General features: G+C 39.5%; 1 protein-coding gene and 1 pseudogene across 1 annotated transcript; both read left to right on the forward strand.

Annotated features, from left to right (window-relative positions):
• The first annotated feature begins 15600 nt into the window (after positions 1 to 15600).
• Positions 15601 to 117504, forward strand: LOC122739172 (non-structural maintenance of chromosomes element 3 homolog). The gene is given in 6 exon segments (XM_043981011.1): positions 15601 to 15679; positions 18452 to 18511; positions 23129 to 23247; positions 41630 to 41725; positions 116907 to 117356; positions 117358 to 117504. Coding segments are annotated over 6 exon segments (951 nt in total).
• A 14886-nt stretch (positions 117505 to 132390) lies between these two features.
• Positions 132391 to 132847, forward strand: LOC122744638 (annotated as a pseudogene).
• The last annotated feature ends 11332 nt before the right edge of the window (positions 132848 to 144179 follow it).

The raw sequence follows: 144179 nt of genomic DNA on the forward strand, positions 1-144179 counted from the left end.
ACAAAGATGGGGCAGCTAGTCAGGAGGACCCGAGTTCAAATCCGGTCTCAGACACTTGACACTTACTAGCTGTGTGACCCTGGGCAAGTCACTTAACCCCAATTGCCCTGAAAAAAAAAGAAGAAGAAGTTACAAAGACAAGTTTCTAGGCTCAGTATCAAGAACAACTCAAAAATTAAAACCTTCCAAAAGCCAGATGGGCTGCCTTAAGAGGAGGTGGGGCTCCTTTCATTTGAGGTCTTCAAGTAAATACTCAGTGGCCATGTCAGATATTCACAAAAGGAATTTGTTACTGCAAAATTGGTTCTGAAAATATTCCTCTTTCAAAGAATTACTCACCCACACCATCCAATCAAAATTTAAGTAAAAGTTTTTATTACTTGGCATACAGAAGTATGGCCAAGAGAAGAAGCCTAGACTTCAACTCCCAGGGAGGAACAGGTTTATGGTTATAGAGGTATGGCTGGGAGAAGAAGTTCTGAACTTCAACTCCCCGAACAAAGGAGAAGACAATTTTATAGAAGTGAGAAGGGAGTGGGGGAAGAGACTTAAGACTGAAAAGTTACAGCAGTATGGAAAATGATGATGTTAGCTATTTGGATACAGGAGTAATAAAAATTCCACATTTCTAACTTGAGATTATTATCACTACCTGGTCCTAATCACACAGAAAACACAACTGGCTCCCAACCAAGCTCATGTTGTAAATTCAAGGCACCCAGCTTTCTGGGTGTCCCTGACATGTCTGCTTTATTATCTGTTTGACTACTATCTGGTTAATTAATTACTTTGCTTTTCCAAGGAAAGAGTAATCTCTAACTGACCCCAGCAAGCTGATCAACTGTATTTCTCCATGGTCAGAGTGTCCCCCTTAGAGCCAGAGCATCCCTAACTGGACCCAGGCCAACCCAGCTGCTACTACAGAATTCCTATTCAGGTGTAGGTTAGACTAGATGGTCTCTGAGATCCCTTCCAACTCTCAAGATTCCATGATCTGAATTCTTTTACCCAACATCTTAATTGTTCCAAAAGTACAACCTCCCCTCTCCAGCCCCCACCAGAATATCTGAACCTCCCATTTACTGAGTAGATTGACTTTTAAAGGAGGCAGCTGAATATTCAGGTATCTGCATCCAGAGCTAAAGCCGAAAAAATGTCTCCTTGCATCACCACCCACACAAGGCACTATAATTTCCCCAAGATGTTTCTGTCAGGCAATTTGCAGACAGCTGGAACTGAACCCTTTCCTATGTAAGGAGGAACAACAATAGAGCCCCTGGGACTGTTACAAAGATTACAGCTGGTAATGGCAGAATCAAGAGAGGTAGAGATGGAGGAAGGAAGGGGTGCTTGCCTGATTTGAGCAGCTAGGAATATAATGAAGACAGATTTTTGCTATTGTCATTGTCTCTCTTCTTCCTCCCCTCTCCCATACACTTATCCACTTTAAAAAAATGAGAAGAAAATCAATCACCAGTGGCTCTCCAAAGAGGCAATGTGGTAGAATGACAAGAGTACTAGACCTGGAATTAAGATGAGACCTGCCTCTGCCATTTAATACCTTCTCTGGACCTCAGTTTCCTGAAAAATGGATTGGGGGCAACTAGTTGGCACAGTGGATAGAGCACCGGCCCTGGAGGCAGGAGGACCTGAGTTCAAATCCGGCCTCAGACCCTTGACACTTACTAGCTGTGTGACCCTGGGCAAGTCACTTAACCCCAATTGCCTCACCAAAAAAAAAAAAAAAAAAAAAAAAAAGGGATTGGGCTAGATTAACTCTTTGGTCCCTAACATTTCTAAATACCAGAATCATAACTAGGGTGAGGTACCATGGGGGTTTTCCATGGTATCTGCATGCAGGGAGGCTTACTTCCCTCTCACAGTTGTCCTCCAGCCCTGTGCGAAGCCAAATAACTGTACCTACTCCCTTGTCTGGCCCTAGGATACTATTTCCAATAAACCATCAGTTTCACATCCTTCTCCCAACCTCCCCCTTCAGTCAATCACCAAGCATTTACATAAACTAATGGAAGGTAAAATAGCGGAGCCAAGAATATGCACAATGTCTACCATGATGAAGATGGAAGGACAACCACAAAACAGTCAAAAATGAATGCTGCAACATGTTTACAAAGTGAGGGGGTGGGTTAGATTTGTGGAACATTGCATGAGTTATCAGATTTTTTTCATTATATTGATTAGTTTTTGTGGGTTTTCTCATTTCATAGTATTTTTTTTCTAATTACACATAAACATAATTTTCAACATTTTTTTTTTTTTGGTGAAGCAGTTGGGGTTAAGTGACTTGCCCAGGGTCACACAGCTAGTAATTGTTAAATGTCTGAGGCCAGATTTGAACTCAGGTCCTCCTGACTCCAGGGCTGGTGCTCTATCCACTGCGCCACCTAGCTACCCCTTCAACATTCATTTTTGTAAGATTTTGAGTTCCAAATTTTTCTCACTCTCTCCCTTCTCTCCCCCCTCCCCAAGACAGAAAGTAATCTGATATAGGTTATACAGTGCAATCTTGTTAAACATATTTCCACATTAGTCATCTTGTGAAAGAAGAATCAGAACAAAAGGGGAAAAAACACAAGAAAGAAGAAAAAAGACAACAAAAGTGAAAATAGTATGCTTCCATCTGCATTCAAACTCCATAATTCTTTTTCTGGATGTGGAGAGCATTTTCCATCATGAGTCTTTTAGAAGTGTCTTAGATCATTGTATTGCTGAGAAGAACTGAGTCTATCACAGTTGATCATTGCAAAATGTTGCTGTTACTGTGTACAATGTTCTCCTGGCTCTGTTCACTTTATTCAGCATCAGTTCATGCAAGTCTTTCCAGGTTTTTCTGAAATTCACCTGCTGATCATTTCTTATAGCACAATAGTATTCCATTACATTTTTTGTCCTCTCTCATTACAATGTAAGCTGTTTGAGGGTAGGGAATCTCACTCTATTTTTGTTTGTATTTGTGTTACTAGAACTTAGCAAAATGTCTGGCACATAGTAAGCACTTAGTAAATATCTGTTGCTGTGTTGGCTACATACCAGGTTGTCCTGTGCCATATCTAACTCAATCTAGTAGAATGATTCAACTTCAAGAGGAATGAATGAACAAAGTTTAAAATCATTTATTGAAGATCTTACTAGAAGCAAAGTGCTGAGATACAAATAGAAAAGCCAGTCATTCTCAAAAGAGCACATATTTTAATAGAAGACAGCACATTTTGGAGGTATAAGCTAGAAGTTACATGACATGTCATCGCCCTTTGTCTTTCTTTGTAAGAAGAAAGCAAGTGGGGGCAGCTAGGTGGCTCAGTGGATAAAGCACAGGCCCTGGATTCAGGAGGACCTGAGTTCAAATCTGGCCTCAGACACTTGACACTAGCTGTGTGACCCTGGGCAAGTCACTTAATCCTCATTGACCCACCAAAAAAATAAAAAGGAGAAGAAGAAGAATAGAGAGCAAGCTTCTCCTAGCCATCTTCTACCTTGTGCTGCTTCTAGTCCCTTAGTCTTTCTCCGTACTCAGGCAGGGCCATATGGGGCACTCCTGGGACAGGAAGTAGGGCTCTCCTCATGGTATGAACTCAAGGTCCTTCACCAAAGTCTTTAGCATACAAAATTAAAGCTGATGGCAATTCATACTATTTAATGTTATTTCTACTAAAGAACTCATATAGAATTGTAATGCTGAACCATTTGACTGTCAAGGGCTTTAGTGGTGAAAACTTTCTTTTCCAGATCTTCAATAGTCATGGCTGATGAGGCAGAGGCTATAACACCTGCAAAGGCAGCCCTGTCAGGCTCTCAGAAAGAGACAGAGACAACTCCATGTTGGAAACCAAACCTAAGTTGAGCCACCAGGAGACTGAGCTGAAGCCCAGGAATTTCTGCAGAAGATGGTGCCTACCACATCCAAAATGAAGCTGGGCCTGCTCTCATTGTCCAAGAGTATAGGAGAGAGCAGAGTCTGATGCAAACCAAAAACCCCATTAGAGAAACTGAGACTGGAAAGAGAAGGAAACGCCATGAAGGAATATATGGATTTAAAGCAACCCAAGAGATAAATGTAAAAAGAGGACAATAACTCCACAATAAGTATGTTGAGTTTCAGGGAAATAAGTGCTCTAGTCACAAGGACTGTTAGAGTACTTGGGAAAATTTAAACAAAACAAAATGTAATGTTAAAGGAGATAAGAGCTAGGGAAGAAAGAATGGCAAGGAGGAATAAAGGTTTAGATGGATGGTGGTCAAACTTATTCAAAAACTGAAATCCTTGAAAATTAGAATAGGCTAAATAGAAATTATTTAATGAGACAATAAGGAATATTAAACAATTTTTAAAAGAAAATTTTAATTTTTAAGGTATATAGTACCAAAAACAACTGACATGGAAAACCAAACATAGGACTTATTATACTACCTGTAAATCAGTCAGTCATACATTTAGTAAGCACTTACTCTATGCTAGTCACTGTACTAAGCACTGGAGAGAGAAAGAAAAAGAAAAGACAGTCCCTGCCCTCAAGGAGTTCACAGTCTAATGGGGGAAAATAACATGAAAAAGACTAAGTACAAACAAGATATACAGGATAAATTGGAGATAACACAGGGAAGGCTCTAGAATTAAAGGGGATTGTGACAGACTTTCTGTAGAAAGTGGGATTTTAACTGGAACTTGAAGGAAGCCAGGGAAATCAGGAGGCAGAGATGAGGAACAAGGGTATTTCAGGAACAGAGGATGGTCAAATGAAAATACCTGTAGTTGGGAAATGAGGTGTTTTGTTTGGGAAACATCATGGAGGCCAGTGTCGTTGGGTCACAGAGTACATGTGGGGAGAGAGGTTAAGGTGTAAAGAAGGCTGGAAAGGAGTAGGAGGGGAGGACAGGTTATGAAGGGCTTTCAATGCCAAACAAAATTTTACATTTGATCCTGCAGATAAAAGAGAACCATTGGAGTTTATTGCGGGGAGGTGGGGGAGGGGGTAATTTGGTGTAAAAAAATATTTTAACTAGCTCCTAATCTATAAACTTCTGGCTGGCTGGATATCTGTAAAACTATAGCTGGCTGTTAGCTGCCTACGCCAGTCTGTAATGGTCATTTTAAAAAATCTCCCAACTGCTTCTCCCAGACTGATAAGCAAAAGTATTTTTTCAATAACACAAAACAGGGTTTATTTATGAGAAGAAACTTAGAGGTAAATACCAAGAAAAATATGACCTGATTGCATTTTAGCTTTCTCCCTGCTGCTGTGAAATCTCCTCCCACATCGCTCGCCTGTGGGTGTGACTGGCCACTGCCAATGCCACCTGCGCTTACACCCCCGAGCCATGTCTCCTTCTCTGGTCGTGCCCCCGCTTTCTCCATAGCATCTCCCTGTGTCTCCTTTCTCAGTCCTTCTACCTCCTACCTCACTCCTCTTCACTACCTCCCTCTATGTCTCTACCCCCCCAGGCTTTATAACCCTTCTTTCTCTCAGAAACCTTGGGCCAGGCCACCCACACGTGCCAAGCTAATTCGTTGGCAAGAAGACTAATAAGTAGGCTATTACAATAGCCCAGGTGTGAGGTTATGAGAGCTGGCACCAAGGTGGCAGTCACATCAGAGGAAAGAGGGCATATATAAGGGATGTTTGCAAAAGTAAAATCCATAGGCACTGGCAATAAATTGGATATGGGGAAAGGAGGGTGAGAGAGTGTGAGGCATGAAAGATGACACCTAGGTAGGACCCTAGCCTGGCTGACTGGGAAGAGGGTGTTACCCTCAAAATAGAGAAGGGGGTAGCTAGGTGGTGCAGTGGATAAAGCATCAGCCCTTGATTCAGGAGGACCTGAGTTCAAATCCGACCTCAGACACTTGACACTTATTAGCTGTGTGACCCTGGGCAAGTCACTTAACCCTCATTGCCCTGCACCAAGAAAGGGGAGGAAGGGGAGGAAGGGGAGGAAGGGGAGGAAGGGAGAAAAACAATAGGGAAGTTAGAAAGAGGAGAGAGTTTGTGGGTGAGGAGAAGATGAGTTCTTTGAACATACTGGATTTAAGATGTCTATGTTGTGAGATGAGGGAACCCAACCCCCAAGGAATCCTTAAACTCTCCCAAGGGAAACAGCTCTGCCTCCCACCTCAGGGATGTGGTGTTGCCAAAAAAGACCCTAGGATGCTGATAAGCAATACCAAGGTCTGCAAGGTGATATGTAAGATGTAGATGGGTGCCTCATATCCTACTGAGACCCCATTGTTCAAAGATCCCCTCCCAGTTGTCTTGCCCTTCCCAGTTTTACATTTCCTTTTGCTTTATCATTCCCTCCCCTTTCTTTGTTTTGTAAACATAAAAAAGACCATGTCTTCTCTTATTCTAGTGGGACAGTCTCCATAGTGATTCTGTCCTCAGAAAATATTTTCCTCACTCCTAATAAATCTATTTTTATTTTACAAGTTTCCTGATGACCCTCCAACTCTTTGGGTAAGCTAACCCCCACCCCCAATCCATATTGAAGTCTCCCCAACATCTACTGGATATCCAGTTGGAGATGTCTAATATGCAGTTAGAGATGCAGGATTGGAGGTCAGCAGACAGGTTGGGGCTGCATAAATTAATTTGATAGCCATCAGGATGGAGATAATAATTGAGTCTTTTGGGAACCAATGAGATTACCAAGTGAAATAGCTAGAAAAGAGAACCCAGGACAGATCTCTGTGGGACATCCAGTTAGCAAGCATGACCTAGGTGACGATCATGAAAGAGACTAAAGAGCTGTCAGATATTCAAGAGGAAAACCAGGAGAGATTAGCAAAGGAAGGAAAGGAGTCATATGTACAAAATTATTTACAGCAGCTCTCTTTGCATTGGCAAAGAACTGGAAACTAAGGAAACTGGAAACAATTATTGAATGACTGAACAAATTATGGTATATGTTAATATCCCATACAATACAATAGTATACAATAATATACAATATTAGTGTGCAATAAGAAATAACAAAAAGGACAATTTCAAAAAAATCTGGAAAGATATTACCTTCAAAATTTAAAGAAGAAAACCCCAATCTTTATATGCCAATTTTACATACAGGGTTTCTAAGAAATAGCCAGAGAACAACAGTATGCTGAGCTAAGAGGAACTAGCAACCAAGCCTATGAAATGTAGGCTAGATTGAAGCTAGATCCAACTCCTCTCAATTTACAAATGAAGAAACTAGATAGATTGCATTATTTGCTTGATGTTACATAGAAAGTTAGTGGGAAAAACAGAACCTTGCGCTCCTGATTCCTAATCCAGTGCTCTGACCACTCTACACTACCCTGCCTCAAAGGAGTGATCATTGAAACTTAGAAAGTGGTCAGGAAAGACTTCTGGATGGAGGTGGGGTATAACTGCTCAAATATTTTAAGAGAATTCATACTGCAGAAAAGCCTTATAAGAGAAATGAATGTGGAAAGACAGTTAACCACATGCATCATCCTTTGAATCCCATCAGAGAATTCATACTGGAATGAAACATTGCTAGATTTTTATTGTGTATTATAGTCATTTCCATGAATATTGGCTAAGTCTTGAAGGTTGAAAATGGAGGTGGGGAGAGAAACGCATTAGGATTTCAAGTTTGAAAAGCAGGATGTATAAGGAAATGCAGAATAATTTGGTATGCTAAGGGCTAACAAGGAAACCAGAGGTAAAGTTTGAACAATTCACCAAGGAAAGAGTTTTTGGTTAAGGCAAGACTACTTTTATGCAGCATTTTAAGTTTGTTCAGGACCCTTCCCCTCCAGTTCAGGCTGGTATCTTGAAGAACTCCCCTTTCCGTAACACTTTCACTTTTCTTGTATAGGCATCAAGTGGCACTAGAGAGAAAGGGAGACTGAGCTCCCAGAGTGTGGTAGATGGGGAAAAATGGATTCTTTGTGGTGGTGTGAACTCTCTTCTTCCTCAGGGGAGTGGTTTTCCTTTCAAACCTAGCTCACCAAGAAGAGGCAGTTTGTTTCAAAAGTGAAAGTAATCTACCCACACTCTACCTGCCACTCTCACACAATTGTGATTTATTTCAAGGAGTGACTGAATCTAAATTCATATGCCAGGCTTGCATATCCAAAGATTGCTCACTCATTATGTCCAAGTTGTTCCAAGCTGCCAGATGAGTTCTTGCTAATAAACCCTTTGCTTCTCTTGAATAAGAAAGACTTTTATTTTCTATTTAAATAAGTGAATGAATGAATTCTTTATTCATTCTCTATTTTTAAAACTTAAATAACATGCACGTATAGCTTAGCATTTCTGATTTCCAATAGGGTTTTATAATGAGCAAAGGAGATAGAAGTTGAAAGCAATAGATTAAGAAACCCACAAGGTTGTCCACCTGGCTAAACCAAATTGGGAGAGGAAGAAGGAGAAGCAAGCTTGGCTAGAAGATAGAAAGAATCCCTGCTCCCATCTGTCCCACTGGCCAGCTCCCACCTTGGAGCTACAAATCTCTGGCATGGCCAGACCTTCAGATGGGTTTCATGGCTTATTTCTTGGTAACCATTTGCATCCATGTTTGACTCTCACAGTTCTTCTTCCTGCTTGCTTGGTGGCCTGATGCCCTGACATCTTTTTTCCTTTCTTTTTCCAAAGGTAAGTGTAGTAATGAGAATAGGGAGGAGGAGATTTAGAGATCAAAGTCAACCTCTCTCTCAATTCCCCTTGCCCTAAAGACCAATTACAGTTGCCAAATGTTTCTTTTAATAATATTATCGGGGCAGCTAGGTGGCGCAGTGGATAGAGCACCGGCCTGGAGTCAGAAGTACCTGAGTTCAAATCTGGCCTCAGACACTTAACACTTACTAGCTGTGTGACCCTGGGCAAGTCACTTAACCCCAATTGCCTCACTAAATAATAATAATAATAATAATAATAATAATAATAATAATAATATGAAAGACAGAAGAGAATAGTGAAAAAGAGGCAGCCTTGGAGACAGAAAGACCTGCCTTTGATATATTGTTGTTGTTTGTCCTTTGTTCTCAAAGAGGACTATGACATCAGAATGATATCATGACTTATAGTGTATTGGATTTAAATGAGGGAGAGCTGTGCAAGATCACCAACCTCACTCTCTCCTCCAGAGCCATCTGGGCCCAGTGGCAAGATATATATCAGAATGTCTGGAGATGACTCTGGATGTTTAAGCAATTGGGGTTAAAGTGACTTGTCCAGGGTCAAACAGCTACGAAATGAGATTTGAACTTAGGTCCTCCCAACTTCAGGGCCAATGCTCTATTGATATATATTGTCAGGGTGACAATCTCCCACCCATATCCCAGCAAGTCATTTAAACTCTCAGTGGTCCATATAAATTGCAGAGCAGGTGCTGACTGACACCAGTAAAGGGAGTAGAGACCAATGAAGTCACAGATTCTATCAAAAAACAAAGACAACAAAAACCTGTGAGGCAAGCAGAGCCAATATAATAATCTCCTTTTACAGAGCAGGAAACTGGTGCTAAAATAAGTGAAAAAACCTGCTTACAGCCTAATAGCCAGTAAGCATCAGAGCTGGGATAAGAGCCCAGATCTTCCAAATCCATAGCAAGCAGCCTTTCTGGATTTGAAAGCCCCATTGGATGTCATAGTGAAAGCTGGTGAACAGGTAGCCTTAAGACGCAAAAGGAAAACCCCAGGGCCCTGTCAGTCTCTTCTAACTTGAGAGAGTTCAAGAGAATCCTCTGACAAATGAGGAGTGCCCCAGAATATGGTGCTATTTGTTGTGGTTCTTGCGGCACAACCAATCTAGTTTGCCAGTTCCCTCCAGCAGCACAACTCTGACCAGGGAAGAGCAGATTGGCTTTTGAATGTACTAATAATTAGTCTATAGGGTATCTTCCAAGTTAAAGCATTTCATTGAGAATTCAGAGCTGTTCTGACTTCAAACACAGAAGCAGATGCCTTTTCTTTAAGCCCTTCATAAAAGGACCTTATTATTTGCTTGAACCTGGTTGGGAATCCAGAAGACAGTTTTAGATATTGTCATTATAATTATTGTTAGCAAAGTAGAGGTAAAGGGAGATAGAAAATAGAGTTAGGAATTTGGAGTCAGAAAGACCTGGTTTCAAATCCTGCCTCTTGGGTCCCTCATGGGACCTTGAGTAAGTCATTTAACTTCTATGGATCTCAAGCAACTCTCTAGGAATTATCTACTAAGTCATGGATGGATCACAATCTGCTTGAGTGGAGGAAGAATTAAAACACAGGATCATAGGTTTACATATTAAAGGAACCTTAGAGGATATTGAGTCCAATTCATGCATGTTACAGATAAGGAAACTGAGGCACAGGGCAGTTAAGTGATAAGTCACAAAGCTAGTATCAGAGGCAGAATTTGAACTCGGATCTTCCTGATCCCAAAACCAGTGCTATTTCTGCTGCTAAACCTGCTGAAATCACAGCTTCCTTGCACATGTGTATGGACAGCAATAAAAGTAATTCCTATTTCTATAGCTCTCTGAAAGGATAAAAAACATCTTCCTCACAACCAATCTTTAAGATAGGTAGGTTAGGGGCAGCTAAGTGGCACAGTAGATAGAGCACTGGCCCTGGAGTCAGGAGTACCTGAGTTCAAATCCAGCCTCAGACACTTAACACTTACTAGCTGTGTGACCCTGGGCAAGTCACTTAACCCCAATTGCCTCACCAAAAAAATTTTTAAAAGATGGGTAAGTTAGGTTAGTGCTGTTATGCCCAGGAAATAGATGTATAGAGATAGATAAAGTCAGTTTTCCCGGTCCCACAGCTAATAAGTGTTAAAGCAAAATTTGTAGGATTTAGATCTAGAAAAGGCCCGAAAGAGCATCTAGTACACACTTTTCATTTCATAGGTAGGGAAACATGGGCCATGAAAGGAAGAGAGAATTTTTTGAGGTTATTCAGGTGGTTAGTTCATGATGCCTTTTGATGCTAAAACTAGTCTGATTTCCACTACACTATCTTACCTCTTACTACTTCTTCAAATCATATAGTCAGGGATTTCCCAACTTTGGGGGGCTTAAAATTCTCCCTCACCCCCTCCCTAAAAGTGTTATTTAGCATGTGTTCAATTTTAAATTTAAAAGCAATGTCGTTTTGAGAGTACCACAAAATCCCTGGTAAAATACTAAAGACAGTAATGCAGTGGAGTATAGAAGGCACTTTTCCAGATTTGACGTCCTGGCTTCTAATCCTGATTGTGCCACTAGCTGTTTTAACTTTAGAGAAGATACTCTTGTTCTATGAACCCATTTATTTAACTGTGGGGAAAAATTGTTCTACCTTTCCTCTTGACAATGTTCAACTTAAATATTTACAAAGTGCCTTTTCTCTGTAGGACATTATAACAGGGTAGTATGTAGTTTAAAATTCTAAATGTGGGTTATCTGTCCTCCCACCCAGTTTTGGGGGAAACTGACTAAAATCACTGATAAACGAGTTTAGAATTTTTTTAAGGGTTTATTGAAAGATAGTAAAAGAAAGAGAAAGATTGAGAAGAGATTTCTTATAACCTGGCAATCCTAACCTTCCTAATCTCCCACTTCTGAAGTTCCCTGCCACCATGCCAATGTCTCCCAGCCAAAGAGGAAGCACAGTCCCACCAGCGTCTCCTTCCTCCTTCGTGTCCTCCTCCCAGAAATGGGAGGCTCTTCAAGTTACTTGGCTGGTAGCCTTGATAGACAGTACCCACAAACAAACGTCACTTCCTGACGTCAAGGACCTTGACTGCATGGCTTGCCCTCAGAGCCCTTCTCCTAATGGTGGAGCTTTTCTACAGTAAGTCTCCAGCAGGTGGCATCATTCCAATCGTTACAGTAGAAAGAAAATAGAAAGCACCAACAACCAAGAACCTAATAGCCTAGTGAGAAAGGTACAGCATGTCCACACAAAGCTGTAACAAAGTAGAGTGTAGGACGACGCGGAAGGGTTACAAACACATTATTTCTTCCTCAGGTATATATTCAAATTTGGCTTACTCAGAGAGAGCCAAACACTTGTTAGAAGAAATAAAAAGGCAATAAAAATTGTTTTGTGGGGAGGGTCACAAGGGATGATCTGAGAATAGATTCATTCAGATATAAATGTAGTCCATGTAAGCTCTAATGCACCTTCATGAGACCCAACTCCCTATTTCTACTGACAAGTCAGGTTCCCAGAGTTTGGCTGCAAACATCTTAGCCTTAGGGTTCTAGGGTACCTTTGAGATGCTAGAGGTTATTCTTTGATGCCACTGGCTCAAACCCCTGGCTCAAGGGATGTTCCCCTCCTCCCAAGATTACCATCTGAGGATTATTTAGTCAACCAGTCTTAAGTAGCTTTTTAGAAAAAAAGTGTGCAATAATACTGGGCACAGTCAGCCCAGCATGTACAAAACAGTCTGACATACTTATCCACAAACACATTCAGAATGTAAGGGAAAGTGGGTTCAAACCTGGAAAGCACACATGGCAAAGGGATAACTCATACATTCTGGCCACAGGAAGTTGTTTTCTCCACTCATGGGTCCTCAAGAAAATCTCCTTAAGCATGAATGTGTGTCTGATTTGTCTGTGGCTCCTTGATGCAGACACTGCTGCTAGGTAATCTGGGGATACCAGTTAGGACACTTTAATGCTCGAAGATCCTCCTCTGGAAGAGAGACCTGAGCAAAACCCAGGCTTCTTTTCCACCCCTCCCTCTAAACCCAGGTGGTTCTGTATCAGACACATCCTGGAAAACCACAGTTGTTCCAATCTCTGGGATCCCCAGCCCTTCTCAATTCACTTGAGAATTCATAGATGATCCCTGGAGCTAGGGCCAAATTTCCAAAGCTATTTTGCTTCAGTGGCTTTCCAACATTTCTCATGCTGAGTCTAAAATCTTTGGATTGATTGATTGGTACATGTCAGCAAGTTAACATATCACGATGAAATGAGGGTGACAGTGGTTTATCCCCACTTTAATACTTCAGCAAAAGATATCAGTAAAAACTCGTGGGGGAGGGGGACAGGTAGGTAGAGCAGTAGATAAAGCACCAGTCCTGGATTCAGGAGGACCTGAGTTCAAATCTGGCCTCAGACATTTGACACTTACTAGCTGTGTGACCCTGGGTAAGTCACTTAATCCTCATTGCCTCACCAAAAAAAAAAAAGACATAGAGGGACAGAGGGGCAGAAAAGAAAGCAGAAAGGTTTCACAATTTTTCAGTTTGTCTTTGTGAAGCCCTGGAATTTACACTCATTTCTTAAACAAACAAAAAAATGACAAATAGCATGAGTCTTTAGAACACCTGAGGCAATAGCAAACTACTCATGCAGGTCACCTAACAAGTGGAACAGATCAGAAACACATTCACAATACAGTTCAGACTCAGTCTGGAGATCATCTAAATATAGCTATGAAAACACTTGCTTTCTTGAAATGTCAAGAAAGCCTAAAGAATATGACACATTTGCAGTATTAGCCTTTTAGTTTCTTTCATAGAACAAGCAAGAACTAATAGCTAACTCTAGATTTCATCTTTTGAGGGTCATGGTATTTGGAACGTCAAAGGACCATAAGCTCTCTATTCTATTCTAACTCTCATTCTAAAAATGAGGGAACTAAGCCTTAGAGAAAGGTAACTTGCCCAAGTTCACACATCTAGTTGGTGGCAAAGCCAGGGTTTCTCGCTGCAATAAAAGGGTCTTTCAAGTGCATCTGTTTTAAAATGGGTTGTAAAATCTTTGTTTCTATGATTTTTCATAGCAATGGGTTTTAATATGAATAACATATTTCCTATTTTTTCCCTCCCATCTTCCTTCCTTCCTAATTCTTTTCACCTTCCTTGCTTTTTCCTTCCTCTCTTCTTTCTTTCCTTCCTCTCTTCATCCCAACTTTTCCTCCTCCTTTTTCCCCCCTTTACTTTCCTCCCCTTTCCCTTTTTCTTCCTCCTTCCCTTAAACACCAAGGTGAGTCTATTACATAAAGAATCCTATGGGGGGGCAGCTAGGTGGCACAGTGGATTAAGCACCAACCCTAGATTCAAGAGGACCTGAGTTCAAATCCAGCCTCAGACACTTGACACTTACTAGCTGTGAGACCCTGGGCAAGTCACTTAACTCTCATTTGACCCACAAAAAAAAAAGAATCCTACATCAGAAGCTCAAACCACATATTCTTTCCCTTCCCTCACCCCCCTCCCTGCCCACTCCAAGTCACACTTAAACAATCATGGCTTATGTCATGGTCCACACTTTTTTGGGCAAATCCTCATGTAGTAGAAAGAGAATTGGGCTAGTTGTCATTAGATCCAGCTCCCAAGTTCCCATTCTGGCAAACTCTGGGAGTGACCCTGGAGAAATCATTGATGCCTATAGAGGTGAAATTGATGCTTTCCTGTACCTAAAAGAAGGATGATAATACAGTACTACTTAGCTCACAGAGAGGCTGTGAAGAAAGCCTCTTGTAGCATTCTGTAGAAATGTCAGTTCTAATTGCTTGACATCACAATAATCTAAGAAGCCATGAGGTTCAGAAAAAATCATATTTTGTTTCATCTATATCTTCCCTTCTGCCTCCCCCCGCCCCTACACACGGAATTGTCACTAGGTGACACAATGGTATAACGTCCATGCAAGGAAGCTTTGCAAAGGAAAAGATGCCACTAAGGGAAGCTTGAAAGACGGGGTAGGAGTTTTGCAGAATAGGTATCAAAGGAAGGAAGAAAGGAGAGGATTCAAATGAAAATCCTTGGAGATTTAGGAAGAAAAAAAAACACCATGTAAATACATGTTAGGGTTGTTAGCTTTACTAAATTATTTTCTGTTCATAAAGGCATAAGATTACTTTTCCTGAAATTTCAGGTTCAAGTTTTTGGTGGCAGTTGTTTTTAAATTTTAAAATGCAGAATCTTAATCATAATATCCTAGAGCTCAGAGTAACCTTAGAAATCAGTATCAGACCTCCTCCTCATTTTACAGAGGAGGAAACTGGGGTCCAGAGAAAGGAAGTGACCTCAACTCACAGGATCTCAAAAATGGAAGAGGCCTAAGAGATCATTTTGTCCAGCTCTCAGGCCTGTGCATGCATCTCCACTATAATGTTCCCTATTAATAATTGTCCTCCCTCTGCTTTAAATGCCTCCAGTGAGGAAGAGAATATAATTCTAATTATTAAAAAGTTCTACAAGGGGGCAGCTAGGTGGCGCACTGGCCCTGGATTCAGAAGGACCTGAGTTCAAATCCGACCTCAGACACTTAACAATTACTAACTGTGTGACCCTGAGCAAGTCACTTAACCCCAATTGCCTCAAACATACACACACAAACACACACACAAAGTTCTATAAGACCCTCCATAACCTAGCATAACTTTTCTCCTCTTACTCCCTTTGTGGTTTGCTAGATTAGACTATCATTGAATCCTCCAAAGCATTCACTGCACACTCCAACCTCAAAACCTTTGTTCATGTGGTACCCATAACTAGAATGCACCATCTTAATTTAGTGCAGTGAAAAGACTAAAATGCCATTTTTTCTACATGAAATTGTCACTCATTCCCCCCAGTCAAAAACAACTTTGTCCAAGACCTCAGAAAACACTGTTATACACCTCTCTAAAGCATATTATGCATCATGGTTTTCTGCATTGACCAGAGGATGCCCTCCAACTCACACAGTGAATCCCCCCCGGAAAGGTTATCCCAGATTCAAGGTACCCAGGGGATGGTATGCACACAAGCCCTAACTCGCAAGTCCCCATCAGTGGATTTACTTTTGCTAGTAAGCCGGTGGACATCATTAGTTCAAAGCAAAGGTTTTTACTCAGACAACATAGTAAGAAAAGCAGGGGAAAATAGTGTCCCTTTAAACCTAGAGCACACTTTCCTATAAATACTCTACCCATCGTTAGTGAGAACAGTGGACACATGTAGGAAAGACATGTTACCTAGTGATGTCATTGTGCTATTCCCACAAGGCTTGCTTCCCACTGATTTTTCATGGTATGCAATTTCTGACAAGTATTTAGTCTCTAGCAGGTGTGTGTCCTCTGCCAAATATATGAATATGGTATACATTCATTGTGGTTCCCTTCTGGTATCAAATGGCTCTTGTTTAGCATCAATGCTGACTGTGTCTGGTTCTTGCCCAGAACAATTCTGCTGAGCTTGAGATTATGGAAATTCTCTCTGCTTCTCACTTTTAGTTTCATCTAGTGGCCCTCAGTTAACGAAAAGCTCCCAAAGACCTTTCTCCCACAGGACAGCTTTCTATTTCTCTGAGCCTAGACGAGGCGTTTCCCCTCTAAAATATCACTTCCTCCCCAGCTGATTAGTGCCTTCAGGCTTGTCTATTTTTTTTTTTAATCCTGTGTATCCTGATCACCAAAGACAGCCTTTCTGTGGGAAGCCTCACTCCAACTTAGGGTTAGAAATTCCATTTAATTCTCTTAATTCCTTCAGGAGGATTTGGTGCTTGCAAAATGGTTTCAGACTAGCTCTCTTTTAAAGAAAAAAACACCTCAAAAATATAAAGAAAAACAACTTTAAATGACTTAAGAACTCTAATCAATACAATGACCAGCAGCAATTCCCAGGGATTGATAATGAAGTATGCTACCCATCTCCTGACAGAATTGTTAAATTAAATATGTAGAATTACATTTTCAGACGTGGCCAATGTGGGAGTTTCTGTGTCAATATGTGGTTTTGTTACAAAATATTTTTTCCACTGGCAGGTGGAAGGAGGGGTGAAAGAAAGAAAGAGATGGTAAACAAAAGAAAAAGAAAAAAGAATACTGACTCATTGAAACATTTTAAATGTATGGAAGAGATCAGAAGGAAAGCCAGAAGTCACACGTAAGCATGATAGCACTGAAAGTTGAATGTTGTATTTATTTTTACTAAAGAAGAAAAGCAAGCTGTACCCAAAGGAGTTGAGTCAGTTTAACAACCTTACTACCTATTTGGCACTGTTGCAAGTCCTTGTCATTGAGGAGTTCACATTCTAATAGGAGAGACAACAGGAAAACCACAATGTATATGGAGGATATGTGCAGGATAAATTGGAGGTACACACTCTCAAAGGGAAGACATTAGCATTGAAAGGGACTAGAAAAATCAGTTCTTACTACCTAACCTACCTACTTCGAATGTTGGTCACGAGGAAGATGCTTTGCAAACCTTTAAAGATTTATAGAAATAGGAATTGTTGTTATCACTGTCCATACAAATATGCAAAGAATCTGATTTTCAGCAGGTTGAGTAGCAGATGCAGCACTGGCTGCACGTGTGTTAAATGAAGGTGATGGGGCACTATTGTGCTGAAAGAAATGAGATAAATAATTATTGAAGACATAAAAAGACGCATGAATTGATGCAGAGTGAAGTGAGCGGAACTAAAATAATATACCATATATACCATACCATCATACATGTACACACACACACACCATAGCATCAATATTATAAAAATGAACCATCTAGATGACTTTTGCAAACTGATAAAGAATGAAAAGTAGGAGAGCAATTTATACAATAACACTTTTTAAAGAAAAAACTTTGAAAACTATGAGGCCTATTTCAATACAATGATCATTTATTATTATTCCAGAGGATGATGCACATTACAGGGGGCAGAATGAGATGTATTTTTGTATACAGCAATTGATGGGGGTTTGTTGTTTGACTATGAATATTTGTCGCAAGAAATGTATTGACCTGTTCTTTTTTTTTTCCAGTGAGGTGAAGGGTGAGAGGGAGGAATTTTTTTTTAATTCTTTTTAAATAGAGAGGTGGGGATAAGACATGCTACAGATGGGAAATATTTTCATCACATTTAGATGAAGTCACTGTATTATTCATTTTACTTACATTTGTTGCAAGAGACCCCTCTGGAAATGGGAGTAATATACAAATATTTATCATTTTTTTTAAATCAATAAAACTGGGAATTTATATTTTAAATGCAACCAGTACTAGAATGGGTAGCCAAGACTGCCAAGTCATCAGAAGGAAGACAGGTCTCAGTGAGCGCCAGAAGATAAAAGGTGGGCCAAAAGAAAAGGTTAAAATGGAAAGCAAGTTTGTTAACATTAGAAAAGGCATTACAGCATGTTCAGTGGAAGAGCTGGGTGGATCTAGAGTGGGACATGGGCTTGGGGATTCTGGGGATGAGGGTTTGGGAGTTAGGGAGTGGGCAGTGCTGAATCAACAGGGTTTATACAATGAGCCAGGTGTTCAGAATCACTGGGAAAGGGATAGGGAGATTATGGGATAGGGAGAATATGACAGAGTGGGCATATGCTAACCATCGATTAGATTACCCAGTACTTAGTACAGTGTCTGGCAAATAGTAGACACTTAATAAATCCTTGTTGGATTGACTTGTTTATCAATGACACAAGAGAAGTCCATTTAGAGAAGAAACTGCTTAGCCTCTTAAAAGTCCTTCCTCAAGACTCCGTCAGGGCTGAATCTTGTGGCAGTTGATGATAATGAGTCCTATGAGGTCCGGAAAGAGGCCCACCTCACAAGAGTAGGAAAAGGTACTGGCTGAGGGAATCCATACAAGAGGCAGTAGTTGCTATTTCAAAGTGAGTCCAGTGTGGAAATTTTCTTAGGAGAAATGGAGTAGGACCTGGGGCAAAGACAGAGAGGTCAGAGGTCTGAGGCTTGGATCAGGGCCTAGAAAGAGAGGAGCAAGAAGGCTACAGGTGGTAAGGCTGAATCCAAGACTTTTGTAGGGGTGAGTGCAGAGGACAAAGGAGGGGGGAGGGATATAATGTTCCCTAGGGCACAGGTTGGCTGTCTGGGTAAGGGGTAGAGCTGCATTCCCTGGGAAGCCCCACTGGTACAGACCAGATGCCTAGATTGAGGAAAGACAGCACAAGGGCACGAACAGAGACCACAGGATGCAATATGCTGTTTCATGTACAATCTTCTTTTTCTTTTCTAACATTATGAAAATTCTCATTTTATTTGATATTTAAGTTCAAAAATTATTTTTAATTTTTTTTAAACTCACAAAGTTCCATAGGTCTAATTCCTTTAAGTATTGTTAGAGACTTGAAATGTTCTATATTGACCAATCAAACAAACCTGAACAAGTACAAAAGCTTCAGCATAAGTTCATTGCCTTCACTTTACCTAGCAAAGTAGAGGGATTTGGCCACTTTCACTTGTATGTCACCTGTAAGCCTCCTTAGTAGCATATAAGCATAGCTTAGTTGCTATGTTTATATTTCACTTTACTACCCAGAGCTCTAAAACAACCCAGGGGTATGATCACATAGGTTTTTGACTCCTTTATAAAACTGTAATGTTCTCAATTAATTAGCTCAAGTTCCTGCCCCGGTTTATGAAATATTTGTTTTAAAAAGGAGAAAAACCTCATTTCCCAATAATAATTACTTATGTGTGTATACATATTATACTCAGAAGGGGAGAGGGAGAGAGGGAGAGATGTTTCTTTTAATCAGACTTTTAATTTTATCAATACAGGGAACTCCTAAGAAGGAAACTCCCTCTACTTGTGCTGATCAGCACCCATTTGGTAACCAATACTCTTAGAGAGCTGCTTAGGATTCTGAGAAGTTAAGAGATTTGCCCAGGGTCACATTACCAATATGAGCCTGTGTTAGAACTTGAACCCAGGTCTTCCCGACTCTGAGGCTGCCTCAGTATCCATTAGGCCATGCTTTCTCTCCATATAAAATTTATTAACAACTGAAAATAAAAAAATAAAGTAAAAATAGGTAATATTTTTAACTGTGGAAAAAGTCACAGTAAGTCATTTCAAATAATCAACATAACAGGAGATTATTTCATTTCCAAAAACACAATTTCATTCATTCATTCATTTCTCTCAAGATACTGATATTAGGATCTCTTAGGAATCTTCTTCATATTTTCCTTCATTTGTGACAAATTCTGTCTCCTAGGAAATAAACTAGATTAGCTTATTTTTCCCCCTCCTCCCTCCCCCTCCCCGCATCTGCCCCATCTTCAGCTATCCCAGAAAAGTCTTTTCAGAATATACCATTCTTACAAAGTCCCCACAGACTCTTCAATGAATTCTCTGCCAAGTTTCTTTATAACAACAATTACGATAGTTCTGACAGGGAAGGAAATTTATCCTCACCTATTCTTTCCTCTAGCTTCTCTACAGATTCCTTAAAGATAGTCAGAGATCACTTGACTCCATGAGAAGAACTACTTCACATTAAGACTTTTTTTTTAATTGACTTCCACCTACTGGTACTAATTACCTCATACAATAGTCTAGTTGGATCTTAGAGATACAGTAACAGTATCTGTAGACTCAGAGAGAGCTAAATGAATTACATATGTACCAATTATTACATATGTACATGTGGCTAGTGACCTTTCCAGTTTTTAAACATGACCTATATCCCTACTTGACTATAAATCCATGAGGGCAATGATTATTTCTTATATAAATATTTTATCTTCATCAGTTCTCTACAGAGTAGGCAGCATTTAGTAAATGTTTGTTGAACTGAGTTGAGTTTGATGTTGTTGTGGACTCCTAGCTTCCACCTTATCCCCACATCACCTCTCTGCCTCCACATGCTATATTGCTCTCAGTCACAAGCATATGTAGACTTACAGTAACTGTCAACCAACTCTACATACAATTTAAAACATGCATTCTTCTCAAGAGAGCCCAAGGCAGTAAATGTTAGTTATTTTACCTTTAAATATCTTTCTCTGAAACATTTATCAAATAATACACCAAATTCAGAAGGCTCTGCTGTGCCCTAACCCAAAGTAGACCTTGTGCTTAAGGAAAAGTGGGGGTGGGTTCAAAGAGATGGTCACATGGGATATTTGATTACAGTATTTCATCATTCAACTGAGCTCAAATGTTTAGCCCCAGGGCTGAAGTTTCTTTTTTCACTTTATAATAAATGCTGTGTTCAGATAATAATTACTACCCTGCTAATAAAAGGAACAGCGTTTCCTAACACTGACTGCATAATTCTGATCCCATGCATCTCAACCTCAGAAAATAAAATTTTTTGCAAATTTCCTTCAGTACAAAATGATGAGGGAAATGAAGCTTTGAAATGGGTTCAGCAACTATCAAAGCTGTCACAGCTGAGAACTGGACCTGGAAAAGAATTATATAAGCCATGGTAATAAACAAATACAGCAAGTGCAGGTATGTTTGCCCTTCCCCCTCTTTATCCCATCTGAGTAATAGAGAAATGAAACACAGCCACCACAGGAGATGGGCAGGACAAAAAGTAGGGGCTGAGAACCAGGAACAACAAAGCAGAGAAAAAAGGCCTGCCAGGAAAAAGTGGTAGCAAGTAGAAGAGAAAGGAAGAAATGGGAAGGACTTGGGAGAGATGATTTGAAAGGGTGTTTTTTGTTTTGTTTTTCTATCTTATCCTGATCTTAATGGAAGACCCTTAGAACAGGGATTCTTAATCTATGGTCTGTGAACTTGTTTAGATAGAAACAAATATATTGATCAATATGGATATGGGGAGATAGAGTTAAAGATGTTGGTAACTATTTCAATATAATTAGTTTCCTTTGTCATCCTATATATTTTAGTTTATGCATTTAAAAACATTATTCTGAGGAAAGGTCTGTAAGCTTCTCAAGACCTCTGAAGGGACCATAATACAAAAGTGTTTAAGAACTCCTGACATAGAAGAGTTTAGGCTTGGTATGAGAAACTGGGGGCTTCGTTTCCATGCTGAGAAACCATGAAGAATGGAAAGGAAAGGGATAAAAGAGATAAATAAATGCCCTACTCCCCCTTCCATGGTCCTTTTTAGTCCTCTCCCTTAAAGTAGCAGGGAATAATGTGCCAAAACAGGACAGTTGGATAACTGGGCAAATATACAGCTCCTGGGTCTAATGGTTGCTCATTCAAGTATTTCTGTTTTGCTTTCCTTCTTTAACAAAACTTTTTCTCTATAATACTGCACACTGCATAATTGCAAGGACAGATTCACTCTCAGAATGCTTCTGAGTACCATGCATAGATTTTTCCAAGCTTCCTGGGGGGAGAGCCATGAACCAAAACATAATGAGCATAAGAATGCTCTGTAAGTTAAAAAGTACCAGAGAAATAAATAGCATTATTATTACTATTGATAACTAGACAAAATGGAAAAGATACATGATAGGTGTAGATTTACAGCATATTAATGACAATGACTTACACTCCAGAAATGGAATAAACTATCACTTATGATGAAAATGACTGGAAAAGAAGATAGTCCAGTGATAGATCAAGAGCCAAGTTGGGCAGATGAATAACCTCTGTGTTATCTCAGTACCATGAAATGGTATCATTTCATGAATACATGAAAAGTGTATCAGGTAGAGCCATTATGAGAGATCTATGGGTAAACAGGTACAAGAATATCACAAGATGAGAAGGTATTTATGAGTTGTGATCTGCTCCCATGGAAGGAGCACCTACCTTTATGAGATCAATGATCTATGATATTATAAAAATTAAGTGGCTACAATGGCTTGGATAAGCTTAATGGAATAGGAAGGAATTTATCTGAGGTCTGAAGAACAAGATCAGTGGTAAGTTATGTATGTCAGTGGCATTAAAGTGCAGTGTTAGCATTATGTTCTTTAGTGGTCAAAGGCAATTATTTTAAGGTAAAATTTGTTCAGAGTTATATTGCAGTGGTAAATATCTATCATATTTAAAGTCTACTGGTCCCTTGCTCTTTGCACTAATACCCATTACTACAGGTTAAGTTATGCCTAGCTGGAGAGGAGAGAAAACTTAGTAATAATAACTATTTACATAGCACTTGATAGCTTATGTAATGAGGTTCTATGCATGCCCAGATAACCTAAGACAGGGGCACCCACATGGGAGATACTAGGAATCTGTTTTTCTGAGACAAGAAACCTGAAACAAGTTTGGATATTCTGTGTAGACTGACCACATGGTTGGAACAGTCTCCTTTAGCTGGATAGTCAGAACTATATGCAACTATAAATCTACATCACACTAGGACAGTTACTCTCTCTTTCCTGAGTCTTAGGGTCCATGCATAAGTGGGAAAGGGTATGGTGGCTATTTTCCCTGTCCTTAGGCCATATGGCCTAAGAAATGTACTTATGTTCTAGTCTTTTTTTTCCATTTTCAATTCTAGGTGTAAAGAGTGGTGTCACAAACTTAAGAGAAGAAGCCATAGGACCTAGGAGTCCAGGATTCCAGGCTCAATGTCGCCATCAGCCCAGCAGGAAAGCCCTAAGAAGCCAAGGTCCCGGGGTAAGGGGTGAAGATGGGTAAGGGGCTTTGGACTTGGAATTTAGTGGGACTAGGGCTACATAGGAGCAAAGCTTGATATGGAAAATCATGCGTAGCCTGTCTCAAACAGACCCTGGCCTTGCTGTGTTCCAGCCATAGCTGCAGTCCTGTAATCTCTGCCTTCTGACCCTGTCTGTCCCAGACAGGCTCTGGCCTTGAGGTACCCCAGCTGCAACAACAGGCCCCCCCTTAACTACTAACCTCATTCTTATGTATTCCTGTAATGACAACTAAACCATTAGGTGCCACTATGCATCCTTTGTTCAGTGAAATACTGACCTCATCTTCATTTGATAAACTTGCCACTATACCACACCTACTCTTTTTTTGTATATAACCAGGTGGGCTACAAGACAGAGCCCATTGTTGGACGTTTGACACACACACACCCCCCCCCCCCCCGCCACCTTTAGGCCCGCATGTAATAAACTCTCTCTCCACCTCGAGTACCTGGCTAAATATTTTCTGTGTCAATAGTGCCATAACAAGCTAAGTGGTGAACTTCATTCCCTTCCCCTCCCCAGAGACTGGGGTGATTTAAGGGGGGGGGGGGCAAGGTATGCCCCTGGGTGTTGGAGGAAAATGTTTGTACATTTGTTCTGGCTATATTTTTTAAATAAACATTCCTCTTTAAAAGTTAATCAGGGGCAGCTAGGTGGCACAGTGGATAGAACACTGACCCTGGAGTCAGGAGGACCTGAGTTCAAATCCAGCCTCAGACACTTAACACGTGCTAGCTGTGTGACCCTGGGCAAGTCACTTAACCCCAATTGCCTTGCCAAAAAAAAAAATCTAATCAGACTGTTAAGTGCCTTAATGGAACTGGGCTGCTTGGAGTCCCTAAAATTGGCAAGAACACAATTGATAGAGGCTCAAGTTAATGGAAGAAACAAGTGAACCCTCCCAAGTTCTGCAAGGGTACCAGAGACCTCTGCGGAAGGAGTTGAAATGTTATACGTCTGAACCTCAGATAGTGGGGGCCAGAAAGTCACTGTTACATTTACAAAGCACTTTTATGAACATTTATCTTGTGATGCAGTAACTCTGTGAGGTAGGTAATATATTTAATTGATCAACAGGATTTAAAGGTGAAAGAGACCTTTGTGATCATCTATCTAATTCAACTCTCTCATTTTACACATGAGAAAACTGAAACACAAAGAGAGCAAAGGACTTGTTTAAAGTCTCAAGTTTTACGTAGCAGAACTGAATGTTTAAATGAAGTCCTTCCTCTGATTCCAAATCTTTTTTTTTTAACTGATGGACCTCTCAACTATTCTAATTTCCATTTTTCAGATGAAGAAATAAGAAATGAACAAGGTCACACAGTAAGTGGCACAGCTGAGATTTAAAGGCAGGCCTTCTGGGGCAGCTAGGTGGCGCAGTGGATAGAGTACCGGCCCTGGAGTCAGGAGTACCTGCGTTCAAATCCAGCCTCAAACACTTAACATTTACTAGCTGTGTGACCCTGGGCAAGTCACTTAACCCCAATTGCCTCACTAAAAAAAATAAATTAAAAAATAAAGGCAGGCCTTCTGACTCCTAGGCCAAGACTTTCTGAACTCTCTGACTAAAGAACCCCAACCTTTCTTACACAAAGTCAGCTTGATTTTTTTTCTCTTGAGCTGTTTTCTTTCTCTGTAATCTATTAATTATATTGTAATTGTTGCTATTTTTTTCTTCCTCTGATTCATCAATATCTGATTAAGCCTGGAATGGAATTATGAAGCTCCCTTAGGGTACTAAGCAGCTTCCCTGAAGCTCATGACATTTTTGTTTAAAGCTATAATCAAGATGGCAACCTTCACAATAATGCTACAAAGAAGTTCACAAAAAAGTATTAGACATGGAATTGGATTGAAACTTGGGTCCCTGCACTTCCCATCTTTCCAGTACAACTGCTATGAAACTATCTGCATGTAGCCTTGGTGTCAAAGGCTAGTTCATGGCACAAGGAGCCCAGGTGCATTTTGAGAGATTTTCTCATTCTCTTGGCATCTAGCCAGGGGTATGCTGAGGCCAGCTCTAACCAGTTCATGGGAGCCTGGCATTAAATTTTCAGTGAACATTTACATCTCAGAAATCAGCAAATTCTACAAATTAGGGCTTGCTTTATTCTTTTGTTGATTTCTAGACTTGAGAGATGGAGAAAATGTTAATAATGAAGATTAAACTAAATGTGTATCCTGCATATTTGGAGTTGTTATTCAATCTTTCCAGTCATGTGTGTCTCTTCGTGACCCCATTTGGGGTTTCTCAGCAAACATACTGGAGTGCTTTGCCATTTCCTTCTCCAGCTCATTTTTCCCATGGGAAAACTGAGGCAAATAGGGTTAAGTGACTTGCCCAGGGTCACACAATTAGTATCTCAGGCCAGATTTGAACTCAGGAAGATAAGTCTTCCTGATTCCCGGCCAGGTGCTCTATTATACCACCTAGATGCCTTGCTTATTTGGAGTGCCAGTTATTAAACATTTGCCAGCATTACCCTTCTTTTAGTTCTCACCCAGGACACCCAGGATGTACATGTATGGCTAGACATGGTGGTACACACCTGTCATCCCTGCTATTCAGAGGCTTGAAAGTGGAAGATTGCTTGAATTCAGGGGTTCTGACCCACAGTAGGCTAAAGCTGCTGGGGATCTGCATTAAGTCCTGCACCAAAATGGCAAACTATTGGAAGGAGGGTGAGGGGAATGCCAAGCAAGCCAACTAAAGAGGGGCAAACTAAAATAGAAACGACAAACTATCAGAAACAGAGCAGCCAGGCCAACAAGTAGTGGGATCTGGTGGATGGAAGGATATGCAAACATACCTATATATTAATAACATATTATTATTCATACACACGTGCGCACACACATATATAAAGGTATGCATGCATATGTGTGTATGTGTAATATGGAACACCACCACCAAACCCTCTACTTACTATGCAGACATATCCTAACTGTTTATTAATTCTATAAAACACAACTTTGGAAAAAACACTATGGGGAGCAGGAAGTACTATGGCAATAAGATCATATGTGAGAAACCCATTTCTAAGAGTGAGGAAGAAGAGAATTTCAGTCCTGGCAATTCAATGAATCATTGAAGAAACTAATATGCACCCAGGCACTGTCCTAAGTGCTAGAGACATGGACAAAAGAGAAATTCTCAGCTCTCAAGGGCCTACGTTCTAATAAGTAACGATCTGTACAAATGAAGTTCCATATGTATAATGAACAACTGCAAACTCAGTCTGGGCCCAAGGTGCTGGGGCACTGTGTCCTGTCCCTCTGCACTAACAGACCACTCTGATCTGAACCCATGTACACAATGATCTGGGTCAGTGCTGGGGAAGTCTGACTACCTAAAAAAAGGTCAGGCTTTTTCTCACAATCTTCAGCTCATTACCCCCACCACTACTGCAGTGCCCCAGTAAAAATTACTTATAATTTAGGTTTAGCTCATATACTATTAGGTCCCCAAAGCAGGGAAAAGAGAAGTACTCAATATACATTATAAGTCAGGTATGATACAACTATTTATTTCCTTTAAACAAAGGAAAAACCTCATAGGAGACCCATAATCAGGCACATGATAAAAAGACTTTTAAAAGGATGCAACAAAATATAATTTCTATTATACTCTCCTAGAAAGTTGCAGCTTCAAACCATAAAAATCTAAAGCATTCTTATGAGACTGGTAAATTAGCACTTTACCTTTGCTCTGACTGTCCAGAAATTCCCTTCAGGTCTTTGTCTTCTGCAAGCCCAGCCATGGACTGAGCTCCTCTTCGCAGTGATAGTAATCTCTCTTCAATGAGAAAACTCCCTCTACCACAAATCATCTCCAACCAAAATATCACAGGGGAAACTGGTTCTGGATAACTTTCTATTAAAGAATTAATTTTCTCACACATTCCGATCAGAGTTAGAAGTAAAAGGTTTTTTTCAGTACAAAAGAAAGTGGTCAGGAGGAGAAATCTAAGACTTCAGCTCCTGGAGAGGAGTAGATTTAAAACACCTTGCTCCCTAAGCCAGCAGAAAGACAATGTTTTTATAGGGGAATAGAGAGGGGGGACTTAAAAAATTACAGCTGTTGGGGAGTGGGGATGCTTGCCTAACTTCAGATTATCATTATCACCTGATCCTAGTCATGTAATATCTAGTTGATTAATCATTTTGCTTTTCCAAGGGAAGAGTACCCTCTAACTGACCCTAACAAGGTGATCAACCATTTTATTTCTCACAGAAATAGCCTCTAACTGGGCCCAGGCCTACTACTACAAAAAGATCCAGGACCTTCAGATATCTTGATCTCCTAAAATGGCCTCCAAATGTCCATCTCAACATTGCTTCTCAGTCAATGCTGTTAAAACAAAGAAATTCAAAGGGGCAGCTAAGGCTCTGAGTCTCAGGCTAACTTAAGCAATATGCATGCTTTGGCTATCATAAGCTTGTGGACACCATGTGTTTTAGGTGAAGGGAAAGGTAGCCGATTCCTACTCCTTTCATACGTGGAAATAGACATCTATAACAGCAATACTACCTCACATCCCTAGTGAGATGATTTAAATCCTTTCCTTTGCAGAAATTTATGTTTTTCTGCCCTTTTCATCACAAAATTACTCCATCTGAAATGCATCTTAAAGAGATCTTATCATTACTCTTGATTTTGAAAGAATTAGCAAGCTAGAAAGTCTTCCAGCACAGTAATAAACTGTATGTCTTTCCTTGACAGACCACCCTAGCTCAATACTAGAAGCTTGGTCACCCTAACAGTAGAGGGGAAGGAAGAACAGGGAATATTACCATTATAGATAGCAGTAATAATAACATTAATAAGGGCAGCTAGATGGCACAGTAGCTAGAGTACCGGCCCTGGATTCAGGAGGACCTGAGTTCAAATCAAGCCTCAGACACTTGACACGTACTAGCTGTGTGACCCTGAGCAAGTCACTTAACCCCAATTGCCTCACAAAAAAATAAATAAATAATAATAACATTAATAAGAAAAACTGATATTTGTATTTCACTAAGATCTACAAGGCATTATATATGTATATAAAACACATACACACATTATTTTATACCATGGACATGATTGGGGCAAAGGAGGAACCCAGTCAACATGATACTGGGAAATTTAAGGAGATAGTATACTTTCAAATGATCAGGAAGGGCTACTTGTAGAATGAAACATGAGCTGAGCCTTGAAGGGAAAAAAATATTTACATAGGCAAAGATGAAGAGGGACTGAATCTCGCATGGGAGATAGATAGCCTATGCCAATGTATAGTGGCAGGAGATGGCATGTCAAGTTAACAGCAAGAAGTCCAGCTGGTTTGTGTATTATATTGGCAGCTCTGTGACAGATGGATTGAAGAGAGGAGATGTAAATAAATAGCTATAATATAAAATAATAAAGCACTATACATGTGTGAACTATTATTATGTCTTGATGGCAGTTCTTGATTAGTCATGATAAATCTGGAGGAAGAGATTTTCTGTAATTCTGGGTAGAGGCCAGAACTCTAAGTCAAATTTAACTTCCCAAATACCACAGTTGGAAACCCTGTATCAGTCTGACATTTGCCTCTATTCCTTTAGAGCAATGTGTTTCAGCAGTTACATTAAAGGCCTTTGCTTCTCTCTTTCTGGCCACTAACCAAAGCTATTCAGTAAAATAAGTTAAACCCAATGATTATGTAGGCCATTTGGCAGAGGTCCAAAGAAACCATTATAATATTCTAAAGGAAATCCCTCTTCTTTTAATAACCCCAAAGCCAGCTGGTCTTCTCTTTCTTCAACCACAAAAAAGAACCACAGACACTTCCCTCCCTGTGGTTATCAAGAAAACACTGACTCCAGCCCCCACAGACCCGAACTTGGATTCAGTGATAATAGTGAGCTGTTATATGAATGAATAAATTAAAATAATAGCCACTCCCTTTCCCATAGCACCTTAAGACTTACAAAAGACTTATATTACAACAACCCTATGAGAAGGCCCAACAATAATTGTCTTCATTTTACATATCAGGCAACTGAGTTTCAGAGAGATAAAATGAATTGGTATCCTAGAGTAAGGGCTGAAAACAATTTAAAGGTCATTAAATTCAACTTCCTCATTTAAAAAAAAAAAAGAAAACTGAGGCTCAAGAAGGCTAGGTGGCCCAGTGGATAAAGCACCGGCCCTGGATTCAGAAGTACCTGAGTTCAAATCCGGCCTCAGACACTTGACACTTACCAGCTGTGTGACCCTGGGCAAGTCACTTAACCCCCATTGCCCTGAAAAAAAAAAAACACACACAAAAAAAAAAGGACTGAAAGATACCTTAGAGGTTTAGTATCCTCGTTTTAGAAATGAGGAGGATTGAGACCCAGGAAGGAAAAGTGATGTCCCCAAAGTCCCAAGTAGCAAAGAGGATTTGAACTCAGATTCTTTGATGCCAAGTCCTAACCCTAAATTATATAAGTCATACAGGTAATAAGTGTTAGAGATGGAACTCCACCTATATCTTCAGACCAGGTCAATGTTATCTTCACTACACCTTAATGAACTGTTGCCCACTTGCTGAGGTTATGGGTTCATGGGAAAAGTTTCATCAACAAAACAACAACCAATAGAAAGAGAGAGATTTAAAGTTTAAAAAACACTTTTTTCCCATAACCCTGTGAAATAGGTAAAGGAAGTATTACAACTCCCATTTGACAGATGGCAAAATTGAGGCTTAGAAAGGTAAAATAACCTACCCAGGCTCACACATCTACTAAGTAGCTAAGACTTGTACATAGCTCTTCTGAATAAAATACATGGAACTGGAATGCCACTCAGGATCAGCCCAGCAATAATCATATTTGCTCTCTGGCTTCCTTTTGCCTTACACACTCTTGGGTAGATTGATTAGCACTGGGCTGATTTGAAGCTCAAAATTCTGGATGATATAGAACTTTCTTGGCAAGGAAGAAGATATAAAAATGGTCCCAAGAGCTCCAATACATGATGGGAGACATGTCAATTAATCAGTTACCATAGACTTCCATTGTGCTATAAAAATGAAGAAATGTGTGACATAAAAGACATAGAGAGCCCTGATGTCAGGTAAAAAGACACAATATAATATCAATTTATCAATATTAAGCAGATTGCCCTCTCTGTCATCTCTACTCTCTCACTTATCTTCAGTCATTCTTTATCTACTGGCTACTTCCCCACTCCCTATAAACATGCCCATGTCTCTCCCCATCCTCAAATAAACCTCATTTGATGCATCCATCCCTGCTGGCTATCTTCCCATATCTCTCCTGCCTTTTGTAACTTATTTCCTTGAGAAGACCATTTTTAATATGTGCCTCCATTTCCTTTCCTCTCACTTTCAAGAATTCTTAATTCTATCATCTGACTTTTTACCTCATCATTCAACTGAAACTGCTTGCTCCAGAGTTACTCATCATCTCTTAATGGCCAAATCCAATATAATGGCTTTGCTCAGTCCTCGTCCTCCTTGACTTCTCTGCAGTCTTTGATACTGTCAATCACCCTCTTCTCCTTGATACTCTCTTCTCTCTAGGTTTTCATAACATTGCTCTCTCCTAGTTCTTCTCCTATGTGTCTGATCACTCCTCAGTCTCTTTTGTTGGATCTTCATCCTAGTCACTCCTGATAACCATGTGTGTCCTAAACTTGCTTTTTTTTCCTGCTCCTTCAAATGGCTGGACTATTACATTAGTTGGCTGGTTTGTCTGCCTGCCACAAGTCTCTCCCCACTCCAATCTATCCTCTACTCGGATGTCAAAAAGATATTCCCAAAACATAGGTTTGACCATGTCATCCCTCTACTCAATAAACTCCAATTTCTCATTATTACCACCAGGATCAAGTATAAAATCCTCTGGCATTCAAAGCTCTTCATAACTTGCCCCTCCCTATGATCTTTCTGATCTTCTTATACTTTAAGTGCTCTCCCACATACCATTCAATTGAGTGATGATGACCTCTTTGTTGTTTCTCAAGGAGGATACTCTGTCTCCCAACTTTGAGCATTTTTCAGTGACTGTCACCCCACATGTGGAATAATCTCTCTCCTTATTTCTGCCTCTGACTTTTATCAAGTCCCAGCTAAAATCCCACATTCCAAATCACCTTTAATTCTAAAGCCTTCTTTGAGTTGACTATTCCAATTTATCCTATGTAGAACCTGCTTGTATATTTTTATTGTTTAGTGGTTTCAGTCATGTCCAACTGTTCATGACCCCATTTGAGGTTTTCTTGGCAAAGACACAGGAATGGTTCGCCATTTCCTCCAGCTCATTTTATTAATGAGGAAACTGAGTTAAACAGAGTAAAGTGACTTGCCCAGGGTCACATAGCTAGTAAGTATCTCAGGTCACTTTTGAACTCAGGTGCTTCTGACTCCAGGTCTGGTGCTTTATATACTATGCCACCTAGCTGCCCTTGTTTGTATATAGTTTTCTACATTCTTTCCCTCATTTGACTTGGCACTACTTGAGAGCAGGAAATATCGTTTGTCTTTCTAGGCATTCCCAGTACCTGGCACATAGTAGTCACTTAATAAATGTTTATTGATTGACTGACTAAAAAAATGAGCAACTTTGAGGACTTTTATAAACTGATGATTAATGTAATAAGCAGAAACAGGAGAACTATTTATACAATAACAACACTGTAAAAAGAAACAATTTTACTTAACTAATCTATATATGCAATGTCATCCCAACTAAGTTATTAAAAATTATTTTACTAAGTTAGAAAAAATAATTGCAAAGTTCATTTGGAAGAACAAAAGGTCAGGAATTTTAAAAAACTAGGGGGAAAATTGGTGTAAAAGAAGGAGATTAGCAGTATGAGACCTTAAACTATATTATAAGGTAAGAGCATTGTTGAAGTGTAAAATGAATAAATTAAATTATTTTAAATTAAAAGTTGCTTGTACAAATAAAGCCAATAAATTATGCCCAAAGGGTTATAAAGCTGTGCATACCCTTTGACCCAGTAATACCACTATTGGGTCTTTTTCCCAAAGAGATAATAAAAAAAGGAAAAGTACCCACATGTACAAAAATATTTGTAGCTGCTTTTTTGCGTGGGCAAGGAATTGGAAATTGAGGGGCTGCCCATGAACTGGGGAATGGCTGAACAAGTTGTGGTATGTTAATGGAATGGAAATCTATTGTGCTGTAAGAAATGATGGGCAGGTAGATTTCAGAGAAACCTGGATTCTTCTCAGCAATACAATGGTCCAAGATAGTTCCAAAGGACTCATGATGGAAAATGCTCTCCAAATCCAGAAAAAAAAAACTGTGGAATATGCATGCAGATTGAACCATACTATTTCTTTTGTTTTTGGTGCTGTTGTTTTTCTTTTTTGAGGTTTTTCCTTTTTGCTCTGATTCTTCTCTTATAACTAATGCAGAAAAAACAAATAAAGCCAATATAGCCAAGAATAAAAAGAATATAGAAAATTTGTGGAAAGGTAGAGTGAACCTTCATAAACAATCTCTCAGATAGGATGTGATTGTGTTAGAATACTGTTGATCATTGAATCATACATCTGGACCTAGAAGGGACCTCCAAAATAATTTTGTTCAAGCACCTTATTGTACAGGTAATGAAACCGAGGTCCAGAAACATTAAGCAACTTATCCAAGGTCACACAGATAGAAAGCATCAGAGGCAAGATTTAAATTCAGGTCCTCTGAATCTAGAATCAATGCTTTTACTCCTGTAACTGCTAATTACCATTTTCAGAATCAGAGTTAGAAATCTGGTGTGGGGAAGGCAGGAAGAAGCCATGAAAGAAGATAGCTAGGCACATGTGTGGTGGGTCCTAGACCAGGCAAGATAAAATAAATGCTCATCTGTCAGAGCCTGAGGTCATAGGCCTAGGAGCCTGGGCTCTGGTACAAGGTGGAGGCTAGAGAGCAGGTGCTTTGCCATGGAGATTGGAAACTTCCAGGTTCCTGGAATAGAGACTGTATCCTACTCACTAACCTTGTTTTCCTTGATTCTGAGACTAATATGTTGCTTTGACTTCATTTTTTTGGAGTAGATCCACAAGTAGATAAGACATCAATTTAATCAATGTAGGACTCAGGTATATCAAGCAGAGGACTTCCTCCTCTCCTTTTCTTCTTCAATTTTAAGCCTGTATTAGAAATAGGGGAAAGACTAGAGTGGGGGGAGACCATTTGGAAAATTATTGTAATAAATCCAGGCAAGAGGTGACAATTCCAGTTAAAGCCAGCAACTGGAAGTAAAGAGGATCCTTACAACCTTATGTCCCATAGAACATAGTAGGTGATTAATAAATGTTAATTCATTGACAGACAGTGTAGCCATTCCTGGAATTAACTGCAGAAATCACAAGATCAGTGGAGTAATGCTTAGCAACAGCCATACATGACCAGCAGAGGGCATAAGACCAACAAGGAGCATGCTTGGCTAAAGTAGCATGATAACATCTCTAGAATATATCAGCAGCACTTCAGAAGCAGAAGTTAAAGGTACCCCTTCCATTCATGTGTCCTAGCCACCTATATGCCCACTCTTCCCACTGATGGGATAGAGAAATACTAATATGAGAGAGAGACAGAGATAGAGACAGAAAGAGACAGAGACACAGAGAGAGATAGAGAGAGGAAAAGGAGGAGGAGGAGCAGGTGAAGAAGGAAGAGGAGGAGATGGTGATGGTGGAGAAGAATACAAAAAATCACCTTATCAGAGAACAAGATAGTTCCTGAGGCTGAGTACAAGTTTCTAGTAGGGAGGAAACAGGGATAAAGACTTGAATAGAAGCAACATAGTTTGGAAACATCCAGGGAAAATATCTGTATTTGTGGAACAGTGTGCTCCCAGACTTGTGAAGATGTTTTATTGCTATTTAATAATAGTAGCTAACATTTACATACTGCTTAAAGAGTGGCAAAGCCTTACTCGTTGTCTTTGCTCCAGTACCTAGCACAGTATTTTGTGCATAATAGGTCATCAATAAATGTTCACTGAATCAAATTGAATGGTGGTATAGAAATGGTGGGAGGGGCAGCTAGATGGCACAGTGGATAGAGCACTGGCCCTGGAGTCAGGAGTACCTGAGTTCAAATCCGGCCTCAGACACTTAACACTTACTAGCTGTGTGACCCTGGGCAAGTCACTTAACCCCAATTGCCTCACTTAAAAAAAAAATGGTGGGAGAGGTTAAGTAACTCAGGGGTCAAAATTTTGCCCCAGAAACTTTCAGAGAAAGATGAATTCCAGAAGGATGGAGATTGAAGATCTTCTAGTTTCCCTCTTTAATTTTCTCCTCCACAAAACTATGATTCTGAATATGATTATTGTTGTTCAGTCATTTCTATTGTGTCCAACTCTTCATGACCCTATGTGGGATCTTCTTGGCAAAGATTTTGGAATGGTTTGCCATTTCTTGCTCCAGCTCATTTTATGAATGAGGAAACTGAGATAAATGGGATTAAGTGAGTTGTTCAGGATCACACAGCTAAGTTTCTGAGGTCATATTTGAACCCAAGTCTTCCTGAATTCAGGCCTGGTACTCTAAATATGATTAATTCTAATAAGAGAAATTGTTTGCAATTTAAATCATATCTATTTCAAAGGTTTTGAATTATTGAGGTTTGCATTTTCCCCATCAAACTACTGGGTTTGACAGACAGAGGTACTAAGACTGATTTGTTCATTTCTAAACTTAAAGAAAACTCTACACAGGACTAGAATGTGGCAGCATCAGAAGAGAACTAGAAACCTCATTCTAGTCATGGCTACCATGGGCCAACTATGCAATATTGGGGGAGTAACTTTTCCTCTTTGGGCCTCAGTTTCCCCTCTATAAAATGAGTGGGTTAAGCTGAATGACCTCTAAGGTACTATTCATCTGTGAATTGTGAGAATCAGGGTGCCACCCCATTGTTGAGAAAGACATTGTGAGAACCAGGGCAGTGCAACCCTAAGGAGAAAGCATGTGACTAGCATCCGGAAGTTACATCTATTCATAGAACTGCTTGTAAGTCATATCAATCAATGCTACCAGCCAATTAGCTTGGAGCTGTGTGTGGGGCCCGCCTCTCTTGTGGTTCCACAGAGAGGTTCTGCTTGAGGGGAATGGGGATCCTCCTTTTCAGTTGGAGGTCGTGGTAGGAGCAGCAGGTCCAAGGAGCTAGGCTCTTTCTTTCTGAACTCTATGTGTTCTTCCTCTCTCTTTTGCTAACTTCTAAATACTTTAATAAATGCTTAATGCCCAAAGACTGGAGCTATAAGCTTCTAATTTAAGGCAACCACACATTCGATTTTTAGTCACACATTTAGATTTTAAACATCACAGAATCCTGTGATTCTATATAATTATATATTGAAGTAATTTTAGGTTAGATTTTATCAGAGAAGTTTTGTGATAATATTTCATGAGCCAGCATGGCAGAGTTTTGGCTTGGAAGTCAGAAAGATCCTGACACATATAAGCTCAGCTTCCAAGGGTAAGTCACCAGACCTCTCAATGCCCCCAAAAAGTTAATCTTCATTGCTAGAGGAATTTTCTAGTAGTTTTCCAAAACAGAAAAATAAATTAGAGATCTGAATCAAAAGGAAAAAAAGCCTGGTGTATATAGAAGATTTGCATTTCCATTATCAGGTTTTCATTTTACATATTAAAATAAAAATTGAGTCACAAAGTGATTAGCCCAAAGTGTTACAACTGTCTTCTGACTCAAGTTTCTCCCTCTCTCTACTATAGCACAGTGTCTCGCATGCCTTATCCAAATGTTTTATGAAATGAAATCATATTTTTTATGAAATGAGATAATCATTTTGTAAAACATTTGGGAGTTTCATTCCTGTGGAAAACATTATCCCCAATAGTTACACTATTTTTTTTGTTTTTATTCTTTTTAATAGTTATACTATTGCTCATAACAAAGTGAGCCTTCAAGTATTGCACTGAACCAAATGGGAACAGAACAACAGACAATTCTAAATAAATGGGAATAAAAATTTTATTATGTAGGACCAAAGAAGATATAGAGAATAAAATTAAATGTAAAATAGATCATTTTGATTATATAAAATTAAAAGGCTTTTGCAAAAACAAAAATAATGTAACCAACATTAAAAGGCAAGTAGAAAACTGGGAAAGAATTTTTGAAACAAATATCTCTGATAAAGGCCTCATTTCTCAAATATATAAAGAACTGCATCAAATTTTTAAAAAATACAAGTCATTGCCCAATTGAGAAACGGTTAAAGGATTTGAACAGGCAGTTTTTAGGCAAAGAAATCAAAGTTATCAATAATCATATGAAAAAATGCTCTAGATTTTATTGATCAGAGAAATGCAAATTAAAACAACTCTGAGCTATCGCTTTACACCTACTAGAATGGCAAATATAACAAGAATGGAAACTATTGGTTGTTGGAGGAACTGTGGGAAAATTGGGATGCTAATCTACTGTTGGTGGAGTTGTGAAAAGGGTCAACCATTCTGGAGAGCAATTTGGAACTATGCCCAAAGGGCTATAGAATTGTACATACCCTTTGATCCAACAATACCACTACTTGGTTTATATCCCAAAAACATCCCCCAAAAAAGGAAAAGACCTATTTGTACAAAAATATTTAGAGCAGCTCTTTTTGTGGTGGGTAAAAATTAGAAATCAAAGGAATGTCCATCAATTAGGGAATGGCTAAACAAACTGTGGTATATGATGGTAATGGAATATTACTGTGCAGTAAGAAATGACAAACAGGATGACTTCAAAAAAGCTTGGAAAGACATGTATGAAATGATGTATTGAGAATTGAGCAGAACCAAGAAAACACAGTACACAGAGACAGCAATATTGTTTGATGAAGAACTGTGAATGACTTGACTTTTCTCAACAATATAATAATCCAAGACAATCCCAAAAGAATATTGATGAAACATACTATCCAGTTCCAAAGAAAGAATTGATATTGATGGAACAGACTGAAGCACGCAATTTTTCACATTCTTTCATTAAGTGACAAATATGGTGATGTTTTGCATGATCATATATGCATAACCCATATTGGATTATTTGCTGCCTCGGGGAGTGGGGAGGGGAGGGAGGAAAAGAGGGATAGGGATTAGAACAGAAAAATATAAATAAAAATATTTAACCTGAAAAAAAAGAAGGGGGGAGGGGTGTTCTGGGAAGGGTACAGGATGTGTGTGTGTGTGTAGACATATATACACACACATTAATATATATGTTAGGCAAAAAAATTATCAGGATTATGAAGAAATATGGCTGTGATCTAAAACCAGGTCACTCACTTGGTATCTCTAAAAGAAATTTAGTGATAAAAATCTGCATGAATTCATCTTACTGGCCAACTTGATGAGACCAGTGCATTAAATGGGTAATGAATCTTTTATATCATTGCTAACAATTTTCTAGGCCACTGGTTTTCAAATGAACATTCAACCACTTCACATACATAGCAATATCCAGATCCCATTACCTGTATTGTATAGTGGAAAAAAACTGTTGAACTGCCAGCAAATGACAATCACTCTGAGCCTCAGTTTTTTCATCTATAAGATGGAAATGATACTACCTTCCTTTTCTAACCCACAAGATTGTGTTTAGGAAAGACATTTCAAAGTAATAAAGGGCCATATTGATATAGTTCAATAGTATTATTATTATTCTTTCTTGACAGGGAATACTTGTAAAAGTACAATTGATACATAAGGAAATAGATGCATGATGGGCACCAGTAGGCTGACACATTACAAACTTAAACATGAGAATCTTTATAAAAAGACATAGGATTTTTGGAATTTACAAATAAGAAACTGAAGCTAAGAGAAGGGACATGATCTGCTCTGAATCATGTGGAGAGTCAAGATTCAAATACAGATCCTTTAATCCCAAATCCACTGCTTTGTCCAATGTACCATACTTCCTCTAACCTCTTAAACTTGAACATTAATACTGTAACCCCTAAAATATTAAAACTATAAACTCCTTGAGGTCAATAATGTAACTCATTCATCTTTTAATCCTTCCCAACCACACCTTACCTCAAGGCCCAGAATGATACCCTCTTCATAGTAAATACTTAATAAAGGTTTACTGAGTAATGTGTGGATAAAGAATGAATGAATGGGGGCAGCTAGGTGGTACATTGGACAGAGCACTGGCTCTGGATTCAGGAGGACTTGAGTTCAAATCCACCTCAGACACTTGACACTTAACTAGCTGTGTGACCTTGGGCAAGTCACCTAACCCCAACTGCCTCACCCCCCAAAAAAAATTAATGAATGCATGAATGCATGAATAAAAGAATGAATACTTAAAATTCTAACATATTAGAGCAAGAAGGGACCTTTGAGATTCTCTAGTCATAGAATGTCAGAGCTAGAAAGGACTTTAGAGTGCATCGGGTATCTAGGTGGCACAGTGGATAGAGCACTAGGCCTGGAGTCAAAAAGATCTGAGTTCAAATCTTGCCTCAGATACTTACAAGCTATGTGACCCATGGCAAGTCACTTAGCCCTGTTTGCCACAGTTTCCTCATCCTTAAAATGATTTGGAGAAGGAAATGGCAAACCACTCCAATATCTTTGCCAAGAAAACCCCAAAGTGTCAGACACTACAGAAAAACAACTGAACAAGTTCAACCACTTCAATTTATAGAAGGGGAAACTAGAGCCATAGAGGGGGAGTCAATAACCCAAGAATATACATTGTCAGTGGGAACATCCCTTTCTATCACTTAGTCCATTTTACTTTTCCCCATTATATGCTGCTTTGCTCAGACTCTTTAAAAATAGTTTTAATATCTATCTACCCAAGCATGGAAATTTGGAGGGACTGGGATTTGCTACAGGTTCAGGGAATGAGTTGTTCCATTTTCTTCATAAAGAATTTAAGAAAGCAAAGTAAGGCCAAGTGCTCCCTTGGCTGATCCTGGAATTTCTTAAGTAGTTCTTCCTCTCTGATGCTCGTACATTATAAATATGGTTCTCTAGTTCCAAGAGGAAAACAGTGAGGAGTTCTGTATGGATGCGTAAGTTCTAAGAACTCTCATTACTGGGAGCCCCTTCATTTTCTACACCCTCAGCCAAGTAATAAGGATAACTCTCTTTCATCTGTTTCCTTTTGTGAGCCTCATAATATCCCCATGAAAGAGAAAGCCCTTTTTTATAAGAGAAAACAGAGGATCAGAGTGTTCCCCTCTTGTCCACTTGTCCACATTCACACAGTAAGCAGTAGAGCCGATTCTAAACCAATTCTTTCCTCCACCAAGTAGAGGGCTCTTTTCAATTCACCACACTGCCTCTCAAATTAACATAGCTTAAATGTGGCAGTTTAAAAAGGACCAAAACTCTATGTGGATTTGGAAAGTCAGGTACACCAGCCTGGAGGAGTGATAATAATAGAATCATTGATTTAGAGCTAGAAAGGAAAGGGAAAAGGTATTTATATAGCACCTACTATGTATCAGGCTGGCAGCTAGGTGGTACAGTGGATCCAGTGCCCCACCTGTTCAGGAAGACATCTTCCTGAGTTCAGATCTGGCCTTTAGATACTTACCAGCTGTATGATCAGTTTCCTCATTTGCAAAATGAGATGGAGAAGGAAATGGCAAGCCATTCCAGGATCTTTGCCAAGAAAACTCCAAATGGGATCACAGAGAGTCAGATATGACTGAAAAAACTAATGAACAACAAATGTGTCAGGCTCTGTGCTAAGCACTTTACAAATATAATCTCTTGATCCTCACAACCTTGGAGGTAGGTGCTGTTTTATCCCCCATTTTTTAGTTGAGGAAAATAAGGCAAGCAAAGATTAAGTGACTTGCCCAGGGTAACATAGTAATTAAGTGTCAGGTTGAATTTGAACTTAGTTTTTCCTGACTTGCCAAGAAAACCCCCAAATGGGGTCATAAAGAATTGAACACACCTGCAATGACTGAATAACAAAGAAAAAAGTCTATTCCTATAAAAAATGCTACAAATGAACTCTTTGTTTAAGGAAATCAATATGTGTATGTACTTTTTATCCTATGAACATGATATAATGTCAGTCAAGAATACCATAGCACCTACTATTGGCCAGATGTTTATATGCATGAAATTTTTACAGGTTGAGATGGGCCTGTATTTCACAAAATCACAGAAAAGTTGGAAGGGAAATTCAGAGGCCATGTAGTCTAACTTGTACCTGAACAAGAATTCCCTCTCTAATATACATAACAAGCAGGGACAGCTAGGTAGCACAGTGGCTAGAGCACTGGCCCTGAAGTTGGAAGGATCTGAGTTCAAATCTCCCCTTGAGACTTACTAGCTGTGTGACCCTGTGCAAATCACTTAACCCCAATTGCCTTAAACATCCAGGGCTACCTCCAGTTGTCCTGATATATATCTTGCCACTGGACCCAGATGGCTCTAGAGGAGAGAGTGAGGTTGGTGACCTTGCACAGCCCTCCCTCACTTAAATTCACTTCAGTGCAAGTCATGACATAGTCCTCTTTGAGAACAAAGGACAAACAACAACAATTTATCAAAAGCAGGTCTTTCTGTCTCCAAGACTGTCTCTTTTCACTATTCTCTTCTGTCTTTCATAGTATTATTGTTATTATTATTATTTTATGGTACAATGAGGGTTAAGTGACTTACCCAGGGTCACACAGCTAGTAACTGTCAAGTGTCTGAGGCCAGATTTGAACTCAGGTCCTCCTAAATCCAGGGCAGGTGCTTTATCTACTGTGCCACCTAACTGCCCCCTCATAGTATTATTAAAAGAAGCATTTGGCAACTGTAATTAGTGTCTGAAAGCTTTTATCTACCTATCTGTAGGCTTTTAGCTGCCTACAGCTAAAAGGGGGGGGTTTAAAAAATCCACCAGGTTCGTTAAGCCCTTTACAGGGACCCAACCTCTAAGAGCTTGTCCCCTCCCCAACTGCTTCTCCCAGACTGATAAGAAAAAGGCTCTTTTTTAATTAAAGTAAAAACAAGGTTTATTGATAAAAATAAACTTAGACATAAGGATAAAGAAAAATAGAACATACAACCTTACCGGCCATCGTGAAATCTCCTCTCTCGTCTCTCTGCATCTCCTTCATTCCTTCTACTGACCAACCCCCTTCACTCTACCTCACCTCCTTTCTCCATAGCTCTGTCGCTCCCCTCTGTTCTCCTACTGACTGAAGCTCTTCTTCACTACACCCCCCTTCACTCGGTTGCTCCCCCCTCTACTTCTCATCGTCCCCCCTTACCTCTCCTACCAACCTCTCTTCTTCACTACGTCCCCCCTTTCACTACCCCTGCATCTCTTAAAAAACCCTTCTCTCCCAGGACCCTAGGCTGGCCGCTCCCACCCCCCAAGCTAATTCACTGGCCGCACCCAAGGGAGGCACCCAAGGCCAGCTGGGGCACAGAGCCTCCATGAAGGTGGGAATGGGAGGAGGGACCCAGGGCGTGCCACTCCATGCTTATCCCTGCTGGGCTGAGGACCCAGGGCCAGGGCTTGGGAGGTGGGGGGCAGGGGGGGGGGGCAACTGTGTGAGTCATCCAAGGCTTTCTAACCTTAGCCAAAGGTGGGGGACCCAAATCACAATAAATTATTACATTTCTAAACCTCCTCCTCCCCATATTCTTTATTACACATATCTGATGTCATAGTCTCCTCAGGAATGAAGGACAAACAACATGGCAAGCAGTGCTCCAGACTTTGTTTAAAGACTTCCAATGAGAAGAACCCATTGTCTCCTAAGGCAGTCAATTGTGTTTTCCTATAACTTTAATTGTTAGGGAATTTTCCCTTACAAAAAGTCCAAATGTCCTTCTCTGCAATTTTCACTCATTATTCCTAATTCTGCCCTCAGGGAATAATTCAATTAAATAAGCAATTATTAGGTGCTGATTTTGTGCCAGATGCTGGCCAAGAAAAACAATCCTCATTTCCTACAAGGCAGACCTTCAGTTACTTCAAGAAAATCATCGGGTTTGACCATGTCTTCTCTTTTCCAGGCTAAACATCCACAATTCCTTCAACTAATGGCATAATCCTAAAGCCTTTGTCATTCTGATTGCCTAACTCTATATGTTCTCCAATCTCTTAATGTCCTTCTTAAAAAAGACCTGAGTATACTACTTTCTGATGTGGCCTGGCTTCAGGCAAAAGACTGGGAGCTGAGAGTAGCAGGAGCTATGTGACTTAGCTGTTCCTACCAATAGAAAAATCCAGGATGATGGTCAAGACTCACATCTGAGACTGTCCTCACACATCGAAGCATGCTCAAACACTGAGGTGACTTCCCAACATCCATACCCCTTCTGAGTCTAAAGACCTTGGCAAACCAAGAGGCTGGAAACATTTTCCCTCAGAAGCAAAGCAATCAAATACATTGTATCCAAATGTACTGATCCTTTTATTATGTAAATTGTCCTGGTCATGCATGTTACAATTTCACCAGTGTCAATGGCTGAATTTGCATATCATCCATTTTTGGATTTGCTTAATGAAAATCACCACTTTCATTTTGTACTCTTCCAAGAACTACCCCCCATCTCAGAGGAATTTTGATGTAGAGTTCCATCAGGAGTTAAATGTGTTAATCATTGGGCTCAAACACAATCAAGATTTAATAATGGAGTAATAATACCAGCTTAATCATGCCAGCTTTTGGTGGTTATTTTTAAAACACAAAGATTGTAGGCAGCAAGTATAATTACATACTCAGAGATGTTTCGGTGGTTTTAAAACTTTTTTTTTTCCCTCTAAGCATCTGGCTAGTGTAATGGGCATTTTTATTCATGGGCAATAACAAAAGCCAAGTTTTCCTTTTTAAATTAAATGTAGTATTGAAGTCATGGATGCTTTAACATATAATTTATAGAAAACGATAGCAATGCCAACAGAACCCATTCTATAGGCTGCATTAACCTGATTGCCTCTCATATTAAAGGCATTTAATTTCAAGACTCTGAGGTTCCATGGTGTCTCCCCCTCCATTCTGGTGGGAGTTTGGATGTGTTCATACATAATATGCTTTAATGCAGTTCCATAAAGCTTTTTGTTATTGCTAATAATAACTGTAGCTCACATTTAGGTGAGAATTTATGGTTACAACACACTTTACATCCCTTAGAGATGATTGAATAATCATAACAATCCCAGAGGGAGATAGATGCTGGAGGGATTGATTTCCATTCTTGAGAGGAAGTAGGTGAGGCTCATGAAAGCCAAATGACCAGTCCAGGTTCACATACAGTGAGTTTATGGTGGAGCCTAGGCTCAGACTGAAGTCTCCGGACTCCTAGTCTAGTCCTCTTTTTAGCATTCAACTTTTAATTTTTTTTGTTTTTGTTTTTGTATTTTTTGGTGAGGCAATTGGGGTTAAGTGACTTGCCCAGGGTCACACAGCTAGTAAGTTTAATTTTTTTTTTGTTCATTTTTAACAATCTTTATTTTTTAGACTTTTGAGTTCCAAATTCTCTTTCCCTACAGCCCTTCCCCCAACACATTGATAAGGCAAGCAATACAATATCAATCACACATGTGAAATTATGAAAAACAAATTTCTATATTTGCCACTGTATCACTTTCTATATATGATTAACAGGCATTCTCCTCCAAAATATTCTGCATATATCTTGTTTGTATATGGTTATTTGCATCCTGTTTCCCTCATTAGATTGTAAATTCCTTGAGGGCAGGAACTGTGTTCGGCCTTTCTTTGCTATTCCAGTGGGGCAAATAGGTGACTCTGGAGTCAGAAGGACCTGAGTTCAGATCTCACCTCAGACACTTACTAGCTCTGTGACCTTGGGCAAATCACTTAACCCCAACTGCCTTAAACCTCCAGGGCCATTTCTAGTCATTCTGGTATATATCTTACCACTGGACCCAGATGGCTATGGGAGAGTGAAGATAGTAACTTTGCACAGCCCTCTCACTTAAATCCATTCACTTCAAGTCATGACATCACCCTGATATCCTGGTGCTCTTTGAGAACAACAATAGCCTTTCTAGTGTTTAGCTCAGTGCCTAGCACAGAGTAAGTGCTTAATAAATGCTAGTTGACTGATGACTGACTACAAAATTTGCTCCAACTAAGGACGTACTACAACAATTTATGTAGTAGTGTAATTATTCCCTTTCTCTAGACTCGAATATTTCAAAAGAGCATCAACGTCATTACATCCCACAAGGGAAGCAGAATCATTCCTTCTCCATTCTTTTCTTATCTGTGTAATCTACTGGGAAGTCAGTACTCCTGGGACCACCAGACACTGGATATAGAGAATCGGAAAAGTTTACCCCCAGAAAACAAAATTTAATGATAACTATCAGCCCAGAAACTATAGTGGAATTTTCAAATCAGTACTAGAAATAAAAGTCTGATATGAACATAGAGATTATTAGTAGAAACAATTAAATTCATGATGAACATATAAATCTACAAAAATGACTCCTACATAATGAAAAGAGAAACAATAACAATAATCCTCAATATTTAATACATACTTATTAATTCTCTATCCTAAGTCCAGTGGATTTTGCCAGCATATAAAGGTACCTAGCCTTTTCCAATTCCTAGAAAAGAAAGGGGTGAGAGGAGGGAAAGAAACAAATTTCTGTTTATGTCCCTACTCATCAGTAGAATAGCTTTCTTTCTACTACAGAATTTTGGTCTTGGGGTCCCCCATCCTTTTTTTTTCAGTGAGGTGCTTGGGGTTAAGTGACTTGCCCAGGGTCACACAGCTAGTAAGTGTCAAGTGTCTGAGGCCGGATTTGAACTCAGGTACTCCTGACTCCAGGGCTGGAGTGCTCTATCCACTGTGCCACCTGGCTGCCTGCCACCCCCCCCCATCCTTCTTGAAGTGTTGTTGTTTGTCCTTCATTCTTGAAGAGGACCATGACATTGGGGAAGTAAAGTCATGTTGCAGTGAATTGGATTTAAGTGAGTGAGGGCTGTGCAAGGTCACCACCTGAGCCATATGGGTCCAATGGCAAGAGATATATCAGGATGACTGAATATGGCCCAATGTTTAAGGCAATTGGGGTTAAGTGACTTGCCTAGGGTCACACAGCTACTAAGTGACTGAGGGGAGATTTGAACTCAAATCCTCCTAAATTCAGAGCCAGTGCTCTATCCACTGAGCTACCTAGCTGCCCCTCTTAGAATTATTAGGGAGCCATTGAGAATACTTGAACAATGTTGGTGACATGATCAGACCCATATTTTAGGAATCTTAATTTGGCAGCTAGATGGAAGATGGATCAGAAAGAAGAGAAATAGAAAGTTTCCAGGTTCTAGAAAAAAAAAAAAGGAGAATGGCCAAGTTACTGAGACCTTAGTCAAAGGAAAGATCTCCATGCTTTCAGATGTCTGCAAAATCAGATACTTAACTCTATTGTTCTAGTTCAGGATTCTTTAGGGCCCTTAACCCCCCCTCCCATTGGCTTGTCTAATGCAAACAATACACTGCTTTGGACAATGTTTGCCTCAAGTTTTCAGAGAGAGAGAGAGAGAAAGGCCAATAACCAAATAGTCTAATATCATCTTTCTCTGAGAAGAAAGTAAAAAGGGGAAATCAGGAAAATCCAAGAAATATTAATGCTGTAGTTTCCAAGGTGACCAGACTCACAGGTGTCTTGGCAACTATATTGTATCAGAACAGCATCAGAAATCCTATAGGTATCAGCCGGGAAATCAGATCTCCTGGCATAATAATTCTTGAAGCTATTCTGAGAAAAGTAGTCATAACTCATAACAACTTTCTCTTTAAAAAAAATTATTCTGAACTTAACAAACACTAAAAAGACGGTCATTTCTAAATATGCAGGGAAACACAAAAAAGAGAATATTCTATCAAACTGTGAATGTCTTCTATACTGCTCATTTTTAAAATATATACTAAAATAAACAGATAATAAATTGTAGTTACTGCTTTAAAACTGCCCTATTTATGCTTCCTTTTGAACTTTCATCCCTACTTCTTTCTGCACTTCAAAAAATTTCAGTGGCCCTCTTTCTTTCTTTCTTTCTTTCTTTTTATTTTCTTTCTTTTTTTTTTTTTTTTTTGCACAGGGCAATGAGGGTTAAGTGACTTGCCCAGGGTCACACAGCTAGTAAGTGTCAAGTGTCTGAGGCTGGATTTGAACTCAGGTCCTCCTGAATCCAAGGCCAGTGCATTATCCACTGCACCACCTAGCTGCCCCCACAGTGACCCTCTTTCTCTTGCAGAATTATGCTCAGCTTTTCAAAATAAGTTATTTTGGGTTGCAACCTATATCTTTTTGCCTTTTGTACTCCAATATTTGGTACATGGTATTCCAAAATGTCCTTTAATTTGTAGTATGAGATGTCAGCTTTTATGTAATTCTAATTCTGCTTTCTTGTTACTTGAACTTTTTACTTCCAACTTTTTGAAATATGTTTTCTTTGACATGGAATCTCTAGATTTTGTCTATGCTATTCCTGGGACTTTTCTTTTAGGACTTTCTTTCAGATAGTGATTGTTGGGTTCTTACTATTTCACTTTTTCCTTTTATTTTAGTAAATCTAATAGAAATTAGTTATAGTTTCTTGAAACACTGTGTCCAGGCTTTTTCTAAACATCATGACTTTCAGAGAGTCTGATAATTCTTAAACCATCTCTACTTAAACTATTTTCCAGTTCAGTTGTGTGTTTTTTAAAATTCTCAGATACCTTATATTTTCTTCAATTTTTTCAGTCTCTGGATTTTGTTTTAATATTCGTTGTTATCTCATGGTGTCATTGATTTGTTTGGTCTATTCTTATTTTCTGGGAATCTTTTACTTATGTGATGTTTACCACTTGCTATTTATTCTACTTCCGGTTCTTTCTTCTAGAGCTATTTAATTTTTTATCACTTGCTTAATTTCTTCTAAGAATTCATGTAGACCTTATAGAAAAAATATTTTTTCCTTTGACTCTATGCTTGTAATTGTTATAGAGTTACAGGAATTTGGTGTATTTCTGGATCTATTATAATTTCTATAGTGGCATATAGCTTCTTGTATATACTCATCATTTCTTAGTTTCTGAATTGGAGCTTTGTGCCAGGGCCAGCCTTATATGCTATTATGCTTTTGGGTGGGGTCCTTAATTCTATTTGATCTCAAACTGGGTTACTTGAGTTCCTGTGCTAATTTTTGCCTCCTAAGGCCAGAGTGTTTCGCATCTTTGAAGTTCAGAGCACTGGATCTTCAAGGTCTTTTATGACATTTTAGGACAGAGTGCTAGGGACCTTGGAATCTCTGAACCTGGGATGACACAGTCTGAACATTGCCATGTCTAGACCAGTTAATTCTATTCCTGGTCTCTTTCAATATGGTTACTATGGATTTTTTATTACACTGGTGTTTTCTCAGGAGAGCCTTCTAGTCTCACTGCCTTGAAAGCTGCAAGTGTCTCTAGCTGGCACCTCTATCTGGTTTAGCTAGAAGAGTTCTGTTTATTTTTTATCTACTCTGGGGCTGGCTTTTCTAATGGCCCCCTTTCCTCTTCTCCATGGACCTCTGGCTAACTTTTTATGCAGTTGTAGGGTGGAAGAAGTCATTTACTATAGTTTTTCATTAGGCTTCTTGATCAATATTCAATTTGGCATGATTTTTAGGTTTTTGTTGGAGTAGGTAAGTGGGAGCTGGGCTGTCTACCATTGTTTAGAAAGTGGTTTTGGCTGAAATACGCATTTTTTTCCCTGAGAAAACAATCGTATCAGTAACAAATTACAATAGTTCAGAGGCTATGCTATATGAGGATGCCTTAAAGGAACTTAGGACGCTTGTTCTGGAGAAAGGGTATGGATGTATTCATCACTTTTTTTTTTAACAATGAAGGATTGAATATTTTATTTCCAGTTTATACATAGAGCAGGGAGACAATTGCAGTGACCAGTACAAATTGTACAATGTTTAATTTTTTTATGCCCTAGTAACTGTATTTTATGCTCAGAATACAGTGCAACAAACATACTAGAAAATACTACTTTAAAAGTAGACTTCAAGAATATGTTATTCTTCCTTTTTTTTTAATGTATAAGGTATTTTATTTTTTCCGTTACATGTAAAGATAGTTCTCAACTTTTGTTTATACAAGCTTTACAATTTCGGATTTTTCTCCCTCCCTCCCCTCCCTCCCCCCTCCCCTAGACAGCAGGTAATCTGTTTTGGTTATGTCTATATATCTCTATACATATACATATAGATATAGATATATACACACACATATATAAACACATAATAACATTAATCCTATTTCTGCATTAATCCTGTTACAAGAGAAAAAATCAGAGCAGTGATGAAAACCTCAAAATAGAAAAAAAAAAACAACAGCACCCAAAACAAAAGAAATAATATTGTTCAATCAGCATCTATACTCCACAGTTCTTTCTAATGTGATGGACTATATTCTTCTCACCAATGCAATGGTACAGAAGAGTTCCAGGGAACTCATGATAGAAGAGGATCTCCAAATCCAAGAAAAAAAAAAGAAAGAAAGAACTGTGGAGTATTCATCACTTTTTAAGCATAATTTCAAAAATCCTTATGAGCTGGTTGGACCAACTCACAGCACCAGCAATGGTGTATTAAAATACTTGTGTTTCTGACTTACATGAACTGATACAAAGTGAAGTGAACAGAACCAGAAAAACATTGTACACAGTAACAGCAATATTATACAATATAGAACTGGGAATGACTTAGCTATTCTCTGCTATACAATAATCCAAGACAATCCCAAAGGACTAATAATGAAACAGACTATCAGCTCCCGAGAAAGAATTGATACTCTCTGAATACAGACTGAAGCATGCTATTTTTCCCTTTCCTTTCTTCTTTTTTTCAGTTCTTGCCCCAATTATTGTTGGACAACACATCTTACTTTGTGATTCTTTTTTTTAATCATAAAAGTATTTTATTATTTTCCAGTTACATGTAAAGATAATTTTCAACATTTGTTTTTTGTAACATTTTGAGTTCCAAATTTTTCTCCCTCCCTACATTTTCCCCCCTCCAAGAGAGAAAGCAAGCTGATATAGGTTATACATGTACAATCACATTAAACATATTTCTGCATTAGTAATGTTGTGAAAGAAGAATGAGAACAAAAGGGGAAAACCTCAAAAAAGAAAAAAAAAACAACAGCAAAAGTGGAAATAGTATGGTTCAATCTGAATTCAGATTCCACAGTTCTTTTTTCTGGATGGGGAGATCATTGTATTGTTGAAAAGAGCCAAGTCTATCACAGCTGATCATCACACAATGTCACTGTTACTGCATACAATGTTATCCTAGTTCTGCTCACTTCACTCAGCATCAGTCCACTTAAGTCTTTCAAGGTTTTTTCTGAAATCTGCCTGCTCATCATTTTTTTTTCCTTTTTGGGGGGGGGGGAGGGGGAGGCAATTGGGGTTAAGTGACTTGCCCAGGGTCACACAGCTAGTAAGTGTCAAGTGTCTGAGGCCAGATTTGAACTCAGATCTTCCTGAATCCAGGACTGGTGCTCTATCCACTGTGCCACCTAGCTGTCTCTCATCATTTCTTATAGCACAATAGTATTCCATTACATGCATATACCACAACTTGTTCAGCCATTCCCCAATTGATGGGCATTCCCTTGATTTCCAATTCTTTGCTACCAAAGAAAGCTGCTATAAATATTTTTGTACATGTGGGTCCTTTTCACTTTTTGTGATCACTTTGGGATATAGACCTAGTAGTGGTATCATTGGGTCAAAAGGTATGTACAACCCCGTAGCCCTTTGGGCATAGTTCCAAATTGCTCTCTAGAATGGTTGGATCAGTTCACAACTCCACCAACAATGCATTAGTGTTCCAATTTTTCCACAACTTCTTCAACATTTATTATTTTCCCTTTTTTGTCATATTAGCGAATCTGATAGGTGTGATTTGGTACCTCAGGGTTATTTTAATTTGCATTTATCTAATCAATAGTGATTTAGAGTATTTTTCATATGGCAATAGATAGCTTTGATTTCTTCATCTGAAAACTGCCTCTTCATATCCTTTGACCATTTCTCAGTCAGAAAATTACTTGCATTCTTATAAGTTTGATTTAGTTCCCTATATATTTTAGATATGAGGCCTTTATCAGAAACACTGGCTGTAAAAATTGTTTCCCAGCTTTCTGCTTCCCATATAATTTTGGCTGCATTGCTTTTGTTTGTACAAAACCTTTTTAATGTAATCAAAAGGATCTGTTTTGCATTTCATAATATTCTGTATCTCTTTTTTGGTCATAAACTGTTCTTTCCATACATCTGAGAGGTAAACTATTCCCTCTTCTCCTAATTTACCTATCATATCACTGTTTATATCTAAATCGTGTACCCATTTTGACCTTATTTTAGTATATGGTGTAAGATGCTGGTCTATGCCTAGTTTCTGCCATACTATCTTCCAATTTTCCCAGTAGTTTTTGTCAAATAGTGAATTCTTATCCCAGAAGCTGGAATCTTTGGGTTTATCAAACAATACATTACTAAAGTCATTTACTACTGTGTCTCCTGTACCTAACCTATTCCATTGATCCACCACTCTATTTCTTAGTCAGTACTAGATAGTTTTGATGACTACCACTTTATAGTATAGCTTCAAATTTGGTATGGCTAGCCCACCTTCCTGTGCATTTTTTTTATTAGTTCCCTTGATATTCTTGACCTTTGTCCTTCCAGATGAATTTTGTTATCATTCTTTCTAGCTCTATAAAATAATTTTAGGTAGCCTGATTGGTATGGCAGTGAATAAGTGAATTAATTTAGGTAGAATTGTCATTTTTATCATATTACCTCAGCCTATCCATGAGCAATTGACATTTTCCAATTGTTTAGATCTGATTTTATGTGAAAAGCATTTTGTAATTGTGTTCATAGAGTTCCTGTGTTTGTCTTGGCAGATAGACTCCCAAATATTTTATACTGTCTACAGTTATTTTAAATGGAATTTCTCTTTCTATATCTTGCTGCTGAGCTTTGTTGGTCATGTATAGAAATGCTGATGACTTATGTGGGTTTATTTTATATCCTGAAACTTTGCTAAAGTTGTTAATTTTTTTGAGTAGTTTTTTAGTTGATTCTCTAAGTATACCATCAAATCATGTGCAAAGAGTGATAGTTTTGTCTCCTCCTTGCCTATTCTAATTCCTTCAATTCCTTTTTCTTCTTTTATTGCTAAAGCTAACATTTCTAGTACACTATTCAATAATAGAGGTGATAATGTACATCCCTGTTTCACTTCAGATCTTATTGGGAAGGCCTCTAATTTATCCCTGTTACATATAATATTTACTGATGGTTTTAGGTAGATTATGCTTATCGTTTTAAGGAAAGCTCCATTTATTCCTATACTCTCAAATATTTTTAATAGGAATGAGTGCTGTATTTCGTCAAAAGCCTTTTCTGTATCTATTGAGATAATCATATGATTTTGGTTAGTTTTCTTATTGATGTGGTCAATTATTTGACCAAAGTTCCACAGAAAAGATATAGCCAAGATGGAATTTGAATACAGGAATTCTGTTTTTCAATCCAGTGCTCTTTCCATGACACCATCTTGCCACTGACCTAATATTGTTGACTTATAAAGCAGGAGTTTGCTTTGTTTCCTTTCACCTGGACTCTCTTATGTAAGCCTATAGAACTGAGGCCTCTGTGGTGTTTCAAAAATTAAGGGTTGTCTTTCTTGAATCATGGATGGTATCAAGAAAGCAAGTATTCTTAATTCCCCTGAGAAGTCAGAACCATTGACCAGATGAAGGGAGGTAACTTTCTGGGCAATCAGATGTTCCCCAAAGGTGTGCCCATATTACCCTTGTTCTCTTTGGTAAATAATTCAAAATTATATTGTCCTTTTCTTTACATAGAGTTTTTCCATTTCTTTTTCACAATTATGTTGTTTTGCCAATTCCTTGAGGCAGAAAGTTCTGTTTGCGGGAAGGAGGGGAGGTGGGACTGTTGGCTAGAAATCTCACTCCAAGCAAATTGTAACTCACTTACATTGTTTGTGAAATAATAAAGGTGCCTGTGACAGACTTAGGTCAACTTAAAGTATAGCTTGCTTTCTTCTCCACAAAGGCTTCCAAGTGGTTGACCTAGTTCCTCTTTCCACTTCTTCCTGCACACCACCTTCCACTTCCCTTTGCCCCCAGTCCAATTCCAACTATTATTTTTTTCCCCAGACCTTTTATAGTACTTTCCCAAAAAGGGAGCAAGTGGGGTCATCATGGAAAATCATTTCTCTCAAATGCTCTGAATAAAGTCAGCTAAGGAATAAGCAGTCTTTCTATTTTACAAACTGTGATGTTTTAAACATCTATTTGGCACATCCTATAGAAACCAAGTGTCTAATATTCTAATGGAGGGTTTTGTAATTGAATCTGGAAAGCTTCATTATGACAGTGAAGAGATTAGAACCCAGAAAATTTGAGGTGTCCCAGAAAAAAACACAGTGAAAGGACTTGCATGTAAGGATACCCTTTGAATAGCAAAACACAGCTGATGAAAACTTGGATTAAAGACAGTCATATGGACTCTTGTTTTTAAAGTGCCTTGGATTAGATAACAGAGATACAAATAAGGGAAATTGCTTATATTAACAATTCTGGGGTGAAGTTAACTATAAAACCTGAGGAATTACAGACTCCAAAGATAAATAGACAGATAGCCTGTTGCAGTAGAATGAACACTGGACTTGGACAGGAGAGTTGGATTTAAGTCCTAGAAATGCTACTGACTATGTGACCTTGGGTAAATCGCTTAACTTCTGAGGTTCCTCATCTGTAACATGGAGATAATACCTATTGGATTTTGTAAACCTTAAAACACTATATAAAGTCACCTGAAGGCCAGGTATATTACATTTCTCCTCTGCCCCAGAGTTCTCCAGTACCCTTAAGGGGGTGAGAAGTATCTAATTTCTTCCATTGGTTCGAGCCTCAGTCAATTGTTCCCCCAGTTTTAGGGGGCCCCCAGCATTCCAGTTCCATCTAAGAACTTAATGAAATTAAGATTTTCAAGGTAATACTCACTTCAGATGTATAGCAAGAACAAATATCCACATATTTCTCACACACACACACACACACCTCTAACCCCCATGGACACAATCCCTTTTATACCCTCTTAGTCTCTGAGGAGGAGAATTAGGTTTTCAGTTTAACTCAGCTCCTGGTCTGACCAGGTTCCAACTCAACCACACAGATACCCCGCATGTCTCCTGACTCCCTGGCTTCTCAGGGTCTCCCGCTCTGGGCTAGAATCCTGTCTCCAAGATCCCCATGGCTCATGGGTGTGAGGACTCCACCCCTTGCAGCTAGAACTGAAAAGGACAAATGAAAGAGACCAAAGCTCCAAGCCTGTTTCTTGGAGCCACAGGACATAAAGGAGGGGGTGAGGGAGGAAGCTCTTCTCCCCACCCAGCTTAGTTCATGGCTCCTGTGGTATGGGTGAATGGGACATTCACCTCCTAGATACTGCTGGAAAGACAGGATGAGACTGTTCTAAGCTGACAGTTTCAAAGATGTAGAACTTCCTCCCTTACTCCCTCCTTTAGCTAAATGTAGTGTTCCCAAATATATGCTAATACCTACTAGTTACATCCTCATTTGAGAGGTGGGAGGAGAAAGAAAAGACAGAAGGAGTGGTCAAAGAGGTAGGAGAGCCAATTATTTTCAATCAAGGCCAAAGGAGGAGACTTTCAGGAAAGAGGTGGCCAGTCATACCCAATATTGCATATGGGTTAAGGAATATGAGAAACTGATTTTTTAAAAAGCCTTGTACTTGGTGATTAGAAGATTATTGATGAAATTAGAAAAATTGTGAGGGTTAAGTGGTAGTAAAACAAGATAGGAATTATAGATCAAGTGTTAAAGGATGTAAAAGGAGGTATGACAGGTAAAACAAAATGTGTGTGGTCACCTTACCTGTCCCCTGTGTGGGGAAAGCTAGCTAGGATTTACTTATAGACTAGAAGCTTCAGCAACAGTTCAGGCATTAAGCATTTATTAAAGTATATTAGAGGTTAGCAAAGAGAGAGCATGTGTCTCTGAAAGAATAGGAAAACCTATCTACCCTAGAGGAGAGATCAGAGTTCATCCTGGCTTAGTTCTTCTGCTACCACCATGGGTTTCCAACCACCAACTGAAAGAGAGCACAGCACTTCCTGCGTCCCCTGGAAAAGGCAGTCCTTATACATTGCTTCAAGCTGATTGGTTGAGGGTGGTCTCATGTTTTGTGAGGTAACTTCCCAACGCTGAATCAGCCTTAGAAAGGTCAACCCATGCTCTCTCAGCAGGGGTCCCTTAATAATAATATTCTCACAGAGGTAAAAGGAAGAAGAGAGGTGATGATGTCTGGTTGGGGAGATAACAAAGGCAAAGGAAATGGTTTCCATTTCTTTATGTATTTTTATGAGCCCAGTGGAAGGAGCCAATGTACCTTGGTTCATTGAAGATGCAAGAGAGAATGGAAATGATTTATAGAACAAGGTCTGGGATTATGTTACAGAGGGTAACATCCAGAACACAGGTAACAGTGTTAATCTTGGAAAGGAGAGGAATTAAGTATTCTTCTGAGTCAAGTGATACAGAGAAGTTTTGAGGTATGATGGAGTGAATAGAGAGAAGTATGCTGGACCATGCTTGTCTTTTCCCATATGTGATGAAGTCTTCTGCTGAGATTTGGGGAGTTGAGTGTTGAGAATCAAACTGGTACCTTAAGGAGAGAAAACAAATTTTGGAATAGCTGTTAAGAGGGGGAAATAGGCAAACAAAGAAAGACATTTATTAAATTTTGATGTGGTAGATTATTTTAGCCTTCAAGTTCATAAAAGTTTTAAGAAGTTAGGAATTTACATGTTTTCAGCTCTTTGTTTCTGTAACTTTTTGGTAATTGTCTTCTTCCCTTCCCCTCCTTTCTCCCCCACCCCTGACTCCCCAGTTATCAAAGTTAATGAAGCAATTCTATTATTAAACCACTTAGAAATCTGGGAGAAAAATGTACCATGGTTTGAATGAGATAATAAGATTTCCAGGGGACTTGGGGGAGGGGGCAGCACATTTGTAGAATAGATTCTATTCTAAATTTCAGATAAAGATAAAATATTGATTCTTCTTTGCTCTATAACAAAATATTCTCAGCATACAAAACTTACAGAATTATTAGGATTTCATTGAGGTAGCGTGGTATGATGGATAGAGTGCTAAACTCTAAGTTAAGAAGACCTGGGTTCAAAATTTGCCTCTGACACTTACTAGATATGTGATCCTGGAGAAGTCACTTAATCTCTTTGAGCCTCAGGCAACTAAGGTTGTAAATTATACTTGGGACACAGTTTGCATGGGTAGATTACACACAGATGAGATCATAGGTCTCTGACACATTATTTCATTAAAATGGAAATTCATTGCAATTTCTAGATGAATGAGTCATTAATTTTAAAAAATTTATGCCTTTTGTTTTTATATCACATTCATTTCTAATTATATCCTTCTCCCTCCACTACTCAGTGAAGCTTCCCTTTTACCAAGGATTAAAAAAGGAAAAGAAAACAGATCAGTAAAAGTACTCAGTCAACATATTTACATCATTTGACAGTTTATATAGTATTACACTCATGCAATGAAGGAAATGAGGAGGAGAGTGAATTTTCTTAACTTTTCTCTGGAAATAAACTTGTTCATTATAATTATATGACATTCAGTTTTGTTTTGTAGTCATCATTGTGTATATTGTTATCCTGGTTCTATTTACTTCACTCTACATTAATTCATATGATTCTCTGGATACTTTATATTCATTGTTTTTATGGTGCAGTTATATTCTTTTATATTCATGTAACATAATTTTTAAAAACCAATTGATGGATGCCTTTTTTGTTTCCATTTCTTTGCTTCCACAAATAGTACTGCAATGAACATTTTGGTATATATGGAACCATGATCTCTTTGATATGTATTCTTACCTGTGAGATCAGAGTCAAAGGGTATAGACATTTTAGTCACCTATTTTTTAGCAGAATTCCACATTGCTTTCCAGAACAGTTAGACCAATTCGCAGCTCCACCAACAATGTATTAGTGTGCTGTATTCTCTTAATCCCTCTATTTCCATTTTTGTCATTGTTGCTAATTTGATAGGTGTGAGGTAAAGTCTCAGCATTATCTTGTTATTTATCTTATTATTAATGATTTGGGACAATCTTTCCTTTGTTTGATAATAGTTTACAATTCATAGGAGGCAGATTGGTATAATAAAAAAAAAAAAAGCTCATTTCAGAGTCAGAGGACCTGATGCTTATTACTTGTGACCCTGGGCAAATTACTTTCTCGCTCTCTCTCAAACTGGTCTCAATTTTCTCATCTGTAAAATAAAGGATGCGGACTAGATGGATTTTGAGGCTCATTCCTGTTCTAAATTTATGCATCTATGTCCCTACGATAGTAAGGTGGATGGTACTAAAGCTGTGGGGCAGCTAGGTGGCACAGTGAAGAACATGGCCCTGAAGTTGGGGGGACCTAAGTTTAAATCTTACTTCCATACTTATACTAGCTGTGTGGCTTTGGGCAAGTCACTTAACCCCACCACACACAATTTCCTTAAGCATCTGGGGCCATCTCCAGTTATCCTGATCTTGGAGGGATCTGAGTTCAAATCTCCCTTCAGAATCTTACTAGCTATGTGACCCTATGCAAGTCACTTAACCCCAATTGCCTTAAACATCCAGGGCTACCTCCAGTTGCTCTGATATATATCTCACCACTGGACCCAGATGACCCTGGAGGAGAAAGTGAGGTTGGTGACTTTGCACAGCTCCCTTCACTTAAATCCAATTCACTGCAAGTCATGACATCACCCCAATGTCATGGTCCTTTTCAGCAACAAAGGACAAACAATAACAACAAGCTATAGCCCTGAATTGAGGATTTGAAGATCTAGTTTCATTTCCTAGTTGCAAGATTTACTAGCAGCTGTATTTGTCCAGATCAAGTCATTTTACTTTTCTAAAATTCAATTTCCCTTTCTGTAAAATGGCACAGAAATATTTCATTCATGTACCACAGGGTTATTTAGGAGAAAGTGCTTTGTCAGCCTCAAAGTGGCATAGAAGTTGGAATTATTGCTTTGGTTATGTTGATAAAGGAAATGAAGGTCAGGGCATCTGGTTGGCAATGAAAGGTGGTAAAAGATAGACTTGGTAGGATAATGCCCTAGATTCCTTCCAGCTCACAGAAAAATGGGCATTCTACCCTTTGGAAATACAAAATGTAAGCATCATCTTAACACTAATGAAGAATACAAATTGGAGTTAATTCCTTTCTTCAAATTTTCACACTGTCTGCATGTAGACATGCAAATCCAGTTCCTCTTTTTAACCTCAACATTCCCCTATGGCTATCACATGGCCATTGAGAGTCATAATTTCAGAGGAAGCAAAGGTTCTGGTGACTCAAAGGGGTGACACAGATGGGTTCAAGCAGACTATTGACTGTTACTTAAGATGGATATTCCAAAAGTCATATAAAGGACTTCACTGAAGATGTATGGCTAGAAAATCCTGACTGAGGTGAGGTTTGTTTGTTAGACTGAATAAAACTATTGGGGGGAGGATAGCTTTATTATTTAGTTTTGTTTCTTTTTTAAAAGAAACTAACAAATTAATAAATTGAAATCAAATAAAAAATATTTATTAGTTTCTTGCTATAAACAAACCATTATGCTAGGAGCTGAAGGAACATAAAGTTCATGAAAGATATGACCCTTACTTATGTAGAGTTTACATTCTTGCTGGGTCATACAATTATAATGCACAATATTACATGATCATTCAATAGGCATTGTATCTAATACGTGCGAGGAACCATACTAAATGTTTAGAATAGGGAATAATAACTGGACGAGTAGTTTCATTGGATTGAGGAACTCCTGGGTAAAAAAAAATTCTCTCTCCAAATGAAGATTGGTGTTTCTACTTCTTTTCCTCTCACTTTCTTCTTATCTCTCTATAAGTTGGCTTCTGGTTTCATCATTCAATTGAAACTGCTCTCTCCAAAGTTACCAATGATTTCTTAATTACCAAATCTAATGGCCTTTTCTCACTCTTCCTCCTTTTTAACCTTTCCACAGATTTTAACACTGCTTTCCTCAATACTCTCTTTTCTCTAGGTTTTTATGACACTACTACCTACCTGACCACTCCTTCTCAGTCTCTTTTGCTGGTTCCTTATCCAAATCATGCCCTCTAACTGTAAGGTATCCCTCAGATTTTTGTCCTGGGACCTCTTCTCTTCTCCCTCTGTACAATTTTACTTGGTGATCTTATCAGCTCCCATGGATTCAATTATTCTCTCTATGCTGATGATTCTCAAACCTGTTTATCCAGCCCAAGCCTCTCTGCTGACTTCCAGTTTCACATCTCAAATTGCCTATTGGGCATCTTGAGCTGGATGTTCTGTAGACATTTTAAACTCAACATGTTAAAAAATCAACTCATTATCTTAGACACCTAGGGAAAGTGAGAAGTAAAAAAGAGCATCCAGGTTGTGAACCTTGATGAACAGAAGATGATCTCTTGAGGGTACAGAGCAAGGTCCTAGAATGGTACAAAATGGAGTACTATGTGAGAGCCAAGAGGAGAAGATTATTACTAACAGAGAAATCTGGGAGGGCTTCATGGAGGAAGTAGCATTTCAATTAGCTTTTCTATTCAATTCAGCAAACACTTTTAAAGTAATTACTCATTTCTAGACCTTGTGCTGGGCATCACGGACAAAAGCTAAAAGTTCCTGCCCTTAATGAGTTTATAAGTATACAGGCAGCTAAGCATAATAGATGGTAAATTGAAGATGAATAAAAATGGAATATCAGGGAAAGCTTCAAAAAGGATGTAGAATCTAAGCTGATTCCCAAAGGAAGGCAAGGATTTTGAGAAATATGAGTGAGGAAGGAATATACTCTTGTCATGGAGGATGGTCTGTGACAATGTGGAATAGAAATGTTCTATTCAGGAACAACTAGTAGGTTTAGTAGTTTCGGTGGAATGTAGACTTCTGGAAGGTCAGACTGGAAAGGTAAGTAGGAGCAAGACTATGGGGGACATTAAAACCCAAGCTGACAAGTTTGTAGTCTATCTTAGATCATCACGTTTGTGAGGAAAAACAGAGACTGAGACAGAGAGAGACAGAGACCCAGAGAGGCAGAGGAAGAAACCTAATCACATCTATGCTTCAGGAAAGTTATTTTGGCAACTGCAAGGAGGGTGGATGAGGAGAGAATGGAAGGAGGGGAGCAGATTTGGAGGCTGTTGATGTACTGTAAGTGAGAAGTGATGAGGGTAGTTGTATGAGTGTAGAGAAGAAGACAGATGAAAGAGATGTTGTGGAGGCAGAATTGACAAAACTTGGCAACTGACTGGATTGGAAGGTATGGGGAAATGAGGAGTCTTGACTGAGTCAAGGGTGACTTAAAATAATGAGCCTTGGGGGCAGCTAGGTGACACAGTGGATAGAGCAGTGGCCCTGGAGTCAGGAGGACCTGAGTTCAAATCTGGCTGGACTCAGACACTTAACACTTACTAGCTATGTGGCCCTGGGCAAGTCACTTAACCCCAATTGCCTCACTAAAATAAATAAATAAATAAATAAATAAATAGGTGAATGAATGAATAAATAAATAAATAAATCATGAGCCTTAATGACTGGAAGTACTTTTGGTATTCTCATTAAAAATGGGAAATGAGAAATTCTGAAAGAAGATCATGTTTGGGAACGAATTCCGTGTTGAACGTATTAAGTTTGGGATGTTTCTAGGAATCTAGGCAGAGATGTCTAGATGTAAAACTGGAGTTCAGAGGAGAGATTAGAGCTGTATATGCCTAGAAGGCCTTGGGCCTTCTTTTCTTTTTATTATTCTTTTCTGAGACCCATTTTCATCCTCTGTAAAATGGGAATAATACTTGTACTCTTTGCTTCAAAGAATGGTTATAAGGAAGTTTCTTTGTGACCTTTAAAGTGATAAAATAATTAATGGGAGTTCATGTGGCACAGTAAAATTAGTACCGGATTTGAAGTCAAAGGATCTGAGTTCTAATCATGCCTCAAAGTTACTTATGTGACTTTAGGCAAGTCACTTGACCTTTCCAGGCCTGTTTCCCACTCTGTAAAATGAAGGAGTTGTACTCAATAATTTGTATGGTCATTTAAGATCCCTGAAACAGCTAGGTGATGCAGTGGATAGAGTGCTGGGCTTGGAGTAAGGAAAACTGAGTTCAAATACAGCCTAACACAATAACCATGTGACCCTCGGCAAGTCAATTAATCTCTGTTGCCACAGTTTCCTCAACTGTAAAAAGGGGATAAAACACTTCTTTGCAAGGTTGTTGTGAAGATAAAAAAAGAGATGATTATATTTGTACAGTACTTAGCACAGTGTCTGATACATTTGTTGTTCATTTTCCAGTCCCATCTGACTCCATGACCCCATTTGGGGTTTTCTTGATAAAGATATTGGAGCGCTTTGCTATTTCCTTCTCCAGCTCATTTCACAGATGAGGAAACTGAGATAAACAGGGTTAAATGGCTTTCCTAGGGTCATACAACTAATAAATGTCTGAGACCAGATTTAAACTCAGAAAGAGGAGTTCCTAACTCAGGGTCTGGTACTCTATTCACTTAGACATTGCAGATGGACAATGGGTTGGGCCTAGAATTTTATAGGTGGAAGAGAGTGGAGTAGGTTGCACCTGGGAAACTTCTAATTGATTTTAATAACCCCAAACTAACCCCTGGTACAAAAACCAATTTGCTCAGCATAAATGTTCTCCCAGCAGTATTTGTTCATTGTAAATCTTGACACACCATAGTTTTCAAGAAATTCAAGTTATGGATGACCCAATGGACAATTAAGAGACAAATAGGGGCACAAGTAATCAACAGCATATTTCAATGATGACCTTTGTTCAATAAATAGTGTGAGAAATATCAATGAAGAAATTCGTGATTAGAATAAGGAGATGGGCCAGTTATGTGACATGAGCGAAGGATAATATAAAGAAAATGTACTTGATACCCTCAAAATATAACAAGATCTAGGAAAAGAGTTCTTGTGTTGTGGACAGACCCCTTTATCACTATGGAAAAGCCTATGCACCTCCTTTTCAGAATAATGTTTTGTTGTCTACAATCATAATTGAACGAAAGGTAAAATTTTCAGTTAGAGGTTAGTGAAAACAAAGATGTCATTTTTTTTAACCCAAGGTACACCCAGAAATCTATCAAAGGACACCAAGGTAAAACACTTTGATATAAAGGAAAATCACCAGCACTTTGAGTGGATCCTCTGGAGAGCCCCTATGGAAGACCATGGACAAAAACCAAATGGGAAAAAAGTATGGATGGCATTAGGTACCAGGCCTAATCTAGGCCAGTCCAGTGATTCAGGATCAGTGCTTAAGAGGCCATAAGGTAGGGCAGTTAGGTGGCACAGTGGATGGAGCACCAGCCCTGGATTCAGTAGGACCTGAGTTCAAATCCGACCTCAGGCACTTGACTCTTACTATGTGACCCTGGGGAAGTCACTTAACCCCAATTGCCTCACCAAAAAAAAAAAAAAGAAAAGAAAGTAACATCTCAGTCTCCCAGCAGGATAACTCTCTAAGACTATAATTTTCCATACAAGAATTATCTACTATGATAAAATTAGAAATCCAAACCTAAAACAAACAAAAATCCTTTTACTCTATTTCTTGAATGTAACTCATTATTATTATTATATACTATTTATACCCACTATATGTCTTTCTATTGTCCTTTTAGTAATCTATAATCCTGATTCTTTGCAGATTGTGGTTTTCCGTAATTTATAGCAATACACCATCACTGGAAGAATATTGGTAGTAAAAAGGTAGGTTTTTGTTTCAGAGAAAAAATTAAGAGTTTTTAAAACAATTTACAGTTTCTTAAAAGCAATCCAAACTTCTAGGTTCTTCCTATTAAATTCTGGATCTAACTTGCATCTATCTGCATGTCTTTCTGTAGTACATGTAATAACAGACTAGAACTATGGGCTGCCCACTCAACTGCATATCATAGTCTGGAAAACAGGCTTTCCTCATTCATTTGGGGTTTTTTTCTCATTTAGATTGTTAACTTAATGTCATTTGATTGGTAATGAATCTCTTTAAGGAGGCTCTGCAATGTTCCCAGAGTTGATACAATCAGTATAATGTCATACACAAACAGGGGCATCAGGGTGACCTCAAAATCTTTAGAAAATACCTTTCATTTGACTTTGTGCCGTATATTCTTCATGATGGTAGCCCCCCCAAAATTGTATGTATGTATGTATATGTGTATTATATATGTACACGTATATATGTATATCTAATCTCTTCCTGTGTATATATACACATATATATACATATGTATATAATTTGATATTAATAATCATAGCAATTGAGCAGTTACCTTTGTTGTTATATCTATAAAATACAATATTATCTTAACATAGTCATTGAGCAGAACTAACTCTTTGTCACATCTATACAACATGACAGGTTCTAAACATATGAATGGGAGGTACCCTTTTGGAGCAGAGACTGTCTATAGGGCAAGGCTCAAAACCTTTTCAACAGTCTAACCTGTCAAAACTAGTGAAATCCTCAAGAACCTGAGGCATGCTATTGGAATAGGACTTCTGTGAAGTGTCAGGAAAGACAAGCAATGCAAAACATATAAATGTAAACCTCCATAACTATGGAAATAGAATAATTCAATTGAAAGGAAATCAGCTGAGCATGGTATCTGAATTGGTCATTAAATTATGAAATGAGGACAGGTATGCCCAGTTCTTTGAGTGGGAAACCTGGCTGTAATCACACTTTAATAACCACAGATGGTATGGGCACAGAAAGTATAGGGACAAGCAGGGAAAGGAGTACAGAGGCAGACAGCATGGTGACAGAGGATGAGGTGGTGAAGGAAGGCAGGGAATGTGAGGAAGAGGATGGGGAAGGGGAGAGACAGAGAGCATCACTCCCCTAACCATGGATTAGAGCTGGGAGCACTAGGCAGCATGGAGCCAATGGAGACAGAGGAATGCTTGGGAAACAGCAATCTGAGGTTTCATTTTTTTAGGGGGAATAGGCAAACTCTTCTTTTCTGTGCCACCTTGGGGTTGGTTCATTAATATATGCAAATCATTTTAAAGTTGTCCTTAGAACTTCAAAGTTAATGTGTCCACATCATCTCAAAATTATCAGCACCATTTGGTGACCTGTTGGTCTTACTGCAGATTGTCTAGAACTCTTTTGAGATTTACAAATGATAGGACCCAAAATCCCTGAGAACCCCAAAGCATAGATGGCTTCCCCTGATTCAATTCATATCACCAGGATTTAATTTTTGATTAATATATGATACAACATGTAAATTATGCTCCTTTGATCTTTGGAACAGTTTGTACATGACTTTCCTTTGCAATCTTACTTCCTGCTACTATCACTTTATACCAGCTCCATATACTCTTTTTTTGTTTTGTTTTGTTTGTTTGGTTGGGTTTTTTTTGTTTTTTTTTTAGTGAGGCAATTGGGGTTAAGTGACTTGCCCAGGGTCACACAGCTAGTAAGTGTTAAGCGTCTGAGGCCAGATTTGAACTCAGGTACTCCTGACTCCAGGACCAGTGCTCCATCCACTGTGCCATCTAGCTGCCCCTTCCATATACTGGTTTTTTGGGGGTTTTTTTGGGGTTTTTTTTTGGTTTTTTTTAGTGAGGCAATTGGGGTTAAGTGACTTGCCCAGGGTCACACAACTAGTAAGTGTTAAGTGTCTGAGGCCGGATTTGAACTCAGGTACTCCTGACTCCAGGGCCGGTGCTCTATCCACTGCGCCACCTAGCTTCCCCTTTCCATATACTCTTAATATACTGACTAAAAAAGAGAAGAGGTGGTCAGGGAAAGTAGGACAAGATAGAATTTTAAGACACTGTATCATGACATGATCCTGGATTCTTACAGGCTATGCCAATAGAACACAAGTTCTAGCTGGTCCTTTCAGACTGAAAAAAGCTTTTAATTAGCACCCAGCTGAGTATCAGGGCCTAGCTCAAGCCAAAGGTAGGCCTCCAGGTGATTCATTTCTTTGATGATAAAAACCAAGGAAGACCATCTATTGAAGGAGTGGAGGGAGTTCAGAACTAAATCCACTCACAAAATCCTCTATCACTGACATCTTGAGATATTTCTAGTTTCCAAAGTATCTTTGCAACTATTATCTCATTAAATCTCACAACATCCTGGAAGCTGGCAGGTACAGATACTCCTCTTCAAAAATTCTACATCATTTTTCCACTGGACTAGTCATTGTAGCCCTGACCTCATTCTACCCTCTCATCTCTGTGACTTTCCTCAAGCAATTTCCTGTGACTGGAATATTCTTTCCCAGCTGCTATCTGTTGAAGTTCTTCCCTTCCTTCAAGGTGATACCTTCTCTATGAAGCCTTCTTTGATCCTGCCCCAACTTCAAGCTATTAATTATATCTCTATTCTTTGATTTTTCATGGTATTTTATTCCTCTTTCATTTCTTTTTATGGGACCCATGATTTCACTGAAGGACATTACTCCCAATAAGGAGATTCCATCTATCAATGCATATTGTTACCTGTTCAAATGTATAGCTGAGGCATTAAGAGGTTGGGAATTGTTCAGGGTCACATGACCAATATGAGACAGAGACAGATTTGAACCCAGGTCTTCCTTACCCTAAAGTCAACTCCCTATCCACTATGCCTTTCTTAATTCTAATTTCTATTGCATTTATTTGAGTCCCTTTCTTAACTCTCTTAATAGAATGTAAACTTCTTCCTTTACAGAGAAGGAAATTGAGGTCTGAAGAGGAAAAATGACTCACCCGAGACTGCAGAGTCAGTTCAATTCAATTCAACAAACCTCTATTAAACACCTATTGTGTTTAAGACACAACTAGAAATTCAGCATAAAAAGATGAAAATGAAAGTCATTGCTCTTCAGAAGCTTATGTTCTGCTAGGGAACATACAATATGTACATAGATAAATATAATACCAAATAGGGAGGGATGGGAGCAATTCAATTTGCATTTATCAAGTGCCTACTGTGTGCCAGGCACTGTGCTAAGAACTGGAGATATAAAACAGACAAAACCTAATCCCTGCCCACAAGAAGCTTATAATCTAATGGGGAGACAATATGCAAACAAATATATACAAAGTGAGGTATAGATAGGATAAATAGGAAATAATTAATGGAGGGAAAGCAAAGGCGAGTCCCAGACAAAACACAACTGGGAAAATTTGGGAAGTTCCGAGGCTACACAGAGGAAGTTTAAATCCCTCATTTTATAGATTGAGGAAACTGAGGTTGAGGAAAGGGAAAGTGACCTTTCCACAATCCCTTCACTTGTAAATAGCAGACAGAATTCAGATCTGGCTCTCCAGATTCCAGATTTAGTGGTTTTTCTATTAAACTACCCAAGACTTTAGATACCAAGTCCAGTTTTCTTCTCACACATGCCATCATCTTGCTTTCCAGTCTAGGTTTATGTCTCACAGACTTTAAGCAATCTCTAACCCACAGGAAGCTTTCCAGTAACACTCAAGGGTGACTTCACAAGGTGTGACCTAAAAAGCAAGTGAGAGTCCAAAAGCTTATTTCTGTGACTTTTACCGCTCCCCTTAATTTATATGAGAAACCAAGAGTTTTGGGGATGAGACACTAAGAAGCCCTTAGCTCTTTGTAATAATTTGCAGGATACAATTTAGTGATCAGAAATTAAGTAGTCACAAGTAATTTCTTACTCTAAGTCAGAGTGAGACATCTGAGAAGTGTCTTTGGTGACCAGGAACTACAGGTGAGAGAGGAGAGAGAGAAGGAAGAGGAGGAGGAGAAGGAGGAAGAGGAGAAAGAGGATGAAAAAGAGAAGAGAAAAAAGGAGAAAGAAGAGAGATAAGAGAGATAAGATAAGATATACGAAGAAGAAGGAGACATTTAAGCCTTCAGACACTCCTTAGATGGGATTGCTGTATGTGCTTTTCTCTTGGGTTAAAAATTCTCCTCATACAGAGGAAAAATGTATTTTAAGTGAGGCCTAAAGAAACAAAGACAAGGAAGACAAATAATCTGCTGAGGATTTTTGAAGACAAGTATGTTATGATTTTGCCTTCATAAAAAAACTATAACCAAAAAGAACAGGTTAAAAGAACAATGGCTGAGCCCATATTACCTCTTGTAGGGAAGAGATAGAATCTAAGTAAAATATTCTAGCTAAAGTGAGAAGCTAAAAACAAGGAAATACTATAGAATCTCATGCTTATTAGTGCAATTACAAGACCAGAAGAGCACTAGTAAGCAGAGGCCACGTGAGATTAATAGGAAACAATGCCATGCCTACATGCATATCTTCACTATATATTCAGGAAAGACAACACACCTGGCAGAGACTTCATGCCATGCAAAACTATGGAATGTTCCCACTGAAAGTCCAGTGGGAGCAATATAATATTATATGAACATATAGTAGTAGCACCTTGTAGTATCTGAGGAATGAGTTGCCTTTCCATATGTTTGGTCACATGTTCCCACAAATATGTCTCTCCATGTGTTACCTATATGTATCCACTTGTCCTTCTGATGATGTGTATATTTATATTCAAGTGTACCCGATATACATAGGGGATGTTTTATTGTTACTTTTCTTGCTATGTTATTTTATTAAATGTTTCTCCTTTGAACTAATTGCATGATCTGACTGACTAGTAAAAGTCAATACATTAGCAGAGGCTCATAAGGTATAGTTTTGAGTGAATATAACCCACCTTGAACCCAAGGTAACCACTGTGCTCCTTGGAAGTGTGCCCCAAGTGCTATATACACACCCTGTATATAAGATATGTTTCTAAAAGAACTAATAGTTTGGTTCTTGCTCTGCTGTTTCCCTCATCTAACTTTTGTTTTTGTTTTTGCTTAACCATAGCCATTGAGATTTAATTGACTGGAATGACAAGATGAATCTGAAGGAACAGGAGTCAGTATCAGGTAGAGGCATAAATGACTGACTAATCATTAGCTAAGAGCAAAGGGCAGAACAGTCAGTGGGGCAGAATACTTAGTGATTTATAGCCATATACTCCCCAGGGTCCTGATTGTTAGCAGTACCCCTACTTATTGCACCCCCCAAACAGGGATTTCTGGATAGACAAGGCACCTTTTGTCTCTGGCTTTTATACATTTTTGAAAAATCATAGGAAAAGTGCACCAGGGAACAGCTAGGTGGCGGAGTAGATAAAGCACTGGCCCTGGAGTCAGGAGGACCTCAGTTCAAATCTGGCCTCAGACACTTAACACTTACTAGCTGTGTGACCCTGGGCAAGTCACTTAACCCCAATTGCCTCACCAGAAAAAAGAAATAGTTTAAAAAAAAAAGAAAAGAAAGTGCACCAAGGGAACATTTTCTGTTTCAGAGTAGCCCCTACTGCTAAGAATGTTTTTTTTTTAAAAAAAAAAAAAGGGGGGGAAAAGACCACTGGAGCCTAAGTCCAAATTCAACCAGCCTCTGCTACTTATTATCTTTGTGATTTTGGAGAAGTCACGTCCCTTCCATCTACTGCAGTCTCCTCATTTGTAAAATCAAGGTGTCAAACGAGGTAAATCTAATATAATCTCTAGCTTTAACAATTTTTAATCTGCCTATGAATCTATGAGATGGAATTGGACATTTTTCTTCATTGCTAACTTAGTGATTAGAATTAATTGCTTGATAGTTACCATGGTTATGTTTTTCTTAGCCACCCTGATTAAGCCCCAAACATGAAATAAATCCAGTATTTATTGCAATTCTCTACCCACAGATGACAAACTTAGAGAGAAAAAGAACATATCCCAAAAGAGATCAGAAACACATCCTAAGCCAACACTGCAGAATTCACCATTTTCTTTTGCTGTTTTCCAAATCAAAATTTTTGTTTCAAATTAAAGCAGGGAGTTTTGTTGTGACCTTCAGCCCACCTACACTGGAGTGCCCTGAATGATCATTTTTAATAATACTAGTCCCTCTTCACTTTGGAGATCTTTCTCTGTCACCTTATGGTGGCCTAATTAGTATATCAAGACTAGAGCCCCATCCCTCCTTATCATCAACCAATGATAGTCCCTCCACCCTTGCCTCAGTGGAGTTGATTTGGTATCAGGGTCTGGCCATGCCTTACTCCCTAGACTAAGGATCCTAAAAAAAAAAGAGGATCTCCCCACCCTATCCTAGCCCCCATATAAATCTCCTCTCTACTATGGCCAAACCTCTCATGCCACTCTCCGACAGAAGGTGACACATCCCAGTACAATCAGTCCCTTCGCCCAACTCTTTGTTATAGTATGAGCTGCTCTTTGCTTAACCCACGTCTTGCCTCTACAGTTCTTGCTTTTTCCTAAGGGCCAATCAGAAAGTCCCACTGACATACCCAACTTCTGGCACTGTCATATGACTTCCCTTTCTCCTGTTCTCCTAAGAAGAGCCAGTAGGGGACAAGATAGGTTCTTCACCATTTTTGTGTCCTGGACATCTTTGGCAGCCTGATGAAATCTAGAGACCCCCCCACTCAGAATAATGTTTTTAAATGTGCAAAACATAATACATGGAATTAAGTGAAAGAGAAATGAATGAGCATTTATTAAGTGCCTACTATGTGCCAGGCACTATGCTAAGTTCTTTGTAAACATTATGTCATTGACATCACTACAAAAGTTCTCAAGATGTTTCTTTTAAGTTTTTATAAACAAGTTAATAGACCCTAAGTAAAGAAGTTTTGACTAAGTTAGAAGAGTTGGTAACCTCAAGAACCCAACCATTGCGTTCTAAAATGCAAACTCATTTAAGGATATGGTGTTTGTCAGTATATGCAAGGCAGACTGGAGCCTAAGAGGTCCTCTAATAAATTATGCCCAACTCATGTTGATGATGAGCTTATTCCATACAGAGTCAGGGCTTTGTGGAGCTGGAACTCAGCAAGGATGAAAACATCTCTCCAGCTCTGAGTGAGGAGGCCAGTAACGTGTTCTCTCAAGCTTTGACTACAGGCTGAGCTACTCCACTGCTTCAAGGGACCTATCATTTATCAGTTGTGTGTGCTCTCTTCCCTGAAACAGATCACACCCCAAAGGCTTGTGGAGGCAGTTTTATGAGTGACCATAAAATGTCTTACCTGGTGGCCAACATTTTAGTGATGAATATCGCCACTCAGCAGAGATGGACCTTGGATCCCAGCCTGCAACTTAAAATCCTCTCCATGAGGCAGGATTGGCCCAAGATTTCCTTTCACTGTTATAACCTTCAAGAATCCAGGGGCACCTCAGGGTCAAACACAGTAAAGTATCAATGGTTAATCCTGGTACAGGATGCCTTGGTGTCACATGGAAGAAAAAAAATAAAATCCAGTTAAATGGAACCCTCACTTAATGAATATTTTCAGCTATTCACTTGTAGAAGGAAGAAGAAAGTGACACGAATATATTCATTCATTCTTTCAACAAGTATTTATTGAGCACTTGGTGCATTGGATAGAGCATTAGGTGTGGAGTCAGAAAGACCCATCTTCCTGAGTTCACATCCTACTTTTGACAACTACTGGCTGTGTGACCCTGGGCTAGCCACTTAACCCTGTTTGCCTCAGTTTCTTAATCTGTAAAATGAGCTGGAGAAGGAAATGTCAAAGCATTCCAGTATCTTTGCCAAGAAAACCCCAAAATGGGTCATGAGAATCAGACACAACTGAAAAACAACTGAACAGAGAAATTATATATATGGTCTTGTACCACCTCTGGGTGGGAGTGGGAGTGATTTACAAAGATAAATCACATCTTCACAAAGGTTTAGAGTGGAAAAAGACCTCAGAGGACACAAAGTCCATGTGGAACCTATATAGGAATCCCTTCTATAACAACATTCCTGGTAAATGGTCATCCAACCTTTCCCTGGAAACCTCAAGCAAAGGGAAACTCGCTTCCTTGAGAGGCAGCGTGTTCCACTTTTTCATAGCTCTAATTGTTGGGATTTTTTTCCAGCTATCAAACCTAAATTTGTCTCTTTGCAATTTGTATTAATTGTTCCAAGTTCTGACCTGTGGGGTCAAACAAAGCAATCAGATTCCTCATCTACTTGACAGTCCTCCAAATACTTGAAGACAGTCATCACGTTATAAAAAAAATGTCTGTGTGAATATATATATATATATATATATATATATATACATTTGTGTGTATAATTGAATCCATGGGAGTTGATGAGATCACCCAAAAGGTAGAAAGAGAAAAAAGAAGAGGGATCAGGACAGAGCTTTGCTGCATAGGCATGAGATCAATTATGATCCAATAAAGAAAACTGAGAATGAATAGGCAGTCAGGTAGGAAAAGAAGATTCCCCAGGCTTCTCCAGGGACATCAATTAGCAGGGTCTTACTGTACATTCACCCAAGCTATCCCCTATGGATGCACTCCCTCCTCATCTCTTCCTTTCAGAGTCTTCTTCTTTTAGGGCTCTGCTCAAGAAGTACCTGAGGGGAAGGATCAGAGTATCCCTATAATCCCCTTCTATGTATGTCCAGAAACCAACTTTATGTTATACTTATCTATGTACATATCCTAACCTTCACTACCAATAAAATATAAATTCATGATGTCTTTCAATCACTCTACCTTCCAGCAGACTGACCTGCTAACTGTCCCTCAATTTTGTTTTGTTTTGGTTTTTTGGTGAGGCAATTGGGGTAGAGTGACTTGCCCAGGGTCATACAGCTAGTAAGTGTCACGTGTCTGAGACCAGATTTGAACTCGGGTCCTCCTGAATCCAGGGCCGGTGCTTTATCCACTGCACCACCTAGCTGCCCCTTGTCCCTCAAATTTGATGTGTCATTTCCTACCTTCATTCCTTCACATAAGCTGTCTCTGCTAGGGTAGGTTCTGTGGCATTTTGATCTGTGCATTCCTAGCCCCTAGCGTGTTGTCTTTATGCATAGTAGAATTTTAATGAACATTTCTCCAAGTTTGAATTTTTTTAAGTCATCTCTGATAAAGTGTCAATTTAATAAGGGAGTGATTCCTTGTACCAGGGGTAGGAAGAAGGAAACGTCACAGAGAAGGTGGTACCTGAGGAGAGTTCTGAAGGAGAGTGAAGAACCTCTGAAATTCAGAGATAAAGAAGCAGTACATCTCCAGAATGGGAAACAACTTTTATGAATGCATAATGGCAAGAGATGTCACATCAAATATGAGGGACAACTAGCAAGGCAATCTGCTGGATCATAGAGTATGAGAAAGAAAATAGGAATCTATTACAATTACACTAAATAACATAGATGAGAAGTGACTGATGGTCTAAACAGGTGGTGAGGGGGAGGAGGGAATTAGAGCAGGGAGAGGTAGTCATGTGAATGAAGAACAATCAGGGTATAGACACAAGAGCTATTGTGGAGGTAGAATCAACAAAACTTGGCAATTGATTGGATGTGAGGGCTGAGGGAGAAGGAAGAATCAAATAGGATTCCAAGGTTTTGAACCTAGGAGACTGGGAGAAATAAGGACATAGGGAAAGGGATTTTAGAAGGGAAAGAAGATGAGTTTTGTTTTCCTCAGTGTTGGGTTTGACAGTTTAACTTGGCAGTTTGAGGGACATATGGAGATATCTAATATGCAATAGAAAATATGAGACTGGATCTTAAACAGTCAGGACTGGGGGTGGGGGAGATATAAATACACACATATACATATATACAATTATATGTAATATATAATTTTATCATATAATGCAACATTTCCATGATGTCTGTAAATGATGACTAGTCAATGAGCATCTTGATTTGTTTAACCTCAATTTGGCTGTACCACACTCCTCTTCCAGAGGAAATAGAGCTCATAGTCATTATTGATGCTTGTGACAGATCACGAGGTATGTTGCTTCCAAAAGACAACTGTCTCTAACCTGGTAGAAATATATACAATTACATATATATGTATATGTGTGTATACATACATTCCTATCCTGATCTTCTGAGCTCTGGTCTCATATTTTATTGCACATATAATATATATATATATATATATATAATCTGAGCATATTTATTTTTCTATATAGATATATAAACTATCATCTAAATAGATATAGATATATTTAAGGGTAGAGGGGGATATATGTATGTATGACTATATATACATATGGAAATAACTATACAACAATAATAATTGAATCCATGGGGTGGTAAGATCACCAAGAAAAGAGAAAAAGAAAAAAGAAGAGGAATCAGGAAAGAGCCTTGAAGTATAACTATGCTTAGTGGACAGGAGAACAAAGATGATCCATCAAAGGAGACCTAGAAGGAATGATCAGTCAGATAGGAGGAAAAACAGGAAAGAGCACAGACACCAAAGGCTTAGAAAATACCTAGGAGGAGGAGGGTTCATTAGTATTAAAAACTAAAGAAAGATCAAGGAGCCTGAAGACTAAAACAAGAACACTGGATTGGACAGTTGAGAAATCCTGTAAACCTTTGAGAGAAGTTTCAATATCATGGTAGGATTAGAAGACAGATTGCAAGTTGAGAAGCAATGAATCTTCCCCATGCAATCTCTAGACCCTGCTTGCCTTCTTGTCTACTTGGGGATAAATCCTGAAATTTCCTTTCTGTTCACTGTGCTAAGTGGCACAGGGTATAGAGTGCCTGGCCTAGAGTAAGGAAGATTCAGCTTCATGAGTTCAAATCTGGCCTCAGACACTTACTACCTGTGTGACCCTGGGTAAGTCACTTAACCCTGTTTGCCTCAGTTTCTTCAACTGGATCTGGAGAAGGAAATTGCAAACCATTCTAGTATCTTTGCCAAGAAAACCAAATGGAGTCACAGAGTCAGACACAACTGAAACAACTAAGCAACAAAAATTCACTGTATTACTGTAAACTGAGAATACAGTGTGGTACAATGGAAAAAACAATAGCTAAGTTTTCCCAGTACCTGGGTTCAAGTCATTCCTCTCTGATGTTATCAGTATGGCTTAGGCATGTCACAACTTCTTTGAGTCTCAGTTTCCTCATGTGAAAAATGAGGGAGATGGATGTGATTACTTCTTCGGTCTGTCCTGGTTCTAAGAGCAACTTTCTGCTTACTTGGACTACAGAATAAACCAACAGATGCTAAAAAATTTTAACCCCACCCCTACCCCCCAAAAAAAGAGTGGTTAGGTCAGGAGGGAGAATGCTGGCTAATACCTTCATGGTTCTAGAAATGACAAGCTACTAGAGAAAAATGAGAATCTGAATGGGAACATGACAAAACCTCTTATGGGACCAGAGAACTATAGAGAATTATAGAACTGAAAAGAACATTAGAGCTCCTTTATTCCAATCTCCTCATTTTACAGATGAGAAAACTGAGGCTTAAAGAGGTGAAGCAACTTTCCAAACATCAAAAGTTGAAGCATTATCTGATGCACAAGTACTGGTGAATTCATTTAAGAATTTTTCTAATTTCTACTGCAATCTCATAATCAAAAGATTTTTGTAATAAATAACATAATCAAAATTGTAATAAAATAAAATTATGTTATAAAGTTGGAATGACCTTTCTGAATGGAAAAAACCAGGTTCTTTGACTTAAAATCCAAGGTTCTTTTCCCTGAATCCCACAAAGTTTCTCTTGAGCAAAGATTGTTCTACTACAATCCTCTAATGAAATAAAAGTTTCACTTTTCATAATAAATAGCTGTTATTAATGTATTTTGTCCTCATTTTTTTTTCAAAATGATTGATTGTCTCTGCAGGAGGAGACTGATTTTCTGAAGATAAGAGTTGGCTATAATATTGGCTCACTTTTCTATACCTTAACATTTATAATATTCTTTTTTTATTACAAATTTGTGACACAAGTTGTGCTAGTATTATTCCACCCATTTTATAGGTGAGGAAATAGATCTGGAAATGCTAAGTGACTCACCCAAAATAATAGCTCTGGTAAGTGGAAGAGCTGGGACTCAAAGCCAGGTCCTCAGATATTGAATCCAATGTTCCTTCCAACTCACTACACTACCCTGTCTATGTCATCCAATTTCACTTAGTGAAACTGCAAAAACAAATTATAATTATTATGGTGGTGTACAAACAAAGACTGTCTGATCCATGACAACAGATGTAATTTTGTTATTTATAATTAGAAAAATCTTCTCACCAAATTTTAGTTAAATCCTGTACCAAATATCAAGGAACTAATTTAAATAGTCTTCAATGTTATCCCCAAATTTCAAATCTGAAAGGGACCTTTGGCCATTTGCCCAAACCAGATCAGAACAAGGATCCCCTCTACCACCCAAATGGTTCTCCAGAAGTGTTTATTCAGCCTTTGTTTGAAAAAAGACAGTGAGTGATAGACTTGACTCTTCTCAGCAATACAATGGTCCAAGATAATTCCAAAGCACTCATGATGGAAAATGCTCTCCAAATCCAGAAGAAGAAAAAACGAACTATGGAATCTAGATGCAGATTGAACAATACTATCTCTATTTTCTTTTTCTTTTTCTTTTCTGAGGTTTTTCCTTTTTGCTCTGATTCTTCTTGTACAGCATGACTAATGCAGAAATATGTTTAATGTGATTGTACATATATAACCTATATCGGATTACTTGCTGTCTTGGGGAGGAAAGAGGAACGAGAGGAAGGGAGAAAAAATTGAAACTAAAATCTTATAAAAACAAATGTTGCAAACTATCTCTATATGTAGCTGTAAAATAATAAAATACTTTTATGGAAAGAAAAAAAAGAAAAAGAAAAAAGACAGTGAAAGAAAACTTACTACCTACCAAAGCTGCCCACCCACTTTTGGATAACCCATTTAACTTCTTTAAAAAAAAACAACATCATGTAAATTAGGTTTAAACAGCAAATATCTTGTGTGTGTTTTTTAACCACTGAAGATTTTTTAAATTAAAAGATGGCTCATTCTTTCACCAAGCAAAGTACAAAGTGAAAAGGGACATATATACTGTTTTTCAAAATAAAAGTGGTGTGTATATGGTTTTCTTTTACTGCTTTGGAAGCTATATTTTGTGAAATGGGGCCAGGCACATTTGGGTATTTATTGGAATATGTCTGCAGTGTTGAAACAACATGTTTCAATAAAAAAATTTCAAACACAGGAAAGAACAGTGACAGCACACTGTAGACTCTGCCAAACAAACTGACCAAGTAAGCAAGCAACAGGTATTGATCAAATACTTACTTTGTGCTACTGAATTTCATTGTCTAAAAGATGTTGGCATTTCCTCCTTGACTGAAAAATCTCTGCCCTTAGAACTTCTGATGAGAACACAGAGTACTTCTGGCCCTTTGGGCAACATTCCTGGCCTCTCGCCTACCTAGAAATAGATCATTGCCAACTAAGCCTTCTGGGATAGTCTTCCTAGCCACCTGGGAACAAATCTCTGACCCTCTGGTCTTCTATCCAATCTCTGAACACACCTTTGTCCCCTTGTCAACTTGCAGGACAAATGCTGGACATTCAATTAACTATATAGACATTTTCCTTCTGAAATATTCTGCTTTGAAACATAACACTCTGTGTTTTTTTTAATTATTATCTACAACTGTATTTTATAAATCAATTGCTATTTATTGCTATTATACCAGTTTGGGTAGTAAGCATTTATTATTAATTAATATTGGATATCAGTAAATTATTTACCACATGTATCCCTAACTTCTCATGGTCTCAGGCCTTCAGACCTACATTGTCCTAAGAGGAAAAGTGCAACCAGAGGCAAGAGAGGGAGGCAAAAGAGCACAGGGCAAGAGAGAGCAAAGAGATAGCAACCCTGGCATGGCCAAGTGTTTTATCCTCTTTAGACAGAGGCAGGTCATTATACATTGACCTAAGCTAATTGGTTAGCATCCTTCAGTTCCATTGATTGACATGACTTGAGGGTGGTCTAAATAAAAATAAACTCTACAGATAGTATCAGAGAAGAGAACACAAAAGACCATAGCTGAGAGGCAAAGTTCAGTATCTAGGTGTGGTTCTTCACTGAGCTAGACAAGAGTTTATCTCCATTTCCTTTGTTCCCTTGGGCTTATCCCAGGCCAGAGCTGAACTTTCTGGAATAGGGGGGGAGAAAGGCCTGAAACTGATCTCTGAGTATCCCCCAGAAATCCATTATTAATTGTTTTCTCACAACTCACTCTCCCTATCCACTCATTGAGAGCTTTCCCAGATTCCAGGGAAACAGGTTCCTGACCTTCTGTCATGATATCACAATAGAGAACCTGATTTTGAATCACACTTCTACCTAACTTGTGTGACTTATCCAAAAGGATTTTATGAGACCCTGGATTAATAGGAGCAAAAGGCCCTTTGACTAAACTTCAAACTGAACCCAGTTAGTTAGCAGATAAGTCCCTATTCATTAACTTCTTTCTCCAAAAGAGTAAATAGATCTTACTGTTCTCCTTATCAAATATCTAGGCATACTTGTCCTTGATAAACTTATCAATGTTATTATTATCCTCATTTTACAGTTGAAGAAACCAGGGCAGACAGAGGTGAAGTTACTTTTCCAAGGTCACACAGCTAGTAAATATCTGAGTCAGGATTTGAATTCAGGACTTCTTGGCTCTAGCCTTACACTGTCCACTGTGCCATCTAGTTGCCTCTTGATAATTCATGGACTTGTCAGTCTCTAGATAATCCCTTTGCCCTTTTAACACCACAGTAAGGATAACAGAGTGATTCACACTTAGTTTATACATGGATTCCATCCTCTTCTACTTGCACCTTAGCACAAAGTACATGCAGTATAACTTATAGGACAGTACATGGCATACAATAAACTTATAATAAATGTTTGCTGGCTGACTGGCTATACTTTTAAAGGGAGAGCTCAGGCCCAAGGAAGTGGAGCTGAGAGGAACTAAACAGAAATTCATCCTTGATTCCCTGGAGAGGAGGTCTACACATCTCTGTGGCCCTTCCAGGGAACCATGTGTGCCAGAGAGCTTTGTGAACTCAAGGATGATAATGGATGGAGATAGCAGATGAAGAAGAGTTAATTGGGTCAAATTGGGAGCTCCTGTAATCCATGCCAAAAGCCATAAAGCAGTGGAGGCAGAAGGACAGAGGAATTCCTAGACCCAGGAAACCAACTGCTGGACCCAATAGAGGAATTCTGGGCCAAACCAGGAGCTGTAAGAAGTCCAGCTGTCAGCAGAAAGAGCAGGTTCTGGACCAAAACTCTTGAACAAAGTGGAGACATTCCTGGACCAGTTGAGAGGCAGGGCCAAGTAGTAACAGGGAGCATCCTGCCCTCTTCTGGTAATGTGAGTTACATGGACTGGGAATGTCTAGGGAAAGGGATTCAACTTGATGTCAACCTCAAGGGCCTTCCCTTGCCAGAGGCCTCAATTAAAGGCTTGCACTATAGCTAGAAGATTATTATAGATCCCTGGGGTGGAGAACCTCACTGGTCTATCAAAGGAGAGCTGTCTTAATAGTTTACTGTCTCTAATGCAAATCCTTTGTGCTCTGTGATTTTTTTGTCAAGCTAAATAAAGCCTTTCCTATATTGGATATCTTGCTAGACTGAGTACTTACACGAGAACCAAGAGAGTTTTTCCTTTTTTAAGAGACCTAGACCTGAGCCAAATTGTGATGATGCCAGGGTAACTGGGTAGAGCTGTGAATAAAAGGCTAATTTGTGTGAGAAGCCTCTGAGATCAAAAGTGGTCCGTGTAAACCCAGAGCTGGACCATACATCAAAATATTCCCTAGCAGGAATGGCACAAAGGCTGTGCACACAGATGTACAATAAACATTGTTTAATTGGCTCATATGAAATGGTACCATATGATGTAATAAAAGGAGCAATGAAGTTAGAGTCAGAACCTTGGGGTTCAAATCTCACCTCTAACTGTACTAATGGGAAGAGTGTTGCAGCTAGTTACATGCCACAGATGACCAAAGCCTCTGGGCATTTTGTTTTGTCTTGGGGAAGGGAGGAGAGAAAGGAAGGGATTCTTTGAAATCAATTCTAAGACAGAACAAATACTTCTCTCTCCCCCCCATCATTTGTCCTGTTAACAGAGAGGATGGGTGATGACACCAAAGGCCTTCTCCAAAGAAGAAAAGCAGGTAGAGCTAATTCACATAGCACTTTCTGTGTGTCAAGCACTGTGCTAATCACTTTACAAATAGTGTCTCCATTGATTCTCACAACAACCCTGGGAGGGAAGTAATATTTACATGTGGGGAAACTGAGGGGAAAGAGCTTAAGTTACTTGCTAATAAGTGTCAGAGACAGGATTTGAACTCAGGTCTTTCTGACTCCAGGTCTAACTCTCTACCAATAGCTGCCTTTTTGTGGCTTGTAGAGAGACCTCCCTTACCCCCACCTTCACCAACTTGTTGCTCTAGCTCTCAAACATTTTGTACTAGGACCTCACAGCTCACCTTTGCTCACCTGCAAAGGCCTTACAATTCCTTGGGAGTTTCATTTGTTTACTGTTGGTGGGTTTTCTTTAGAAAGGTTCAGAACCTTTTCTTAGGTTTTGGAGCATGCTGTTTAGGAGATAATTCATTGGGGATTTATTGAGCCCCTCCTCTCTGCTATGCTGGGTTCCAACAGTACAGTCTAGCAGAAGGAACACCTGATGTGGAGTCAGGGAGACCTGTGTTTGAATCTGGGTCCCACTATGTACTTCCTTAGCTCTATGACCTTCCCCCATTTTCTGCTACTGTGCAATGAGTGGGTTGAACTAGATCACATTTAAGATCCCTTCTACCTATAAATTCCCCCAATACAGTAACATATGATCCAAGTAAAATTAAATATACAAATAAGATGCAAAATATAAATAAGATCGGAAATCCTACAAAAATGAAGAAAATGTAAAGAAGAAAAACAGCATTAGAAGGAAAAAATAAAGAACTATTTTTATAAGGAGAAAAAAACTGTTCAGCTGCTTTCACCCTCCTCAAAATTAAGCTCTCTGTCTTGCCTACAGTCTGTTCTCTCCTCCTCTTTTCCCAGGATTGTCAGTGAATGTGAAGAATGCCAGAGAGAGGGAGGGCTTTGTGCTGTGACTGGGATTAGTCACCCCTCACTTTCACACTTCTGGGTAGGCCTTCTTTTTAGAAGGTCCATATACCTTACTCCCACTAGGCCAAGGTGTCTTCCCAGAATGCAGAGAGTCAAGAAAGGTATAATGAGAAGAGCACCATATCTGACATCAGAGGACCTCAGTGCAAAGCTCAACTCTTTCTGCCCCTTACTATGTGACCTTGGGTAAGTCATGTTTCTTCTCTTTCAGTAAAATGAGACAATCACATTAGATGATCTCTAAGCTTTCATCCAGCTCTTCATCTAATCCCTGGCCCAGCTGAAATTCTCAGAAAGATGCAACTGTTCTTTAGTTTTATTTTGTATATTCCCTTCTAGCTTGTGCTCTAAGAGCCCCAAAACTGTGGTATAGAGGTAAAAGGCAGAATAGGGAATTGGAGAGAAGGGATTGAACCCTGCTTCTGCAGATTATCACCTACATGCCCTTGGACAGGTTTTTTTTCCCCTTTCCTAATCCTCAGGTTCCTTATCTCCAATGTGAGTGTGGAATGAGATCTCCTCAAACATCCCTTCATCTCTAAATCTATGATTCTCTGGACATTTCAAGAAATACTGAGCTTCAGAGGTATAGAGAGAGAGGCGATGCATTTTCTTCCCTAGAAATCTCTAAAAACCAGGATGAAAAGGATCCGGTCCATGTAGAGACCCCAAGAGCTAGCTGGCCTGATGCAGCCTCTGCATGAGGAGGATACTAGGGAATTTGCTCCTCATTCTCTCATGATGACATGGAGAAACTGTGGAGCATTTGTAGAAAAAATAAAAAACCGGACAACTTTAAGTTCCTTCATTTGGTGAGAGACAATGCAATAAGGGGAAAGGCCTTAGAGCCTTGCCCCACCCAAAGGCCATATGGCTCCAGAGAAACCAGCCTCAGTCCTTGACCTTTTCATTCATCTTTTTCCATTCTAGGCAAAGAGTTTGGAGTTTACTACCTTGATTGGGAAAGTGAGCCCCAGGAATTCCAGGTGTGAAATACAAGCTGGGTTTTTTCAGCCAATGCAACACTGGGGCCCCAAGGAGGAATCTTCAAGAGAGAACCCTTTCAGACACCAGTCCAGCAGAAAGATTCACCAAACACTGACTCTGACATGAATTTGGTGGGACCAACATTATGTAGAAATTGAGTTAATTTTTCAGCCTACTCCCCTAGAGACTGGGGTGGTATCAGGCAGAGTATGTATGACCCGGGGGCACCAGAGGAAATGCTTGAAAGTTTGTTCTTGCTAGATCTTTGAATAAAATGTTGTTCAGTCATTTCATTGTTGTCTGACTCTCCATGTCTCCATTTGGGGTGTTCTTGGTGAAGATGTTAGAGTAGCTAAGGCTGAATTTGAATTCAGATCTTCCTAACCTCAGGCCCAGTGTTCTATTCACTGGGCTATCTAGCTGCCCTTTGAATAAAATATCTCTTTCTAAAAGATAATTGATTTTATATACTTAAGTGGAGCTGAGGCATTAGTTATTGCTACCACCCCAACAATAAGAGGAACATAGCCCACTTATGAGAAGAACTGGAGCCAATGGCAATAAAAAAGATATTACCCAGCCCCTAGGACCCAGCACGGGTAGATGTAGTTGGTCTGGCCCAGAGAAAGAGGAACACACACAAACACACACACACCAGTCTAGGATGGATACCTATGTCACCAAAGTGAAGGACCAGGCCTTAGCAAAGCTGTGCAGGAGATACAGTTTGTCCCCAGCCTCCTATTTCTCTGAGTCCTTCTCTTTTCTTCCTACTAACCCTTGTAAAGAAAATACCCCATGATGAAAAGTATGTGTGATGGAAGGGGCAGCTTAAATTATGGAGCCTGCAGAGGTATCCAAGTTCCTCTGAGTTGGGAATGAACTCAATTGGCCTCAGCCTTCCTACCTCAGCTTGGATTTTTTTGTATATATTTTGTACAAACTTACTGGTGATCATGTTGCTTCCCCTCAGTTGAATGTAAGCTTTGACTTTTGTCTTCTCTGCAGAACTGAGCACCATCTGTCTCATAGTAAGTGGTTAATAAATGTTTATCGACTAACTGGTGAAGCACCTTAGCCACTATTTCAGAAAATATTGGCGTTTATCAGAAACATCTATTTCTTCCTGAGTCTGAAGGAGAAAACATAAGACTAGGTCACATATGTTTAACCAGTATATTGGGGGTCTGGTCACTGAAGGCCCAGGTCTGGGATCATTATCAATACGTTCTACCTATTGCCAGCCTATGTGAGTACTTTGTGAGCCTGATCCTAAAAATGCATGATGACATTGAATGAAAGGGTACCTTCCTGCTGAGGTACTCTGTCACTTTCCTTTCTGCTTACTTACAAAAGAAGGACATCTTGACTGGCTGATGAGCCAGAAATGAGACTGCAAACAAAAGACACTGATGGAAATATGTGTTCTCTTTTCCTTCCAGTTGGCCCTGAAGTAAAAGAATGATTCTCTGAACTCTGGAGAACTAGGAGGAGGGGAGGTGGAGAAGGGTCTTCCCTCAACCCAACCTATCTGACAAGGGGCCAGCCCTTGAGCACAAAGCCTCCCAGGTGAGCTTGTCTGGGATAGTGCCCTGAAAGGTCAGAAAAGCCCCCAGAGTTCCAGCAGCCAAGCCTGGGAAGGAGCCAGCTGTGAGGAGCAGCTTGCCAACAACTCGAACAAAGATACCAACCTCTGCTCTACCCTGAAGCTGCCTGTAGGAAACTGCCTGTATATTGTTCCATTGTTTTTCAGTCATTTCTGACTCTTCATGAACCCATTTGGGTCATAGAGTTTTCTTGACAAAGATACTGGAGTGGTTTGCCATTTCCTTCACCAGTTAATTTTACTGATGAGGAAACTTAAGCAAGCAGGATTAAATGACTTGTCCAAGACCACACAACTAGCAAGTGTCTGAGGTCAAATCTGAATTCAGGTCTTCTTGACTACAGGTCTGGCTCTCTATACACTATGCCACTTAGCTGCCCTACATATACATAGTAAGACAGTCACATATGTATATGTTTATATATACATATATTAATATTTTTATTAAAGTAGATTCTAATCATGTCAAACGCAGAATTCCCAAATAATTTAATGCCATCAGGTAGAAACAGATCCAGTACAGAAAGGTAAGCCGTGATTTGAAGTTTCCAGTGGTTAAATTGCATATCTTTTGATCACCAAATTATGTGCTTTTGCCTGAGCATCCAAAGGCCATTAAAACACATTATTGTGCTGAATTTTTGTGAGATTACATTACACTCCTTCGTGATAGGGGAAGCCAGCCCTCTCATTTCAAAACCTGATAGGGAGCAAATGTATATGTGTATGTGTGTATAATTATTTGTATATGTATATACATATATACACAGATGTGTGGCTTCCTACCCATCCAGTTACATGTGAGACAGAGAGATTAAATTAATTAGTGATCAAAAGGCTAGAACTTAGATTTGCTAATTGAATCATCTTTCTCCAACACCATATTGGCTCCAACTTGGACATATGTAAAACAATAAACATTTGTTAAGAACCTACTGTGTTCTACTTACTAGGAATACAAAGACAAGGGACTTATATGCAACTAAGAGATGTAACAAATACATTAGTAAATATAAAGTATGCAAAGTAATTTCATGAGGGAGAACTAATGATTGTGGATGTACAAAGTCACATCTGAGCTGTGCTTTAAAGGAAACTAGGGAAATAAGACACAGATTTCTTATAATATTAAACAAGCAAGGCATTTATTTTTATCCTCATTGCAAATCATGAATGATTCTCCTTATGAAGAATACAGATAAATGCTAAAGGGGGATATACTTAAATCAGTGAAGCGCATTTCATGCAAGGATGCTTCAGGCACCTCTATTGTATATGGCTTTTACAACTGATGTTACAGAAGAAGAGGGTATCTTAATACACAGGCAGTCACCCTATAATTAAATTACAAAATGTTTTTGTGTTACATTTGCTCCTTGCCAGGCTTTGAGATGAGAGGGCTGACTTCCCCCACCCCAAAGGAGAGTAGTGTAATCTAACAAAGACACAGCAAAATAGTGTGTTTTAATGGCCATTTGATTTTCAGGGAAAAGTACAGTATTTGATTACCAAAAGATATGCAGTTTAGCCCCTGGAAGCCTCAAATAAAGGCCTGGCTTTCTATATTGAATCTGATAAATGTTTTCTCCCTGATGGTATTAAATTTATTTGTCAATTCTGCCTTTGAAATGGTTGGAATCCACTTTACAATCATCCAAATATTAATAAGTAAAGGGAAGAACCGAATTTGGTAGGGATCCGTGTGTTAAACTGAAAAGAATACTTCTAGGAGTCAGGAGTCTTGGGTCCTTAGTCCCAGCTTGGCCACCTGCACCCTGATCCTGGGAAGTCCTATCATCTGTCTGGGCATCAGTTTCAACTTAACTCAGCAAGTACTTACTGAGAGCCTACTCTGTACAAGGAACTGTGCAAAGCACATGGTCCTGATGTGTAAAATGAGAGGTTCGGCTCCTCTAAAGTTAGATAAAGTCATAGTTACTCTACAGGAGGTGTCCAAGCAAAGGCTGAGTGACCACTTGTTGGGAATGTTCTAGAAAGGATCCTTGCTTCAGATCAGTTAGATTAGAGCTACCGAATCAACAATTCAGCAAACATTTAATAATATCTACTATGTATAAATCACTGGCTCTGAGGGGTAAATAGAAACAAAATAATAGTCGCTCACATTTATATGGTGCTTACTATGTGCCGAGCATTTGCTAAGTGCTTTACAAATATTAATTCGTTTGATCCTCACAACAATCCTAAAAGGTAGATACTATTATTATCCCCATTTGTTGATGAGGAAAATGAGGCAAATAGAGGTTAAGTGACCAGTGCAGAGTCACACAGTTATCAATCAACTAATAAATATATATCATTAAAGCATTTACTATGTTCCAGACACTCCACTAACTACTGGAGACTCAAAAAGAGGCAAAAGGCAATCCCTGACCTCAAGGAGCTTACAATCTAATGGCACAGACAAGATGCAAACAAACATATACAAATCAAGTTATATATGGGATAAATAGGAAATAATAGAGTGAGGCATTAGAATTAAAAGACGTTGGGGAAAACTTCCTCTAAAAGATGGGGGTTTAAGGGGAAGCTAGGTGGTGCAGTGGATAGAGCACTGGCCCTAGAGTCAGGAGTGCCTGAGCTCAAATCCGGCCTCAGACGATTGACACTTACTAGCTGTGTGACCCTGGACAAGTTACTTAACCCCAATTGCCTCACCCCCCAAAAAAATACATAAAAGATGGGGTTTTAGTTGGCATTTAAAGGAAGTCAGAAAAGTCAGTAGGCAGATTTGAGGAGGAACAGCATCCCAATCATGGGGGGCAGCCAGAGAAAAATGCCTGGAGCTGAGAGATGGAGTGTCTTATTCCTGGAAAAGCCAGGAGGCCAGTAGCACTGGTGGTGGGAACAAGGTGAAAGCCTAAAAAGGTAAGGTGGGGGCTGGGTTATCAAGGGCTTTGAATGAAAACAGAGCATCTTGTATCTTGTCCTGGAGATGATCTGGAGCCACTGTAATTGATTAGGCAGGGCGGTGACATGGACAAACCCGCACTTTAGTGGGGCTGAATGAAGAATGGATTGGATGGGGTAAAGACTTGAGGCAGGCAGACCCACCGGCAGGTTATTGCAGTAGTGGAGGTGTGAGGTGAGTAAAGCCTGTACTAGACTGGCAGCAGTGTCAGAAAAGAGGGGATATTCAAGGGATATTGCAAAGGTGAAATCAAAAGGCCTTTGGATTGGAGGGCAGTGGTGAGAGAGAGTGAGGAATCCAGGATGACTCTGAGGTTGCAAGCCCAAGGGACTGAGAGGATGGTGTTGCCCTCTGCAGTTATAAAGAAGGGAGGAAGTGTTAGGGGAAAAGGTAATGAGGTCTGTTTTGGACATACTGAGTTTAAGATGTTTATTGATCATGCAATTTAGATGTCTGAAAGACAGTTGGAGATACAATAGTGGAGCAGGGAGGTTGGAACAAGATGGGCAGAATTGAGATTCATCCGCATAGAAATGGTCATTAAATCCATGGGAGCTCATGAGTTCACCAAGTAAAGTAGTATAGAAGAAGATATTAGGGCCCAGGACAGAAATCTGAGGGGTATCTATGGTCGGTGGGTATGATCTGTAATTTAGCACAGGAGGAGTAGTCAGATAGGTAGGAGGAAAAACAGGAGAATGGAGACCTGAAAATCATGAGAGAAGACAGTGTCAAAGCCAGTAAGTATCTAAGGCTAGATTTGAACTCAGGTTTTCCACTACAGGCTCAGGGTCTCTATCCACTGCACCATCTAACTGTCTCATGGAGTTTACAATCTAGTACTGTAGGAGAGGATGACATAGACATATAATAAAACAACAGAACCATAATCTAAAATAATATATTGATGTATGCTCATCATCATCATCATATAAACCAAGAAAATGTTATATAAAGTCTAAGGGGAGAAGCATTGTTAACAATTAGGGAGATTAGGGAGGCTTTATGAAGGAGGCAGTATAGTACAGTGGAGAGAGCATTGGCTCTGGAGTCTGAGGCATGAGTTCAAATACAACTTTGATATTTAACAACTATGTGACTTTGGGAAAAATCACAGCCTCCCTTGGTAAGTCAAATAACCTCTCAGTGGTCTAGGCAACTTTCTGAGTAGGTACCAACGTCTCCAAGAAGGTACCAAATACCTTGATAGAGAGAGGTTACTCACCTGAGATTTCCTTATACCAATAAAACCACAGGTGCAGCCCCTAACCTTTTAAAACACAGACAGGCTTTTAATAAGTGAAGGCAATTCTTGGGCAAGAAAGCTTAGCATATGTTATGGGGGTGGCTAATAATAATAGCTGACATTTATATACATCATCTCACGATAACCCTGTGAGATAAAGTTAATACTAATCTTCATTTTGCCGATAAGGAAAGTGAGGCTCAGAGACCCATGATCACACAGCTAGTCAATGTTAGAAGCAAGATTCGGTATATTTATGTCAAGTCCAAGGCTCTAAGCACCAGAACATGACATATCCTGGGAAGCAGATATAGTATGGTGGCAAAACCACTGGCCATGAAATCAGGAGGTTTGGGTTTGAGTCCTGCCACTCAAACATGGATGGCTTTGAGAGTGTGTCAACAAACCACTTAAGGTCCCCAGATATCCTCTAAGATTCAGTGAATTGAATTGAAACAGCAGATTTGGTTTATAAACATGAGTAGTTAAATTCCTTGATTTTTACAGATTTGTTTTTTATTTTACATTTTTTTCCTGGGGAAACAAAAACATAACAATATGCATTTAAATTGTATAAAACGCCTTGTTTTCAAAGTCCTTCCCATTCCTCCTCTCCCAAAGCTAAGCACTGATTCAGAAAGCAATGTTTGCATGTAGCACCCCCTAATGGTCATTGCCATGACTAAGCCTTATTTAATAACAGCTTACATTTGCAGTGCTTTATATTTGGCAAAACTCTTTCATTTATATTATCTCCTTGAATAAACAAACAAAAAAAAAACACATTCACGAGATATGTACCAAAAGTATTGTCATCCCTGGTTCACAGATGAAAAATTTGAGTCTTAAACTTCTATGATTTGTACAAGTCAAATCCTTAAGGCAGTGACAGCTGGATTCAAACCCAGGGCTTCAGGCTCCCAATCCAACACTCTTCTCATCTACTAGGATCATTACCAAACAATAAAAAGGCATGCTGAGATGTTGGGAGGGGGAGGGTTGGAGGTATTCAGGGTTAAGTGACTTACCCAGGGTCACACAGCTACGAAGTGTCTGAGGCTGTTTGAATTCAGGTCCCCCTAACTCCAGGGCTGGTGTTCCTCCCACCCTGAGAAGTTATTTTTGAGGAATATTTTAGTAATAATTCATATACATTTATAAAATCTCAGGCGCCTAACACCCCCTACTCCCAGGTCCAAGGCACTAAAGAAGTAATTAGCGGGGCAGCTAGGTGGTACAGTGGATAAAGCACCGGCCCTGGATTCAGGAGTACCTGAGTTCAAATCCGGCCTCAGACACTTAACACTTACTAGCTGTGTGACTCTGGGCAAGTCACTTAACCCCAATTGCCTCACAAAACAAAACAAAACAAAACAAAACAAAAAAAAGAAGTAATTAGCTTGCCCAATCCGTGACGAAAATGAGGAGGATAACATTTATATAGCACTTTTAAAACATCCCATTTATGCTCATAACAAACCTGGAAGGTAGATGCTAATATTATTCCCATTTTTATACTTGACGAAATTAAAGCAGATGGAGATTAAGTGACTTGCCCCAGGTAAGATAGCCAGGAAGAGTTTGAAATAAGATTTGAACTCAGGTCTTTCTAACTTCAGATACAGCTCCCAATCCACTATACAACACTACATATTCATGCAAGATATTAGAGAGCATTGTTCAGCAGTCTTTGCTGAGTCACTAGCCTCCACAGCTAATGAATACTGTCTTATTAAGAAATGGAACTGTGGGACATCAGCCTGAAGGAGACTTTCACAACTCTGCTTGTCTGTGCCCATATCATAGCAGCCTGACGTTCAAGGTGAGCTTATCCTTCCCACCCAATTGGTTTCTCCAATCCCATGTCTTAGCCATCCATGATCTCTGCTCCTGTCTGCCTGAAGGTGCTAGAATTCAATTCACCTCTCCTATTCTTTGTGTGGGGGGGGGGGCAATTGGGGTTAAGTGACTTGCCCAGGGTCACACAGTATTAAGTGTTTGAGGCCCAATTTGAACTCAGGTCCTCCTGACTCCAGGGCCAGTGCTCTATCCACTGTGCCACCTAGCTGCCCCTCACCTTTCCTATTCTTTATCTTCTTTTAGTTAATACTGTCAAATATTGTTTTTATGCATGCCTCTTAAAAAAAAACAGATCAAAGAAATTATTTTCAGGTCTCCTACAAGAAAAAAACAGATCAGAGACAGACAGGAAAAACATAGTACCTGTTTCTTTGTCCCAAGAACAAGCAAGCATGAATCATGCAGAGACCCCTTCCAAAGAAGGAACTCTCAAAGGTTCCCCTTTTTTGTGACAATATATAAACCTTTTTTTTTTCCTTTCACTGATTACAAGGAAATGTCAGTTTCATTAGCATGATACAATCAAACTAAAGCAAATACTATAACAGGCAACTTAAAGAAACAGGAAAGGTTTATCAAGGACAAGTATACCTAGACATTTGATAAGGAGAACAATAAGATCTACTTACTCTCTTGGAGAAAGAAGTTAGTGAATAGGGACTTATCTGCTAACTAACTGGGTTCAGTTTGAAGTTTAGTCAAAGGGTCTTTTGCTCCTATTAATCCAGGGTTTCATAAAAATCCTTTTGGATAATAAGGCAGTTCTATCAAATCCAGGGGGTCCCTACATTCATCTTAACAATACTAACCCCACATGTCTTACTCACCCACTTCCTCCCTGAAAACTTGTCTTCTCTTTCAGGTGTGTATCCTAAAAAAAACACTTATCCAATCGAAATTTCACCCTGGGTAATATTATATACAGTGAAGCTCAAGGAGAACCCTTTGGAAGATGGAATGCTAAAAAGAAATTGAACTAATCTATGTCCAGTTATACCTTCTTTGAATTGCCCGAACTTTAATGTTTACAAAACTTTCCTTAAAATACCCCAAAGAAATAAAGTGTTATTCCAAATTTACCAATTAAAAAAAAAAAACTTGACTTGGGATCAAGAGCTGGAAAGGATAATGAAGAAGTGACTAAGTCATTTTGACTATTTATAAATACCCAAATTAACTACAAAGGACATATGAAGGAAGACACTATCTGCATCCAGAGAAAGAATTGATAAATAAAAATATGTATGGGATGGCTTACACACATAAACATATTTGTATCTAATGGTAGCCATCTTTAAGGCAGAGGTGAGATGGGAAGTAAAAAGGGGAAAAGAAAGTTACATGATAACTTTATTATATATTCAAAAGGAAAAGCAAGTTGTTCATAATAGATTTGCAGTTTCGTGTACATTTTTTCTATACCTGTGATGAAAATACTTGTTTTATTTAAACTCAAAATAAAATAAAAATTTTAAAAGACTGGGGGCGGCTTTGTGGCACAGTGGATAAAGCACCAGCCCTGGATTCAGGAGTACCTGAGTTCAAATCCGGCCTCAGACACTTGACACTTACTAGCTATGTGACCCTGGGCAAGTCACTTAATCCCCATTGCCCCGCAAAAAAAAAAAAAAAAAAAAAAAAAAAAATTTTAAAAGACTGTCCAACCTGATCTCAAAATTGTACAAAGGGAGATCCTGCAGTCTAGAGAAGATAGCTGACTTGTCCAAGATCACAGAGTCAGAGACAGAATTCCAAATTAGACCCAATAACTCCAAGTCCAGGGCTCTTTCCACTTCACCATACTTGCAAACACCCGCATGACCGATGACCAGAACTAAAACAAAATTCAGGGCTCTCTCTGCCTCACCAAGTTGCCTCTCATAGCCATTCTTTGTGAATTCTAATTTTCTTTTGGATGCCCATCACAGCATTCATCAAGATGAAATTTAATCTTGATCAGACTCCTGCTTTTTAGTTTATTAGTGTCTGCTTGTGGATGGACCCTCAAGGGTGACTGAAGGTTTCTGTGTAGAATTAAATTACACAACAGCTGTGTAAGAGAGGAAAGGTAAAAAGATTTATTTTGTATTTATTTTTGTCATACTCCTTTGAATAAGCCTCTGTAAATATAAAAATTCTATTTATGGGATTCATTTGTTCCATTCATAAATCTTTCAAAGGTATGTTGGATGACATTATGAGTAGAGTAGTGTGAGAATCAGGGGAAGAATGGAGGAATGTGTTATAGGTAGTAAAATAGAGTGCCAGGCATAGAGCCAGGAAGACCTGGGTTTAATTCTGACCTCAGATACCTACTAGCTGTGTGACCCTGGGCAAGCTACTTAACCTCTGCTTGCCTTTATTTCCCCAACTGTAACATGGGAATGATAATAGCACTTCCCTCCCAGCATTCTGAGGATCAAATGACTGTAAACTGCTTAATGTAGTACATGGCATATAGTAGGTGCTATATAAATGTCAGCTACTATTAGTATTATTACAGAATCACAAAATCTCAAAATTGGAAGGAATCTCAGAGATCATTTAGAGACTAAACCAGATATGAGCAAGTTTCCCTTAGTAACACCTCTTATAGGAGGACAGCTAGGTGGCACAACAGATAAAGCACTGGCCCTGGATTCAGGAGGACCTGAGTTCAAATCTGGCCTCAAACACTTGACACTTACTAGCTGTATGACCCTGGGCAAGTCACTTAACTCTCATTGCCCCATAAATAAATGAATGAATAAATAAATAAATAACTGAATAAATAAATAAATAAATAACTGAATGAATGAATAAAATAATTAATAAATGAATGAATGAATAAATAAGTAAATAGGTAAATAAATAGATGAATGAATGGATGGATGGATAAATAAACAGATAAATATATGAATGAATGAATAGATAGATAGATAAACATATAAATAAATAAATAAATAGATAGATAGATAGATAGATAGATAGATAGATAGATAGATAGATAGATAGATAAATAAATAGCACTTCTTGCAAATGATCATTCAGCCTCCACTTGAAAACTTCCAGGGATGAGGAGTTCATTCATAATGCTCTTGGACAGATGTCAATATTCTATAGTGTATCCTTCCATGGAATCAAAATCTTACTCTCTGCACCTTCCATTCATTGCTCCTACCTCAACTCTGGGAATACAGAAGAGAAAGTTTATTTACTTCCATGTAACAGCCTTTCAGCAATTAGCAGGCATGTATCATATTCCCCTTAAGTCTTCTCTTCTTGGATTAAGCATCCCTAGTTCATTCAGCAGGTTGTCACATGATACCATTTCCAGGCTCTTCACTATCTACCTTGCACTAAGTAAACATTTAATAAATCCTTGTTTAATTGAAGTAAATGTCTCTCTCCTCCAAATTTTGGGTCTGAGCTTCAATTTTCGAGGTGAATTTATGGGTATTTTCTTTTTTTAATCATAAAATAGTTGAGGCTATTATTTACAAAGTAGAAAATGTACTGGAAATTTGGGGGAACAGGTTACAGTTTTCTCAAGAAATAATAGAGAGCCATCTAGTGGGCATTCTTAGAATTACTTTTTTCTTACTGGCTAAGGCTATAATGAAATCCTGAAATAAATAAATAGATTGAATAAGAATCACAGAATAATAGAATTGCAGTGAACCTGTAAATATTATCCGTTTCAATACATATAGTTCACATATGTGGTCTCTGAGTGTCAAGGAAGGGGAGCTACTTGCTCAAGACCATACAATGAGTTAGCAAGGCCAGAACCAGAGACACGTTTATTCTTCTCCCAAGAGCAGTGCCCTTTCCCCTGACTCTCCTGAAAATCTTCTGAGTTAGACAGTGGTTTCAATCCATATGTCAATTAGTAAATTGAAAAATAAAAGGCCTGTTCTGACTCTTGCATCAGTCGTTCCAACTGATTTCTTCATGTTTGTACTCTCGTTCATGGTTTCGTGACAGATATTGTTCTAAGGGGAGAGGCCTTGGGGCCCTTCTCTCCATTGAGGGAAAAGGACCTCTGCCCTTGGCCTCTGTTTTTTCTTTTTCCCTTTAGATAAAAAGAGTAATCTAACAGTCAAGAGAGTGAGACACAGGTGCCTCAAGAGTAAGGGGATCAGAATCCAGGCCAGTACCAGCATCAATGCAATAAGCAAGAAATAACCTTCAAGAGTGACTTGTTGGACTCAGGCCATTGATATCAGTCAGGCCTCATCAGAATGTAAGATTAATGGGGCCGAGATTATGTAGGAACCTCTGCTAAGAGGGAGCCTACTGTGCCCAAAAACAAGATGATATAGCAAAAAGTATGTCTCTAGGAGTTGGGGAGGGGGATTGTGTTCCATTTGTTCTTACTATAACTTTAAAGTAAATATCCCTTTCTAAAAGCTAAAAGACAAAACAAAAGAAGGCCTCTTTCCTCCCCACAAGAAATTAATTGATTTATGTTCATTAAAATTTAAAACCCAACCCACAATTCAAGACCATATTTAAATCTAATGATACCACCAATAGAGAGGAATGAAGATGGTGCAATATTGACTAGTCCAGCTCCATCTCGATGCTTTCTCATCTGCAGAATGAAGCAGTTCAACTAGCTGATCTTTCAGGCCCTTTCCAGATAAAAACATTAAAATCATCATAGAAAAAAAAATAATCAGTCTCAATACAGTAAAAGAACAAAATATTCAGGAATCCCTAGTAACATGGGTTAAGTGGTCAACCTGCATTCCTTGTCAGATCTCAGATCCACTTTGGCAGTAGCACTTTTTACTTGAGTTCATTTTAGTGTTGAGAAAACTAAGGAAGACCTAGGTTATGTAACTTGACCAGGATCACATTGGTATAAGTGTCTGAATCCAGATTTGAAGTCAGGCTTTCCTAACTGCAGGCCCAGTGTTCTATCCACTGTTCCATCTAGCTGCCCACCTCTTTAAACCTCAGTTTCCTGCACTGTAAAATGATATTAATAATACCTGAAGTATCATCTTACAATTGGATTAAATGAGATTATATATAGATAGATGGGGGGGACTGCTTTGCAGAACTTGAAGCACTGTGTTGTTTTTCATTCTTTTTAGTCATGTTCAACTCCTCCTGACCCCATTTGGGGTTTTCTTGGCAAAAGATATTGGAGTGGTTTGCCAATTCCTTCTCCAGCTCCTTTTACAGACGAGGAAATGAAGTAAACAAGGTTAAGTGACTTGCCTAGGATCACACAGCTAGTAAGAATCTTATACTGAATTTGAACTCATGAAAATGAGTCTTCCTAATTCTATACCCAACACTCTATAGTATGTGCCAACTAGCTTCCCCTCAAAGCACTACATAGATATCAGTGATTATTATATCTACTCATCAAGGATTCTGTGAAGTAAATTCATTAATAAGATGGGTCATTGTAGTCTAATATTTTGAAAATTTTGAGTTTAATGAATATAAACCAAAACTATGAATTAAGACATTATCACCTGAATTTTACTTTTTATATTATATAATGTTTCATCAAAAGGTTCCTTTGAAAAAACATTTTTCCTGGGAATTCATAATAGCATAAAGCTTGAAAAGAAAAAGTACTGTATGAAATTTAAGAATCTCTAGTTGTATGAGGCCTGTTGATATCCACAAATAAAATTATGTGTATCTTATTAAAAGCCCACCTTCTACAGGCAGCCTTCTCCAACCCCTTAATTAAAAGGCAGAAATAAATTTTGTTTTTAAAAAAGAAGACTTTTGGGGCAGTTAGGTGTCACAGTGGATAGAGCACCGGCCCTGGAATCAGGAGTACCTAAGTTCAAATCCGGCCTCATACGCTTGACACTTACTAGCTGTGTGACCCTTGGCAAGTCACTTAACCCCAATTTCCTCACCAAAATAAATAAATAAATGGATAAATAAGAAGACTTTTAAAAGTTAAGTGGCTTGCTCAGGGTTTCACAGCTAGTAATATTAACTTAATTATTTATTAATCATTAATTAATTAATTAATTGATCATTATTATTATGAACATTAATTCAGTTACCCAAAAAATATTAAAACTATAAACTTCATAAAGTCAATAATGTGTCTCATTCATCTATTAATCCTGCCCAGCCACCACTTACCTCAAGGCCTAGCATGATATCCTCTTCATAGTGAGTGTTCAGTAAATGTTTACTGAATAATATATGGATAAAGAATAAATGAATGAATGAATGAATGAATGCTTAAAATTCTAACCTATTAGAGCTGGAAGGGACCGTTGATATTCTCTAGTCACAGAATGTCAAAGCTACAAAGGACTTGAAAGTGTATCGGGGGCAGCTAGGTGGCACAGTGGATAAAGCACTGGCCTTGGATTCAGGAGGACCTGAGTTCAAATGTGACCTCAGACACTTGACACTTACTAGCTGTGTGACCTTGGGCAAGTCACTTAACCCCAACTGCCTCACCAAGAAAGAAAGAAAGAAAGAAAGAAAGAAAGAAAGAAAGTGTATCAGGCATCTAGGTTACACAGTGGATAGAGCACCAGGCCTGGAGTCAGGAAGACCTGAGTTCAAATCTAGCCTCAGATACTTACTATGTGACCCATGGCAAATCACTTAGCCCTGTTTGCCACAGTTTCCTCATCCATAAAATGATCTGGAGAAGGAAATGGCAAACCACTCCAGTATCTTTGCCAAGAAAACCCCAAATGGGAACACAAAGAGTCAGACACTACTGAAAAACAACTGAACAACAAGTTCAACCACTTCAATTTATAGAAGGGGAAACTAGAGCCATAGAGGGGGAGTCAATAACCCAGGAATATACATTAAGTCAGTGGGAACATCCCTTCCTATCACTTAGTCCATTTTACTTTTCCCCACTATATGCTGCTTCGCTCAGACTTCTTTTAAAAAAATAGTTTTAATATCTATCCACCCAAGCACAGAATTTATGGAAGGACTGGGATTTGCTACAGGTTCAGGGAATAAGTTGTTCCATTTTCTTCATAAAGAATATAGGAAAGCAAAGAGAAGTGAGGCTGAGTGCTCCCTTGGCTGATCCTGGAATTTCTTAAGTAGTTCTTCCTCTCTGATGCTCATACATTATAAATATGGTTCTCTAGTTCCAAGAGGAAAACAGTGAGGAGTTCTGTATGGACGCCTAAGTTCTACTGAGAACTCTCATTACTGGGAGCCCCTTCATTTTCTACACCCTCAGCCAAGTAATAAGGGTAACTCTCTTTCACCTGTTTCCATTTGGGAGCCTCATAATATCCCCAAGAAAGAGGAAGCCCTCTTTTATAAGAGAAAACAGAGAATCAGAGAGGGGAAGGAAAACTTGTCCACATTCACACAGTTAGTAAGTAGTGGACCCATATTCTAATCCAATTCTTTCCTCCACCAAGTAGAGGGCTCTCTTCAATGCACAACACTGCCTCTCAAATTAACAAAGCTTAAAAGTGGCAATTAAAAGGACCAAAATTATATGTGGATTGGGGCAGCTAGGTGGTGCAGTGGATAGAGCACTGGCCCTGGAGTCAGGAGGACCTGAGTTCAAATCTGACCTCAGACACTTAACACTTACTAGCTGTGTGACCCTGGGCAAGTCACTTAACCCCAATTGCCTCACTAAAAAAACAAACAAAAAAAAAAACCCTATATGTGGATTTAGAAAGTCAGGCACACCAACCTGAAGGGTGATAATAATAGAATCATTAACAGAATCAGGAAGACATTTGCCTGAGTTTAGATTGAGCTTTAGATACTTACTAGCTGTGTGATCCTAGGCAAGTCACTTAACCCTGTTTGCCTTAGTTTCCTCATCTGCAAAATGAGATGGAGAAGGAAATGGCAAATCACTCCAGTATCTTTCTCAAGAAAACCCCATATGGGATCACAGAGAGCCATTGGATATGACTAAAAAAACTAATGAACCACAAATGTGTCAGACTCTGTGCTAAGCACTTTACAAATATATTCTTTTGATCCTCACAACCTTGGAGGTAGGTACTGTTTTATCACCATTTTATAGTCAAGGAAACTAAAGCAAAGATTAAGTGACTTGCCCAGGGTCACATGGTAATTAAGTGTCAGACTGAATTTGAACTAGAAAACTTCAAATGGGGTTATAAAGAGTCAAACACAACTGAAATGGCTGAACAACAATAAAAGATTATATTCCCATAAAATGTTTCCAATGAACTCTTTAAGTAAATCAAGATGTTTATGTACTTTTTATGCTATGAACATGATATAATGTTAGTGAATAATACCATACTGTGGGCCAGATGTTTATATGCATGAAATTTTTGCAAGTTGAAATGTGCCTATATTTCACAAAATAACAGAAAAGTTGGAAGGAAAATTCAGAGACCATGAAGTCTAACTTGTACCTGAACAAGAATTCCCTATCTAATTAATATACATGACAAGCAGGAAAAGCTAGGTCGCTTTTGTCTTAAAAAGACGAAAGTCATGTGTCAGAGTGCTATGTCGCCTCCATTGATACACATCAGTAGCTACCAGTTGGATGTCATAAGCCAATTCTCACATCTTGGCTCTATTGTCAGTGACAATTTGTCACTTGATTCTGAGATCAATCAGAGGATTGGGAAAGCTACTTCAAACATGTCTAAGTTTGCCAAGCGTGTCTGGGCAAACAATAAACTGACAAGATGAACCAAATTTGCCATCTATAGAGCATGTGTCCTGAGTACCTTACTGTATGGCAGCGAAACATGGACTACATACACTAGGCAAGAGAAGAAGCTTAACAGCTTCCACATGCACTGCCTTCGGCACATCCTTGGCATATCTTGGTCAGATAGGATCACCAACACAGAAGTGCTCCAACGTGCGCAACTTCTGAGCATCTACACGCTACTGAAACAAAGACGGCTGCGCTGACTCGGTCATGTGTACCGCATGCAAGATGGGCGCATTCCTAAAGACCTACTCTATGGCGAATTAGCCTCAGGCCAAAGACCTGCTGGATGCCCCCAGCTTCGCTGCAGAGATGTATGCAAGTGAGACTGGAGGGCTCTGGGAATAGACACCGGCAACTGAGAGGAGATGGCCAAGGACCGCGCCCGAGGGAGTTCAGTACTCAGGAGCAGCTTGCACGCAGCTGAGATGGGCCTCCAAGTTCTGGAGGAAGAAAAACGAATGAGACGCAGGAACCAATGGGCAACAGAGAGTGCAGTTTTCCAATGTCCTTGTTGTGGCAGGAGCTGCGGCTCCCGTATCAGACTGTACAGCCACACTGTGGCCTATGGCTCTTCAAGGAGCTGATCCATGGTCGTCAGTGACTGGCGGAAACCTACTGGACCCAGATAACTCTGGAAGAGAGAGTGAGGTTGGTAACCTTGCACAGCCCTCCCTTACTTAAATCCAATTCAGTTCAAGTCAAGATATCACCCTGAAGGCATGATCTTCTTCAAGAATTAAGGACAAACAACATGACAAGCAGTGCTCCAGATTTGTTTAAAGATCTCCAATGAGGAGAACCATTGTCTCCTAAGGCAGCCAGGTGCATTTTCCTATATTTCTAATTGTTAGGGAATTTTCCCGTATAAAAAGTCTAAATGTCCATCTCTGCAATTTTGACTCATTATTCCTAATTCTGCCCTCAGGGAATAATTCAATTAAATAAGCAATTATTAGGTGCTAATTTTGTGCCAGATGCTGGCCAAGAAGAACGATCCCTGTTTCCTACAAGGCTGATCTTCAACTACTTGAAGAAAATCATCAGGTTTGACCATGTCTTCTCTTTTTCAGGCTAAACATCCACAATTCCTTCAACTAAGGGCATAATCATAAAGCCCTAATCATTCTGGTTGCCTAACTCTATGTGTTCTCCAATCTTTTAATATCCTTGAAAAAGACCTGAGCATACTACTTCTGATGTGGCCTTGCTTCAGGCAAAAGACTGGGAGCTGAGTACCAGGAGCTAACTATATGACTTATCTGTTCTTGGCAATAGAGAATTCCAGGATGGTGGTCAAAACTCTAAGACTGTCTTCACACATGGAAGCATTCTGAAATAGGGTGAGATGACTTCCCCAATATCCATACCCCTTCTGAGTCTAAACACCTTGGCAATTCAAGAGGTTGGAAACATTTTCCCTCAGAAGCAAAGCAATCAAATACATTGTATCAAAATGTACTGATCCTTTTATTATGTAAATTATCCTGGTCATGCATGTTACAATTTCACCAGAGTCAATGGCTAAATTTGCATATCATCCATTTTTTGATTTGCTTAATGAAAATCATCACTTTCATTTTGTGCTTTTCTAAGAACTACCCCCCATCTCAGAGGAATTTTGATGTAAAGTTCCATCAGGAGTTAAATATGTTAATCATTGGGCTCAAACACAATCGATATTTAATAGTAGAGTAATAATACCAGCTTAATTATGCCAGTTTTTGGTGATTTTTTTTAAGTGAGGCAATTGGGGTTAAGTGACTTGCCGAGGGTCATACAGCTAGTAAGTGTTAAGTGTCTGAGGTTGGATTTGAACTCAGGTACTCCTGACTCCAGGGCCGGTGCTCTATCCACTGCACCACCTAGCTGCCCCTGTGATTATTTTTTAAACACAAAGATTGTAGGCAGCAAGCATAATTACATACCTGAAGATGTTTCAGTGGTTTTTAAAGTCTTAATTTTTTTTTCTTCTAGGTATCTGGTTAGTGTAATAGGCATTTTTATTCATGGGCAATAACAAAAGCCAAGTATTTTTTAATTAAATGTACTATTGAAGTCATAGATGCTTTAACATATAATTTATAGAAAATGATAGCAGTGCCAACACAACCCATTCTACAGGCTGCATTAACCTGATTGCCTCTCATATTGAAAGCATTTCATTTCAAGACTGAGTTCCCATGGTGTCTACCCCTACATTCTGGCAGGAGTTTGAATGTGTTCCTTCAGACTACCTTTTAGTGAGGTTCCACAAAGCTTTTTGTTATTGCTGTTAACAGTAGCTCACATTTATGTAAGACTTTATGGTTACAACACACTTTATATCCCTTAAAGATGATTGAATAATCACGATAATCCCAGAAGGAGATAGATACTGGAGGGATTAATTTCCATTTTGGAGAGAAAGTAGCTGAGGCTCAAGAAAGCCAAATGACCTGCCCAGGTTCACATACAGTGAATTTACAATGAAGCCTAGGCTCAAACTGAAGTCTCTCCTGACTCCTAGTCTAGTCCTCTTTTTATCATACAACTTTTTAAAGATTTTTATTTTTAACATTCTCTTTTTTAGATTTTTGAGTTCTAAATTCTCTCCCTCCAGCCTTGCCCCAATACATTGAGAAGGAAAGCAATATGATAAACCATCATACATGGGAAATCATGAAAAAAACTAATTTGCATATTTTCCTCTATCATATCATTTTCCACATATGAAACAGGCATACTCCTCCAAATTATTCTGTGGTATCTTGTTTGTATATAGTTATTTGCATGTTGTTTCCCTCATTAGATCATAAATTCTTTGCAGGCAGGAATTGTTTTGTCTTTCTTTGCCTTTCCAGTGGGTTAGCTAAGTGGTACAGTGAATAAAGCACTGGTCCTGGAGTCTGGAGGACCTGAGTTCAAATCTCACCTCAGACACTAGCTATGGGACTCTGGGCAAGTCACTTAACCCCAATTGCCTCAAACATCTGGAGCCATCTCCAGTCATCCTCATATATATCTTGCCACAGGACCCAGATGGCTCTGGAGGAGAGAGTGAGGTTGGTGACTTTGATAGCTTTCCCATACTTAAATCCAATTCACTGCAAGTCATGGCATCATCCCGTTGTCCTGGTGCTCTTTGAGAACAACAATCTTTCCAGTGTTTAGCTCAGTGCCTAGCTCAGAACAAGTGCTTAATAAATGCTAGTTGACTGATGACTGACTACAAAATTTGCCCCAACTAAGGACATATTGCAACAACTTACGTGGTATAGTGTAATTAATCCCTTTCTTTAGACTTGAATATTTCAAAAGAGCCATGATTTCATCAATGTAGTTACTTCCCATAAGGGAAGCAAAATCATTCCTTCTCCATTCTTTTCTTATCTTTGTAATCTATTGGGAAGTCAGTACTCCTGGGACCACCAGACACCAGATATAGAGAATCTGAAAAGTTTACCCCCAGAAAACAAAATTTAATGGGAATTATCAGCCCAGAGACTATGGTGGAATTTTCAAATCAGTACTAGAAATACAAGTCTGATATGATCATAATAGACTGTTAGAAGAAATTATTAAATCTGTGATAAACATATAATTCTACAAAAATGATTCCTACATAATGAAAATAGAAACCATAACAATAATCTTCAATCTTTAATACGTACTTATTCATTTTCTATCCTAAGTCTAATGTAATTTGCCTGGATATAAAGGCACCTGGCCTTTTCCAACTCCTAGAAAAGAAAGGGGTGAAAGGATGGAAAGAAACAAATTTCTGTTCATGTCCCTGCTCATCAGTAGAATAGCTTTCTATCTACTCTTGGCCATAGAGAAGTTGAGAAGATTTACAATTTTCCCTGCTTCTTTATCCTTTGGCAGAGGAGGAACCCAGGATAGAGATCCCAAATAGACTGCAGCTGCTTTATGGCTGCCAAAAGGCAAAAAGGCCAAAAGAAAATGCTCCAGTGGCATTTACTATAACCCTACCTATTACTTCAGGACAAACTAGCCCACATAAATAAATGGATGGATGAATGGATGATTGGATGGATGAACAAACTGTCTCCCTCCATCCATCTACACAATTCATTACAGATCATATGTCCAAACAGAAGGGATCCATATTAATCCTAACAGAAAATTGCCAACTCTCTATAGGGCCCTTGGATATCTTTCCTGTGCCACAAGAGCTGGATGGGGGAGCAGTATTTCCTGTCCCTGTTCAATAGGTAGAAACTACCAATTGATAGCTATGATATTGCTAAGAATGAAGCCAAGAATGCTTGTGGCATCCCTATCTATCATTTAGTACAATAGCTGGGCTTGGAGGAAGACCAGAATTTGAATCTTGCCTCAGGCATTTACTGGCTGTGTGGCCTTGAGTAAGTCATAATCTCTCTGAACCATAGTTTCCTGATCTGTTAAACAATGGGGCTAGACTCTCAGGTCTCTTCAAGTTCTGAATCTATGGTGCCCATTATTTCCTATTTATTACATTGCTCTTATGGAACTGATATTAATAAAGTTATTTTACCTAAAGTTGTGATTTTGAGGACCCAACAGGGCAAGGGTTCCAATGACCTACTTTAGGTAGTATGGCATAGGAGAAAGAATATTGGATTGCAGTTAGAAAAGATCTGGATTTGAATTCTAAATCCTGCACTTGATTGCTGTGTAACCATAGGCAAGTCATTTAGCTTCCCACAGCCTCAATTTCCTTTTTTAAATGAGAGTCATTTTTAAAAGGTAATATAGGGCTTTAAAAAAACATATAACCATTAAAGACATGCACAGAAGAAATAGTGTAAAGTATGTCATCAAAGAGATCTATGAGCCTGTCATGTAGTAAGAGCAAGGAATACTCTATAGAAACTACTCATGCTCTACAGGTATCCATACAATATTAAGAGATTTAAAGCATGCTCCCCCCCCCAATGCATTGGATGAACCTCCTATGAAAGATTTACCAAAGGACAAAAGAGTCACAGGATGAGAAGGAAAGGAATTTAAATGTCAAGCTTAGGCATTTGTATTCATCTTAGAGCTATTGCTGTCATTTTGTACTTTGTTCTTGAAGACCGTCATATATTCATGGCAGACAGATTAGTACAGTGGAGAAAAAGCTCATTTCAGAGTCGGAGGACCTGATACTTTTTATCTGTGACCTTGGGCAAATTACTTAACGTCTCAAATTGGTCTCAGTTTTCTCATCTGTAAAATAAAGGAAGTGGACTAGATGGATTTTGAAGTTCGTTCCTGCTCTAAATCTATGCATCTATGGCCCTATGATAGTGAGGTGGATGGTACTAAAGGTGGCACAGTGGACAGAGCACTGACCCTAGAGTCAAGAGGACCTAAGTTCAAATCTTCCTTCAGACACTTACTAGCTGTTTGACCCTGGGCAAGTCACTTAACCTCAATTGCCTAAAATATCCAGGGTCATATCCAGTGGCACTGATATAGATGTGAGAGAGAGATGATGATGATGATGATGGTGGTGGTGGTGGTGGTGATGATAGATAGCTCTGGAGGAGAGAGTGAGGTTGGTGACCTTACACAGCCCTCAAGACCACCCTCAAGTCCAGAGAACCAATGAATTTGGGTAATGCTAGCCAATTAACTTGAAGCAGGGTGGAAAGACCACCTCTCCTCAGGACACGGAAGAAGGATCCTGGGGCAGTTCATTGCTCAAACAGGCTGGTGGTGGAAGATTTGAGGACACTAGGTTAGATAGGTTTTTTCTTGGCTTTCTGATTCAGGTCTTCTCTTTTTCACTAATAAATGCTTTAATGCCCAAAACTGGTGCTGAAGCTTCTAATTTATAAGCAAACCCTAGCTAGTTTTCCCTACACTTGGGACAGGAATAAGGCAACCACACATTAGATTTTAAATGTCACACTACTTATAAATTAATGGCTATTGCACTAGTTTTGGCATTAAGCATTTATTATTAATTAATATTACATATTATGGAAGTATTGACCACATGTCTCCCTGGCTTCCTCAATAGCCACAGGCTTGAAGGCCTAACAATTACAGACCCCTAAGAACAATCTTCTGAGCCAAGAGGGTGAGCAGCATGAGGGAGGGAGGGAGGGAGGGAGGAAGGGAGGAAGAGAGAGAGAGAGAGAGAGAGAGAGAGAGAGAGAGAGAGAGAGAGAGAGAGAGAAGAGGGTGAGTGGAGGGAAACAAGAGGCTGACCCTAGTGTGTCTGGGGGTTTTATCCCCCTTAGATAGAAGCAGATCACCATACATTGATCTAAGCTAATTGGTTATAGCATCATTTAGCTCCATTGATTGACATGAATTGGGGGGTGGTCTTAGGGTAAGTTCCTGAGTCTAGGTGCTTCTTCCCCTAGCTAAAGAAAAGGATTGCTCTGCATTCCTTTTGATCAGGTGAACTCATCCCAGGAAGGTTTCTGGGGTGAGAGGAAAAGAACAGCTATAAATAATATCTAGGCTTCTCCTAGAAATCCATTTTTAATCACTATTTTCTCACAATTGGATTGAGGAACTCCTGGGTAGAAAATCTGTCTCTCCCAATGAAGATTGGTGTTTCCACTTCTATTCCTCTCACCCTCTTCTTATCTCTCTATAAGCTGGTTCTGATCTCATCATTCAATTGAGACTGATTCCTCCAAAGTTACCAATGATTTCTTAATTACCAAATCTAGTGACCTTTTCTCACTCTTCCTCCTTCTTAACTTCTCTGCAGATTTTAACACTGCTTTCCTCAATACTCTCTTTTCTCTAGGTTTTTATGACACTACTCTCTCTTGGTTGTACTACTAGCTATCTGACCACTCCTTCTCAGTCTCTTTTGCTGGTTTCTTATCCAAATCATGCCCTCTAACTGTAGGTATCCCTCAGATTTCTGTCCTGGGACTCTTCTTCCTCTGTACAATTTTACTTGGTGATCTTATCAGCTCCCATGGATTCTATTATTATCTCTATGTTGATGATTCTCAAACCTGTTTATTCAGCCCAAGCCTCTGCTGACTTCCAGTCTCACATCTCAAATTGCCTATTGGGCATCTTGAGCTGGATGTTCTGTAGACATTTTAAACTCAACATGTTGAAAAATCAACTTATTGTCTTAGATACCTAGGGAAAGTGAGAAGTAAAAAAGAGTATCCAGGTTGTGAACCTTGATGACCAGAAGATGGTCTCTTTTTTTGTGGGGGGGGGGCAATGGGGGTTAAGTGACTTTCCTAGGGTCACACAGCTAGTAAGTGTCAAGTGTCTGAGTCTGGATTTGAATTCAGGTCCTCCCGAATCCAGGGCCAGTGCTTTATCCACTGAGCCACCTAGCTGCCCCCTAGAAGATGATCTCTTGAGGGTACAGAACAAAGCCCTAGAAAGGTACAAAATGGAGTACTATGCGAGAACCAAGAGGAGAAGATTATTACTAATAGAGAAATCTGGGAGGGCTTCATGGAGGAAGTGGCATTTCAATTAACTTTTCTATTCAATTCAGCAAACACTTTCAAAGTGATTACTAAGTTCCAGACCCTGTGTTGGGCATCAGGGAGGCAGACAAAAGCTAAAAGTTCCTTCTCTTGAAGAGTTGACAAGTATAGACAGATAAGCATAATAGAAGGTAAATTGAAGATGGAGAAACCATTAACAAAAATGAAATATCAGGGAGGCTTCACAGAGGATGTAGGATCTGAGCTGATTCCTAAAGGAAGACAGGGATTTTGAGAAATATGAGTGAGGAAGGAGTATACTCTAGTCATGGAGGATAGTCTATGACAATGTGGAATAGGAATGTTGAATTCAGGAATAACTAGTTAGTAGGTTTAGTAGTTTCAGTGGAATGTAGACTTCTGGAACATCAGGTTGGAAAGGTAAGTAGGTGCCAAACTATGGAGGGGAGCCATTGAAGATTTTTGAGAAGGAGGAAGCGAGACAGAGACAGAGTCAGAAAGAGAGAAACCTAATCATATCTATGCCTCAAGAAGCTCATTTTGGCAACTGTGTGGAGGATGGATTTCAAATGAGGAGAGAATGAAAGGAAGGGAGTGAATCAGGAGGCTCTTGAGGTGCTCCAGGTGAGAAGTGATGAGAGTAGTTGTATGAATGTAGAGGAGAGGATAGCTGCAAAAGATGCTATGGGGGTAGCTAGGTGGCACAGTGGATAGAACACCGGCCCTGGAGTCAGGAGTACCTGAGTTCAAATCCGGCCTCAGACACTTAACACTTACTAGCTGTGTGACCCTAGGCAAGTCACTTAACCCCAATTGCCTCACTAAAAAAAAAGGGGGGGGGCGGCTAAGTGGTGCAGTAGATAAAGCACTGGCCCTGGATTCAGGAGTACCTGAGTTCAAATCCAGCCTCAGACACTTGACACTTACTAGCTGTGTGACCCTGGGCAAGTCACTTAACCCCCATTGCCCTGCAAAAAAAAAAAAAAAAAAGATGCTATGGAGGTAGAATTGACAAAACTTTTCAACTGACTGGATATGGAAGGTAAGGAAAAATGAGGAGTCTTGACTGAGTGAAAGGTGACTTAAGATCCTAAGCTTGAATGACTGGTACTCTCAATAAAAGTGGGAAATGAGAAATTCTGAAAGAGGGTCAGGTTTGCGAGGTAAATGATTAATTCATTCAGTGTTAGATTATTAAGTCTGGGATGCTTCTAGGAATCTAGGCAGAGATGTCCAGATGTGGAACCGGAGTTCAGGGGAGAAATTAGAGCTGTATATGCCAAGAAGACCTTCGACAAATAACTCTTCTGAGAACCACTTGCGTTCTCTGTAAAATGGGAATAATACTTGTACTCCTTACTTCAAAGAGCGGTTGTAAGGAAGGTGCTTTGTGACCCTTAAAGTGATAGCATAATTAATGGGAGCTCATGTGGCATTGTAAAATTAGTGCTGGATTTGAAGTCAGAGGATCTGACTTCAAATCCGACCTCAAAGTCATTTGTGTCACTTTAGGCAAGTCACTTGACCTCTTTGGGCCTCAGTTTCCCACCCCCTTTAAAATGAAGAAGTTTTACTAGATAACTTTTATGGTCATTTAAGATCCCTGAAACAGCTAGGTGATGCAGCGGATAGAGTGCTGGGCTTTGAGACAGGAAAAACTAAGTTCAAATTTTCTCTGAAGTGAAAAGCTACCTTTTAATCACTCTGCCTTCCAACAGGCTGACCTACTAGCTGTCCCTCAAATTTGATGTGTCATCTCCTACCTTCATTCACACAAGCTGCCTCTCTACTAGGGTAGATTCTGTGGTATTTTTATCTAATTCCCAGCACCTATCATAATGTCTTTATGCACAATAGGACTTTAATGAATATTTCTTCAAGTTTGAATTTTTTAAGTCATCTCTACTAAAGTGTTAATTTGATGAGGGAGTGATACTTTGTACCAGGGGTGGGTTGGGAAGAGGGAAACTTCACAGAGAAGGTGGTACCTGAGGAGAGTTCTGAAGGAGAGTGAAGAACCTCTGAAATTCAGAGATAAAGAAGCAGTACATCTCCGGAATGGGAAACAACTTTTATGAATGCATAATGGAAGGAGATGTCACATCAAATATGAGGGACAACTAGCAAGGCAATCTGCTTCACTGTAGAATATGATAAAGAAAATAGGAATCTATTACAATTACACTAAATAGCATAGGTGAGAAGTGATCGATGGCCTGAAAGTGGGAAGGTCCTGAGGGGGTTGTGGAAGGGGGAGTGGTAATCACATGAATGAAGAGCAAACAGGGTATAAACACAGGAGCTATTGTGGAGGTAGAATCAACAAAATTTGGCAACTGATTGGATGTGGGGGCTGAGGGAGAAGGAAAAATCAAAGAGGATTCCAAGATTTTGAGCCTAGGTGACTGAGAGAAATAAAGACATAGGGAAGGGAATTTTAGAAGGGAAAGAAGATGAATTTCATATTCCTCAATGTTGAGTTTGACAGTTTGAGGGACATATGGAGATATCCAATATGCAGTAGAAAATATGAGACTGGGGCTTAAATAATCAGGATGGGGTGGGATATAAATACACACATGTATAATTATATGTAATGTATAATTATAAATTATATATATGGCAACACCTCCATGATGTCTCTGTGAATGATGACTAGTCAATGAGCATCTTGATTTATTTAATGTCAATTTGGCAATGCCATACTCCTCTTCAAGAAGAAATAGAGGGGCAGCTAGATGGCGCAGTGGATAGAGCACCGGCCCTGGAGTCAGGAGTGCCTGAGTTCAAATCCGGCCTCAGACACTTAACAGTTACTAGCTGTGTGACCCTGGGCAAGTCACTTAACCCCAATTGCCTCACCTAAAAAATAAATAAATAAATAAGAAGAAATAGAGCTCATAGTCATTATCAATGCCTGTGACAGGTCACTAGGTATGTTGCATCCAAAAGACAGTTGTCCCTGACCTGGTGGAAATATATATATACATATATATATGTATATACATACATATAATAGATATTCCCATCCTGATCCTCTGATCTTTAGTCCCATATTTTTATTGCATATATAATATATAAATTTTAAAAAATATTTATAATCTTCTAAGCATATTTTTTTCTATTTAGATGCATAACCTGTATCATCTAAGCCGATATAGATATATTTGAGGGTGGAGTTGGATATATGTGTGTGTGTATATATATGCATAGGAATACTTATATATGGAAATCAACCATACAGCAATAATAATTTAATCCATGGGGTGGTAAGATCACCAAGAAAAGAGAAAAAGAAAAAAAGAAGAGGAATCAGGAAAGAGCCTTGTAATATAACTATGTTCAGTGGACAGGAAATCAAAGATGATCCAGCAAAGGAAACCTAGAAGAAATGGTCAGTCAGATAGGAGGAGAAATAGGAAAGAGCACAGACACCAAAGGATGAGAAAATACCTATGATAAGGAGTGAGTGTTCATTGGTATTGAAAACTAAAGAAAGATCAAGGATCCTGAAGACTAAAACAAGAACATTGGATTGGACAGTTAAGAAATGCTGTAAACCTTTGAAAAAACAGTTTCAATATAGATTTGGAAGACAGACTGTAAATTGAAAAATGAGAGATCTTCCCCATGGAATCCCTGGACCCTACTTGCCTTCTTGTTTGCTTGGGGATAAATTCCCAAATTTCCCATCTGTTCACTGCATTAAGGGCAGCTAGGTGGTCCAGTATATGGTGTGCTGGGCCAAGAAAACCCCAAATGGGGTCACAAAGAGTCAGACACAACTGAAATAACTAAGCAACAAAAATTCACTGTGTTACTATAAATTGAGGATACAGGGTGCCACAATGGAAAAAACAGTAGCTTAGGATTCCAAGTACCTGCATTCAAATCCTTCCCCTAATGCTATCAATATGTCTGGGGCAAGTCAAAACTTCCTTGGGCCTCAGTTTCCTCAAATGAAAAATGAGAGAGCTGGATGAGATTACCTCACAGGTCCTTCCTGGTTCTAAGAGCTATTTTCTGGTTACCTGAACTACAAAATAAACCAACAGATGCTAAAAAATTTTAACCCTTTAAAAAAAGAGTAGTTACGGGGCGGCTAGGTGGCGCAGTGGATAGAGCACCGGCCCTGGAGTCAGGAGTACCTGAGTTCAAATCCGGCCTCAGACACTTAACACTTACTAGCTGTGTGACCCTGGGCAAGTCACTTAACCCCAATTGCCTCACTTAAAAAAAAAAAAAGAGTAGTTAGGTTGGGAGGGAGAATGCCTGCTAACACTTTCATGGTTCCAAATATGACAAACTACTATGGGAAAGTATGAATCTGAGTGGAAAGCATCACAAAACCTCTTATGGGACCAGAGCACATAGAACTGGAAAGAAACTTAGATAGAGATCCTTTATTTCAATCTTCTCATTTTACAGATGAGAAAACTGAGGCTTAAAAGAGGTGAAGCAACTTTCCAAACATCAAAAGTAGCAGCATCTGATGGACAAGTACTGGTGAATGAGTTTAAGCATTTTTCTAATTTCTAATGCAAGTCCATAAACAAAAGATTTTTGTAATAAATAAAATGATAAAAATTGAATAAAATGATAAAAATTGAATAAAATTAAAAATTGTAATAAAATTTTGTTATGAAGTTGGAATAACCTTTCTAAGTGGGAAAAAAGCCAGGTTCTTTGACTCCAAATCCAGGGTTCTATCCCCTGCATCTCACAAAGTTTCTCTTGAGAAAAGCTTATTCTACTACAATCCTCTAATACAATAATAGTTTCACTTTTCATAATAAATGGCTATTAATGTATTAGGTCTTCAGTTTTTTTTCAAATGATTGAATGTCTTTGTGGAAGGAGAACGATTTTCTTTTCTTTTCTTTCCTTTTTTTTTTTTTTTTTTTTTTTGGCACAGGGCAATGAGGATTAAGTGATTTGCCCAGGGTCACACAGCTAGTAAGTGTCAAGTGTCTGAGGTCAAATTTGAACTCAGGTCTTCCTGAATCCAGGGCCAGTACTTTACCCACTGCACCACCTTGCTGCCCCAAGACTGATTTTCTAAAGAAAGAGTTGACTATAATAATAGTGGCTCACTTTTCTGTGCCTTAACATTTATAATGTACTTTCTTCATAACAAATCTGTGACATAAGTTGTGATAGTATTATTCCACCCATTTTTCAGATGAGGAAATAGATCTGGAAATGCTGAGTGACTTGCCCAAACTAGTAGCCCAGATAAGTGGAAGAGCTGGGTCCTCAGATATTGAATCCAGTGTTTCTTCCAACTTACTACACTTTCCTGTTTGTGTCATCCAATTTCACTTAGTGAAACAAATTACAATTAATATGCTGGTGTACAATGGCTGCCTGATCCATGACAACAGATGTAATTTTGTTATTTAGAATTAGAAAAATCTTCTCATCAAATTCTAGTTAAAATCTGTGCCAAATATCAAGGATGTAATTTAAATAGTCTTCAAGGCTATCCCCAAATTTCAGATATGAAAGAGACCTCTGGACATCTATCCCAACCCAGAACACAGCGATGATCCCCTCTACTACCCAAATGGTTCTACACAAGTGATTATTCAGCCTTTGTTTGAAGAGACAGTGAGAGAGAACTCATGACCTACCAAAGCTGCCCAACCACTTTTGAATAACCCAAACAACTTCTTTTTCTAATCATCATGTAAAGTAGGATTAAGCAGCAAATCTCTTGTTTTTTTACCATTGAAGATTATTTTATTAAAAGATGGTTCATTCTTTTTCTCTTAAACAGAAAAGTACAAAATGAAAAGGGACATATATATACTGTTTCTCAAAAGTAAAAGTGGTGTGTATATGGTTTTGTTTTACTGCTTTGGAAGTTGTATTTTGTGAAATGGGGCCAGGTACATTTGGGTATTTATTGGAATATGTCTGTAGTGTTGAAACAAAATGTTTCAATAAAAAATTTTAAATGTAGGAAAGAACAATGACAGCACACTGTTCTCTGCCAAACAAACTAACCAAGCAAACAAGCAACAGGAATTAATCAAATACCTACTATGTGCTTCTGGATTTCATTGTCGAAAAGATGTTGGCATTTCCTCCTTGACTGAAACATCTCTGCCCTTAAAACTTCTTCTGAGAATACACAGTACTTCTGGCCCTTTGGGCAACATTCCTGGCCTCTCATCTACCTAGAGATAGAATCATTGCCAGCTAAGCCTTCTGGGATGGTCTTCCCAGCCACCTGGGAACAAATCTCTGACCTCTATCCAATTTCTGAACAAACCTTTGTTCCCTTGTCAACTTACAGGACAGATGCTGGACATTCAATTAACTATATAGACATTTTCCTATCTTCTGATATACTATGCTTTGAAACATAACACTGGTTCTTCCTATCCAATCATCGAGAGCTTTCCTAGTTTCTGGGTAAATAGGTTCCTGACCTTCTGTCATAATATCACAATAGAGAACCTGATTTTGAATCACACATCTACCACTCCCTAACTTATGGGACACCGGGTAAGATATATGACCTCTGTGAACCTCAGTGTCCTCACTTGTCAGATGAGGGAGCTGAACTCAACCTTCAAGGTCTCTTTCAGCTCTGTGCAGATGATCCTATGATAGAGTAGCCCTCCTAATCTCCATGGTGTCCACTAAGTGGTTTCTGTGATTCTCCTGGTCACCTAACCAGTGACCACCATACATACATTCTATGACAAAATTCATTTTTTAACTCTGATCACTTGATTACATAAAAAGGATAACAGAATAATCCAAAAACAGAATGAGATAGAAAGAAGTAGCTTAGAATTATGAGTATAATCAGGAAAACCCATCTTCCTGATTGACTCTGGCTAGAGTATACCCCAGTGAATCTATATGGAGCTGGGCCTTTTCTAATGCCACATGCATCCCTTTCATTTATACATGGACCCATTCTCTTTCTGGTGGGCACCCTAAAAAAGGATACGCACAACTAGAGTTTCTGGTTGGATGCCACTTGTTGACTTCTCCTGGCCACTGAACCAGGAAAAGCCAGACAGACATTTTTTTTTTTTTTAGTGAGGCAATTGGGGTTAAATGACTTGCCCAGGGTCACACAGCTAGTAAGTGTTAAGTGTCTGAGGCCAGATTTGAACTCAGGTACTCCTGACTCCAGGGCCGGTGCTCTATCCACTGCACCACCTAGCTGCCCCGCCAGACAGACATTTTAAAAGGAGCAATTCCACTCTCTGGAACATTCTCTTGTCCCTCTCTCCTGAACATGAGACATAGAACACTATTTCTAGTGTAGTATAGTGGATTAAAAGCATTACTCTCATGGACACTGGGGATGGCACATGAGCCCACCAACCCCCATGACCTCTCCTCCCATGCAGCTCCATGTATTTTTTAAAAACATGCTGGGAAGCATAGTGGTTTCAGAATCATTTGCCAGTTTGAAGCAGTAGGATGGCCTTTAAAGGGTGGTCCCCTTGAATAGGAGCACGCTGATTCTGAAGTCCAGTGCAATCTTGGTGAGACTCCTGGTCCAGGTTCTCTTGGAGGCAGAGCAAGACGAGCTGGCTAGCCACATGGAGGGGCCCCAAGGGTTGCCCTTCACCAGTGTCTGCTTTTAAAACATGTATATTGTAGTCCAGTAGGATTGAAATTGTACAAAAGGCCTTAAACTGTAGAACCATATGGCATCCTCTTAGGTCCCCTCCATTTGAAGGTATCTTCCAAACTTTAGTGTTTTTTTAATAAAAGCTGGCTTTTCAGGAGTATGATGAATGCACTACTGTTCTCCAATAATGTGGGTGTGTTTTTATGAGTGTAGGTCTTAAATTCGGAAATAATGTACACATGTAGACTAGAGAGATAATATGTCAAAGTGATCTCAGTTGTACATAGTAAATCTGACTAAAGATTGTATATTCTCCCTCAAAAAAAAAAAGGCAGAAAGACCTGGGTCCTGACTTGGATATAGACTGCCTGCTTGCCTTGGTCAAGAACCTTCACCTTGTAACGATTGGAATGACGCCACCTGCTGGATACTTACTGTAGAAGAGTTCTGCCCATGAAGCGAAGGTCTTTGAGGGCAAGACCAGGAGTCTTTTCTTCAGGAGTCAGGAAGTGACGCGGACTAGTGGGAGGAGGAAGGAAGAGACTGGCACTGACTCTGGGGCTCTTTCCTGAGGACGCTGGCGGAGAAGGGAGCTAGAAATGTGCTCTCCCTTTAATAGATAGGAATCTAGACCTTTCTCTCTCTCTTTACCAAATCCTTATTCTCCTTAATAAATGCTTAAAAGTCTAACTCTTGCTAAAGCTTGTAATTGATTGGCAACCACTCATTAGATATTTTAGACAGTTTAGCTAGAATTTTAACCCTTAACAGATGGCTGACCACGAAGAGGAAAGCTAAACCTCAGTCTTCTTCTGATCTTCTGGTTGGGTAAGAAATTTCCCCTCCCTCTCCCTTTAACTGCTAAGTACTGGTGTACTGGCTGTGTTTTCCTTTAAATTTTTTCGAATGGACCTTTTAAACTCCCTAATTATCCTATTTTTTATTTTAGTCTGTTTAACCAGACAAATGGGAGATAAGATCATGTTAATGCTTTGTTTTTGTGGATTTTCTATTTTTCTTTTTATTTTTGTTAAAAGAGCCAGCAACTTACTCACACAAGGAAATATCTCTCCCTCTCCCAACCATGCTTTTTCAGAGAAACCTGAAGAGATTCTGGCAGCTTTTCCCAGTTCTAACAGTAATTGTTGCTTTAATTTTGCATGCCTGGAGGCAATGACCCACCCTCTAGAAGCTTTTAATCCCCTAGCACCTGGAGGCAAAGTGGGGGAAGAGGAATCCAGGCCTGAGTTCAAAATCAAGTCTGATTCAAATTGCTCTGGTCCCTCCCCTCCTCTCCAGACCCCACCCTCTACTCCTCCTATGGCCAAGCCCATAGCTTCCCCTGCCTGGGAAGTCCAGAGATCTGATGCCCATGCTCAACTTTTTCTACCTGCATTTGCAGCTTCAGGCTCAGCCCTTCCCCGGCCTGGCTGTGCTTTTGAGACAATCTTAGAAAACTCTTTAAATTCCAGATATGCTCGTTTTGTTCATAATTTTGCTAACCTGCTTTTGTCTTTAATTAGTAATCTTATAAAGCATTTGTATGGTGAAAAGAATGACAGACAATATAGAGGGGTTAAAGAAGAAAAACTTAATCTGAATAAGAATGACAATCATCACCATAGTTCAAGACTCCACTTCTTTTGCCATGGAAGGGTATATATTGTACAGAAATGTAGAAGTAAGCAACAAGGTATTGATATGAGTATTGGGGATTTTAGATATCGGAATCAAAAGTGTTCTGAATTCACTCAGAGTAATAGTATCAGTTCAGAGGTTACATAGGATTTCTATGCTATTATATATACATTTTGAAATTAATGGTATGGGTTTATTTTCATAGAGATTTTCATGCTTTTGAGATTGTGTCTTATACTTAGTTTTTAAAACAAGGAGAACATTTGTAAAAGTTTTTTATAGTCATGTGATCAAGTTTATATTTTATAATACTCTTATTAATTAATTAAGTTCATATTCATTTAGATTTCCTTAGTTTGAATTTCATTGTCTTTTATTATTCCATGTGTATTTTCTTCTATTCATTCATCTATCTAATTTTGAAACATGGTTTTGATTTCATAATACAATGTTAATTCTAGGAGTATTGTGCTCCCATATTCTGAGTTATTTGTTTTTGCTATTTTTTCTCAACTGATTATTTTATCAAACTCTTTAAAGCATTTCCTTGGCAAATTGGTTGCCATGGCAAGTGTAAATTGATTCTAGAAGTATTATTTTTGATAAGCATATTTAAAAAAAAAAAGAGGGGAATGTTTGTAAAAGTTTTCTTTTTTCAAAAAAGTTTTCTTTAGGATTGTGTTGTGCTTTAACTTGTATTTAAATATGTTCAGATTTTTCACAAAAGTAATTGAATACTAAGTAAAAAAAGGTATTATTTGAAATTGTTGCATAATTACATATTATATTCTGAGTCAAGATGTATTCACATTTTTTGCAATCATTTATTATCCTCAATTTTTAAATCCATATGAGACTTGGATTATGGGAACTTATCATTTAAGACATTAATTGCCTTTATTCTGAGTTATCAGATGCCAGTTGGCCAAGATGCCATCCAATCACAAGAGGAATACATGCAAAGAGCAGAAATTGAACTGTTACATGAGGGGAGACATGCACGAAGTTAAGGTATGGCCGAGGGAACGGCTTTTGACAAATGTTGAGGTTGGATTCTCTTGGTTTAATATTTTATTTTATTTTTCCCCACGATATTGTACAGATGGCTGGAAGTATTGATCCCACCCATCTCACTCACCTAGCTTCTATGCTCCCTCCTATATGCCTGATGCCATGGACATCTCAATCCCATGCATCTGATTAAGTCTGACTCAGTTTCCTCCAATATGTTCGGTGGCATGGACATATATTCCATCCACCTATTTTAAACCTGGCATACTGCATGGGCAGTATATATTGCTCAAGTGTGGGAATGCTCATATCCCATCATTTCTCTGTTCTTTTATGGTAACCCCCATAATTATCTCAGGTGTCATGATAAATACAGTGTTGAATTTGGCCTTGACACCTGTTACCAATTATATTAGATTTTTTAATTTCTCATAATGGCATGAGGATAATTAGGCAGATGATGCAAAAAGTGATGAAACAAAGATAAAAAATTATTTTTAATAATTAATATCGCAGCAATTGTCTTCTCAATTACCCTCCATAAGGGAGGGGACTATAGTAATATTATAATTTTAAAGAATGGTTCAATTTTTGTTTTATTATATGTTTCATGTGTAACAACTAAGATTCTGAATTCCCTTAGACATGTTTTTGAGAACTTTCATTGTTTGATTTGATTATTGACAAAGCTATTTTAAAGTTGTGTTAAGCTCAATTTTGTAGGAAATTTTCCTGGCTGATTACCAGCATCCACACATCAACCCCTGAAAAGACTTCCATTCCACGACTACACCTAGAGGACATCTGAGAAAAGACTTTCAGAGACTTTAAATGAACAGTTTTGATTTGTTCTTTTTGTTGGTTTTTTTCTCTTTCTGTTATAATATACACCATCTGTAACATGTATTCTCTGCAGAGGCCCTCCCTTTGCAAGACTAATGTCAAAGCGTCGGTTCATGAGGACAAAAAAAAAATCGCCCCTCTGGACAAAACTTTCCTCTCTTCCTTTTCTATATTGTTGTTCACATATTATTAATTAGCAATAGTTATTATATTGTTTTTACTGTTCTGTCAAGGAAACATTTTGTTTCTTGAGGAACAACAGGGGGGGACTGTAACGATTGGAATGACGCCACCTGCTGGATACTTACTGTAGAAGAGTTCTGCCCATGAAGCGAAGGTCTTTGAGGGCAAGACCAGGAGTCTTTTCTTTGGCGGGAGGAAGTGACGCGGACTAGTGGGAGGAGGAAGGAAGAGACTGGCACTGACTCTGGGGCTCTTTCCTGAGGACGCTGGCGGAGAAGGGAGCTAGAAATGTGCTCTCCCTTTAATAGATAGGAATCTAGGCCTTTCTCTCTCTCTTTACCAAATTCTTATTCTCCTTAATAAATGCTTAAAAGTCTAACTCTTGCTACAGCTTGTAATTGATTGGCGACCACTCATTAGATATTTTAGACAATTTAGCTAGAATTTTAACCCTTAACAACCTTAGTGTACCAGGCAACTTTCTAAGACTGTAAATTACAGTATAGATGACTCTTTGATGTTATTGCTGGAGAGATATCCTTACCAGAACAAAAGTCTCTTTATGTGGATGGTAACATCCATATGATGTCTCGTGTGAATGGTAGCACCAAAGATGCTACCAAAGTCAATGAGCTCCTTCATTTGCTTAACCTCAAAGTGGCAGTGCCATACTCCTCTTCCAGAGGAAATAGAGCTCATGGTCATTAATGATGCCTGTGATTGCTTTCCCAGGACACTAGGTGTGGTGCTTCCAAAAGGACAGTCCGCTCTGACCTGGTGGTAATGGAAGGATACTGGAATACTGGGGAAAGGCAAAGATTCCCCCAAAGTTTCTTGCAGTATTGGTGACTGAATCAGAAAAACTTCTAATCTAGTGTTTAGGTTAAATAGGCAAAGGAACTCTTCTAAATAAAACTTTCCCATACTATGGAGGTATGAGTAAAGATGGGAAAGAAAACAAGTTTGAAAATACAAAGAAGGGGAAGCTAGGTGGCACAGTGGATAAAGCACCGGCCCTGGATTCAGGAGGACCTGAGTTCAAATCTGGCCTCAGACAGTTGACACTTACTCACTGTGTGACCTTGAGCAAGTCACTTAATCCTCATTGTCCCACCCCAAAAAAATGCAAAGAGGAGAGGCTGCAGAGGAGGCAGGGGCTAGCCCCTTCCCCACCACCAATCTCTCACCCCCCACCTCCGGGGTGGCACCCCAGAGCTCATGGAGCCCAGGTGGCAGGCAGCTTGGATGAGGTCCCTTCCACATCAGACTTCAGGGTGGATGGAGTCAGTTGTTTTCAGGATCAAGATACAGCAGTGAGCAAAAAAATTATCAAGAAAGAGAGACCCAGGAAGAAAGGCAAGACAGTGCAGGTTCCTCTAGAAGTAAAGTCTAACAGTGATGAAGAGATGAGACTAGCAAACCAATCTGCCCTGAGGAGGAAGAGGAGGAAGAGAAGGAGCCTGCTGGGGCAAGTTTGGGAAACCTGCAGCAGAGGACTCAGTCCAGGATTGAAAAGAAGGTCTGTGAGGTGGTCCAGTTCCTGCTAGTGAAGGATCAGACAAAAGTGCCAATCAAACGAACTCATATTGTGAATACCATAACTAAAGAATACAAGAAAATAACCACAGAAATCATCAACCGACCTGGGCTGATGTTGGAGCAGGTGTTTGGAACAGAGTTGAAGAAGGCTGATGACAAGGGTCCTGCTTCTTTGCTCCTTAACAAATTGGAGCCCCTAGAAAATGGTTGCATGAGGCCAAAACATGATACAGCAAAGACGGGGCTTCTGATGGTGATTCTGAACCTCATTTTCACGAAGGGGAACTCTGCTAAGGAGGCTGTGGTTTGGGGCATGCTCAGGAAGGTGTGGCTCCACTCAGACAAAAAGTGTCCACTTTGGGGATGTGAACAAGCTGGTCACTGGTGAATTTGTCCGCCAGAGGTGTTTGGAGTACAACCGGATTCCCTACACTGACCCTGAGGAATATGAGTTCCTCTGGGGACCCAGAGCTTTCCTAGAGACCAGCCTGGAGTAGGAGAGTGCCCAGTCTGAGTGCCCCACTGAGGTGGCACAAGAAGCATCATTTCACAAGAGCTAGGTGCAGGGTAGTTATGAATTAGGACCCGTCCCCTCTCTAGTCCAGGCCCAGTAAAATTGCAAAGTGAAAAAAAGGAAAAGAAAAGCTGCTCAGTACATGTCCCTACCCATTATTGCTTCTTTTTTTAGAGAGCAATGTGGCCATCTCTTCTTTTTTTATTGTAATTACTTTTTCATCATAGAAAAATTATTGTGCAAGGAACTCCTAGTTCAACCTCTTCTTTTTACAGATGGGGAAAGTAAGATCCAGAGAAGAGAAATCACACAGTTAGTAAAGTGACAGAACTATTTACTTCTAATTCTCAATTCGATTTTCTTTCTCCTGAAACACTAGTGAAAGATGCCTGGTTGTTTGGAAATTGGAAAGAGAAAAGAAGGAAAAGCAATCACTAACTCATCACTGCCCTTGTAGCACATGCCATTCATTGGTGAGTTCTCAAGAATATTTAGTGATGTTTGATTAAGACTTGAAAAAGCACAGCTAGCATCTAATGTCTCTATAGAGATATTTTCCAATCCCTCCTATAACTTTTCTACCTTCAATAGAGTCGGGGAGTTTACTAGAGCAAGGCATTTAAAGTTTATTAGGATAATAAATATCTGTTAATAGCCACCTGGACTTTTAGAGAACAAAGGATGATTTTTACCCATCTCATAAGTGCATTTAAGTGGAAAATGAGGCTATAACAAATGTTCTAGAATGCATTGTTCTTTCACAATTGACAGTATCTAATATTCTCATACATGGCCCCGCTGTTGAGAAAAACATGTGACTAAAATACCCCTAATGCACAAATACAAAAATTATCATAGAATGATAATTCTATGGAAAGAGAAAAATAAAAGGGAATGTTGGAGGGCAATTGGAGCCGAGTTCTAGTATTGACTCTGACTAGATTATAGGTTTTGAAGAGGAGAGACCCTATGATAATTCTGTATTCCAGGTGGTATGCACAGCAAACAATGGTATGGTCCTCCCAAATACATCTCATGTAAAGGAAGGAAGGAAGAAAAGAAATAAAGGAAGGAGGGAAAGAAGGAAAGATTTATTGAGTACCTACTATGTGTCAGGCACTGTGCTAAGTACTTTACTAATATTATCTTATTTAATCTTCACTACCACCCTGGCAGGTAAATGTTATTATTATCCTCATTTTACAGTTGAGGAAACCAAGGCAGACAGAGGTAAAGTTACTTGTCCAGGGTCACACAGCTAGTAAGTTATCTGAGACAGGATTTGAACTCAGTGCTTCCCAGATCTAGGCTTACACTATCCACTATGCCTCTATATGCCTCTTGACAATTTGTGAACTTGCCAGTCTCTAGATTGCCCCTTTGCCCTTTAAAACCACAGTAAGGATAACAGAGTTATTCACATTTGGTTTATACATGGATCCTATCCTCTTGTACTTGTACCTTAGCACAGAATATGTGCAGTATAACTTAGAGGATAGTACATGGTACACAGTAAACATAAATGCTTGCTGGGTGGCTGACTGTACTTTTAAAGGGAGAGACTGGGCACCAGGATGTGGAGCTGAAAGGAAATAAACAGAAATTCAATCGTGGTTCCCTAGAGAGGAGGTCTGCACATTCCTGTGGCCCCTCCAGGGAACCATGTGTGAGGGAGAACTTTGTGAATTCAGAGATGGCAATGGATGGAGACAGCAGATGAAGAAGGGAATGTAATTGGACCAAATTAGGAGATCCCTTAATGCATAGCAATAGCCACAAAGGAGAGGAGGCAGAATGACAGAGGAATTCCTAGACTCAGGAAAGCAACTGCTGGACCCAAAAGAGGAATTCTGGGGCCAAACTAGGAGCTGCAAGAACTCCAGCTGTCAGCAGAAAGAAGAGATTCTGGACCAAAACTGAACACAGTGGGAACATTCCTGGATCAGTTGAGAGCCAGGGCCAAGTAGTAACAGGGCAGAGTAAGAGGGAAGATAATGTGAGTTACAATAACTTGACAGATGCAGGGAAAGGGATTCAACTTGATGTCAACCTCAAGGGCCTTCCCTTGACAGGAACATCAATTAAAGGCTTGTACTATACAATGGATATAGCACTGGCCCTGGACTCAGGAGGACCTGAGTTCAAATCCGGTCTCAGACACTTGACACTTACTAGCTGTGTGGCCCTGGGCAAGTCACTTAACCCTCATTGCCCTGCAAAAAAAAAAAAAAAAAAAAAAAAAAAAGGCTTTCACTATAGCTAAAAGATGAGTATAGCTCCCTGGGGAGGAGAGTCTCACTAGTAACAGAAGGAGAGCTGTCTTGATTGTTTACTAGCTCTAATGCAAATCCTTTGTGCTCTGTGATATTTTTGTCAAGCTAAATAAAGCCTCTCCTATATTGGATATCTTGCTAGACTGAGTACTTACATGAGAACCAAGAGAATTTTTCCATTTTTTTAAGAGACCTAGACCTGAGCCAAATTGCGATGATGCCAGAGTAACTGAGTGGAGCTGTGAATAAAAGGCTAATTTGTGTCAGAAACCTCTGAGATCAAAAGGGGTCCATGTAGGGGGCAACTAGGTGGTGCAGTGGATAGAACACCGGCCCTGGATTCAGGAGGACCTGAGTTCAAATCCGGCCTCAGACCCTTGACGCTTACTAGCTGTGTGACCCTGGGTAAGTCACTTAACCGCAACTGCCTCACCAAAAAAAATTTTTTTTTAATTTTAAAAATTAAAAACAAAGTGGTCCATGTAAACCCAGAGCTGGACCACGCATCAAAATATTCCCTAGCAGGAATGGCACAAAGGCTGTGCACATAGATGTTCAATAAACATTGTTTAATTGGCTCATATAAAATGGTACCATATGATGTAATAAAAGGAGCAATGAAGTTAGATTCAGAACCTTGGGGTTCAAATCTCACCTCTAGTATGGACTAACTGTACTAATGGGAAGAGTGTTGCAGCTAGTTACATGCCACAGATGACCAAAGCCTCTGGGCATTTTGTTTTGTCTTGGGGAAGGGAGGAGAGAAAGGAAGGGATTCTTTGAAATCAATTCTAAGACAGAACAAATACTTCTCTCCCCCCCCCACCATTTGTCCTGTTAACAGAGAGGATGGGTGATGACACCAAAGGCCTTCTCCAAAGAAGAAAAGCAGGTAGAGCTAATTCACATAGCACTTTCTGTGTGTCAAGCACTGTGATAAGCACTTTATAAATAGTGTCTCCTTAGATTCTCACAACAACCCTGGGAGGGAAGTAATATTTACATGTGGGGAAACTGAGGCAAACAGAGCTTGAGGAACTTGCAAATAAGTGTCAGAGACAGGATTTGAACTCAGGTCTTTCTGACTCCAGGTCTAACTCTCTACCAATAGCTGCCTTTTTGTGGCTTGTAGAGAGACCTCCCTTACCCCCACCTTCACCAACTTGTTGCTCTAGCTCTCAAACATTTTGTACTAGGACCTCACAGCTCACCTTTGCTCACCTGCAAAGGCCTTACAATTCCTTGGGAGTTTCATTTGTTTACTGTTGGTGGGTTTTCTTTAGAAAGGTTCAGAACCTTTTCTTAGGTTTTGGAGCATGCTGTTTAGGAGATAATTCATTGGGGATTTATTGAGCCCCTCCTCTCTGCTATGCTGGGTTCCAACAGTACAGTCTAGCAGAAGGAACACCTGATGTGGAGTCAGGGAGACCTGTGTTTGAATCTGGGTCCCACTATGTACTTCCTTAGCTCTATGACCTTCCCCCATTTTCTGCTACTGTGCAATGAGTGGGTTGAACTAGATCACATTTAAGATCCCTTCTACCTATAAATTCCCCCCATACAGTAACATACGGTCCAAGTAAAATTAAAAATACAAATAAGATGCAAAATATAAATAAGGTCAGGAATCCTATAAATATGAAGAGAATGTAAAGAAGAAAAACAGCATTAGAAGGAAAAATAAAGAACTATTTTTATAAGGAGAAAAAAACTGTTCAGCTGCTTTCACCCTCCTCAAAATTAAGCTCTCTGTCTTGCCTACAGTCTGTTCTCTCCTCCTCTTTTCCCATGTGGAAATTTATTTTGATTTGGGGACCCTACCTTTAGGCTGAGATTAGAAAGCCTTAGGCCCTCAGGGTCTCTCCCCCTCCTCCTCAGCTTCAGCTGAACCAAAAAGCCCCGTGGGCTATACAAGACTCCAGGTCTGACAGCTGGGGGGGAAAAAAAAGGCCCAGCTCCCTCCAACCTGAGCAGAACTATCCAAAAGATCCCAGATAGCCTGTGCTGAGGCATGTGAAGTGGGAGTGCACACCCCCCTCAACCAGCCGCAGCCCTGGCTGGCGGATTAGCTTGGTCTGTGGGGGCGAAGGAAGCCCCGAGAGGAGGAGGGACTAGATAGACATGACTAGAGGGGAGCACGGACAAGGACGGAGGAGAGTTTGGTTTGGAAAAGGAGAGATGGGGCTGACAAGGTTACAGGCCTTAATACAAACCAGGGAAAGTGTAACGTGCCCTGAGGCCAGAGGCAGCTAAGGCCCTTATTGTATTCAAGAAGTTCGAAGCTCAGCAGGTGGGAAAGAGACTCAGTGGAAAGAGATCACAGGAAAGCAGTCAGGTTGTACATTTTATTTCCCCATATTCTTAATTTTAAATAGTATCTTATAAATAAACTCTGCTTTGATTATTTAGTTAAGAGGCTTCTTAATATTTTGCTTATTAACTTGGGAATGGAGCAGTATGGTGGAACTTTATAAATGGCCCACATTAAATTAACAGCAGTCAGATAGCCAAACAGTCAAAAGTCCCCAGTATAGTCCTCCAGTCAGATTAGCCCCCCAAATTAGGCTAGTCAATTCAAAAATATTTCTACATTTTAATGGCGACCACGAAGGGACTTTTGGCCCAATTACAATTTTTCTAAATTTATCATTTTTAAAATAATCATAATTTTTCCAGGTTAGTTATAGTTATGAATAATTAATTTTTTGTATACCCAGGATTGTCAGTGGATGTGAAGAATGCCAGAGAGAGGGAGGGCTTTGTGCTGTGACTAGGATTGGTCACCCCTCACTTTCACACTTCTGGGTAGGCCTTCTTTTTAGAAGGTCCATATACCTTACTCCCACTAGGCCAAGGTGTCTTCCCAGAATGCAGAGAGTCAAGAAAGGTATAATGAGAAGAGCACCATATCTGACATCAGAGGACCTCAGTGCAAAGCTCAACTCTTTCTGCCCCTTACTATGTGACCTTGGGTAAGTCATGTTTCTTCTCTTTCAGTAAAATGAGACAATCACATTAGATGATCTCTAAGCTTTCATCCAGCTCTTCATCTAATCCCTGGCCCAGCTGAAATTCTCAGAAAGATGCAACTGTTCTTTAGTTTTATTTTATATATTCCCTTTCAGCTTGTGCTCTAAGAGCCCCAAAACTGTGGTATAGAGGTAAAAGGCAGGATAGGGAATTGGAGAGAAGGGATCGAATCCTGCTTCTGCAGATTATCACCTACATGCCCTTGGACAGGTTTTTCCCCTTTCCTAGACCTCAAGTGTGAGAAAAATCACTTCAATAACTTCTGGAACTCAGCATTGGTGTAGTGTCAAAGGCTCGTTTATTGTCAGTCTCCCAAGAATGGGCCACCCCTTGTCCATCTTGTGGAGTGACCACCAAAATGGAGGCTTGCAGGCCTTTTATCTCCTAGTCCCTAATGCAAATGGCCCATTCCCTTTTTCACCATTATTCCGATTACTCAAGGGTTACAATCTACATGCAAAAACTAGATAATCTGAACATAGTATTTCTTAGCCAATCAGGGAGATGATACAGGGACAATTCTTCAATTCCTCCCTTATATGGACACAGCTCAGGAGCAGATCTAATTGCAACCAGCCTAGGCTTTCCCTGAATCATGTGATTTTGTTTGCCAAAGGGGGTGGGGGGAGGAGAAGCAGACCTTTTTCCTCAAATAGGTCTGGACTGAGAGGAAACCAATCCCCATTCCCTCACATCAGGTTCCTATCTCCAATGTGAGTGTGGAATGAGATCTCCTCTAACATCCCTTCATCTCTAAATCCTATGATTCTCTGGGCATTTCAAGCAATATTGAGCTTCAGAGGTGTGGTAAGGCAGCTGGTGTTTCATAAACAGTGTTGCCTTTTTAATATGGGTCTTCCCTAGAAATCTCTAAAAACCAGGATGAAAAGGATCTGGTCCATGTAGAGACCCCAAGAGCTTGCTGGCCTGATGCAGCCTCTGCATGAGGAAGATGCTTGGGAATTTGCTCCTTATTCTCTCATGACATCTAAGGTAAATGTCTTGGAGAAACTGTGGAACATTTGTAGACTTTCTATAACTGGTTCTGATTAGATAACCACATGTTCAAGAGGAGGCTCTTTGATTGGCTCTTTGAATGCAAAGGCACTTAAAAAAATAAAAACCCGGACAACTTTAAGTTCCTTCATTTGGTGAGAAACAATGCAATAAGGAGAAAGGCCTTAGAGCTTTACTCCACCCAGAGGCCATATGGCGCCAGAGAAACCAGCCTCAGTCCTTGATCTTTTCATTCATCTTTTTCCATTCTAGGCAAAGAGTTTGGAGTTTACTACCTTGATTGGAAAAGTGAGCCCCAGGAATTCCAGGTGCGGAATACAAGCTGGGTTTTTTTCAGCCAGTGCAACATTGGGGCCCCAAGGAGGAATCTTCAAGACACCAGTCCAGCAGAAAGATTCACCAAACACTGACTCTGACATGAATTTGGTGGGAACGTTATGTAGAAATTGAGTTAATTTTTCAGCCTACTCCCCTAGAGACTGGGGTGGTATTAGGCAGAGTATGTATGTCCCAGGGGCATCAGAGGAAATGCTTGAAAGTTTGTTCTTGCTAGATCTTTGAATAAAATGTTATTCAGTCATTTCATTGTTGTCTGACTCTCCATGACCCCATTTGGAGTGTTCTTGGCAAAGACATTGATGTGGCTTGCCATTTCCTTCTCCAGCTCATTTCACAGATGAGGAAACTGAGGCAAACAGGGTTAAATGACTTGCCTGGAAACACACAGTGTCTGAGGCTGAACTTGAACTCAGGTCTTCCTAGCCCCAGGTCCAGTGCTCTATTCACTGGGCCATTTAGCTGCCTTTGAATAACATATCTCTTTGCAAAAGATAATTGATTTTAGGTAGTTAAGTGGAGCTGTGGCATTAGTTATTGCCACCACCCCAACAATAAGAGGAACATAGCCCACTTATGAGAGGAACTCGAGCCAATGGCAATAAAAAAGATATTATCCAGCCCCTAGGACCCAGAGGGGCAGATGTAGCTAGCCTGGCCCAGAGAAAGAGGAAAACACACACCAGTCTGGATGGATACTCATATAATCAAAAAGAAGGGCCAGGCCTTAGCAAAGCTGTACAGGAGATACAGCTTGTCCCCAGCCTCCCATTTCTCTAAGGCCTTCTCTTTCTTCCTACTAACCCTTGTAAGGAAATACCCCCATGATGAAAAACATGTCTGAAGGAAGGTGCAGCTTAAATTATGGAGCCTCCAGGTATCCAAGTTCCTCTGACTTAGGAATGAACTCAACTGGCCTCATCCTCCCAACCTCGGCTTGGATTTGCTTTGTATATATTTTGCACAAACTTACAAGTTTTTGGGGCAGCTAGGTGGCACAGTGGATAAAGCACCAGCCCTGGATTCAGGAGTACCTGAATTCAAATCCATCTTGGACATTTGACACTTACTAGCTGTGTGACCCTGGGCAAGTCACTTAACCCCCATAGCCCCACCCCCATATATATATATATATATATATATAAGCTTTCACTTTTGTCTTCACCTCCATCTGTCTCATAGTACATGGTTAATAAATGCTTATCAACTAACTGGTGAAGATCCTTGGCCACTATTTTAGAAAATATTGGTATTTATCACAAACATCTCTTTCTTCTTGAGTCTGAAGAAGGAAACAGAGGGCTGGGTCACATATGTGTAACTAGTGTACTGAGGCACTGGTCATTGAGGGCCCAGGCCTGGGATCACACTCAATAGGTTCTGCCTGTTGTCAGACTATGTAAGTGCTTAGAAAGCCTGTTCCTAGAAATGCATGATGACACTGAATGAAAGGCCTCCCCTTAATGCTGAGAAAGGTCTGTCACTTTCCTTTGTGCTTACTTACAAAAGAGGGACATTTTGACTGGCTGCTGAGCCAGAAATGAGACTACAAATAAAAGACACCGATGGGGGGGCAGCTAGATGGCGCAGTGGTTAAAGCGCTGGCCCTGGATTCAGGAGTACCCGAGTTCAAATCCAGCCTCAGACACTTAATACTTACTAGCTGTGTGACCCTGGGCAAGTCACTTAACCCCAATTGCCTCACCAAAAAAAAAAAAAAAAGGAAAAAAAAAAAAAAAAAAAGACACCGATGGAAATTTGTGTTCTCTTTTCTTTCCAATTGGCCATGAAGTAAAAGAATGATTCTCTGAAGATTCTCTGAAGAACTAGGGGGAGGGGAAGGGAACAAGGGCCTTCCCTCAACCCCACCTCCCCCACAAGGGGCCAGCCCTTGAGCACAAGGCCTCCTAGGTGAGCCTGTCTGGGAACCCTACCCTGTAAGGTCAGAAAAGTCACCAGAGTTCTAGCAGTCAAGCCTGGGAAGGGGCTAGCTATGAGGAGCAGCCTGACAACAACTGAAACAGGGATACCAGCCTCTGCCCTACCCTGAAACTGACTGTAGGAAACTGCCTGTATAATGTTGTTCTGTTGTTTTTCAGTCATTTCTGACTCTTGATAATCCCATTTAGGGTTTTCTTGGCAAATATACTGGAGTGGTTTGTCACTTCCTTCACCAGTTAATTTTACTGATGAGGAGACTGAGGAAAACTGGGTTAAGTGACTTGCCCAGGGTCACACAGCTAGTGACTGAGAACAAATTTGAACTCAGGTGTCCTTGACTGCAGTACTCTATCCTCTATACTATGCAGTTGTCCCATATATATACATAGTAAGACAATCACATATATATACGTCTCCATACACATATATTAATAGTTTGACTATTTTAAAGTAGATTCCAATCATTTCAAAGGCAGAATTCCAAAATAATTCCATACCATCAGGAAGAAACAGATTCAATACACAAAGGTAGGTCTTGATTTGAGGTTTCTGGTGGTTAAATTGCATATCTTTTGATTACCAAACTCTGTGCTTTTCCCTGAGCATTCAATGGCTATTAAAACACACTATGGGGGCAGCTAGATGGCGCAGTAGATAGAGCACTGGCCCTGGATTCAGGAGGACCTGAGTTCAAAGCTGGCCTCAGACATTTGACACTTACTAGCTGTGTGACCCTGAGCAAGTCACTTAACCCCAAATGCCTCACCAAAAAAACAAAAAACAAAAAACAAAACCCCACACTATGGTGCTGAGTTTTTCTTAGATTACTTTGCTCTCCTTTGGGATAGCTGTGTATGTCTGTATAACTATTTGTATATGTATATACATATCTGCAAGTATGTGTGTGAACACACCAGTGAGCTACCTAGCCATCCAGCTACATGTGAGTCAGAGAGATTAAGTTAATTACCTAACCCAGTTAGTAATACAAAGGCTAGAACTGAGATTTGCTGATTGAGTAAGCTTTCTCGATCCCCATATTGGCTCCAACTTGGTCATATGTAAACCAACAAACATTTATTTAGCACCTATTGTATTCTACATACTAGGAATACAAAGACAAAGAACTTAAATGCTACAAGGAGATGCAACAAGTAGTAAATATAAATTTTAGTACACAAAGTAATTTTAAGAGAAAAAACTAATGACGATGGATGTACGACGTCACATCTGAGCTGTGCTTTAAAGGAAACTAAGTAAGTAAGATATACATTACTTAAAATATTAAAGAAGCAAGGCATGCATTTTTATCCTCATTGCAAATCATGAATGATTCTCCTTATGAGGAATACAAATAAATTCTAAAGGGGGATATACTTAAAGCAGTGAAGCCTGAAACCTACAAGCCCATTTCATGCAAGGATGCTTCAGTTACCTCTATTGTATATGGTTTTTACAACTGATGTTATAGAAGAAGAGAATATCTTAATACACAGGCAGTCACCCTATAATTAAATTACAAAATGCTTTTATGTTACATTTGCTCCTTGCTAGGCTTTGAAATGAGAGGGCTGGCTTCCCCCACCTCAAGGGAGAGTAATGTAATTTAACAAAGACACAGCAAAACAGTGTGTTTTAATGGCCTTTGGAACTCAGGGAAAAGTACAGTATTTGATTACCAAAAGATATGCAATTTAGCCACTGGAAGCCTCAAATCAAGACCTGCCTTTCTATATTGAATCTGACAGATGTTTTCTCCCTAATGGGATTAAATTTATTTATTTGGCAATTCTACTTTTGAAATGGTTGGAATCCACTTTACAATAACCCAAATATTAATAAGTAATGGGGGCAGAGGGGCAGCTAGGTGGCGCAGTGGATAAAGTACCAGCCCTTGATTCAGGAGTATCTGAGTTCAAATCTGGCCTCAGACACTTGACACTTACTAGCTGTGTGACCCTGAGCAAGTCACTTAACCCTCATTGCCCCACAAAAAAAATAAATAAATACATAATGGGAAGAACTGAATTTGGTAGGGATCAGTGTGTTAAACTGAAAAGAATACTTCTAGGAGTCAGGAGTCTTGGGTCCTTAGTCCCAGCTTGGCCACCTGCACTATGATCTTGGCAAGACCTATCATCTCTCTGGGCATCAGTCAATTGAATGCAGCAAATACTTATTGAGAGCCTACTATGTACAAGGAACTGTGCAAAGTACATGGCCCTGATATGTAAAATGAAAGGTTCAATGTAGATGATCCTCCAAAGTCGTATAAAGTAATAGTTACTCTACATGATGTGCCCAAGCAAAGGCTAAGTGACCACTTGTTGGGAATATTGTATAAAGGATTCTTGCTTCAGGTCAGAGTTAGATTAGAGCTATTCATTCAACAATTAAGCAAACATTTATTAATGTCTACTATGTACAAAACACCGGCTCTGAGTGGTAAAGAAAAATTAAATAAGATCCAGTCCTTAAAATAGCTAATAAAATAATAGTAGCTAACATTTATATAGTGCTTACTATATGCCAAGCATTTACTAATTGTTTTACAAATATTATCTCATTTGATCCTTACAACAATCCTAAAAACTAGGTACTATTGTTATCCCCATTAATACATGAGGAAACTGAGGCATATAGAGGTGAAGTGACTGGTCCAGGGTCACACAGTTATGCATCAAGCAATAAACATTTATTAAGCATTTACTTGTGTTCCAGACTCACCGTGCTAACTACTGGAGTTTCAAAAAGAAGTGAAAGACAATGACACTGACTTCGAGGAACTTACAATATAATAGTGGAAACAACATGCAAACAAGCATATACAAAGCAAGTTATATATGGGACAAATAGGAAATAATTAACAGAGAGAGGCATTAGAATTAAAAGATGTTGGGAAAGACTTCCTCTAGAAGATTGGGGTTTCGTTGGCCTTTAAAGGAAGCCAGGGAGGTCAGTAGGAAGAATCGAGGCAGGAAAGCATCCCATGGGGGCAGCCAGAGATAATGCCTGGAACTGAGAGATAGGGTGTCTTATTCCTGGAAAAGCCCGGAGGCCAGTGTCACTGATGGTGGGAACAAGGTGAAAGCCTAAAAAGGTAAGGTGGGGGCTAGGTTATCAAGGGCTTTGAATGAAAACAGAGCATCTTGTACTTGGTCTTGGAGGTGATCTGGAGCCACTGTAATTGATTAGGCAGGGCGGTGACATGGATAAACCCACACGTTAGTGGGACTGAATGAACAATGGATTGGAGGGGGTAAAGACTTGAGGCAGGCAGACCCACCAGCAGGTTATTGCAGTAGTGGAGGTGTGAGGTGAGTAAAGCCTGTACTAGACTGGCAGCAGTGTCAAAGGAGAGAAGGGGGTATATTCAAGCTATGCTGCCAAGGTGAAATCTGATGTAGGATGGATTTAATGGATCAAATTGATCATGAGGCGTCCCAAAGAATTACAAGACTCAGTGACTCAGTTTCCCAAGTTTTATTGCAATACTGTGAGTGACCACAGGGAGACCACCAGGGAGGTATCTCTAAAAGGGGAAGAAAAATAGTTATATTTATAGTGAGAAAAAGTAGGTTATCTCCTCATTATTTTAATCTCCTCTTTATGGGAGGTTCATGGGAGGTCTTATCCTAATTTAGACTTCCTGGGGTCCTAAGACAGCCTCTAAGGTGGGCACCTTTTTAATTGGAGGTATGTTTTGGGGGTTTACTCGTCATAAGGTGAACCTAGGTGTCCTGTCATCTAGAAATATTAATGGCTACTGCTGTTTAATGGTCCGTAGTTAGTCTCTGTTGATGGTATTGGTTGATAGGGACTTGAACCCTCTTGGTTACAGTAAGAACACAAACCTTAGTTTCTCTGTTAACCTTCTTAGCTACTATTGATCTAAGGTTATCTGCTAACCTTTTTTAGCTACAATTGATAGGTTATCTGTTAACCCTTTTAGCCTCCTCCATCAAAACCAAAGGCCTTTGGATTAGACGTGGTGGGTGAGAGAGAAGAAGGAATCCAGGATGACTCTGAAGTTGCAAACCTGAGGGACTGAGAGGATGGTGTTGCCCTCTACAGTAAGAAAGATGGAAGGAAGAGTTAGGGGGAAAGATAATGAGGTCTGTCTTGGACATAATGAGCTTAAGAAGTGTACTGATTGGGGGCAGCTAGGTGGTGCAGTAGATAAAGCACCAGCCCTGGATTCAGGAAGACCTGAGTTCAAATTTGACCTCAGACACTTGACACTTACTAGCTGTGTGACCCTGGACAAGTCACTTAACCCTCATTGCCCCACAAAAAAAAAAAAGAAGTGTATTGATCATGCAATTTAGATGTCTGAAAGACAATTGGAGATACAATATCGGAGGCCAGCAGAGAGGTTGGAGCAAGATGAGCAGAATTAAGATTCATCAGCATAGAAATGGTAATTAAATCCATGGGAGCTGACCAAGTAAAGTAGTATAAAAGGAAAAGAGAAAAGGGCCCAGGACAGAAGCCTGAGAAGCATCTCTGGTAAGAGGCTATGATCTGTAAGAGAATTCAGCAAAGGAGGAGAAGTCAGATAGGTAAGAGGAAAAACAGGAGAGAATGGAGCCCTGAAAACCTAGAAGGAAGACAGTATTAAAGAGGAGAGGGTGATGAACAGTGTCAAAGCCAGTAAGTGTCTAAGGAAAGATTTGAACTCAGGTCTTCCTAACTTCAGGCCCAGGGTCTCTACCCATTCACTGCACCATCTAACAGTCTCATGGAGTTTACAATCTAGTACTGTAGGAGAGGATGACAGGAACATATAATAAAACAAAAGAACTATAATCTAAAATAATATATTGATGTATGCTCATCATCATCATCATATAAACCAAGAAAATGTTATATAAAGTCTAAGGGGAGGAGCATTGTTAACAATTAGGGAGAGTGGGGAAGCTTTATGGAGGAGGCAGTATAGTACAGTGGAGAGAGCATTGGCTCTGGAGTCTGAGGCATGAGTTCAAATCCTACCTTTGCTAATTAATAACTATATGACCTTGGGAAAATCACAATATCACAGGAAAATTGGTTGGAGAGATCCTTGGGTATTCCTCTGTAAAGAATTACACTCTTGCACATGTCCTGATTAGAAATAAAAGAACAGGGGCAGCTAGGTGGCGCAGTAGATAGAGCACCGGCCCTGGAGTCAGGAGTACCTGAGTTCAAATCCGGCCTCAGACACTTAACACTTTACTAGCTGTGTGACCCTGGGCAAGTCACTTAACCCCAATTGCCTCACTAAAAAAAAAACACAAAAACAAAAACAAAAAAAAAGAAATAAAAGAACAGGGGCGGCTAGGTGGCGCAGTGGATAAAGCACCAGCCCTGGATTCAGGAGTTCCTGAGTTCAAATCTGGTCTCAGACACTTGACACTTACTAGCTGTGTGACCTTGGGCAAGTCACTTAAGCCCCACTGCCCTGCAAAAAAAAACCAAAAAACCAAACAAAAAAAAGAAATAAAAGAACAGTTTTATTCAGTACAAGGGAACCTTGCCGGGAGGAAAGTTTAGAACTTTTTTTCTCTTCTAGCCAGACTAGGAACAACTAATTTATAGGAGGTAGATGGGGTGACCACCAGAGTGAGGGTAGAATATTCCTTATTAGGGGGTGGGTTGGAAAAAGTTGGGTGAGGGGCTGTTGTTCTGATTTCTGGAGCTATCTCTGACCCCTTGGCGCCATTCAGGCAGCAGCCACGCCTAATAGGATTATCTCCCTGAGAGATGGGGGAGACTGGAATGGAGGGTGGTGGTCCTGGAGTTATCTTAGTCCTGAGAGGGTGCCCCTTATCTCCCTTGCTTCTTTAGGTGCATCCATCCTTTAGCTTCTCAAAGAGAAAGTTCTCTGAGTTTCCCCAGCAAACTTCTGAGGTGCCCTAAGCCCATAACAACAATCTCCTTGGGCCTTAGTTTCCTCATCTGAGGGGGATGACCTAGAAGGCCAGTGAAATACCTTGTAGTTCTAGATATATGGTCCATTTAAGATGGGCTTCTCTGACTGGTCATATGACCCTAGGTAAGTCAAGTGACCTCTCCATTGTCTAGGCAACTTTCTTAGTAGGTACCAGCTTCTCCAAGAAGATACCAAATACTTGGATAGAGAGTGGTTTCTCACCTGGGAGTTCCTCATACCAATAAAATCAAAGATCCAGGCCCTAACTTTTTAAAGCACAGGCAGGCTTTTAATAAGTGAAGGCAATTCTTTGGCAAGAAAGCTTAGGCTCCTTTTCTCTTTTGCAGCGGTGTGAGGTATGCCTTCCCGACTAAGGAAGATGCAGAAACTCCGTCAGCCACAGCCACAGCCACAGCCACAGCCAAGGGCATATTGGCAAACACGGGAAGCACCCCAGAGGTCGTGTAAATGCAGGAGGGTTGCGCCATCACCACATCAATTTCGACAAATATCATCCAGGTTACTTCGGGAAAGTGGGTATGAGGCATTACCACTTGAAGAAGAACCAAAGCTACTGCCCAACCATTAACCTTGATAAGCTGTGGACACTGGTCAGTGAGCAGAACAGGATTAATGCTGCCAAAAGCAAGGAAGGGCTTGCCCCTATCATTGATGTTGTGCAGTCGGGGTACTACAAAGTCCTAGGAAAAGGGAAACTCCCCAAGCAGCCAGTCATCATGAAGGCAAAATTCTTCAGCAGAAGAGCAGAGGGAAAGATTAAGGGTGTTGGTGAAGCTTGTGTCCTTGTGGCATAAAACCAATGTTATCAAATAAAACAAATGCCTTTATTTAAAAAAAGAAAGAAAGAAAGAAAGAAAGCTTAGGCTACCTATGTGGGGTGGCTAGTAATAATGATAGCTAACATTTGTACACATCATCTCACAACAACCCTGTGAGATAGTTAATACTGATCCCTATTTTACAAAACCAAGGCTCAAAGACCCATGATCACAAAGTTAGTCAATGTTAAAAGCAAGATTTGGTACTAGATCTTCTTTATGTCAAGTCCAAGGTTCTAGACACCAGACCATGCTGCGTCCTTGGAAGCAGCTATAGTATCAAAGCACCGGCCATGAAATCAAGAGGCCTAGACTTGAGTCCTGGCACTCACGCATGGGTGATTTTGAGCATGTCAACAAACCCCTTAAGGTTCCCAGATATCCTCTAAGATTCAGTGAATTGAATTGAAACAGCAGATTTGGTTTATAAACAAGAGTAGTAAATTCCTTGATTTTTACAGATTTGTTTTTTATTTTTAAATTATTTTCCTGGGGAAATAAAAACATAACAATATGCATTTAAATTGTATAAAATGTTTTGTTTTCAACATCCTTCCTATTCCTCCTCTCCCAGCACTGATTCAGAAAGCAGCGTTTACATGTAGCACCCCCTAGTGTCCATTGCCTTGTCTAAGCAATCACAACACATTGGTTAAAACTCCTGTACACACTTGACAAGTCTTATTTAAAAACAACTTATATCTGGGACAGCTAGGTGGTATAGTGGATAGAGCACCGGCCCTGGAGTCAGGAGGATCTCAGTTCAAATCTGGCCTCAGACACTTGACACTTACTAGCTGTGTGACCCTGCGCAAGTCACTTAACCCCAATTGCCTCATCAAAAACAAAAAACCACAGCTTATATTTGCATGGTGCTTTGTATTTTGCAAAATTCTTTTATTTATATTATCTACTGGAATCCAGTAAATATATCCATGAAATATTGTACCAAAAGTATTGTCATCCTTGTTTTACGCATGAAAAAACTGAGGCTTGAACTGTTTCTGTGACTTGTACAACTCAACTCCTTAAAGCAGTGACAGAGCTGGATTCAAACCCAGAGCTTTGGGCTTCCAATCCAACACTCTTTCTACTCTACTAGGATCATTACCAAACAATAAAAAGTCATGCTGAGGGGGCAGCTAGATGGCGCAGTGGTTAAAGCACCGGCCCTGGATTCAGGAGTACCTGAGTTCAAATCCAGCCTCAGACACTTGACATTTACTAGCTGTATGACCATGGGCAAGTCACTTAACCCCCATTGCCTTAAAAAAAAAAAAAAAGTCATGCTGAGATGTTGTGGGGTGGAGGTAATCAGGGTTAAGTGACTTGCCCAGGATCACACAGCTACTAAGTGTCTGAGGCTGTTTGAACTCAGGTCCCCCTAACTCCAGGGTTGGTGCTCCATCCACTGAACCATGTAGCTTCTCCTTCTCACCCTGAGAAGTTATTTTGGAGGAATATTGTAGTAATAATTCATATCCACGTATAACATCTCAGGTGCCTAACCCCCTGCTCACAGGTGCCCAATCCACATTCAGGAGTGCCCACTTCCACTAAATGACCCCAACCAACCTAAAATAAAAGAAATGACAGGACAGCAAAACAAAAGCTTCTTTACTACAGAGTACAAAGTAAATAACAAGGAATTGAATAATATGGCAATCTGACCAGCCATTTCTTAGAATATCACCTCCCATAACTCTACAGACCAGAGGCCCGGTATTTTACTTCTCATCCAATCCTGCCATTATCCCAACACAGCAAGAGAAGAGTATGAGCAGTAGTAATAATTTTTAAATGATGATAATGAGGGGATGGCGTTGCCCTCTACAGTAAGAAAGATGGAAGTGTTAGGAAGAAAGATAAGGAGGTCTGTTTTGGACATAACAAGCTTAAGAAGTGTATGATCATGCAATTCAGATGTTTGAAAGACAGTTGGAGATACAATATCGGAGGCCAGCAGTGAGGTTGGAGCAAGATAGGCAGAATTGAGATTCATCAGCATAGAAATGGTTATCAAATCCATGGGAGCTAGCCAAGTAAAGTAGTATAGAAGAAGAGAAGAGGGCGCCTAAAATTACCCCCTACTCCCAGGTTCACAGCACTAAAGAGGTAATTAGCTTTCCCAATCCACATTCAGGAGTGATTTGGGAACCACAATAATGAGGAAGATAGCACTTTTTTAAATTATCTCATGTATCCTCATAACAACCCTGGATATTCCCATTTTATAGCTGAGAAAATTAAGGCAGATAGAGATTAAGTGACTTTCCCCAGGTAAGATAGCCAGGAAGAGTTTGAAACAGGATTCGAACTCAGGTCTTCCTAACTTCAGATGCAGCTTTCTATCCACTACACCACAACACTGTGTATTCATGCAAGATACTGGAGAGTATTGTCCACAAGCAGTCTTTGCAGGATCATTAGTCTCCATCTCAGTGTCAAAGCTAACGAGTACTGTCTTTTTGAGAAGTGGAGCTTTGGGACATCAGGCTGAAGATGACTTCCACAATTCTGCTTGTCTGTGCCCTTATCACAGCAGCCTGAGTCTCAGGGAAGCTGACCCTTCCCACCTGGATTCTCCAAGCCCATGTCTCAGCCATCCCTGGTCTCTGCTCCTGTCTACCTGTAGGTGCTGGAAATTGATTCAGCTCTGCTATTCTTTCTTATCTTCTAGCTAGTGCTAACCCCATATGTCTTACCCACTTCCTCCCTGCAAACCTGTCTTCTCTTTAAGGTGTATGTCCTAAAAGCACACTTATCCAATCACCATTTCCCCCTGGGTAATATGCAGTGAAGCTCATGGAGAACCCTTTGGAAGATGGAGTGCTAAAAAGAACTTGAACCACTCTATGTCCAGTTACACTTTCTTTGCATTACCCCAACTTTAATGTTTACAAAACACTTTCCTTAAAATATCTCAAAGAAGGGCAGCTAGGTGGCGCAGTAGATGAGGCACCAGTACTGGTTTCAGGAAGACCTGAGTTCAGATCCAGCCTCGGACACTTGGCACTTACTGTCTGTGTGACCCTGGGCAACTCACTTGGCCCTCATTGCCCTGGCCCCACCCCCAAAAAAATGTCTCAAAGAAATAATTAAAGTATTATTCCAAATTTACAAATAAAAAACTTGACTTGGGACCATGAGCTGGAAAGGATAATAGAGAAGTGACTAAGTCATTTTGACTATTTATAAATACCCAAATTAATTCCAAAGGACATATGAAGGAAAATGCTATCTGCATCCAGAGAAAGAACTAGTAAATAAAATATGTATGGGATGGTTTACACATATATACATATTTGTGGTTAATGGTAGCCATCTCTAAGGCAGATGTGGGGAGGGAAGAAAAAAGGAGGAAAAAAGAAAGTTTAATGATAACTTTATTATATATTTAAAAGGAATGGCAAGTTGTTCATAATAAATCTGCAGTTTCATGTACAATCTTTTTTTTCCATTCTGCAGTGATGAAAATACTTGTTTTATTTAAGTTCAAAATAAATTTTTTTTTTTAGTGAGGCAATTGGGGTTAAGTGACTTGCCCAGGGTCACACAGCTAGTAAGTGTTAAGTGTCTGAGGCCAGATTTGAACTCAGGTACTCCTGACTCCAGGGCTGGTGCTTTATCCATTGTGCCACCTAGCTGCCCCTAAATTTTTTTTTTTTTAAATGAGAGAATGTCTAACCTGACCTCAAAATTTCACAAAGGAAGATCCTGAGGGTCTAGAGAAGATAGCTGATTTGCCCAATGTCACAGAATCAGAGGCAGAATTCCAACCCAGGTCCAGTGACTCCAAGTACAGGGCTCTTTCCACCTCACCATACTTGCAAATAGTCATGTAGCTGACATGACTGAAACTAAAACCAAAATGCAGGAATATTTCAGATTCACCCAGCCGCCTCTCAAAGCCATTCTTTGTGGATTCTAATTTTCTTTTGCACGTCCATCACATCATTCATCAAGATGAAATTTAATCTTGATCAGATTCCTGCTTTTAATTTATTAGTGTCGCATGTGACCAGACCCTCATGGGTGTCAAAGTTTTTCTGTAGAATTAAATTACACAACAGCTGTGTAGAGGTTTGGGGGGAAGGTAAAAAAATTCATTTTGCATTTATTTTTGTGTCATACTCCTTTGCATAAGTAACTGTGGATGTAAAAATTCTATTTATGGGATTTTTTATTCCAATCATAAATCTTTCAAAGGTATGTTGGATGACATGACCTCTAAGGTCCTCTCTAGCTCAAAACATATTATTCTATGAATGGCTTGGAGTGGGAGTCAGGGAAAAAATTGAAGAATGTGTTTTGGGTGGTGCAATAGATAGAGTGCTAGGCCTGGAGTAAGGAAGACCTGGGTTCAATTCTGGCCTCAGGTACCTACTTAGCTATGTGACCCTGGGCAAGCCATTTAACCACTATTTGCCTCAGTTTCCTCAACTGTAACATGTGAATGATAATAGTTCAAGCTTTGAGCTCACAGCTTAAAGAATCCAAGCAGGCTGGAGCAGAGTGTGGTTGAAGGTTTCTTTATTCATCTTCACCAAGATGGGCACTCTTCTGAATGTGATGGACACTGAAGTGAGGTCCCCCAGCATTATTTATACCCACCAAGTATCATTATAATTCTCATTTATATCAACATTACAGCATATATTAACAAACCGCCCTCCCCCATATAGGGTAACTGTGACAACCAATCAGATTGTATCAGTTGACCAATCAAATTGCAACACTAGGCCTTAACCTTATTCTGGGCAAAAATGTCCATTCCTCACTACAGTGCTGTGTTAACATACATAAACATACATAACTTGTCAAGAAACAAAACTTAAATAGGGATTTGAACACTGGGGTCACGTGGGAATCACCCCGGGCACCTCAAGGTGAATTCCCAGCTTAGCTGGGTTCCCACAAAGCACAAGCCCCAGTTCCAAGCCCTGCTCAGGCCTAAGTCCCAGGGGCCTTGGCTTCTCAAAGCTTTGTATTCTGGGTGGTACCCTACTGGGAAGTGAGGGCAACAAAGTTGTAGGGTTTGAAACTAAACTCACTATCTATCTTTAGGGTTCTGGGAAGAGTCCAAAATATGGTCTTTTCTCTCACTCCCTGTGTTGTTGCGAGGATCAAATAAGATATCTGTAAAGTGCTTAACATAGTACCTGGCACATAGTAGGTGCTATATAAACGTTAGCTACTGGGGCAGCTAGGTGGCGCAGTGGATAGAGCACCGGCCCTGAAGTCAGGAGTACCTGAGTTCAAATCCGACCTCAAACACTTACTAGCTGTGTGACCCTGGGCAAGTCACTTAACCCCAATTGCCTCACTAAAAAAAAAAACAAAAAACAAAAAACGTTAGCTACTATTAGTATTATTATAGAATCATAGAATCTCAAAATCAGAAGATACCTTAGAGATCATTTAGAGACTAAACTGGATCTAAGCAAGTTTCCCTTGATAACACCTCTTTCAAATGATCATTCAGCCTCCACTGGAAAACTTCCAGGGATGAAGAGCTCATTTCATCATGCTCTTGGACAGATCTCAATATTCTACAATTATTCCTTCCATGGCATCAAAATTTTATTCACTGCACTTTCCATCCATTGCTCCTACCACAACTCTGGTAATACAGAAGAGAAAGTTGTTCCACAGAACAGCCTTCCAGTAATTTGCAGGCAGCTATCCTATACCCTTTAAGTCTTCTTTTTGAATTAAGCATGCCTAGTTCGTTCAGCAGATTGTCACATGATGCCATTTCCAGACTTTTCACTATGTACCATGCACTAAATAAATATTTAAATTTAATTAAATATTAAATTTAAGTGATGTCCTCTCCTCCAAATTTGGGGTTTGAACTTTGGTTTTCTAGGTGAATTTATTGATACTTTTACCTTTTTTAATGGTAAAATGTGTGGTAAAAAGTTTTAACAGTCGGTTAGATAGTGGAGAGACACCAGTTTTTGTTTTTTTTTAGGACCACCCTTTTGGGGAGGAGACCAACAGCATTGCCTGCTGAGCACTCAACTTCTAACTTCCAGGGTGCAAGCTTAAAAGGCAAGGAGAGAACGGAAGTGGCAGCTTTTTTTCTGCTCCGCTGGTCTCCTGGCTGCGCTGCACAGACAGACGCGGACTGGAGTTTGACTTGGCCCGGCTCTCGGTTAACAGCACGCGCTTGACTCAGTCTCTCTCCCCAAAAGTGGCCTTCGGTTTTGGTGAGTTTTATACAGAATATAGACTAAGCCTAGACTTAAGACGATTTGTATTGTATTTCTACTTTCCTATCCTTCTAATCAACATCACCTTGTGACTACCATACAATAAAGGCTCTATCTAGAAAACCAGAAGCTTCTTCCATTTACTAGTCTGGGAAATAAATTAAGGGAAAGGTTAAGTAGGGGAGATTTATGATCTAATATCCAATTTTAATCTCACAAATGGTTGAGGGTATTTTTCACAAAGTAAAAATTATACTGGAAATTTTGGGGAACATGTTGCAGTTTTCTCAAGAAATAATAGAGAAAGCAGGATGACTTCAGAAAGGACTGGAAAAACATGTATGAACTGAAGTATAGTGAAGTGAGCAGAACCAAGAAAATACAGAGACAGCAATATTGTTTTATGAAGAACTGTGAATGACTTAACTATTCTCAACAATGCAACGATCCAAGACAATCCCAAAGGATATTGATGAAACATACTATCCATGTCCAAAGAAAGAACTGATATTGATGAATAGACTGAAGCATAATATTTTTCATTTTCTTTCATTTTTTTCTTTTAATCAAGTTTTCTTGTACAAAATGACAAATGTGGTAATGTTTTACATAATCATACATGTATAACTTATATCTTGCCGCCTCAGGGAGGGGGGAGAGGAAGGAGTGAAGGAGGGATAAAAATTGGAACCCGAAATTATAAATAAAAATGTTTATTACATTAAAAAAAAAGGAAAAGAAAAGAAAAAGAAATAATAAGGCGCTATCTAGTGGGCATTCTTAGAATTGCTTTTTTTTCTTATTGGCCAAGGCTAGAATGAAATCCTGAAATAGATTAATAAGAATCACAGAATAATAGAACTTCAAGGACCCTCTAAATGTTATCAGTTTCAGTACATATAGTTTACATATGTGGTATTTGAGTCCCAAGGAAGGGAAGCTACTTGCTCAAACCATACAATGAGTTACCAGCAAGGCCAGGACAAGAGACAAGTTTATTCTTCTCCCAAGAGCAGTGCCCATTCCCTTGCTTTTCCTGAAAATCTTTTGAGTTAGACAGTGGTTGAAAACCTTATGTCAATAGGTAGATTGAAAGATAAAAGATACGTTCTGTTTCTCTTGGTTCAGTCCTTCCAACTGATTCTTCTTGTTAGGACTCTCATGGTCTGGTTACAGATAAATTCTAAGGAGAGAGGCCTCAGGGACTTTTCTCCATTGAGGCCAGGTGAAAGGGGCCTCTACCCTTGGCCTCTGTGTTTTTTCTTTTCCCCTTTAGATAAAAAAAGTAATCTAACAGTCAAGAAAGTGAGCCACAGGTGCCACAAGAATAAGGGGATCAGAATGCAAGCCAGGACCAACATCAATGACCTGTATGAGTGACTTTCTGGACTAAGGCCATTGAGCAGAGTCAGGCCTCATCAGGATGTAAGCTTAGTGGGGCCAAGGTTATGTAGGGACTCTTGCTAAGAGTGAGCCTACTATGCTCAAAAAACAAGATGATGTAGGGAAAAGTACATCCCCAGGAGTTGGGGCAGGGGGATTGTGTTATGTTTGTACATTTGTAAATATCCTTTTCTAAGAGCTAAAAAATAAAAGAAGGTGTGTTCCCTGCCCCCAAGAAACTAATTAACATTCATTAAAATTTAAAACCCAACCCACGACATAGAACCATGTTTAAATTTTGGTGCCATCAATAGTCAGATGAATGAAAATGGTGCAATACTGACTAGTCCAGTTCCCTTTCTAGGAATTCTCATTTGCAAAATGAAGCAGTTCAACTAGGTGATCTCTGAGGTGCTTTCCAGATATAAACATTATAGTCATCATAGAAAAAAGTCATCAGTCTCAATCTAGTAAGAGAAAGAAATATTCAGGGATCCCTAATAACATGGGTAAGTGGTCAATGTACCTTCCTTGTCAAATCCCAGGTCTACTTTGGCAGCAACACTTTGGGGGGGGGGCGGGGCAATGAGGAGGGTTAAGTGACTTGCCCAGGGTCACACAGTAAGTGTCAAGTGTCTGAGGCTGGATTTGAACTCAGGTCCTCCTGAATCCAGGGCTGGTGCTTTATCCACTGCACCACCTAGCTGCCCCCAGCAGCAGCACTTTTGACTTGTGTTTGTGGGCTTGTGTTTTTATTATATTGGAAGCTCCCTTCTCTGCAGCAGATCAGCAATTGCTCTATAACTTATGGTCCTAGAGAGCTGCTTAGAGTTCCAAAAAGTAACCTGCTCAAGGTCACACAGTTAGCATGTGTCAGAGGCTTGCCCTCAAATCACTGTACCACACCACTTCTCCCTATGAAGATGCAGAAAAGGGCATAGTAGACACTGTGCTGTCAGGTCAAAAGTACTTGGCATGCACAAAAGCTATCAGTGGGCAAATCATCTTAGCCAATAAATTCTGAGCACTTGGCTTTCCTGGCCTCTCACTGGCTTCAGACTTCATCTCATTTTGTCCCATTCAGTTATGGTTTGGGTTTTTTTGTTTGATTCATTGCTTCCCAATATAATGGAAGTGGCCACCCCTACAGTTAATTTTTATTAATAATTATTTAATTAAACTGGAACCAGTTACTAAACATTTAATTTGGTAAAGGGGTTTAAACTAATCCCAGAAGTTAAGATGGAATGCAGACAAAATTCTTAAAATCTAGTTAGGGAAACAAAACCAATACAGATGAAATCCTTCTAGAGCAATATAATACATTAGCTAATTGTGCCCAATTGTCCACCCCTACAGTTTAACTAATATCACTTCCAGCATAAGATATGCAGGTGCTTCTTCATTCTCTGGATTAGGTCACTCATTTCAAAGCTGTTTTCACACTAGCAGATCTAGGTTCCAAGAGATTGACCACCACCACATAGAAATACTAAGATTCTCTCAGGGTCCTTAGAATCCCTGTTGAGATGAAATATATTCCCCCTATTCACAACAGGTCCTGAGCCTTCACTGATGTGTTTTTTTGTTTTGGGGTTGGGGTTTTTTTTGGGGGCCTTTTTGGTATAACCAACCACTCACAATAATGATATTCTTAGATCTTTAAAAAAAATCATTTACTCAACAATAAGGCAAAAAAAAAACATAATATAATGGCTACACAAATGTTAAAAACAAATGTACAAGGGGGCAGCTAGATAGCACAGTGGATAAAGCACTGGCCCTGGATTCAAGAGTACCTGAGTTCAAATCTGGCCTTGGACACTTGACACTTACTAGCTGTGTGACCCTGGGCAAGTCACTTAACCCCCATTGCCCTGCCAAAAAAAAAAACAAATGTACAAACAATAAGATTCCACCCTTGGAGCCTACCAGCAGAGAGACTATTTTTCCATATGTGATGAAATAATGAGATTTAGCAAATACTCAAAGACCCACCTGGAGATTAATCTAGACTGATTGAATCAAGTGAGAGTGATTAACTGCTGATTAGCCTACTTCAAGTTAACTGGATTGTAATCACACCTTGAGAACACCTTCAGAACCAATGGATTTGGATGATGCCAACCAATGAGCTTGAAGCAGTGTGTAAGGACCGCCTCTGTTCCAGACCTATAAAAAGTTTCCACAATCAGTTTGCTGGAGAGAGAGTTCGTGATAGAAGCAGGCTTGTGGCAGAGGACTTGAGGAAGAACCAGACCAGGCTGGAACTCTAGGCTAAATAGGCTTTTTTCTTAACTTTCTGAACTCCATGGGAATATCTGTATGCTTTAATAAATGTTTAATGCCCAAGGACTGGTGCTAAAGCTTCTAATTTAAGGAGACCACAATTTAGATTTTAAACATCACACATAGCAAACAAGCAGCAGGGGCTCCAACCTTGAGCAGGTCTGCAACAAAATTACTCCTCCAGAGCCTGCTAACAGAGTGACTCTGTTACCACAGCAGCCCAGCAAAAGAGCACCACCCCTGAAGGCCAGTCCAAGCCCAGGGAAGGCCAAAAAGGAGAACCAATCCCTCAATACCAGTCAGAAGGGAAGCTTACTCTACAGAGAAAGCAAGAGGCTAAGCCCTACAGCCCAAGGAAAGCCATCAATTAAGACCCAGAGCCTTAGCACAAAAACTTTGTAGAGTTCAAGAATAGAGCCTAGCTCTCTCATAAAAACACCAATCACAAAAAAGGCATAAAAATGTGCAAACCTTGACTATAGAAAGTTACTATGGTAATAAGGAAGATCAAGGCATAAATTTAGAGAAGGACAATTAGAAACAAAATGGCTACAGGTGAAACCTCAAAGAAAAATGTAAATTGGTCTCAGGCCCAAAAAGAATTCCTAGAAGCATTTAAAAGGGACTTTTAAAAGCAAATTAGATGGGCAGCTAGGTAGCTTAGTGGATAGAGCACTGGTCCTGGAGTCAGGAGGAACCGAGTTCAAAGCCGGCCTCAGACACTTAACACTTACTAGCTGTGTGACCTTGGGCAAGTCACTTAACCCCAATTGCCTCACTAAAAAAAAAAAAAGCGAATTAGAGAATTAGAATAAAAATTGGAAAAATTAATGAGAGTAATGCAAAAGAACTATGAAAAAAGAGTCAATAGCATGGGGAAAGATATATCAAAATTTACTGAGGAAAATAACTCCTTAAAAAGAGAATTAGCAAAATGGAAAAGGAAGTACAAAAGGTCACTGAAGAAAGTAGTTCTTTAAAAAATATAATTGAACAAATGGAAGCTAATGACTCTATAAGGCATCAAGATATAAGAAAACAAAATCAAAAAAGTTTTAAAAAATAGAAGAAAATGTGAAGTTTCTCATTGGAAAAACAACTGACCTATAAAATAGATCCAGGAGAGATAAGAATTATTGGGCTACCTGAAATCCATGATTAAAATAAAAGCCAGGACAATAACTTTCAAGAAATTATCAAAGAAAACTGCCCTGATATATTAGGACCAGAGAGAAAAATTGAAATTGAAAGAATCCACTGATCACTGCCTGAAAGAGATCCCAAAATGAAAACTCTCAGGAACATCATATCCAAATTTCAAAGCTCACAGATCAAGGAGAAAGTATCACAAGCAGCCAAAAAAAAATTCAATATTGTGGAGCTACAATCAGAATTAGACAGGATTTGGCAGCTTCCAC

Source organism: Dromiciops gliroides, chromosome 2 (genome assembly GCF_019393635.1).
Source record: "Dromiciops gliroides isolate mDroGli1 chromosome 2, mDroGli1.pri, whole genome shotgun sequence".
NCBI lineage: Eukaryota > Metazoa > Chordata > Mammalia > Microbiotheria > Microbiotheriidae > Dromiciops > Dromiciops gliroides.